General features: G+C 49.0%; 13 protein-coding genes across 28 annotated transcripts; 8 read left to right on the forward strand and 5 right to left on the reverse strand.

The window, feature by feature from the left end:
• Positions 1-31,417: 31,417 nt before the first annotated feature.
• On the forward strand, positions 31,418-32,297 carry LOC120704648. 2 transcript variants are annotated; one of them, XM_039989119.1, is made up of 3 exons: positions 31,418-31,583; positions 31,664-32,053; positions 32,242-32,265. In XM_039989119.1, exons 1-2 carry the CDS (start codon positions 31,546-31,548, stop codon positions 32,013-32,015), a joined length of 390 nt encoding a protein of 129 aa, XP_039845053.1. In that variant the 5' UTR covers positions 31,418-31,545; the 3' UTR covers positions 32,016-32,053; positions 32,242-32,265. The 2 variants fall into 2 exon arrangements, with proteins under 2 accessions (XP_039845053.1, XP_039845052.1); XM_039989118.1 differs by having other exon boundaries at positions 31,420-31,583; positions 31,664-32,297.
• A 6,888-nt stretch (positions 32,298-39,185) lies between these two features.
• On the forward strand, positions 39,186-41,557 carry LOC120704647 (transcription factor TGAL3-like). 2 transcript variants are annotated; one of them, XM_039989117.1, is made up of 7 exons: positions 39,186-39,284; positions 39,411-39,478; positions 39,578-39,778; positions 39,870-39,953; positions 40,073-40,132; positions 40,349-40,478; positions 40,574-41,557. In XM_039989117.1, exons 3-7 carry the CDS (start codon positions 39,605-39,607, stop codon positions 41,254-41,256), a joined length of 1,131 nt encoding a protein of 376 aa, XP_039845051.1. In that variant the 5' UTR covers positions 39,186-39,284; positions 39,411-39,478; positions 39,578-39,604; the 3' UTR covers positions 41,257-41,557. The 2 variants fall into 2 exon arrangements, with proteins under 2 accessions (XP_039845051.1, XP_039845050.1); XM_039989116.1 differs by lacking the exon at positions 39,186-39,284 and having other exon boundaries at positions 39,310-39,478.
• Positions 41,558-48,410: 6,853 nt separating this feature from the next.
• LOC120704649 (asparagine synthetase [glutamine-hydrolyzing] 2) lies at positions 48,411-54,950 on the forward strand. The gene is made up of 14 exons (XM_039989120.1): positions 48,411-48,660; positions 49,861-49,999; positions 50,296-50,391; positions 50,533-50,674; positions 51,632-51,727; positions 52,137-52,231; positions 52,678-52,839; positions 53,077-53,157; positions 53,242-53,463; positions 53,653-53,787; positions 53,895-53,975; positions 54,065-54,151; positions 54,234-54,341; positions 54,444-54,950. Exons 1-14 carry the CDS (start codon positions 48,581-48,583, stop codon positions 54,678-54,680), a joined length of 1,761 nt encoding a protein of 586 aa, XP_039845054.1. The 5' UTR covers positions 48,411-48,580; the 3' UTR covers positions 54,681-54,950.
• A 688-nt stretch (positions 54,951-55,638) lies between these two features.
• LOC120704650 (carbon catabolite repressor protein 4 homolog 3-like) lies at positions 55,639-61,170 on the forward strand. Of its 5 annotated transcripts, none has more exons than XM_039989123.1 (16): positions 55,639-55,981; positions 56,321-56,484; positions 56,560-56,625; positions 56,707-56,759; positions 56,853-56,934; positions 57,221-57,301; positions 57,497-57,589; positions 57,850-57,882; positions 58,060-58,136; positions 58,224-58,335; positions 58,417-58,485; positions 58,561-58,645; positions 58,801-60,059; positions 60,215-60,515; positions 60,640-60,711; positions 60,925-61,170. In XM_039989123.1, exons 1-12 carry the CDS (start codon positions 55,687-55,689, stop codon positions 58,576-58,578), a joined length of 1,143 nt encoding a protein of 380 aa, XP_039845057.1. In that variant the 5' UTR covers positions 55,639-55,686; the 3' UTR covers positions 58,579-58,645; positions 58,801-60,059; positions 60,215-60,515; positions 60,640-60,711; positions 60,925-61,170. The 5 variants fall into 5 exon arrangements, with proteins under 5 accessions (XP_039845057.1, XP_039845056.1, XP_039845055.1 ...); XM_039989122.1 differs by having other exon boundaries at positions 55,642-55,981; positions 57,497-57,517; positions 58,400-58,485; XM_039989121.1 differs by having other exon boundaries at positions 55,645-55,981; positions 58,400-58,485.
• Positions 59,948-60,990, forward strand: LOC120701850 (protein CURVATURE THYLAKOID 1A, chloroplastic-like). Its single transcript, XM_039985660.1, has 5 exons — positions 59,948-59,984; positions 60,215-60,309; positions 60,408-60,515; positions 60,640-60,711; positions 60,925-60,990. The coding sequence occupies exons 1-5, from the start codon at positions 59,948-59,950 to the stop codon at positions 60,988-60,990; spliced, it is 378 nt and encodes a 125-aa protein (XP_039841594.1).
• A 2,191-nt stretch (positions 61,171-63,361) lies between the features above and the next one.
• On the reverse strand, positions 63,362-64,691 carry LOC120704652 (light-harvesting complex-like protein OHP1, chloroplastic). The gene is made up of 3 exons (XM_039989126.1): positions 64,355-64,691; positions 64,126-64,248; positions 63,362-64,022 (listed from the first exon to the last, which is right to left on the reverse strand). The coding sequence occupies exons 1-3, from the start codon at positions 64,505-64,507 to the stop codon at positions 63,954-63,956; spliced, it is 345 nt and encodes a 114-aa protein (XP_039845060.1). The 5' UTR covers positions 64,508-64,691; the 3' UTR covers positions 63,362-63,953.
• A 1,304-nt stretch (positions 64,692-65,995) lies between these two features.
• LOC120704653 (ATP-dependent rRNA helicase RRP3-like) lies at positions 65,996-68,680 on the forward strand. 4 transcript variants are annotated; one of them, XM_039989129.1, is made up of 6 exons: positions 66,003-66,738; positions 66,938-67,074; positions 67,693-67,770; positions 67,962-68,038; positions 68,203-68,286; positions 68,404-68,680. In XM_039989129.1, exons 1-6 carry the CDS (start codon positions 66,340-66,342, stop codon positions 68,433-68,435), a joined length of 807 nt encoding a protein of 268 aa, XP_039845063.1. In that variant the 5' UTR covers positions 66,003-66,339; the 3' UTR covers positions 68,436-68,680. The 4 variants fall into 4 exon arrangements, with proteins under 4 accessions (XP_039845064.1, XP_039845063.1, XP_039845062.1 ...); XM_039989128.1 differs by having other exon boundaries at positions 66,004-66,738; positions 68,203-68,516; XM_039989131.1 differs by lacking the exon at positions 68,203-68,286 and having other exon boundaries at positions 66,008-66,738.
• A 2,029-nt stretch (positions 68,681-70,709) lies between these two features.
• On the reverse strand, positions 70,710-71,521 carry LOC120701851 (non-specific lipid-transfer protein C6-like). The gene is made up of 3 exons (XM_039985661.1): positions 71,026-71,521; positions 70,831-70,903; positions 70,710-70,722 (listed from the first exon to the last, which is right to left on the reverse strand). Exons 1-3 carry the CDS (start codon positions 71,519-71,521, stop codon positions 70,710-70,712), a joined length of 582 nt encoding a protein of 193 aa, XP_039841595.1.
• Positions 71,522-73,516: 1,995 nt separating this feature from the next.
• Positions 73,517-75,029, reverse strand: LOC120704654. Its single transcript, XM_039989132.1, has one exon. The coding sequence runs from the start codon at positions 74,471-74,473 to the stop codon at positions 74,024-74,026; it is 450 nt and encodes a 149-aa protein (XP_039845066.1). The 5' UTR covers positions 74,474-75,029; the 3' UTR covers positions 73,517-74,023.
• Positions 75,030-75,385: 356 nt separating this feature from the next.
• On the forward strand, positions 75,386-76,112 carry LOC120704656 (acylphosphatase-like). The gene has a single exon (XM_039989134.1). The coding sequence runs from the start codon at positions 75,484-75,486 to the stop codon at positions 75,835-75,837; it is 354 nt and encodes a 117-aa protein (XP_039845068.1). The 5' UTR covers positions 75,386-75,483; the 3' UTR covers positions 75,838-76,112.
• Positions 76,101-80,452, reverse strand: LOC120704655 (protein NRT1/ PTR FAMILY 3.1-like). Its single transcript, XM_039989133.1, has 4 exons — positions 80,259-80,452; positions 79,912-80,129; positions 79,248-79,816; positions 76,101-77,328 (listed from the first exon to the last, which is right to left on the reverse strand). The coding sequence occupies exons 1-4, from the start codon at positions 80,332-80,334 to the stop codon at positions 76,395-76,397; spliced, it is 1,797 nt and encodes a 598-aa protein (XP_039845067.1). The 5' UTR covers positions 80,335-80,452; the 3' UTR covers positions 76,101-76,394.
• Positions 80,453-106,080: 25,628 nt separating this feature from the next.
• Positions 106,081-111,995, reverse strand: LOC120704657 (ubiquitin receptor RAD23d-like). Its single transcript, XM_039989135.1, has 12 exons — positions 111,751-111,995; positions 111,119-111,280; positions 110,244-110,303; positions 109,609-109,691; positions 109,461-109,538; positions 108,715-108,889; positions 108,249-108,416; positions 107,589-107,678; positions 107,461-107,508; positions 107,243-107,355; positions 107,088-107,166; positions 106,081-106,458 (listed from the first exon to the last, which is right to left on the reverse strand). Exons 1-12 carry the CDS (start codon positions 111,814-111,816, stop codon positions 106,333-106,335), a joined length of 1,248 nt encoding a protein of 415 aa, XP_039845069.1. The 5' UTR covers positions 111,817-111,995; the 3' UTR covers positions 106,081-106,332.
• Positions 111,996-114,842: 2,847 nt separating this feature from the next.
• Positions 114,843-118,165, forward strand: LOC120704659. Of its 7 annotated transcripts, none has more exons than XR_005687633.1 (5): positions 114,843-115,192; positions 115,321-116,363; positions 117,016-117,262; positions 117,496-117,728; positions 117,822-118,165. XR_005687633.1 is itself a non-coding variant. In XM_039989136.1 (3 exons), the coding sequence occupies exons 1-3, from the start codon at positions 116,297-116,299 to the stop codon at positions 117,937-117,939; spliced, it is 432 nt and encodes a 143-aa protein (XP_039845070.1). In that variant the 5' UTR covers positions 116,099-116,296; the 3' UTR covers positions 117,940-118,165. The 7 variants fall into 7 exon arrangements, 1 of the variants encoding a protein (XP_039845070.1); XR_005687631.1 differs by having other exon boundaries at positions 114,844-115,192; positions 117,526-117,728; positions 117,804-118,165; XR_005687629.1 differs by having other exon boundaries at positions 114,845-115,192; positions 117,526-117,728.
• Positions 118,166-120,796: the final 2,631 nt, after the last annotated feature.

A 120,796-nucleotide genomic window follows, 5' to 3' on the forward strand; every position in this document is an offset into this window, starting at 1 on the left:
ACGAACAGAGATGGTCTTCAGGGCCTGATAATGCCCCCTCCTTAACATCCATGCCCTCATGGATGAAAGGAAGGAAAGATTCTGCGGATGAATGCAGCATCTTCCCATGTAGCTTCATCTTCAGGTAGATTGACCCAATGAATTAACCATTGAACCACCGGTTCATTGTTGCGAGGAATCAATCTGCGTTGTAAAATGGCTTTAGGTGCTACCTTGACAGTGCCTTTAGCATCAACCAATGGAAGATCAGGGCTTGGAATAACAGTCGGACCAATGTGCTTCTTAAGTTGGCTCACATGAAACACATTATGCAGTTGACAACCATCTGGCAAAAGAAGTTTGTATGCTGCCTTGCCAATCCTTTCTAGCACTCTGAATGGCCCATAATACTTGGAATGAAGTTTCAGTGATCTGTGAGTACTTAAGGATGTATGCCTGTATGGTTGAATCTTCAGGTATACCATGTCTCCCACTGCGAATTCTCTGTCATATCGATGTTTGTCAGCTTGATGCTTTATCCTTGCCTGAGCTTTAATAAGATTATCTTTGATAACTTGTTGAGCAGTTCTCCTGTTTCTGAGTTGTTCTTGCATTGATAAATCTGGGCAGTCAGGGATAACTACCTCTGCCACCATTGGTGGGGGAAAACCATAGAGAGCCTGAAATGGTGTAATTTTCAAGGATGTGTGATAAGATGTATTATACCACCATTCAGCTAAGGATAACCAGTAGTGCCATCTTCTTGGACTATTAAAACACATGCATCTGAGATAGTTCGCTAAACACTGATTGACCCTTTCAGTTTGGCCATCAGTTTGTGGGTGGTAAGCTGTTGTGAGGTGGAGTTGAACTTGCAGAGACTTGAATAGTGATTGCCAAATTTGACTTGTGAATATTGGGTCTCTGTTTGTCAGGATGACTTTGGGGAGTCCATGTAATTTGAAAACATTGTCCCGGAATAGTGTGACAATATCTTGGGCAGAGTAGGGATGGCTTAATGATATAAAGTGAGCATATTTTGTCAATCTGTCCACGACTACCAATATGACATCTTTACCCTGTGATTTGGGAAGACCCTCCACAAAATCCATGCTAATATGAGTCCAGGCCATCTCAGGTATTGGCAGGGGTTGTAACAGTCCAGGATATGGTGTATGCTCAGCTTTGTTCTTTTGGCAAACAGGATATTGATGGATATAATCCACTATTGCTTTCTTCATATTGGGCCAATAAAATACTAATTTGAGTCTTTGGTATGTTGCTCTTTCACCAGAATGGCCACCCAAAGCTGAATCATGGAAGGACATAAAGATCTGTTTCTTTAACTCTGTAGAGTTACCAATCAACACTTTTCCTTTGTATCTGATAACTCCAGTGGTTAGGGTATAGTTAGGGACTGCATCTGAAGCAATACTCAATTTTGCTAACAACTGAAGGCAAAATTCATCCTGTTCATAGCTCTTTTGCACCTGTTCAACCCACTGTGGGGTAATTAATGTAAGAGCAGACAGGGAAATATTTGTTTTTCTTGATAAGGCATCAGCAGCTTTATTTTCTCTGCCCTTTTTGTATTCCACCACATAATTGTACCCCAATAACTTGATAAGTAACTTGTGTTGGATTCCCTCTGTAACTCTTTGTTCATGAATATATCTCAAACTTTGCTGATCAGTTCTGATGATCAAACTAGAACTTGCAAAGTAGTGTTTCCATTTTTTCAGGGCTTCTAGGATAGCCATGGCCTCTTTATCATAAGTGGAAGCTGCAGCTGCTTTAGGTCCTAATGCTTTACTCAAATAAGCTAATGGTCTTCCAGCCTGCATTAAAACAGCTCCAATGCCAAAACCACTTGCATCAGCCTCCAAAATGAATGGCTGGGAATAGTCGGGAAGAGCTAACACAGGGGGTGTTGTCATTTTTTGTTTCAATTGATCAAAAGCTTCTTGTTGCAATGAGGTCCACAAAAATGAATCTTTCTTCAATGCATCAAATAATGGTCTGCAGATTACACCATAGCCTTTAATGAACCGTCTATAATAGCCAGCCAATCCTAGGAATCCTCTCAAATCAGTAATGTTCTGAGGAATCGGCCAATCCTGAATAGCTTTAAGTTTCTGAGGATCCGTAGCTACCCCATTGCCACTAATGATGTGTCCCAGATATTCCACTTTGGACTGAGCAAAACTACATTTACTGAGCTTGACAAAAAGATGATTCATTCTCAATGCTTGAAAAACCTCCCTTAAGTGGAGTAAATGATCTGACATGGAGGCGCTGTAGATGAGAATATCATCAAAGAAAACCAGAGCAAACTTTCTCAGAAATGCAGCAAGAACATTATTCATCAAAGCTTGGAAAGTTGCTGGTGCATTGGTGAGACCAAATGGCATTACCAAATACTCATAATGACCCAAATGTGTAGAGAATGCTGTTTTATGGATGTCCTCGGCCTTCATCTTGATCTGATGATATCCAGATCTCAAATCTATTTTGGAAAATATTTTAGCACCAAATAATTCATCCAAGAGATCTTCAATAATTGGTATTGGATACTTGTTTTTGATTGTATTGGAGTTGAGTTGTCTGTAATCCACACATATTCTCCAAGTGCCATCTTTCTTTTTAACTAGGATCACAGGTGAGGAAAAGGGACTGACACTAGGTCTGATCATTTTTGAAGTTAGTAGTTGTTCTATCAAAGCCTCCATTGCATTTTTCTGATGGGGTGGCATCCTGTAAGCTCGCTGATTTACTTGTTTGGTAGCATCAATTAGTGGGATTGCATGATCAATCTGCCTTTGTGGTGGTAAATCTGTAGGCTCTTGAAAGATATCATTGAATTCTGAAAGTAGATGCTGTAATGCCCTTGGCACTATTTCTTGTTGCTTGGTGTCAATTGTATTTGCATTGTTGAGGACCATAACTGCTCCCACAGCTCCCTTCTTGAGCATCTTGCACAGATGTTTGGCTGAGATATTTTGGTGTTTAGCAGGTATTGTCTCATCCACAAATGTAACCACTTCTTTGCCATAGTGTGTGATGTAAAATTCTCTTGTTTTCAGGTTCAGACCCACAGGACTGTGAGCATATAGCCAATCTGCCCCAAATATTATATCATACCCTTGAATATCCAACATTCTCAGATTTGAGCTGAATTGATGACCTTGTATTGTATAGGGGCAATTCATACACACAGTTTCACTGTATAGAATTTGACCATTTGCAGCAGCTACCTTGAGTTTCTGAGCTGTTGATGCTTGACACCTTGCCTTAACTACAAATTTAGCACTAATGAAACTAGCATCACTCTCAGTGTCTACTAAAGCAGTAGCCACTGTGGTACCCAACTTAACTTTCAAGGTAAATGTGGTTGCAAGGGAAGAAGTTCCTTGTAATGCATGCAGTGAGATCTTCAATGTATGAACCTGCTGCTCAGAAGCATCTTGAAATGTTTCAGACTCTGTGTCTTCTTGGTCATTAACTAGATGTGCATTTTCTTGCTCTGCCTCATCTTGGATCAGAATCACTGAAAAATTTTGTTTGCCTTTACACACCTTTGTGTGGCCAGGGACCCATGGTTCTCTGCATTTAAAACACTTGCCAGCTGCTCGAAGGTCAGCAATCATTGGATTTGCCTGATCTTTAACTTCTTTATCTTTGACCCAAGGTTTTGGTGTTTTCATTGTGGAATTGGCAAAGGGAAACCTTTTGACCACTGGTTGGGTTTGTTCCAATCTCTTTGCATACCAATAAGCATTGGTGAGAGTGGTAGGTTTGTGGCATTGTAAATGATGTTGAATGTGCTCTTTCAGACCAGACACAAAACTGCTGATGAAATAGTCCTCAGGTAAAGATGGATTGTTTCTTTTGACCAAACCCATAAATTCCTCAAACTTGTCGACATACTCTGAGACCGTACTAGTTTGCTTCAAATTGTGGAACTGACCAATAGCTTCATAAGAATATGTTTCATTAAATCTATCACCCACCAGTCTACAAAATTGATGCCATGGTGTAAGGATCGATGGACCAAGAGGGGGGGTGAATTTGGCCTTTTTCAAATTTCTAAGATAGTTAAAACAACCTTAACCTATGCAAAGCTAGTAAGGCTCAATTCACCAACCGGCTAAACAAAGCAAACTACACAAGCTAACTAAGAAAAGAAACTAAGCAAGGTAGAGCTAAACTATGATCTCTAAGGTCAAGCACATGAAAGATTGCAAGAAAGTAAGTGCTTGAAATGAGAGAGAGTGCAAGAGACAACCGGATTTTTTTCCGTGGTGTCGATGTGTTGGCACACACCTCTAGTCCACGTTGTGACACTCACTAAGAGTCTTGTCACCAACCATGTCACCGAGACTTGGGCGCTCACTAAGAGTCTCCGTTCACCATCCCGGCGTGGTTGAGCTCAAGCCACGTACAATCTTCTTCTCCGGGCTCCCACAATCCTTGGCAAGCTCCGCGAGAAACACCTTGATCACCAAGATCGCCTAGGTGATGCCAATCACCAAGAGTAACAAGCTAAGGCCTTCACTTGAGCAAGAACTGATCACCGAGAACGGATGCACACAAGCTTCTCTCTACTCAAGTCCTTAATCTTGCTTCTTGATTGATTGAATGAACAAATATGTGAAGGATGAAGCTCAAGGTGGCTCTTGACTATAGTATGAGTGTTTGGATGTTGCCTGGTGTCAAGAGTGTGCGAAATGACCCATTGGAGGGGTATATATAGGCAGCTCACACGAATAGAGCCGTTGGAGAAAAGTTGCCAGAAAACTGCGTAGCGCCGGTTAATCCGACGTCCCTCCAATAGTCATTGTCGGTTTAACCGATGAATGTAAACTGCCCCTTCTGGAAACTAGCCGTTACAACTCGGGCAGATTAACCGACGTATCATCGGTTTAACCGGTGAGTGTAGTTGTCCACTGATCAACTGAAAAACCAAGTCTCTGGACAACTGCACCGACGTTAACTCAAACCTATCGTCGGTTTAACCGGTGAGTACAACTTCTGAAATCCTTGGAAAAACCATCTCACTGGTCAATTGCACCGACGTCCCATTTCAAACATCGTCGGTTTAACCGGTGTATAGAACTTGAAATACCCTGGAAAAACCAACTCTGGACTAATGCACCGACGTTTAATTCAAACACGTCGGTTTAACCGGTGTATTGACTTGTCCAGACTCTGCTGACTGCATTTAACCGACGTATAGAAAATTGGCAGCGTCGGTTAAACCGGTGTTAAAGACTTTTTCTGATTTTGCCTTTTCTGATTTGAGTCTTGAATGAAATCCAAATATTCTTGAGATATAAGTTGAGAACCACTTATTTGAACTTCTAGAAACCTGAGTGACCATAGTGTGCATCCATTTTCAAATGACCATGTCCATGCTCAAGTTACTTAGCCTTAACCCCTCTTAATAGTGCGATCACTACAAAACTATAAAACCTATTCTAACCTAAGTGTCCTGCTCAACCTTATGACACTTAGGACTAGAAAGATCCTTAGTCTTGACATATATATGAGTTGAATACCGAGATCGCCTTTTTGGATAACGAAATTGAGGGGCCTCTTTTGTCATATGACCAAATGAGCAATAATGATCTATTAAGCTACACAAACTCATTAGTCACAATAATGGTTGTCATTAATCACCGAAACATACCTTGAGGGCCTAGATGCTTACAATCTCCCCCTTTTTGGTGATTGATGACAACACAAACATAAATAACGAGAGAGCGAGAAAGATAAAACAGGATAAACACAAGCAAACTCGAAAGAAGGACCAAAGAGCTCAACGGCTCAAACGAAATCCATAGATATGTCTCAAAGCACGGCATACTCAAGCGACAAATGTACATATCCATGAACTAACACCAAATGTGATACAAAAAATATCAAAGTCCTGATAACTACGAGCTCTCTCTAACTCTACCCTCCCCCTGACTCCAACACTCCCTCTCCCCCTTTGGCATCAAAGCACCAAAAAGGCGAGCTACTGGTCCGGCTGTCGTGGCACGGCGAGGAAGCGGTCCGGGTCATCGTCATCGTCGTCGTCGTCGGACGGTGAACCCTCGGTGACGGACGGGAGCTGCTGGTCAGAACTGCCTGCTGGATCTGAAGTGATTGGGGGTGTAGCTGTGGTAGAGGCTCTCGTACTAGCACTGCCTGGGAGAGGATCCGTAGACGTGGTAACCGGCTCAGCAGAAGAAGTGTCAACATCTGACGTAGTGAGTGCTGAAGCTGCCGGCTGTGTCGACTGCTGAAGTAAGGACCCCTCTCCTCCTCCCCCTGAAAGTAATGTCTGTGGAAAGATGGGGAGAGCGACTGTCGACGGTGAGTCCTGGAAGAGTGTGGTCGCTGGCAGTGGCGAGAACAGCGGACGACCGGCAGACCCAAGTAGTGCGGACATCGAGAACGTGGTCTCCGGTGTCGCTGTAGTAGCTGGAGCTGCAGTGGGCGCTGGAGCTGGAGTAACTGCTAGCTGAGGTGCCCCAACACTCTGAAGGCCTGGCTGTCCTGGCTGCTGCGGGACGAGTCCGGTGTGAGTGTAGAGCTGTGTAATCATCCCGAACATCGCCATCATCCCCTGCTGCATCTGCTGAAACTGAGCGTCTGTCCTCTGTGATACTCGATCAATAAGGCCGACAAACCGCTCCTCTGCTGCAGCACGCTCTCGGGCGGCTTCTCTCTGTATCGCAGCAAGCTGAGCCTCATGAGCTCTCCAGGCCTCCTCCTGTGCAAGCCTGTCCTCCCTCTGCTAAGTCACGAGCTGCTGTAGAAGTGCGGTGAGTTCGGACGGCTGAGACACCTGGGACTCAGATACTGTAGTAGCTGCAGCTGACTCTGGGGCTGGCTCTCTGGACCCCCCCTGCCTCGTGGTCGTGACTAGCTGGGGCTGCTGCAGGGAAGTACTCGACGTCCTCGGAGGAGTCTGACTCAAGCTCAGACCAGTGTATCTCATCCTCTCCTCCGGGAAGCTGTGCCTCGGCTGCTAGGAGTGCATCGTCCTCCTGTGCCACTCTGGCCTGTGCCTCAGGTGACAACTGTGCCATGACGGCTCTCTCGGCCTGCCTGCCTCTCCGCCGGTCCTGTGGTGCTGTCGGTCAGTAAACTGGGAACCGGGGAGCCTCGTCCTGACGGTAAACTGCACTGACAGGTGACTCAGCTGGCACGATCATCGAACAAATTTAGCTGATCCAGTGTGCATAGGGGAACTGCCTCACGACCCCCATCCCGTCAGTGATCACATCATCGATCTCAGCCAGTATAAAGTCAACAATATCGAACGGCTTGTGAGTGAGGATGTGGAGTAGTAACAGCTGCTGCAAGCCAGTAAACCCCTCTGGGTAGCCACTCCTCGGTAGCAAAATCCTCCGGAGGGCCATGTGAACTGCGTACGCCTCCGGGGTCAGCAAGCTGGGCACTCTGGCGTAGGAAGCTGGGAACGGCTGGCGGAAGCACTGAGAGATCGCCTCGTGAGAAGGTGCAATCCCGCCAATCATGGCTCTGCGCGGTGGATCTGCATCTCCGTAACCCATCTCGTGCAAGGATACGTCAACCAAGTCAACTCCAAGTATCCCTGCTATCGTCGCTCTCGACAAACCAAAGACCTGGCCTCCAAAAACGAAGTGTACTGCTCGACGCTCGGGAGCAATCCAGGCCGTGGCATAGAAGACTCTGACCCAGTCCTCGATATATCTGTTCTGCTCAATCTGGAGTAACCTGGGCAGGCCCCTGAAGTGAGCGAAGTGCTCTCTGACGTCTGCCCCCCCCTGCGGCTGTCCTCAGTGACACCCAGTCAAACACTCTGTGCGGGAAGATCCTGTGGCCCCGCCTCTGGTAGGTCTCGTAGAAACTGGCCTGAAGAAGCGTCCAGAACCTACGGTCGACCCTGCTGTCACGGGTCACGGGGAACCAGTCCTCCTCCTGAACACTCCACCTGAGCCTCTTGACCTTCGCCGCATTGGCCTTGGTCAAGTTCTGGAGCAGCACACCTGGCTCCAGACGCACAACAGTGTCCATACGGAACCCTGCGCGCTCGGCCTCTAGGGCCTCGGCTCTACGAGCTGCTGCTGCTGCTGCTGCGGACCTGCGAGGCTCCTGTGGCTGGTGACCTCCTCGCGTCCTCGGTCCAGTGCGACGCTCGGTCGCTGGCGAAGTGTCTCCTGCTGGGGACGTCTGCCGAGTGCGGCCAGAACGTTGTAGAGTCGGTGACTCCTGTGTGCCCTGCCCCTACGACTGCTCAGACTGCTCTGCCTCTGTATCTGCATCTGACTCTACAGCTGAAAGTGAACGATCTGACTCTGCTGCTGCTGCCTCAGTCGTGGCTCTGGTGGCCCTGGCACCTCTGACTCGGCCCATACCTCGGCCTCTGACCCTGGCTGGCGGATCCCTGATCGCGAACGGGCGAGCACGGCCTGACGCCTGCTCCTCGGCGGCCTTGGCCACCATCTCGGCCCTCTCGGCCTCTCTCTCTGCGCGAGTCCGCTTGCGGACTGGCTTCTCAACCACGACCTCCTTCCCCTTCCTCTTCTCGCGTCCCATCTCGAACAAACAAACTATCGAACACTTGGCGTGCACTGAACGACTGCGGCTGCGGCGTGAACAGCGTGAAGGCGCGGCTGCGTGGGTGGCATGGCGTGTGGGAGTGGCGGCTCAGAGCATGTGAAGGCAGCGCGTGGTGAGGATGGGCGGGCGGCGCTGGAGCACGGAGGCGCGCACGGGCGGTGTGTTGGCGGCACAGGCGTGGATGAGGAGCGGCGCAGGGTGCGCTGATGGATGCGCGGCGGCAGCGGCTCGGGCTTGCGGTGGCAGACGAGCGGCGGCGTGAGCGTGGGTGAGCGAGGGCGCGGCGGTGTGGAATGGCGATGTGTAGCGGCAGCGGCGTGAAACGGCGGCGGCGGCTCGAGATGGGAGTGACGCGGGCGAAACAGAGAGGAAGAGGCTGGCGACCGCGGGCAAGACACATATATGACAGGTGGGCCCACGTTTTTCCTTAATGCCGGTCGATCCGACGCATAGGGTTTGAACACCGGTTGATTGCGTCGGTTTAGTTCACCCGAGACTCCTGCAGAAATCCATCTGAGCGCTGGTTGAACCGACGATATGCAACTTGAACTCGTCGGTTGATTGCTGCTTACACCGGTTGATTGACAGGTTAAAACTGTGTTGCGTTCACCGGTTGATCCGATGCTGTCACTTTTGTATACGCCGGTTGAACGCCTGAAACTTGACTGAGCTGTGACACAACTTAGTAACGCCGGTTAAACCGATGGGTATAGATCCGTTGAGCGTCGGTTTAACCGGTGAAGCCAAAAACACCTCACTCAGCTCACTCTTCTATGCTAAGTCCAATAAACTTATAAAACTCAAATAAACTCAAGTTAATGGACTTGCATAGGCGACTTTACCCCTCAAGATAAAAAGGATAGCACACTTGCTTATATAAATTTCTTTTCAAACACAAGGAAAAGCCGCAAGAGAGACAAAGCGCCAAAAAAAATGTATGAGCCATGTCATAGGAATATTGAAGATAGAAAGCTTCAAACTCATCATGACATTGCTCACTAGGCAATAACGCACCTAACACTTTGCTCTTTTCACTTTTCATGAATTAAGATCTTGTATTTGAAACAAGTCTCATTTTCATCAAGTGATCTCCTTTGTGACCCTTACGCATGCAATGATAATGCAAGCTACAACCACATGCGAAAGTAAGGTAAACATGAAGTGCACATCTATATGACAAGAAATGCATAACAAGAAATTAAGATCTACTTGTCAAGTTTGAACCCACGGGAAGCTTCTTCATGATGATCCTTTCTACAAGCCTAGAGGAAAACAAGTAGACCACCACCTCTAGCTAAACCCTTGCTCATCACTATCTTACCATGGTTAGACAAGTGTCCTATATGTATGCATTTTTCTATATGACATAGCAACTTACATGACGTTTGCCGCATCTAACACATTAAGCTCATTCCTTAGCCTTACAAAAGTACTCTCGTCTAATGGTTTTGTGAAGATATCCGCCAATTGCTCCTCGGATCTCACACCTTGAAGAGATATGTCTCCTTTGGCTTCGTGATCACGCAAGAAGTGATGGCGAATATCAATGTGCTTTGTGCGAGAGTGTTGAACCGGATTCTTGGCAATTTTTACGGCACTTTCATTGTCACAAAGGAGTGGTATCCTATCTAGTTTCACACCAAAGTCCAAAAGGGTTTGCTTCATATATAGGATTTGGGCACAACATGCACCGGCCGCTATATATTCCGCTTCCGCGGTGGACAAAGCCACGGAATTTTGCATCTTACTCGACTAAGAAACTAGAGAACGCCCAAGCAAGTGGCAACCCCCGGAGGTACTCTTGCGATCCACACGGCTTCCGGCAAAATCCGAATCTGAGTATCCCAAGAGATCTAAGCTAGCGCCTTTGGGGTACCACAAGCCTATGCTAGGGGTGTGCTTGAGATACCAAAGGATCCTATTCACAGCCGAAAGGTGTGATTCCTTTGGGTTAGCTTGAAAGCGGGCACACAAGCACACACTAAACATTATATCGGGCCTAGATGCGGTAAGGTAAAGCAAAGACCCTATCATAGAACGATAGAGGGATTGATCAACAGATTTACCGTCCACATCCAAGTCGAGATGCCCATTGGTTGCCATGGGTGTCTTGATTGGCTTGCACTCATCCATCTTGAACTTCTTCAAGATATCTTTAGTATACTTTTCTTGATGGATGAATGTCCCTTCCTTCATTTGTTTGACTTGAAAACCAAGGAAGAAGGTCAATTCGCCAATCATGGACATCTCGAATTCCCTAGACATCATGGTAGCAAACTCATGGCTTAGTAAATCATTAGTTGAGCCAAAGATAATATCGTCAACATAAATTTGACAAATAAAAAGATACCCGTTTACGTCTTTTGTGAACAATGTGGTGTCCACCCTCCCGATCTTGAAGCCTTGCATGATTAGGAAGTCACGAAGCCTCTCATACCAAGCCCTTGGAGCTTGTTTGAGCCCATAGAGTGCCTTGTGCAACCTATAAACATGGTTAGGATTCCTCGGATCTTCAAACCCGGGAGGTTGCTCAACATAAACAAGTTCGTTAATAACGCCATTTAAGAATGCACTTTTCACATCCATTTGATACAACTTAATGTTATGATGTGAAGAGTAAGCAAGAAGGATGCGGATAGCTTCAAGTCTTGCGACCGGAGCAAAGGTTTCACCAAAATCCAAACCTTCGACTTGAGAGAACCCTTTTGCCACAAGTCTTGTTTTGTTGCGTATCACCACTCCATGTTCATCTTGCTTGTTTCTAAAGACCCACTTGGTGCCGATGATGTTCTTGTCTTTCGGAGGAGCTTCGAGGACCCAAACTTCATTGCGGGTGAAGTTGTTCAATTCTTCTTGCATGGCCATCACCCAATCCGAGTCCTCAAGTGCTTCCTCTATGCTAGTGGGTTCAATACAAGAAACAAACGAGTAATATTCGCAAAATGAAGCATGCTTAGAGCGAGTTCTTACTCCCTTGGAAGGACTACCAATGATTTGACCAATTGGATGATCCTTGGAGATGCGACCATGCTTCACTAGCGGTATTTGCGTGGATGCTTGTTGGGGTGGATCATGGGTGACTTGTGCTTGTGGTGGAACACTTTGCTCTTCTTGTTCTTGGACTTGGGGTGTTGGTGTTGGCACATCTTCTTGAGGTAGTGGATCATCTTTTTCTTGATCTTTATCCACTTGGGGCGCCGTGGAGGTGCTTGGTGTAGATGAGGAAGGTCCTCCCCCTTGATCATTGCCTTCATGCACCTCTTCCGGCTTGATATCCCCAATGGACATCTTCTTCAAAGCTTTATCAATCTCATCATCACCTACATTGTCATAGCCAACAATCTCCTCTTGGGAGCCATTAGATTCATCAAACTCCACATCACATGTTTCTTCAACTAACCCGGAGGTTTGATTGAATACTCTATATGCTTTGGAGTTTGATGCATAACCAAGAAAGAAACCTTCATCACATCTACTCTCAAACTTACCGAGCTTTTTCTTCTTATAGATGAAGCATTTGCAACCAAAGACTCGAAAGTATAATATATTTGGTTTCCTCCCGGTGATGAGCTCATATGGAGTTTTCTTGAGGAGTCGGTGGGGATACACTCGGTTAGATGCATGACACGCCGTGTTGATTGCTTCCGCCCAAAACTTCTCGGACGTGCCATAATCATCCAACATTGCTCTTGCTAGGGTGATGAGTGTCTTGTTCTTTCTTTCCACCACTCCATTTTGTTGAGGCGTGTAGGTGGCGGAGAACTCATGCTTGATGCCCTCTTCATCGCACCATTCTTCAATCTTCATATTTTTGAACTCGGTGCCGTTGTCACTCCGGATCTTCACAATTGGGGAGTTGTACTCTCTTTGAGCTCTTCTTGCAAAAGTCTTGAAGATTTCCGGAGTTTCACCCTTATCGCCTAGAAACATGACCCAAGTGTAACATGAAAAATCATCAACGATTACTAGGCAATAGAGGTTACCACCAATGCTCTTGTATGTAGTTGGACCAAAGAGATCCATGTGTAGTAGCTCGAGCGGCTTGGAGGTTACCACCAATGCTCTTGTATGTAGTTGGCTCTTGATGGGATGATGTGTTGCAACTTGCTTCCCGGCTTGACATGCTTTGCATAACTTGTTCTTGTCAAAGGTGACGTCCTTCAAGCCGGTGATCATCCCTCTCTTGTAGGCTTTCTTGAGGTTGCTCATGCCAATATAAGCAATTCTTCTATGCCAAAGCCACCCAAGAGACGACTTGGTGAAGAGGCATGTCATGGTGCTTATTTGCTTTGAGGAGAAGTCCACTAAATAGATGTTGCCATGCCTAAACCCCGTGAATACCATTGACTTGTCTTCTTCAAGAGTTACTACAACACCATTCTTGTCAAAGGTACACGTTAGTCCAAGATCACATAATTGAGCAATAGAAATAAGATTAAAACTAAGTGCTTCTACAAACAAGACATTAGAAATAGATAAATCTTTTGAAATTGCTATTCTACCCAAACCTAAAACTTTCCCCCTTGAGTTATCACCATAGGTGACATGTTCATGATCGCCGGGGTCTTCAAGAGAGGTGAACATGCTATCATTGCCGGTCATGTGTTGAGAGCAACCGCTATCAAGTACCCAATGTTTTCCACCGGCTTTGTAGTTCACCTACACACATGAGAATTCACTTTTGAGTTTTAGGAACCCAAACAAGCTTTGGGCCTTGCACATGTGTGACAAGAGCTTTTGGGACCCAAAGTTGCTTGGGGAGCTTCTTCTTTGACTCCTTAGCAATTTTGCCAATGAACTTGGCCTTCACCTTGCCCTTCACTTTACTCAAGAGAAAATGGTTATTTTGAAACATTGATGAGTAATTCTTGGGTAAATTGGGAAGAGGACGTGATGGTAAAGTGCACTCCCTAGTGTGGTGCCCGGTGACTTGGCAATGTTGGCAATATGAACCAACTTCCTTGATGAAGCTAATCTTGATCTCCGGAGAAGGAGTAGTAGCTATGTTTGGCTCCAGAAATGAACCAAGACCTCTCTTGCCATAGTCACGGGCATTGTTGAAGAGAATCTCCTTGTGGATGTATTCTGTTCTTGGGAGCTTCTCCACACTACTCTTGAGGCTTGCCACTTGATCCATCAATTCCTTTTCCCTAGAAGGAGCAAGCTCGGGCACAATATTAGTGGCATTAGCATTAATGAGTAGGTCATCACATGAAGTAGAAGCATTGAACTTCTCAATAGTTTCATGAGCAAAGTTCTCAAGACTTGGGTCAATTGCTTCATAAGCAAATTCAAGTTCTTGATACTTGTGAGCCAACTCCATATGCTCTTGTTTAAGCTTTTTGTGGCTCTCTTCAACTTTCTTAGCAAGTACAAGTGACTCATTATGCTTTTTGAGCAAGTCATTGTACTTGCCAAGCAAATCGGAGTGGGCAAGCTCTAACTTGGCACGAGTGCTCTCAAGAACTTTGACTTTGCCCTTTTCCCTCTTGATGACGGATGTATACTCATTAATGAGGTTAGCAAACTCATTAGGGTCAAGCTCATCATCACTATCATCTTCACTCTCACATACCTTAGAGTTACCTTTAGCCATAAGGCACATTGGAGGTGGAGGTAGCGATGGTTCTTCATTTGTGAGGGCGATGGTGACTATGTCTTCTTCATCACTTGAATCTTCGCTTGATGAGACATCGGTCACCCACTCTTGCCTTTCCACCAAGAAGCTTCTCTTGGTGTTGCCCTTTTTCTTTGGGAAGAGCTTTGTCTTCTTGTCATGGCTATTCTTCTTCCCAAGCTTCTTGTTCTTATTTTTCTTCTCATCCTCTTCATCATCGCTTGAATCATGGCGATGTTTGCCTTTGTTGTCCTTCTTTCTCTTGTCCGGCTTGGGGCAATCGGGAGAGATGTGTCCTTTTCCCCCACAATTGTAGCATGTTTTGTACTTGACATCTTCCCTATACCGGAACATCCTTCTTTTGGGGTCAAAGTTGTAGCCCTTCTTGTTTATCTTGTCGCTCAAGCGTGTGAACTTTCTCATCATGAGAGCAAGTTCCCCATCTTCTTCATTATCGGATGAGCTTTCATGATGATCTTCTTCTTCATTGCTTGAGCTAGATTCTTGGTTGACCATCTTGAGCTTGCGGTGCTTGTTGGCCTTGGTTTTGAGAGCAATTGATTTGCTTGTTGTTGGCTCTTCGGTCATACCAAGGATACTCATTTCATGAGCGCGAATTTCGCCCACAAGCTCTCCTACTTCCATTGTATCAAGATTCTCCTTTTGAAGCATAGCATTGATAATATTGTACTTGGGCTTCGGAAGGAGCATGAGAATCTTGCGGTTGATGGAGCCACTGTCAATTTTAGAAACTTCAAGGGCATTAATGTCTTTGACAATGACATTCAAGCGGGAATACATATCATTGCAATTTTCATGAGCAAGCATCTTAAAAGAATCATACTTTGCTCTAAACAAGTGATATTTTTGTTCACGGACTTTTGTGGAGCCTTCATGAATTTCAATTAGCTCTTTCCATATATCACTTGCTAAGTCCATGCCATTTACTCTAGCAAAGACTTCCTCACTAATGGCTTCGAAAATTGCATTTCTAGCCTTAGCATTCCACTTTAGTTGTTCGGTGGTGGGAGTTCCGGTGAACCCGGTCTTAGTTGCCAACCACACTTCGGGGGCAATCGCATCAAGGTATGCGGCCATGCGAACTTTCCAAAAAGCAAAGTTCTTGCCCTCGAAGTGAGGCGGCGAATCACCCATCTTGGCCATAGCTCTATGCGGTGAAGCCTAATAATCTAAATGAGCAACGAGGCTCTGATACCAATTGTAAGGATCGATGGACCAAGAGGGGGGGTGAATTGGGCCTTTTTCAAATTTCTAAGATAGTTAAAACAACCTTAACCTATGCAAAGCTAGTAAGGCTCAATTTACCAATCGGCTAAACAAAGCAAACTACACAAGCTAACTAAGAAAAGAAACTAAGCAAGGTAGACCTAAACTATGATCTCTAAGGTCAAGCACATGAAAAATTGCAAGAAAGTAAGTGCTTGAAATGAGAGAGAGTGCAAGAGACAACCGGATCAAGAACTGATCACCGAGAACGGATGCACACAAGCTTCTCTCTACTCAAGTCATTAATATTGCTTCTTGATTGATTGAATGAACAAATATGTGAAGGATGAAGCTCAAGGTGGCTCTTGACTATAGTATGAGTGTTTGGATGTTGCCTGGTGTCAAGAGTGTGCGAAATGACCCATTGGAGGGGTATATATAGGCAGCTCACACGAATAGAGCCGTTGGAGAAAAGCTGCCAGAAAACTGCGTAGCGCCGATTAATCCAACGTCCCTCCAATAGTCATCGCCGGTTTAACCGATGAATGTAAACTGCCCCTTCTGGAAACTAGCCGTTACAACTCGGGTAGATTAACCGACGTATCATCGGTTTAACCGGTGAGTGTAGTTGTCCACTGATCAACTGAAAAACCAAGTCTCTGGACAACTGCACCGACGTTAACTCAAACCTATCGTCGGTTTAACCGGTGAGTACAACTTCTGAAATCCTTGGAAAAACCATCTCACTGGTCAATTGCACCGACGTCCCATTTCAAACATTGTCGGTTTAACTGGTGTATAGAACTTGAAATACCCTGGAAAAACCAACTCTGGACTAATGCACCGATGTTTAATTCAAACACGTCGGTTTAACCGGTGTATTGACTTGTCCAGACTCTGCTGACTGCGTTTAACCGACGTATAGAAAATTGGCAGCGTCGGTTAAACCGGTGTTAAAGACTTTTTCTGATTTTGCCTTTTCTGATTTGAGTCTTGAATGAAATCCAAATATTCTTGAGATATAAGTTGAGAACCACTTATTTGAACTTCTAGAAACCTGAGTGACCATAGTGTGCATCCATTTTCAAATGACCATGTCCATGCTCAAGTTACTTAGCCTTAACCCCTCTTAATAGTGCGATCACTACAAAACTATAAAACATATTCTAACCTAAGTGTCCTGCTCAACCTTATGACACTTAGGACTAGAAAGATCCTTGGTCTTGACATATATATGAGTTGAATACCGAGATCGCCTTTTTGGATAACGAAATTGAGGGGCCTCTTTTGTCATATGACCAAATGAGCAATAATGATCTATTAAGCTGCACAAACTCATTAGTCACAATAATGGTTGTCATTAATCACCGAAACATACATTGAGGGTCTAGATGCTTACACATGGGAGAATGTTTGCATTGCACCCTGTGCCTCTCCACCAATATTCAGCTTTTCCAGAAATATATAACACAGCAATTTTGACTCTATCTTCATTTGGTACTCCTACCAGCTCAAAATATTTCTCAGCTTTCCTAATCCATCCATCAGGATCAGACCCATCAAGTTCAGGAAAATTTAGCTTAGGACCTTTTGCAACAGCTTTGTGCTGAAATTGCATATGCTTGTGGAACAATGGTGGGGGTTGAACAAATACAGTGTCAGGAACATGAGTGTGAACTTGATGATAGTCTTGCCTGTTGTGGTGCTGATATAATGGTTGATGCTTGACTGTGTGTGGGGGTTCATATGGAGGAACAGTAGTAAATTCATAGAATTGTTCTAATTCATCAGCAGTCCAAGAAAAATCACTCAAATCATATTCCACAAAGACAGTATCATGGTTTGCTCTAGTAATATCTTCAATAGGAGGGACATAGGCATGATTGGAGTGCTCTGGGTTTGGAGGCTTGGGATTTTTACCTTTAAAACTGTAACCCTTGTCTTCAACTAATGAACCACCCAATTTTGCTAGTGTTGTCAGCACATCATCCAAGCCTTTCTTCATTGCTTCATTACTAGCTTCCTGTGTCTTCATAAAATCAGTCAGTGTACGGCGTATGCCATCAACCTCCACCGAAGTAGCGTACTGTTCGTCCACTGGTGAAGTGCCCACTTTCCCCATCTGTTGGTTTGCAAATCGGTTTGGGACGAACCCTCCCCTTCAAGATATGCTAAACCAGGTCTACCGCCACTAGAAGCACGGAATTGATCTTGGAATTTTACACAAGAACTTTGTCCTGCAACCCGAATCAATGGTGCTTCACGCCGTCGCCGCCACAGATTGAATCGGTGTGGTTCACGGAATTTTACACAGAGACAAATGCTCTGCAACCCTCACCAACAACCAAATCAACTGCAAGATGAAGGATAATTGAAGGGTAGTTTCCTCGAATCCGGGTGGGAGGGTGGGATTTTCTACGGGTGAGCCGAAACCACCTCACACTGCGCCGATCGGACTAGAAACGAGGAACTGGCTCTGGAAGCGAGTGGATCTCGCCGGGAACGAACTGGCTCTGAGTACCAATTGTGAGGAACTAGCTAAAATCTACGGAATCCACTAAAATAGACCGGGAGATGCTGGAATGGGAGCTGTATTACTGGATCGGAGATAGAAATCCGGAGGAAAATGACTCCGATACAGGCGCCGCCAGAGAGGCTGCGCTAGCTACAGCTAACCTGTTCTAGGGTTACAGCATAACAGAATGTCCCGATAACCCTTTCCCCCAACTCCCTCGAGAGCTTTAACCTGTCGGCTCTTAATTACATAGTAGTAACGCGGTAATAATTCTCAGACGCTAGTACACGGTCGATCTTCAGATGGACGCTTCCTGTGAACCCATCAACTCAGAAGTTTGGACGCCGACTTCCACTGCCGCTCTTCCTTCAGTCTGACGAACAGAGATGGTCTTCAGGGCCTGACATTGGCACAGCGGCGTCCGACCCCTGGGCGTCGATGAACCAAGACTTGGTTCACCTGATCGCTTGGCGAGTGCTGGCCGGCGACTTGCTGGACTACGTCCGCTTCTGCGCGGTCTGCCCCAACTGGCGGTCGAGCACCGCCTGCCCACGCGGCCGCGACGTCATCGATCCGCGCTTCCACCCGCGCCGCTGGATGATGCTGCCAGAGGGCCACGGCCTGTACCCGGCCCACGGCAAGCTCCGCGGCTACATCCGCTTCTTCAACCTCGACACCGGCAGATTCGTTCGCGTGAAGCTGCCCGTCTTCAAGGACCACTGCGTCCTCGACTCCGTCGACGGCCTCCTGGTCATGTGCCGGGACCGAGACAAAGCCATCCGCCTCTTCCACCCTTTCACCGGCGACGTCGTCGACCTCCCATCACTTGCGATCCTTGCGCCGCATATCGACCAAGACCTGCCTGGAGCTTCGCACCCGGCGCATAGGTTCTACTACTTCGGAGAAGTCTGCACTTCATTCAGTGTCAGTGCCACCGGGGTCATCACTGTCATGCTCGCGCTTGGTCGGATGGGCCGCGTAGCCTTCGCTACCTCCCAGGATCAGCAATGGCACCTGGCAACCTGGACGCTAAGGTATTACATATCCTTGTCGTTCCAAGGAAAGCTGTACATGGTGCGAATGAAATTCATACCAGAGGAGAACTCGGAGATATTCCAAGTTGATCCACCAGAGGGGGATCATGGGGTGGTGGCAGGTTCTTCTTTGCCATAACAGAAGCTGGTTGCCACAATCCCGGCTGACAAGCTCACCTATCCCATCTTCCTGACAGAATGCGACTCGCAGATCCTTGTGGCTGGCTACACAGATAGATTGTTTGATATTGGTCCTGAGTTTGAGATTTCTTTGAATCATGGACCTGTAAGAGTTTCTACTTTACTCCCTCTGTTCCAAAATGTAGGTCGTTTTGATATTTTTAGATTCATATATTTTGCTATGTATCTAGACATATGATATACCTAGGTGCTTAGCAAACACTATGAATCTAGAAAAACCAAAACGACCTACATTTTGAAACGGAGGGAGTAGTTTTTTAGTGCAGCGCTGTTGCTCATAGTACTACATAGCCATATCACTTGAATAGTTTCATATGAGATCTCACTGGTTCCAACTTCCAACTGGACTATTTTCTGTGTTCTATATTTTCATATTTTATCAGTTTATTTACACATACAGCTGTACTCATGCTGTCTAAGTCTAACACTCTAATTTATCAGAAAATATGTTCTCATACAGGTAGTATATCAATATATTTGGTGCTGATTTGGAAGCTTGAATCTCAGCAACATTTTCCAAAGTTATCTCCTGAAATGATATCTGATGTTGAGCATATATACACACAATCTGGTTGAAGGTTAAATAACTTGCCAGTACTTCAAGGGTTCTGTTCATTCTTTTGGGGCGGTGACAGTTATGGTGTTTCGGAGCATGTTTGGTTGGCTGCTGTACTTTGCTTCCACCTGATTGCTTGCCACACTTGTCACTAAAATCGTTTGCCACTAGCTAGGAAAATGTTGGCTAAGAGGTTCATTAAAAAAGGGTGTCGGCTAACAGATGAGGGGGACCTAGTGCTAAGAAATGTGGCACGCCACAACTGCAGCAAGAAATCAAACACATGACACAATAAGTCAAACTTGCCTAACTGATAACTGAAGTGTTGGCCAGATGTTTTTCTTCATTCAGCTGGTAAGATGCTTGTGAACATGTCAATTTCTCTTCTAGTTCTGATTGAACTTATGGATTATTGGAGCATGATATTACAATATCCTTATATGATTTACACTGTGGTGCATTCTGTACCCACTTAACTCCAGCATGTCGAAGGCCGTCATTTGTACTCAACTACATGCAATGGGGTGCTCTAAAGATGTGCTATAGGGTTCCAGGAAAGGATGATGTGAATTTGGACGCTGCAATGAGGAAGCACCTTCCTAAGTTGTTTGAGGAGAAGCCTCTTCTCTTTGACAACCGTGTAAGCCTCTCTTTTGGTTAGTGATTGTCAACTATGGCTTCAAGTAAAAAATGTTCCCTCATAATGGTTAACCTTGGAGTATTCCACGACTAATAATGGCTGGGTCTATTTTGTGATTGTGTTTCTCGGTTTATCCTCTTAGGAAGTCTTGTATGTTAGAATTATTTTGTCTGAAGAGTAGAGATCGTATTCTTCAGTTTGTTTTTAATATATATCTTGGTTGTGTACTATGATTTAAGTAAATAATGAACCTGCGTGTAAATTAATTTGAGGAAGACTGGGTACTAGGCACTAAATATTCTCAATTTCTTTAGCTGGGATTGGAAGGTGGGAACATAATCAGTATCTGGGAGGTCCTCCTTGGCTCGGCTTCCTTCAGCATGTTTTTTTAAGAATATCCTTCAGCCTGGTTTTGGGAGCCATAATGCCAACTGCCACGAGTGGGTGCATGAGGTGGTAAGGAGAGGAGGCAAGGATAATAGATTAATTCTTGATGGAAGCAATTGGTTGCTATCACCTTTAGCATGGAGAAACCGAGGTAACCTTTGGGCACAAGTGATAATCAAAATGATATAATTTTGTTTTATTGAGATACTCCCTCCTTCCCCGTTTATAAGGCATACACGTATATCAAGATTCAAATCTTCTCATCTTTGACCAATAATTTGACTATTAAATTTTTATTTTTATAATGCAAATTTCATATGATTGGATTCATAATCAAACATAGTTTACAATGATTATAAGTTTATAATCAAAAGTGATATAATATATGATAAATAAATAGTCAAAGTGTTATTTAGAAGACCGTGTCATGTTCCACCATGCCTTATAAACGGGGAAGGAGGGAGTAGTAATCAGATATTGAAGGAAACAAACCAATTAAGTACGACAGTGGTAGCTGGCAGACATGCTGACCTGCTATTTTGATGGAGAGGGTGAAGATGGAATTCAGTGAGCAGCATGATCTGACAGTCAGCAGGCGATAGTAATTTGTCAGAAAACATTAATTGCATCAAAGGTAAATTCCCGACAGTTTTATTAATAAATTAGAGTGTGCCCAGCTATTATGCTTCATGGCCTCTCAACTCATCAGTTGGAAGAACAGGTATTACTGAGCATATTCATTCACTTGGAATCTAGTGACTTTTCGGTGGATAATTACCGAAAAACATACTATGTTCGTTCAGGTCATTGGTTCAAAATGTCTATACAGCTCATTTTGTTGTACTGTCCTCCATGTGTATGTGTTATTTATTGAACTTATGATGCGCTTATTGAGCAGAAAACAAGATGGTACATGTCTTCTAATAAAGCTGTCTTATGCGATCTATATTTTGAATCATTCAGTCTAGATTTTGAAATTTGCACTTATCTCTCCTTTAATATCAGCAACAGGAATCTGTGATGTCATCACTCTTTTATCAGAAAGGAAGTTGCATGGATTGTTGGGCAGTTTTGTTTCCTAGGTAAGTTATCAGTTGTGCTTACAGTATTCCAACGTTAACCCGTGATGAGATTTCCTGTGCACTATGCGGTGATGTCGTGATGATGATCTCCAATCATAAGATTTTCTGCTCGGATGTGTTGGGCATCGGGGCCATTAGATGCCAAGTGCATTGCTGATTTCTCTAGCACTAGCTTTCGAGCTTCTCCGGAACAAATTCTTGTGTTAAAACAGATAGTTCTACGCCAGGAGTTGATGATGATACAGGACGAACGGCGTTCTGTGTTTCTGAAGTTTCCCTACCTTGTTTATATAGTTGTTAACGAAACATTGGCGGAATCTTCTCGTACAAAAAGTTGTAAAAATGTTCAGCTCTTGCAAGTTTTTATCATTGTTCAGTTCTTGCGTTGGATGAAATATTGCGATCAATAGTTCAAGTGACGATATATTCTTTTGAGGAAGTGTCAATTTTCACTATCCTTTTGGGGTGCAAGATATATTCTTTTCAGAATGACGCTTGAGCAGCCAAATAATTCGCAAATACACGTAGTATTACAAAATTGTTTGTTTTCAGAACGTTGCACGAAGGAAAAAAAAATCTGTCCAGCGACGAGCCCATTTCGACCCTCGACCCAAATCCATTCTCCGATCCATTCGAATGACATGATTAATATTGAGGCGCCCGTATTTCTTGCGGGTGACGAAATGTTTGAGCGGGAAAACCATAACAGCTTGCAAGGTGACGTAGCCCCGGCCCCGTATGCTACACGTCTCTTTGGTCTATATAAAGCCAGTCGAGTTCCAGGAGTGGGATTGGAGAATTGAGCAGAGACAAACACGAACCAGGCACCCCTCCCAGTGCAACAACCCCGCCGCGTATCCGAGATGGACAACCACCCGGTACTCCTCGTTGCCCCCTTCATGTGAAATGTGATCATGTGTGTTAGATTTAGGCAGTCTTTGATTCACTAGATCTTCTACATATTCCGATTTGTTTGAATCCGGCCTTGTGTGCTTCACTTGCTAGATCTGCTGTTCTCTCGTAGTCTAATTTAAGTCAGATTCTGAGTAACTCGCGCTTTCCCTTTGCTCCGTGCATCCTGTTGATATGCTTGTGCTTCGTAGATTAGATTTGATCTTGCATAAACTAATTTCCATTAGTATATATATGATGCTCACCTGCTTCGCGTTTTTTTAGGATATGCTCCCCCTGCTTCGCGCTTCGTTCTATACATTTCGTTCGGTTCATTCGTTTCTGATTGGGCCTTCTCGTTCTCTGCAGTTGTTGGGCGTCCAGTGGCATGGTTTTGCCACGCTGCAGCTGCTTAGGAATTCGCTTGGGCTGAAAAGGGCCCAGCGGCAGTGGATCAACGGGAACAATGCCATAACCATTCATCTGAAATTCGAGTTCTTTCTGAATGGTTGTGGCTGATGACACAATTTCAACGGCTGAGGCGACACGGCAGCGGTGAGCGAAGCGTCCAGGTGCGGCGGGATGGACGGCGGCTGCCGCCGCGGCGGGAGGAGAAAGGTGATAGAGAGGGAGCTGAAGAAGCTACGGGCGGAGCGGGAGGAGCTCGACGGCCGCATGTCTTAACGGCACTCGGCCATGGTCTGCACTCCCACCAGTGCAGCTCACTCTCCTTTTCGGCCTCCCTCCTCGCTTCCTCTTACCCTAGCCGTAGCCAAGCATCTTCAAATCCAAAGCGCCTTTCTCATACCACTCCGCTTCTTGCCCAACATGGCACAGTCTTATTCCTTATTCAATCATTTCCTTGCACCGATCGTCATCCTCTCCTTTCCCGCCATCGGGGTTTATGCTAGCTATCTCCACTTCTCCATCCTCTTCCACAATGAGCGGCTGCTTTCCCCTTCCCCTTCTTCCCTATCGCCTTCCCCTATACAGAACAAGATGGTCGGTATGTTCATGTGGTGGCTACTCCACTGGCTATCCAACATGGGCTTCATCTTTGCTTTGATCGGCCTGGCCTACTACATGATACCCATGTGAGTACTCTATCTTTCTTCTGCTCAAAAGCAGGGGCGTGGGATAAAATTGGAAGAAAATCGCTCCCGTGACGCCTACTATGCGGGAAGAATTTGAGGGCAAGAGATAAGGGCGAGAGGTAGGAAAGAAAAGGGGAGAGAGGAATTAGACCCTCTAGAGGCTAGAGCCGTCGTAGCTCCGCACATTTCGTGCCTAGCCGGTGAGATCTTGCGGGCATCTCTAGCTGCAGCGGGCCAAATCCCCGTCGCTCCTCACATCCCCTTCAACGGCTTGATTGGAGCTCAGCTGTCTACCAGATTGAGCAGTACTGTTAAATCCCTTTAGGTGAAATGCTTTTATCATCTGCAAAATATTTCTACTATTGTTTGTATTATTAAAGTCTTTCTAGCTAGATTTACTTCATTAGTTATACCATTGTCTCCCTACCCCCCCCCCCCCAACTACAGTTTGTGGTAGTATGTTATATTTTTTTTGTAGAGTCTCCTTTGATCTTACAAGACATTGGGATAGAATATTCTTTGATTGCTTTACACCGCTTAGTTTCTGGTTGGACTCTCTATTTGAGATGGCTGTATTATTCTTGCATCTCGTGCTTATAAAAGACTATAGAGGTCATATGAGGACTCTCTATTCGGTATTCTTTTAAAAACCGGGTGTGACAGTTTTGAAACGATATGTGAGTAACCAGTATCCATACAGTTAATGCAGACAAAATAATTAGTTTTAGAATGAGAAATTGAGTTGTTGCTAATCTTCCATTTTAACTGGAAAACAATTGGGATGATGACCAAACAGTTGTGTACTTGACAAAGTTTGCAGCAGCATTATCAATAGCTCTATCATGTGGCTATGATGTATGAAGCTTTATCGAAATACAAAAGTTCTTGGAAATGGGGCTAATCATAGTCTTGGTAGTGATAAGAAATGTTCATTTCTTCCCCTAAAAAAAGAGAAATCTTTGTTTCTTTGAGCTATAATTTGTCTGTGTTATATATTGTTGAAAGTAGAAATGCATAACTTGTAAGAAGCTTCTAAAAGATTAGAGTATGCATGAACTTGATATGCTTTATGGTAAAATATGGAATACTCTAGAAATTAGATATTTGTATACTTAGATAAGCATGAGAAACATTCTAGAGTTAGATATTTTAAGAAGGACACATGGCAAAATCAAATGAGCAATGGAGTCCTATAAATAGAGATACTCTCCTCCTCTCTTGTTATACCATGGCATATATAAGAGGTTTCAAGTAGGAGATGGCAATGTTGCCATATAGTGTAGTGGTGTCATAGTAGAGTAGCCACATAAAGATTGCAAGAGTCTTATGTTGTACTAAGTTATTGTGAATTAACAATTGTGTTTCTATATAAACACATGGTGTAGTAGTAGTAGTGCATTTTCCTGGTGGGCTTCAGACCTAGGTTCGAAAGTCCTTTACTGTTCATGTAAGAAAAGAAAGAGACAGTATAAAAAGCTAAATACTAAAATGATAAACAAAGTGATACCTCAATGGAAAGTTCGAAGCTTCTTCCTAAGATCCAATTTCAATCCTTGGTCCAAGTGAGTGGAAATTCAATTTCACGTCCTCTACCGACACTAGCCTTTTGAATTTCGATGAGTAGCTTGAAGGTACTTTCAAACCAAGCAAAAACTCACAAAATTTTTTTCTCTCCGTCATTGACAATATGACTGCAACTACATAGAGGACCATCCCCGTGTCTGTTTCCTCTGCATAGAGCTCCGGCCTAATACTCATATCTTTCATATCCTCGCCTGCATTTTCATGATCTTTTCATTTGCCCCTCTGTTGTAACAATGTTCCACACATACTCTCACACACAGTCTTCTTGATGTGCATGTTGTCAATTGAATGACGCACATCCAACAACTCCCAATACTCTAGCTCCCATAATATTGATTTCTTGTTCCATATCCCCTGCCCATCTTCTTCCTCATTATTTCACTTCTTCTTTTGTGAAGGATGGTCTTCTTTCTTTTGTGAAGGATGGTCTTCTTTGGTAACTCCTTTATAGTTTTGATGCCTTTGACTTGCAAGTGGACCTCCATTCCGGACACATGCAGAGGCGCTGTTCGATTCTTCTTTTTTTCCTATCAAACTGACAATCTATGTTCTGGTATGGATGTTTCTTAGGGAGGAAACCATGGTGCCCCAAAAATCCGAATTTCTTCGACTTTCTCAACCACAATGAGAAGGTTTCATCTAAGCAGTGGGGGCAAGCTTCACCTTTACTTTTACTCTGCCCGGAGAGGTTGCGATGAGCCGGGTTGTCGTTGATGGTGGTGAACAACATGGCGTGCAATGTAAATTCCTTACGCTGAAACTCATCCCAAACCTCCTTCACACCAGGATTCCAAAGTGTCTGTAAATCATCAACTAATTCCCTCAAGTAGACATCAATACGTTCATCGGGTTGCTTTGACCCAGAGACCAAGATTGACAGCATCAAGTATTTTTGTTTCTTGCATAGCTAGGGTGGAAGGTTCAACACTGACAGCATGACAGGCCAGGTTTTATGAGTTGAACTCTGGTTACCACAGGCCATGTGCTATGCGTTGAACTCTGGTTACCGAATGGGTTCATGCCATCTATGCTCATAGCGAACCGAATATTCTTGCAATCATCAGCAAACCAAGGATAGTGGGCATCAATATTACCGCACTATATTGTATATCTGCGGGGGTGCCTAAGCTTGCCATCGCCCATCTTATTTCGGACTTCCTTATGTCAATGCAAGAGGTGGGCCTCCTTTCGTGTGGCAAACATACGTTTTAAGCGGGGAATGATGGAAAAATACCATGCCACCCTCACAGGACCCTTTTGTTACCCTTCTTGCCTCTGATCTTCACGAGCTCATTCCTGTCATCAGCATTATCTATGTCATCTTTTTATCCTCTTGAAACGACCGAACCCACACTTAGGGAAATTGTAAAGGTCCTCATACTCTCCACGGAACAACACACAACTGATCTTACATGCATGGATTCTTTCAACCTCTAAGCCCAAAGGACAGATTAACTTCTTAGCCTCGTAGACAGACCCGACAACTTAGTTTCCCTCTGGTAGCATGTCTTTTAGTAGATCCAATAGTTGTTTAAAACTTTTATCGGTCCAACCATGATGTGCCTTAAGCTGTAGAAGTTTGAGATCACCAGAAAGGCAAGAGTACTTGTGACAACCAGGGTAGAGGGGTTTCTTTGAATTTTCGACGAATTGTTTCAGCCTCGCTAATTCAGAAGATGTGTACATGCCTTGAAACTCAACAACTCTCAACAGTTGATCAACATTGTTCACACGAGGCAACAAATCATCATCATTGAAACTCGTAACTTCTTGGTCAGTCATATCCTCAGGCCGCATCACAACAGGTGGGAATGCTTCATCTTCCTCAAAGTTATTTTCGCATTCTTCTTCTCCTATAATAATGCGAAATCAAGGAGTTAAGACATTCTGCTTTACCCTGTAACAATGAGAAATCAATGAGTTAAGTCATTATGCACTCGTTTCACCTTCATTAAAGGCTTCAACATGGCGTCGTCGTGCCCCTTCATTAAGGTCTTGAGCATGATGTCGCACTTCACCTTTATTAAGGAATCATTCTTCGCCTTCATTAAGGCTTTCTTCACTATGCTTGTTCCAACACGTGTAATTCTTTTTGAATCCACATGTGATCAAATGATGGAAAATGTTATCCTGTTGTCCGAACTTCTTCTGGTTGAGACAATCAACACAGGAACAATACATTGTAGGCACATCCCGATTTCTCTTGTCTGCCTCTGCTTGAGCTAGAAAATCATTGACTCCACTTAGGAAAGTCTCCCAAATTCGGGCTGTCTGTACATCCAAGCCTGATTAGTCACCATCTACAAGTTCAATAAATAAATAATTTTGAAAGAAATAATATATCATTAAAATCTAAAGAGGACAAGGGATACCATATTCTCTTCATACAATTATCACCATGTTTGGGAGGGACAAATTATTTTTTTCAGATAGTTGATTATTTGAGCTTTGCCTACTAATTAGCAAGATTAGGAGGGGCAATTCCATACCTTGACGAGGAAAGGAGGGTGGAGCCGTACTGCTGCGGTGAGCGACGACGGCCGACGAGCAGCGTTGCTGCGGTGATGACGACCACGCGCGCAGAAGGCGCCCAATGCAGGCGAAGGGTGGTAGAGCCGTGCTTGAGGGTAGAGGGGTGAGCAGAGGCACTGGAGACGAAGGAGACGGCGGTCGCAACGGCGAAGGACTGGAGTAAGGGGAAAAGCGGCGGCGGTGCCGGGTGGACGCCCGCCGGCTGTTGTAGCAGCCAGCTACGGGAGGCGCCGCTGATGCTGCTACAGTGCTGACCACTTCAATTATTGCTACAGTGCTAGCAACGGCGTTAAATGTTCATACGTAACGGGCGCTAACTCACGTTACCAGTATGGCACATCGGCAACGGTTTTAAGGGTCCGTTACGGATAATTGTATTGTTCGTAATGATCTTTATGCGACCGTTACGAATATTGATCTTATTAGTAACAGATATTAAGGGGCCGCTACGGATAAGGATCATATTAGTAACAGTTGTATTTAAGATCCGTTACGGGCTGACACCAATTAACGGGCTTTTCAAATGCCCGTTGCCATTGTAACTTATCGGTAATGGCATTGTGGTGACGAGATGGGCTCGGGCCTACCATCCTTATTGGTAACGCACATTTTTTGGTGACCTTACCGTTGTTCTGCTCTGTAATAGCAAATCGCAACATTCACAAAAGGCAAAATTTATATATATGAAAAAAAAGAAGAGATCCACACTTTCTATTTCGCTCGGCCCCAGGTTGTTCCAGCGTGTACATAAAAGTTGTAAGCACGACACAACGAAAACAACATGTACAAAACGCAACAGGGGAAAAGGAGAAACACGGCTCTCATACAAAAATAGGCAGAAGCTAAGACTTGCGTGGCTGACGTGCCCACCGGTCCGCAGTCCAGTGTCTATGGTGAAAAGCTAGCTAGCCGGAGAAAGATCTTCATCTTCAAAGGTGCCCAAGTCTTTCAGATCATCAGAGACTAGTGATTAGCGCGCACCCATGCGCGCGAGTTGAAAATATGTAAAAAGACGGTTCTATAATAGAAGTATTTTGAAATGGCTAGCAATATATTATACACACAGATGTGAATTTGTTTAGGATACTAAGCTGGTAGCTATTCTGTAGTAATTATTACATTAAGTTCTTGTGAAAAACTACGGTCTACATGTGGTAGAAGACCCCCTTGGATGACAGCGTGGGGTAGAGGTTGTTCATTCGCTCTTGTACTTGATTGACGGGTCATCCCTACATATATGGAAATAGGATCCAAGTGCGACGGTAAAGGGATATTTAGATGTAACTGAAACCAACCAAGGGAGCGCTCACGAATAGATTAGCCCGCGTGGTAATGTAAGGCAAAACATGAGAAATCGAGACTGACTCTCGAAGGAGCAGGTCTGCAGGTGCGCAACACAGGTCGAGATATGTAGACGAACAACTAATAGGAATCCATCGACCCCATGGAGCGCCTGACCATGGAGCAAACAAATTAGAAATTAGTATGCAGGGAAAAACAAAACGCATATACCCATCATCAGCTTTAGGTGGTCTAAACAAGAACAGAAGCACGCTGGAACGGCAAATGCGAAAAGCAGCAAAAAGATACTCCCTCAGTCCCAAAAAAATGTAAATATCGTTTCCCGAGAAATCAAATAATTTCAACTTTGACGAATTTATACAAAATAGTACTAATATATATATTACAACATAAGTATCTTTAAATTAATCATGTAATATATTTCTATACTACATCAATTCAAAGACACAGATGTTTGTAATTTTTTTATAAATTTAGTTAAAATTAAAAGTGTTTGACTTCTCGAAAAGCAAGATTTACATTCTTTTTGGGACGGAGGTAGTATCGTAGTGCAAGTAAAGCAAATCCAATTTCGATCTGGAAGATCAAATAGTGGGGAAAACTGTAAGCATAATAAAAATCTTAGTAAAGGAAGGCACAGTGTGGACGTCCAAAGGAACAAGGACATTTTGTAAGCAAGGAAAAAGAAGAAGCCGAATCAAAGGCCATCAAATAATTCAAAAATGCCAAGCTAGAGACTCAAAACGGCAGGGAGAAGAGAAACGAGGCTGAGCAGGAGAAGGGCAAACAATATAGCGGCATAAAAGAAGTAGCAAACGATTACCAGAGCTCAGCAGCAGCACGCATAGAAACAAGGCTTTGGAATGCATGGGCATTAGCACAGAAGCTAACAACGGAAACAACAAAATTACAAAATAAAAAGTGATGGCAGCTTATTTAACAAAGGGGGAGAGACAGATTGAAATTAGCAGTAAAAGGCACACAGTATCCTTTTATGAAGCGGCAAGCAAGAAGCGTGTAGGACAAAAAAGAAAGAAACGAAGGAAACCACAAGCAACGAAGCCGCACAAAACTAACACAGGGACAACCGGAGGAGCAGAAGCAGCAAAGCTCTAAGCCGGCAGCCAAAGTAACGGGGAAGAAGCAATCAATGGAGGTAGCAAAAACTTACTGTATTCAAGAAGGCAAGACGGAGGAAAAGGATAGCAGGCAACACACAGCCCCAGGACTTAGGGGGTGTTTAGGAACAAGGACTTCAAAAAAATCCTAGAGACTTTTTAGTATTTAGAAGTATTAAATAAATATTAATTATAAAACTAACTGCAGAACCCTGGGGCTAAACTGCGAGACGAATCTAATGAGGTATCTTAATCTATGATTAGCGAATGGTTACTGTAGCATCACTGTAGCAAATTATGAATTAATTAGGCTCATTAGATTCGTCTCGCGAAAAAGCACTCAGCTGTCAAAAAACATTTATAAACAGATTTTATTTAATACTATAAAATAGTAAGATTCCTTTTGATGTGATAGGGACTTCTGAAAAAAGTCCTGGAACCAAACAAGGCCTTAGGCTTACTCCAACGGTTCCCCCATCCAACTCCTCTTATATGTACTTTCTACTATATTTTACTATCTCTCTTTAAAAAATTCATCCCCCTATATTTCTTTCTCTCCGACCATTCCCCCATATCCATTCCCCCTATACACTATACCCCATTCATTAATCATTTATTTATTATTTTTAAATTTTAAAAAAATCATATTGTATTTGTAGTACCATAATACATATTATTATCATATTACGGATCCCAAATAAATTTTTTATCATAAATAAATAGCGTGATTATAGTATGTGGATGTGATCTCCCTCCATACATGGAGGAAATTCATCTCTCCACACTTACGTAGGGGAGCTGTGGAGGGAGCTGTTGGAGCGCTCGCTCCCGTCAAAGCCCCGCTACGTAGGGTGGGAGGCGGTTTACGGTGCCCCCTTGAGCAAGCCTTAACCAAGCGCAATGACGTCCACAAAAGCCGAGCGCACTACGGAGCTGCCACCGCAGCAACCAGCAGGGCACGTGGCAATTGAATACGCCGGTAACGCGTCACAGTTTGGAGGATAATTAACTCACACCGCGCAGCTGTGAAAAAATTTACCGGGCGTCCGAGCCAGCCGATCAAAATCGCAGGGGCCACAGTGTTTTGGCTGACGTAGCTATGCTGCGCGGCCGCCTCCCCTGCGACGAATGTTATCAGAGATATGGCCTGGCGTTTGGTGTCCCTTGCACACTTCCTGGAGATGACTGCTAATGTCTGGGCACAAGACGACCGATGGAGGAATTACCGGGTGAGACAAAATTGATTAAGTTTCTTCGTGTCGTGTGTTGTGAGGTGGTTTGATTTGATTTTTCATCTGTGTTATCTCAGAGATGGAGCAGACCCGACAAGACTGGAGAGGAGATATGGGGTGATGAAGGCTCATGGAAATCACGTCCAGGACACGGAGGCAGTCTACCTCGACCACTATGAGGTGCAGGGTGACCTGCGCTGCAGGAGGCGCCTCGTCTTCCCTCCGGCGGTCGCCCAAGCTACCAGAGCCGAGCCGCTTGTACTGCTGCTGGTGGAGGCGATCGAGGCGGAGGCGGCGGCGGCGGAGGAGGAGGGAGCCCAGGAGGAGAAGGCGGCAGCGGAGGCTCCTGTCCAGGCTGAAGCGGACGCCACGGGAGGAGCTCATGCTGGCGGTGAAGCAGCCGGGGGAGCGGATCTTGGTGCTGAGTGAACAGCCTCGGGTGGCTATGCGGCGGCTGAGAAAGCGTGGTGAGTTGCTAATCACATTTGTGGCGCGTTTGTGGTACATTTTCTATGGCGCATCTTTTATAGAAGAACTTAAATTCTTCCTGTTAGTCGGAGTTCCAGTCCTTGGGTGACTGGTGACTCTCATGCCTTCAATAAGAAACTGAATTACGTGTGATGCCATTTGACTGACATAAATTTGGTCATTGCAGTAAAATTTGAGATCCGCAAACAAAGTGATTAATTCAACAACTTTTACTTCTTCCAAGTTCTAATGCATATTTCCTTTTAAAAAAAGTTCTAATGCATATTTCCTTTTAAAAAAAGTTCTAATGCATATTTTGTTCACCTGTGGATATTGTGGGTATGCGTTTAAGCTATCAGTCTGTCTCCCTATCTTTGTTTTCACAAGGAGTCTGTTCGTTTCATCTTCACTAGATTCAGCCAATAGTATTTCTCTCACACACAGCCAGCCAGCACCAACCAGCCAGCAGTACTTTTCTCTCATAAAAAATCAGCACCAGCCACCAGCACCAGCCAGCCGAACACAGTCAAGATAGATCGCTAGAGAAATCCTCTGTATTGTTCATCTCAATCTCCTACACACTTCTTAGACACGATTATTTGCTTTCTGCGACAATGTACCTGTCCTCTTATCTGTCTTGAAATAAAATTTGATACCATATTTACTTGGGCAAAGCATTGCTATGCACTTTCAAAGAATGATTATTACTCTTATAGGCTATTTTTACTTGGGAGTCAATATTGGCATGTGGTGAAGAAGTTAGACAGACCGAAAAAAAAATTACTTTATGGCTGCCTCTTAGCAATGCAAATGAACCAAGTGCCATCTTGTTACAGCTAATTTAATCATAATAAGTTCAAACACCACCCCCTTGACATACAGCTGATTTTTTGTCTCAAAAGTTCAAAACATACAACATAGCTGATTCGTGATTTTCAGTCTGATGTTTCCTTGGAAAGTGGCTGTTCTTGGTGTGACTGTGACAACATTGTGGCAAAGCTTAAGGTCTGTCTGTCACGGCAAATCGAAGCTGCTTTGGCCCTGTTTTCCCACCCCGTAAACGCAAAAACGTAAAATTTTGTGAAGGAATCTTGCTAATTTGAAGTACTAAATAAAGTCTATTTACAAAACTTTTTGCATAGATGGACTGTAAATCACGAGACGAATCTAATGAGCCTACTTAATCCATAATTGCAACAGTGATGCTACAGTGCTGACATAGCTCATAGATTAATTAGCATCATTAGATTCGTCTCGCGATTTACAACCCATCTGTGCAAAAAGTTTTATAAATAAACTTCATTTAGTACTTCAAATTAGGAAGATTCGGTCGCAAAATTTTTTTGCATTTACACCGCTGGGAACTAATACGGCCTTTGTCGCCATTTTTAGCATGACAGTGACGATGTGCGTCAAATCGGTCGTTTGGTTGACAGCGAGCCCCAGTGTGGGTTAGTTGTCCGTTGTTTCTTTTCACTGGTTTTCTTTTAACTAACCATACGTGATTATGAGGTTTCATGACCCGGTTATCATCTTTTTTTAAAAAAACAACTGAAATATTCCAAAAGTTACAATGACGGTTAAAAGGAGTAGATATATGTTCACTATACGCAAGCTAAAATGGTACTCTCTCGGAATTGGTCGGAGTATGGCAGAGCAACATGCTGCATATTTTGTGCATCAACGTTTGAACCTGTTGTTTTATTTTGAACGATATAAATAAATCTTAATGTTTGAGGACTCTGAACCTGTCTCGTAGTCTGAACTCTGAACCAGCTAGCTGGGGACGGGGAGCCCCCGGTAATTACAGCCTGCAGGTCCCTGACCAGAGGCCCTCGCCCGCTGGCCTTCGTCCACCTGGGTCCTGGCGCTCTCTTGTGCAGGCATGGCAGATTGGCAGCAGCCAGTAGACGGGTGCTGCAGTAGCGGGCATTGCGCGGCTGCAGGCAGTAACTACCGATTTCCCTACTTCTTTGCAGCCATGCATGTGTCGTATTTGGTTAGCCGTAAAATCAAAATTATAAAAAAAAATGAATATCCGCATGGAGTACTAAATAAAGTCTATTTATATTTTTTTTTAAAAATAGGTGTAACTTTTCGATACGAAGCTAATGACGATAATTAATTGATGATTTGCTACAGTAACCATTCTCTAATTACGCAATCAAAGATCTCATTAGATTCGTCTCGCGATTTACACGGGGGTTGGGAAGTTGGTTTTGTAATTAGATTTTATTTAATACTATAAATTAGTAGTCAAAGATGAAAAAAATTTCATGAAATTCTAACCACACACGGCCATGTAGTAGGCACAAGGACACATGCTGTCCACTAGTCTGTAGACGGAGTACTAGATGCCAAGTGCTTCTGCATCTAACGGCTAACGCGATGCGAAGCGCTGGCAAGCAGGAAGCATGGTGACATCAGTTTTGAGCGAGAGAGCGCCAGCAGGAATGAACTCCATTCCTCGCTACGCTCTGCTGCCTCCAATCCAATCCTTTCGGACCAATGATCTTGGCAATGCGTTGTTGTAACTTGGCTGAGGCTGTGTTTAGTTCCGCGAAAAGTTCCTAAAATTTTTCACTGACGCACATCATATCGAATCTTACGATATATGTATGGAGTATTAAATGTAGTTAAAAATATAACTAATTGTACAATTTGGTTGTAAATGACGAGACGAATTTTTTGAAACTAATTACTCCATAAAATCGAAATTTACTATAACAACTTTTTCACGAACTTTTCGCGAACTAAACACAGTGTTATCTGATCACAGACGCCGGGGCACATCGACTGGTGACCGCGCCTGGATAACCGGCATCGGGGCGCGCGGGCACAGCCATCTGATCCGCCGATTCCCCGGCCTCCGCCATGGCAACACAAACCCGAGAGTACCCCTCCCCAGAGGCGGGTACTGCTGGCTCCGTCGTCACGCACCGCCACCGCGCTCCCGGCCTAGCAAGCGCGCGTACATGCATGCACTGCACGCAGGGCAGCCATTGATGGCGTGCCTGGATCCCCGGACTGCGGGGGTGCCCGCCTGCTCCCTCCCTCTGGATCCCGTGGGTTGTAGGATGGATGCGTGCCCGTGCACGGCTGCGCGCTGCGGGCTGCCGTGACCGTGAGTGCGCGAGACTCGGGCATGCGGCAGCCAGCGGCGCTCTCTCGGCAGAAGCCTGCTGCAGGCCGCAGCCGGAGGCAGTGACGGGATCAGGGGAGCGGAGCTGGCCGCGGGGCCGGGGCCGGGGCAAGAAAGGGTCTCTCGAGCAACGAGGCCGGCCGCCGGCGTGTTTGGTTTGAACTAGGAAAATTTGGATTAGAAATTATATCAACTTTGACCACTAATTAAAGTATCAAATAAAGTCAATTCACAAAACTAACTTCAAAACCGTGGCCGCATGATTAGAAGATGGTTAATGTAGCATTACTGTAGCCAATTATCGATTAATTATTTTCATTAGATTCGTCGCGAAAAATTACATATATTTTTAAAAAAGTTTTGCAAATAGATTTTATTTAATACTCCATACACCCACTGTTTATAGAATCTCTAGGACGGATCCAAACACGGCCAATACTACCGCTGCTGCTCCGGCTCCGCGTCGCTCGCTCTCTCTCTCAGCTCGTCATTTCCGCCGCTCTTAGGCTCTCCGCACTCGTCACTCTCCAAATTCTCTAAAAAGAATATTCTTGACTGATCATCGAGATTCTTATCTATATATTCAGTTTCTCCGTGTTCATTCACTCTCTATATCTACTCTCTATACCAACTACCAGCCGTGGGACCCACACGCCAGATTTTTTTATCTCTTTTTTTTACCTTTTCCATTCTCTCTCTCCCCGCATCTGGACCTCGGCGCCCCCGGCGCCCTCGCGGCGGAGCAAGGGCGGCGCGCGGGGCGGCCATGGCGGACGGGCGACGGGCCGGGGCGGAACGCCTCCTCGCCCGGCGGGCCAGCTGGTGCACGCCACCGCCTCGCGGGTCCCTCGCCTCGACGCGCCCCCACGCGGGGACCGCGCACACCTCTGCCGCGAGCTCGGCGGCGTCGAGCTCGCCGACCTCGACCTCCGGTCGCACCATGGTGGAGCTCCTCGCGCTCCGGCGACGGGCCTCCTCGCCGCGCCGGCCCTCCTCACAGAGCCCCCTCGCCGCGGCGGCCCTCCTCGCGGTGCCTCCTCCCACCTCCTCGTAGCCTCCGCGCCCTTCATCCTCCTCGCCCACGGCTCCTCCCTAGTCCGAGCGGAGCTCTGCCGCGCCCCCTCTCCGGTGCGGCCAGCGAGCTCGCAGACGGCGAGCACGTGGGGCGAACAGCGAGCGCGCGCAGCGGGGCAGGGGAGCTCGCGCGGCGGCGGCGCCGGTGGAGGCTTGCGCGGGACGGCGGCCCGCACGCGGCGGGGCAAGGCAGATCTTGGCAGCCGGCGGCGCCGGCGTGAGCACGGGGCGCAGAACGTTGCGGCCGGGCCCTGCGGGCAGAGCGGCAGCGGTGGCGGCGCGGAAGCCCGGCCCATGGCGCCCTCGATGGGGTGGAGCGGCAGCAGCAGCGGTGCGTGGGCGGGAGGCGGAGCCGTGGCGGCCCTGCTGCTCCTCAAGCTCGTCGGGGCGGCAGGTGCGGCCTCCCTCCCCACCGGCGCCCTTCCTCCCCGGCGGCAGCGGCGACCCAGCGAGGCGAAGGCGAGGCGAAGGCGCGGCGAGGCGAGGCCGCGCGCAACCCCTCCCGCCCCCTCCCCTGCGCGCTGCTCCCTGCTCAAGCTGGCGCAAGCGCGCGTGCGGGCCGGACCAGCGGAGCGAGCGTCGGGCCCTCCTCCCGTTCTTCCATGGCGGGCGGGCTAGGCGGTGGCGGGCGCGCGGCCATGGCGAGGCAGGGCGGCCCTGCTCCCTCCGCCGAGCCTCCTCGCCGGCTCCGGCGGCGGAGCCTCGCGCGGCCGCGCGGTCTCGCCTCCTCATCTTCCTCGCGGGCGGCGCGGCTGTGCGGTCCTCCTCTTCCTCGACGCCGCGTTGGCACCCCTCGTCCCCCTCTTCCCTCTGTGCGGGTCACTGGGATGGCGGCATGGCGCGCCGGTGCGTGGGCCCCGTGCCATGTCGATGCATGGTGTTGGTTCTCCACCCGCGTCAGAATTGGCGCAAAACAAGACCCTCGCTATGTTACCGTACCGCAGCTTTTACAGAGTGTCGCTGAGGGGATTTTTTTTCTCCAAACTTAACTCTAAAACGTGTAGAGAGCGGGATGCAGAGCCCGCGGAGAGCCTTAATGCGGCTCTGGCCACGACATGGCGTCACGCAAAGGAGGGGGATCGCCACGCGAACTACGCAAGCAGTGCGGAAGTCCCCCAACGGCGATACGGCAGTCTCTGCGACCGCTGTGCGCCTCCAATGACCAGCGTTGGGGGGTTGCACGTCACTCAAGATTGGTCAACCTCCCGTACTCCGGACAAGGAGAAAAAAAAAGGCCAAACACACGCTCTGTTTAGATTTTTACCATAAACCTTTTAAACACAAAAAAACGTAACATCAAATATTTTAATACATGTATGAAGTATTAAATGAAGTCTATTTACAAAACTTTTTGCATGGATATGTTGTAAATCACGAGACGAATATAATAAGCATATTTAATCCATAATTTACAACAGTGATGTTACAGTAATCATCCGCTAATTATAAATTAATTAGTATCATTAGATTTATCTCGCGATTTACAATCAATCTGTACAAAAAGTTTTGTAAATAAATTTCATTTAGTATTTTAAATTAGTAAGATCTTTTTGCAAAAATTTTACATGTAAACAACTAAACAAGTCCAAAAAAACATGTTGAGCCCTTCTTACTGATCAATCCTAGTTTTGTTTCTGATCTGAAAAGGAAAAATAGGAGTAAGACTTCTTTTCCGCAACTTGCAAGTGTCGCTGTCCCAGCGAGTATTATCCCATCCGCTCCCCTTGGCATTTGTCTTGCTCACGTAGTCACGTACCACTATCCCAGTCAAAAAGAAGCGGTGTGCTCCGATCCCTCTCCCCCGAACCTAGGACCGGCAACAATGGCTACAAGCCTCCCACTGTCGCACACCATCACATTGGCACCATTGGAGAGCTGCAGGTCGGAGGATGCCCACAGCCTTTTCCGGTCACAGTCACCATCACCACTGGAGCTGTGCTCTCATCACAACCAGCTCTGCTCTGCGTCCTGCCCCCCTCCTACCTCGAGCAGCGCATGCCAGCACCGGGACTCGCCACACACGCAACCATGCAGAAACCCAACCCCACTGCCTCGACCCTGCCACCCTGCGCTCCCCCGTCGCCGGGACTGATTGACGCCTGATCGTCGACGGACTGAATGATGGATTGATTGATGGAAGAACTGAAACGGCCTGGCACCCATCGACGCGTCCTGTTCGTATCTTTTCAACGATCTGCCTCGCGCGCTAGCTCTCTGATCGACGACTGCCCCGATCTTCAGGCTGTGTTTGCCGAGAAGTTTGGATTTCGGTACTGTAATACATTTCATTTTATTGTTATTTAATAAATATTATTTAATTATAAATTAATTAGGTTTAAAAGATTCATCTCGTGCTAATCAGTTATACTATGTAATTAGTTATTTTTTTAATTATATTTAATTTAATGCTCTACATGTATTCAAAACTTCGATATAATAGATACTATAGGTACTGTAGAAATTTTTTTTGACTAAACAGGGCCTCAATGTGTTCTTGGCCCTTGCACGGCGTCCCCACCCCCTGCTCTTCGTCCTCCCTTCCCCTTTTAACCAACCCCGGCAGCAGTTGCGGTGCCCGGCGTCGCCCCGCCCCGGCCTAGCCCTCACTGTTCACATCCACCCACGGTGCACGCCAGCTGTCGTGGTCCGCCGTCCTCGTCGCCACATTGCCCGCCGCCGGCGCCGCAGCTGCCTTGCTCTCCCCCACCCCCCCTGTTGCCGTCCACCCTCAACGCCCTCCGATGCATCACCACCACCCCTCGCACGCCTTCAGGTAGGCACAGCACAGCCCCGCGATGGCAACACGTGGTGCGCCACGCGCGCCGCACCAAGCCTTGTTCGCTTGCGGCGCGAGCGCTTGTCTCTCTTGGCCCGGCGCGTCCTCGCTCGCTAACGCCTTGTTGCCTTGCCACCCCGCCTCGTGTGCAGGGCGGAGCAGGGCGCGGGCGGATACCACCACCACCACCACCACGGCGTCGTCGGGGACGGCGCCCTCCTCCCCGAGCTCCCGCGCAGTAAGGCCGCCGCGCCCTTGTTTATTCCCTTGGCATCTCGTTCCGTTCTTGGTTCTTGGATGTGTCTATGCGCTTGTCCTCAACTCCTCATGGTGTGGTCGCACGCGCGCGTCGCGGGATGTGAAGGCCCCAGCTCCAAGTCCTCCAGCGACCTCACCGCCGCCGCCACCTTCGTTGCGCCGCTCGCCGTCGCGGTGAGTTCACTGGCCGCGTTCCAGGAGGGCGGATTCTCGCGGTCGCTTGAGCCGAGTCCGCGTGTGGCTGACGGAGGGTTGTCGTCTTTGACAATGCAGCATGGAGGGGTAGCGCCCTCGTTCGGCATGGCGCCGCCGCCGGGGATGGCCGCTGCGGCGGCGGATGACAGCCGGTTCTGCCTGCCGTGGGCGGCGGCGGCGCACTTCGAGAACTGGGGCGACTCCGGCATCGTCGCCACGAGCCCGCTCGCCGAGACGACCTGCACCGACGCCGGCGGCGACCGGCATCAGGCGCAGACGGTTTGCTAGCTCCTTTGTTCTCGCTTGCTTTCTTCTTTCTAGCTCCTCTCCTCTGCCATGAGATGAACCTTTATTTATGCCCACGTCGTAGGGTGGTGGAGCCATCACGCAGAGCGCCGCTGCTTACATGGATTCATGCGCGGCGTCTAAGGAAGGATCCTGCAGGGATCAGAAGGTACGCGCATTTGGAACCCAACCGTACTCAATGGGTTGGGGAGAAAGCAGACCCACCTTTGTTGCAAATGTCATTGCCTAAACGCTAGTGTTTGTGGGCTGTGGTGTCTGTCACGGCAGGTGCAGAGGAGGCTTGCGCAGAATCGCGAGGCGGCCCGGAAAAGCCGGATGAGGAAGAAGGTGATCACTTCACTTGAATGCCAAGCTTCTGTACATTTTGTTTGGCCATTTGTCTTTGTTTGCATGGCATTCCATCCAGTGTTGTTGCATTTATTTTCCATGATGGATGTCATGCCATCGACTCGAACATTGCATACAGTATCTGTTGCCACTTGCAACTACTGTACATACTCAGGATCTCACGCCTTTGAGCACTTTCCAAATCTTATTCTGAAGGCGTACATCGTGGAGCTGGAGAGCAGCCGGGCTAAGCTGGCGCAGCTCGAGCAGGAGCTTCAGCGGGCGAGGCAGCAGGGGATGTTCATCGCAAGCGGACGCTCCGGCGATCATGGAGGCTCCACCGGAGGCAATGATCTCTGATTTCATCCTGGCATCCCGTGACCTCTAGCAACAATGCCGATCATGCCATGTGTAAGCAAAGCGTAATCCGTGTCGCTGCAGGCGCGTCGGCGTTCGACCTGGAGTACGCGCGGTGGCTGGACGAGCACCAGCGGCACATGACCGACCTCCGGGTGGCCCTGGGCGCCGCGCAGCAGGTGATCGGCGACGACGACCTGCGCGCGCTGGTGGACGGCGCGATGCTGCACTACGAGCAGCTGTTCCGGCTCAAGGGCGCGGCGACCCGGGCCGACGCGTTCCACGTGCTGTCGGGGATGTGGGCGAGCCCCGCGGAGCGCTTCTTCATGTGGCTGGGCGGGTTCCGCTCGTCGGAGCTGCTCGCGGTGCTGGCGCGCCACGTGGGCCCGCTGACGGAGCCGCAGCTGGTGGGCATCTGCGGCCTGCAGCGGTCGGCGCAGCAGGCCGAGGACGCGCTTTCGCAGGGGATGGAGGCGCTGCAGCAGGCGCTGGCGGACACGCTCGCGGCGGCCGCCGGCGGCGGGGCGGCGGCGGCGGGGGCGGACGGCGTGACCAACTACATGGGGCAGATGGCCGTGGCCATGGGCAAGCTCGCCACCGTGGAGAACTTCCTCCGGCAGGCGGACCTGCTCCGGCATCAGACGCTGCAGCAGATGCGCCGGATCCTGACGGCGCGGCAGGCGGCGCGGGCGCTGCTCGTCGTCAGCGACTACTTCTCCCGGCTCCGGGCGCTCAGCTCCCTGTGGCTCACGCGGCCGAGGGACTGACGCTTTCGCTTTGAGATGGAGCCGTTTGTGTGGGAACTGGAAATTGGAGGATGCAGCGGAGAGTTGTGTGTGTAATGGTGTCGTGGTGGTGTTGCCGTGTTGGTAACTTGGCACTTGGCAGGAGGACATGCTTCTGAAGTCCGGCGGCCGCTCGGCTCCGCTAGTGTAGTGTAACATTCTGATGAGCTTTGTAGGAGAGGCTTGTACTGTAGTGCACTGTACACCTTGTTCGGTTCCGACTTCTAGGCTGTTCGGCTGACCGCATAAACAGTGAAGGACTGATAGAATGAATAATATTTTATAAGAGGAAATAAGTCAAAACAAGTTAAGACCAGTTAACAGTCTCTTCGTTCGTCTCTCGATTCTCACTCTCACGTAGTACACGGTGCAGACTGCAGAGGCTTGCCCACTCCGGTACTCCACTACGGTGGCGTGGCTGCGAGAGCCTGCGGGCTTCAGAGTACAGATGCCTGCCCCCCATCTCATGATGGCCGGCCGCGGATCGGATAGCCGCCCGGTCCCGCCGGCCGTTCGCGCGCGGCTGGAGCAGAAGCAGAAGCAGAGCAGGCCGTGGGGCGGGGGTGGGCGGGCGGGCGTGCCGCCCCAGCCGGGGGGATGCGCGCAGAGGCCGCGGGTTCAGGCGTGACGCCGCGGCTGGGACCCCGGCAATCATGCGCCGTGCGCGCCCGGCGTGCTCACGGCCCGGCTGATCGGCGGCTGACAAGTGAAGTGAGCACGGTCACGGATCGCTGCCACAGGACGACGACGTCGCCGTGGGTCTCCGGCCTTTTTTTCATTTTTATATTAAAAAAAATAAAATTTCAAAAATATATGCCGAATAGTGAAAATTTTCAAAAATGGGTGACTGTCGCCTCCCTAATGGGCGACAGGGTGCCTGTCGACTATCCAGTTGACGATAGGACCTAAATGTAAAAAATATATATATATTTAGGTTCTGGCGCCCAGGGCGCATTAAACAGTGAACTTGTAAAATCGTACAAAAATCGGAAAAATACAAAATCAACTGTTCTAGATTCTATAAAATAATATCTACAACTTTTGTTACATAAAGTTTTTCATTTGATCAATGTATCTAAATCAAAAAATATAGTTCTTATACCTAGAAAAATCTAAAATAATTCATTTGGTCTAGTTATGCTTATCTAAAATTTACCAAAATGTTTTTATAGATATTAGGAAATAAAATAATGGTACTGTAAAAGTTATGTCTTCTAATACTCAGTATAGCAGCATGAATAAATAACCCATTTAAACTAGACATATTGCAAGATCTAATTTAAAAACTTATTCTAGAAATGTTTTCTGGGCCTACCAATTTTGTACAAGCCTATACTCACCATATGCAAACACTCTGGCCAAAGATGACATGCATCCAAAAGATGGATCTTGAGATTTAAATAAAAATGCATTAAACTGATATTTAAAATAGAGCATGATATATTGATCAAATGAAAAACTTTATGTAACAAAAGTTGTAGATCTTGTTTCATAGAATTTAGAACATTCGAGTTTGTATTTTTTTGATTTTTATACAATTTTATATCGATTTTACAAGTTCACTGTTTAATGCGCCCTATGCGCCAAGACCTAAATGTAATTTTTTTTACATTTAGATCCTGTCGCCAACTGGATGGCCGACAAGGTAGGGGGCAACAGGCATCCATTTTTGAAAATTTCCATTTTCGACATATATTTTTGAAATTTTGTTTTTTTAATATAAAAATGAAAAAAGTGCGGGTCTCCGAGGCTGCACTCGGATTTGTGGCTGCGTGGGCACCCATGGGCCGTGGTGGTATCATTCGTTGCCCGCGGCCCACGCTGACAGACCAACCAGCCAGCCACGCACGCACTAGCTAGCTTTCGATGGCCAGTTATGATCCCAACGAATTGACGCCCTTTTGGATGTTACCAAAACATTGAGCTATTGGTGTCTAGTCAAGACGAAAACAATATACTTTGGCAGTTTGAAAGGTTTTAAAAGTGTTTCGTAGTGATATAACGGCGAAACAGCAATATGTGCTGCACCAGCTACGGTTTTACAGAGGTATGTATCATCTATCTATTATATTAATAAAGAAGTGTTAAAAGAAGCCACTATGTTCGTCGAAAAGATCAAGAAATTCCCATGTTAATCTAAAAAAGAGAAGAATTTGCACCGTTGGATTTTATGAAGATCTAAAGGCTCATATTAACATAAAAAGTTCATATTAAGTATAATAAATAAATATATAGATTTAGGTTAAAAATAGGGAACTTAGCCCTTTGATTGGTGGAAAAAGAAAAATATTTATACTTATTCATCGTAGTGGAACCGTATTGCAATCCAACGCTACTTTGAAAGGAAAAAATAAATAAATAATCAAATAGTTACAAAGGTATTGCAATCCGATGCTACTTTGAAAAAAAAATAACGAAAGGGAGAGTCCAAAGCTCCTGCGGCAGCCTCGATATTAATAATAAAATAGGTGGTCTATTTGCTTTTATGAGGACGTAGCCCTGCGAAGAGGCAGGATCGATCGTTCAATGCGTCTCCTTGCTAGCACAGGTCCGTGAGATAGATGAATAACGTAGATTTGGGTACCATGCAACATAACTCAGGATTATTATGTTACATGGTAGGTGAGGTGAAGGTTTGACATTTGCCGCAGAGCATATGGACTGATAATATCGCATGTGCGGGCACGACCACAATCTTAGGGAACTACGGGCACGACCACAATCTTAGGGAACTACAGAGTGAGGCAGCTCCATTTCAGTTCTATGGGGAGGGTATGCCGTCGACAAGGCACATACTCCCTCTGTTTCAAAATGTAGGTCGTTTTGACTTTTCTAGATTCATATATTTTATTATGTATCAACACATATGTTATATCTATGTGCATAGTAAACGGAGGTGGCTAATGATTGGAATAAGCCATATGGTTTAAAAAAATAGAATCGGTAGGGGTTAAGACCCGCCTTACGACTTTTCATTAACAAAAAGCAACCTGTTCCCCTAAACCCTAGCTATGTCAATGAAGGGATTTTTTTTAAACTAGCCCTGTAAATTTGCTCCCGCAAGGATTCGAATTGGTGCCTGCTGGGTGCTCCTTAAACGCTTTAACCACTAGGCTAGAGGTCCTTTCGTCCAGCCACATGGTTTCACGGTGTCAACCGAGATCATGCAGATTATGAATTGATGTTGCAGAGCAAGTAGCAGTGTAGGGAGGCAGCACAATGATGTGAGCCTATGATGACTATGTTGCCGGCAATGTGGTAGTCAAATTTTTTGTCTCCATGCCAATGCGTACATTTGAATGCAACTAGCCGGCTGAACTGCGTGCGAAACATCAACATCTATATATCGGGAACCATCTCACAAAGAACAGCTAGCTCCAAGTGGCGAACGAGAAACAAATCATAAGCAAGTGCCATAACAACAACAGAGGAAAGAGAGAGCCATACAGTGACAGGTGCAAGGTGTGTAGCTGTTCAGGGCTCCAAAAAATTACTAGGGGCACCCAAATCTATCTTTAGCACTAATTATTCATTCTTAATTAGAAATAGATTACAAGGTCACATAAATACTAATAGAAAAACCAGAAGGAGATGGGCCCTATGCCTGCTTCTCCCCTGATATATATATTTCGTTGTACTCTATTACTATTTTAGAGAACCGTTATGCATGGCAGTGGGGCTTCCAATTTCTAGGTATGGGAGGAAGGGAGTGTGTGTGTGTGTGTGAGAGAGAGAGAGAGAGAGAGAGAGAGAGAGAGAGAGAGAGAGAGAGCAAGGCAGGAAATTTAATTTCCTTAGTCCGAAGCAAAAATAAGTACATGAGAAAGTGGAAAGATAAATTTGATTTTCAGAAAGAGGAAGGAATGAACCAAGCTATGGTGAAGGAGAAAGCGGCAACTATGTCTATTATTAACAATGCCGAGCCATACAAGGAATGTATGATCAAACATATGAACAAAAAGTTTTTTATAAGTGGTGTTACAGGTCAAGTAGTTTAAATGATTAGAGTCGCATAATTTTAATAACATGCATCAGTCTAAAACTTAAACTCATTACGAAATGTATTTTGTTTAAAATTATGTGCTTTACTTAATCATATCATGTAAGTTTTTGCTACTCAGCCGGCAAATAAGTTGGAAACTAGATTCACATTGATGCTTCATCATCTCACATCCCTTTGGTGAAAATTCTATTCTACTTTAATTCAACCTCGATCCTCTTATCAACACTGGATAGAGTTTGGTCTCTTTTGTTTTGTTGTTTTCGTTATTATTCATGAATATATAAAAGAAACTGATTAGACTTAGAATGATGTTGCCCTCTAGGGCTATCAATATGTCAGCAATCAAATTATCTACAAAAATTTCTGATTGTTTATCCACTAATGTAATTATTTTAAAATTCAAGTTGTTTCTTTAATTTCTTCAAATCTTATAACATTCACTACTGGAATTCTCGTGTTTCCCTATGATTATTTGTTGTTTCCAAGGGAAATAGTATTTCCCTACGGTTTCTTCAACAAACCTAGGGAACTATCAATTTCCCTAGGAATCTAACTCATTTTTTAGGGAAACATCGGTTCTTTCCCTAGGAATTTACCCATATCGTAGGGAAATGACGTCCAACGCGCTAGTCCAGTTCAAATTAAAGCCTCACCCCAATCTCTCTCTCTCGTATCCTCTCGTCACTTCACTCCTCTCTCCTCATCTCTCATCTCATCCCCTCGCTGCCTTCTCTCTGTCATGACAAATCAAGCAGGAGGAGTGTGGCGGCCTGCGGAGCTCACGGCCGGCGAGAAAGGAGGAGCGTGGCGGCTGGCGGAGCTAGGGGGCGCGGCGGCCGAAGCTTGGAACCGGTGAGCAAGGGGAGCACGGCGGGCAGCGAGCAGGCTGCAGAATCACATGGCGGAGCTGGGGCACGCGGCAGGCGAAGCCGAGGTGGGCGGCGTCGAGGCTGCGGCGGCGCACAGTTGTCGAAGCAAGGGTGCTCGGCGACCGGGCTGCAGCGGGCGGAGCAACAGCACGCGGCGGCCGGTGAGCAGGCGCCGGCGCGTAGGAGAGGCGCCGGTGTGCAGGTGCAGCGTGGCGGCTGGAGCACGGCAGGCGGAAAGCGGTGACGCGCGGACGGTGGTGCAGCAGGGCGCGAAGGCCGGACCACGGCGGGTGGAGCAGCATCGTGCGGCGGCGGCGCGCGGCGGTCGGAGCAAGGCGGCAGCGTCGGCGGGCGGAGCTGGGGCCCGTGGGGCTACCATTTTTTTAAAACTTTTGCATTGCAGTTTCCCTAGGGTTCAAAGATTCCTAGGGAAACATTCCCTACGGTTTTCGTCGGAATCGTAGGGCACTTCCTCTTTCCCGTCGGAAATATCCCTAGAAACCTTTCCTTACCAATTTTCCTAGGGAAGTCTTTTCCCTAGTGTTTTTCAACCATTTCCTTAGGGTTTTGGCCCTAGGGATACAGGTCGATTCCAGTATTGATTATTAGTAAAGACTATTTGTTTCATCATTGTACGAAAAGATAAATCTACATGTTTTAATGTTAGATATTTTTTTAGTGAGGAAATATAAGAACTTATATCATCATTAATATTTAGGCACACAATTATAAGAAACATTTTTTTTAAACATTGTTTGTGACCTATTTGGAAAGAGCAGATTGCACCTGTCCAATAGAAAAGATGTGGGACCATAAGACCAACTAATATTAAGTTTATTAAGATTCCTGGGATGATTTTGTCCACAATAAAGATATATCAAAACTATAGTACACAATCTGTGCTAAATAAAGTACCTTGCCATTATAATAGCTAAAAAAAATAAAGCTAGCTAGCTGCGCTATCAGCGTGGACCACCTTGCTAGTTTATTATAGCAAAAAGTTCGAATTACTCAAATTAGATATAGCTAAAGTCTATACACTCTTTAAACTACTTTTATCAAATTACACTCAGTATTAATCAGTCCAATTCACCCGTAATAAGATTTGTCTTTTTATTTATCCATGCACAAGTGAAGTTTTAATTCAAATTTTGTAGACATATAGTAAGCAAGAAAAATAGTATTGATTTTCATCATTACTCTTTACAACACTATATTTAAACGTATGTTCTAATGATAAATTTATTATTAGATGTTTTAGGCTATCAAAATAACAGTGAAGAAATTCATAATATATTTTAAACGTATGTTTATGTTATGATGTCTTCTTTCACATGCAAAAAAATTAACTTAAACCTCCATTCTTGTGTCATGTCAGTGCATTTATTTGATATTAAAGATGTAAATATTTTTCCTGCAAATTTTATTAGAGTTTATGGAATTAAACTTGTAGAAAAAAAATCTAAAACAAACAGAGGGAGTAGATCTACTATCATCGTCTGATCTTACTTTTGACCCTTTGTCATTTGCTGGCTGTGAAAAGGTTGTGCAGAGACCAACTGGCCATGTCCAACAAAATGAACACGTTGCAAAACCGTGCAACCGAGGCCTTGTTTGGTTAGGGGTGAAAACTTTTCCCCCTTTTGATCACTAATTAAAAGTATTAAATGAAGTCTAATTACAAAACAACCTCCACAATCATGATACTGTAGCATGTGATGTAGCTAATAAAAATTTTGACCGCATAATTAGAAGTTATTACTGTAGCATTATGTAGTCAATCATGGTGGACCTTGACCCATTAGATTCGTCTTGAAAAGTTATACCTATCTGTGAAAAGGTTTCGCAAATAAATTTTGTTTAGTACTCCATGTATATATTGTCTTTTTTGAAAAGAATTTGAGTGTGGAAACCGAACACGGCCCGAGTCGCGACAGAGACGGCCAGCTCAAACGCACGTCCGGGCCCGCGGGAATCCACCTCATCACGTGGACCGGCAGAATCTCCGTGCGCGCCCGGTCCAAGATTCTGACCGCGCCATCACCCAAAGGACCCAAACCCACCGCCCTCCACCCACATGGAGCCAATGACAATGGACCCCACGCTAAACCCTGCCCCACATGTCACCGCCCTACAACTCGTCGCCAAGCGCGGCAGCCGCCTCGCGGTGGGGGAGCCGCCAGCCAACTAACCCGCATATCCGACGGCCGGGATGCCGTGGTTACCCTGCAAAGCCCTAATTAGATCCCCACTCCTCCCAAGGGCCAAGGCTAAACCCACCATTCCGCCCCCGCCCGTGACGCGAGAGACCACTTCGCATCCCGAGGCGGCGCCTTTTAGTTCGGGTCGGGGGCTGACGGGCGGGTGGTGGAGGTGGCGGCGGTGAGCAGCGACGGGCGAGGCGAGCGCGAGCCCGAGCCGGAGCAGGGGCACCATGTGCGGCATCCTCGCCGTCCTCGGCGTCGCCGACGTTTCCCTCGCCAAGCGCGCCCGCATCATCGAGCTCTCGCGCAGGTGAGGCGCGCCCCCGCCCCGACTCGCCGTCCCCCCCCCCCCCCCCCCCGTGTCTGCACGCGCGGGGGCGGCGGCTTTCGTCTCCGCATGGGGAGAGGGTGCCGGAAATTTGGTGGCGGATTTGGACGGGCTGAGATATTGTATTTTACTTCTGGCGAAACGGGGACGTTCTGGATTATCTAGCCATTTTTAGTTGGCCACTTGTCGATTTGATTTAGATGAACTGTTTGCCATGGATTCGCGCAAGCCGGAACGAATCAACGGTTTGTGGGCAATGCAGTCAAACCTGGAAAATAGTGCAGTACTTCGTCTCCGAGGATTTGGGAATGGGCTGTAGCGCCCGACGGGTTCTGAATTCTGATTTTTGAGCCCCGGTCGAGTTGAGGTCGTACGATCCGGTTCTGACTTCATGAATTGTATGTGGCTATGTAGACCGCGTTTTGTGAGGTTACCATACTGAAAGTGCCCATTTCGAAATTTATGTATGTTTTAAAGAGTAGTGATGGATATGTATAGACACATACACTTTTCATCTGCAGCAGATGCACTTCTCGTGTGCTCTTGCATGTCTATGGTTTTTAAATATAATTGATTTGAATTTGAGTAAAATGTAGCATTTGCTGATGCGCTTAATGTCCAGCAACATGCTTCCGGGATTTTTGTTGGAAGTGCTTGTGTTGGAAACCATGGATGTTCTGGTTCGAGACAAGTTATTGCAAACATGTGCTCGTGGATTCAAAATTTGAATGAACTGATTGTGTTACACTTAAATTATTTCTTATTGCCAATGAGTGATACAACTTATTTAGCAAGTCAGAGGAGAAAGAAAAGAGAAAAAGATTGCCTAGAAATTCCACAGTGGCTTAGGATTAGATAAAAAAAATGAGAACTTTAAATCAATTTATAGAAGCAATCAGAGTGAATAGTATTTATGACTTAAGAGCAACTTCTTCATCTTTAGGGAACACACAATTGTTGAATCATAGAGTTACAATTTCCTGAACTTTGCTTAATCGTCTACTAGATTAAATAGCTGTTGAACACAAGTTAGTGTCTTCTTACAAATTGGGAGCCAGATTTTTCTTTATTGTAGCAAGTAATATTTCTTTGGAATTTTTTGAGCACTGTGTTCTTAGTGTCCATGGTTCGTTTTATAAGTTTTCTTCTGCACTCTCTCAAATGAAAATTATAATTTTGTAGGTTACGGCATCGAGGACCTGATTGGAGTGGTCTGCACTGCCACCAGGATTGCTATCTTGCACACCAGCGGTTGGCTATTGTTGATCCCACATCTGGAGACCAGCCGTTATACAATGAGGACAAATCAATTGTTGTAACGGTCTGTATCTGGATTGCAAATACAATACAGTATCGATTCAGTTCTTTGTGCTAACTGGAGAGGTCATTTCAACACATGTCTCATTTCACTGCTCTGCTTTTGGTCGTCAGCTGTTTCCGAAATTTTAATATGGGGTTTTCTAAATATTGTCATTGGGCTGAGTGCGTCTTAATGTGTCATGATAATTATGTACCCACCAGAAGTCTTGCTTGAAATAAACCAACTAGAGAAGATATGTTTCTGTTCCTGTATATTTGTTTCAGGACAACATCTCATTGTCTGGTTCACATTTTCAGGTGAACGGAGAGATCTATAACCATGTAGAGTTGAAAGCTAAGTTGACAACTCATCAATTCCAAACTGGCAGTGATTGTGAAGTTATTGCCCATCTCGTAAGCCACATATCTATTTCTTACACCCTTTACAGTGATGTAGCTTTTGCCAACAATTTGATTGTCTTCATCGATGCATCATTCTTCATCATAAGCCTATTTATCCTGGCATTGATACCTTTCAATGTTGCTTTTACACAGTATGAAGAATATGGGGAAGAATTTGTGGATATGTTGGATGGCATGTTCGCGTTTGTTCTTCTTGATACACGTGATAAAACCTTTATCGCAGCTCGTGATGCTATTGGCATCTGCCCTTTATACATGGGATGGGGTCTTGATGGTATGTACCTCGAATACTTCATTCAATTTTTGTCCTTTGCAGAAATTCAGGGGTGTGAATGTTTATCCATCTCAAATTTATCTTCTGAAGATTGCCAATCGCTTGTTTTGTTATACTACTGTTGCCGTAGTCAATCAGTGGTTGAAGGTCAGGGTCCGAATTCCTGGCTGCAACCAGCCAGTTACTGCAAGGAACTTGAGAAACCGCTCAGAACATTTTATTCAAATCTGAATTTTGAATGCTCATCTCATAGTAAATAAATAGCAGAAGCACCATTTTCTTTCAGTCCTGCAATAATTTGAAAAGAGCTAACCATTGCAAATTCTAGATCTTACCATATGGAATTCAATGCCTCCAGCTGACAGGAGATATCTAACTTGGTGTTTGAGATATGAAGCTATTTTTTTTTATTGTTTGGATATACACAAGATTTGCCAAAATTGGCTTTTATAGAATTTGTTTCTGGAAATCGGACGTAGCACTTGTACTGTCTGGACTAGTTCCTGGTGGTCAGAATTGCTGCATGCAACGAAGATGTCAGACGGGTTATTGGCACACTGTATTCTTGGAGCTAGGAACACGGGCTACGACCAAGATTGGTATCTGCATGTCCATGAAATATCAATAGTTTTATGGTTACTGAATCAAAAAATCAAGACAACAGTTTGGAGTTTGAGACAACCACACAGTTTAAGAGTAGCTTTTGTGGACCTTTTGGTTTTTCATTACCCGTTTGGAAGTAGGATTCTCAAAGCTAAAGTCTATTCTGTTGCTGAAGAATAAAAAATATAAAAACTACTATGTACCTATGTTATTTAGGAAACTAATGTTCTTGTGTTCGAAGAATTGTTCTATTCCTCTGATATATCAGGAACTCTTATTATTTCTTCAATTTGTCTTTTTCAAATTTCATGTAGCTGGTATGTAGCATTAATTTGTAGTGTGTTGTGTTTTCAGGGTCAGTTTGGTTTTCTTCCGAGATGAAGGCATTGAGCGATGATTGTGAACGCTTCATAACCTTCCCACCTGGACACCTGTACTCCAGCAAAACAGGTTGACTTTTGTAGCTGATAATCCCATCTAAGGCATAATACCGGAATACAGTTATTGGACCCCGAAGGAAAAAAGCAGTCTAAGCTACTATTTCCTCTGAACACAGATATTTTAATAGTCCATTAGGACGTGGACATGATGTCCAATATAACAGTTTTGACAAACATCATCTATCGAGATAAATATAGCAAGTAGCAAGAATTATATATCATAAGTAAGTTTCGTGGTGAATTTAGAGTCATCAATATTCTGTTGCCAATCTTTATATTGTTTTAGATATTTATTGCCAACAATGTTTAAGAAATTTGACCAACACAAATCCTTAATGGACTTATTTACAATCAGAGTTAGTACTTATGTTGGAAATTTCTTTTTGTTTTGCCTTCTAACCTGTTTGTTTCTTCCCTAGGTGCTCTAAGGAGATGGTACAACCCACCATGGTTTTCAGAGAGCATTCCCTCAACCCCGTACAATGCTCTCCTCCTCCGAGAGATGTTTGAGAAGGCATGTTCCTTCCTATTGCCGTGTTCTACTTTCATACCTACTGATACAGTCTATGCAGTCATCTTTGTTTTCAGTCTTTATTTCATTTTCACATCTTTTGAATTTTGACGCCTACAGTAATAATGCATTTGATATTTTTATGTATGTCATATTCATTTTCATGCTAATCTATCATTAATTTTGTTCCTTTGTTTTGACGCTTATATGCTAAGCCTCTGGTTAGGCAGCGCTCAATTGCTTATTTGTATATCAGTTGATTTTGTATGTACAATGATTAATTCCAGTGTGATGTGTCGTTCTGTAGTCAATGATGGCTCAATGTGTTGTTTTATGCATAAGGACTTTAGATAAGTGACATGTTCATAGTCATGTTGGTTGGTTTTAAATTGTTTTGCTTACTAATATCATTTACTTTATGTCATCATAAATTATTTACAAATTTGCAGTCTGTTATCAAGAGGCTGATGTCTGATGTGCCATTTGGTGTACTCTTATCTGGTGGACTTGACTCTTCTTTGGTTGCATCTGTTGCTTCACGATACTTAGAAGAAACAAAAGCTGCCAGTCAGTGGGGAAACAAACTGCATACCTTTTGTATCGGCTTGAAGGTAAGTTTCTTGTTGACCCTCATTGCTGAGCATCATTTTTGGTCACCTTTCCAGTTTTAGTTTGTTTCCTTGTTGCTTAGTGGTTTACAAGTATATGGAATATCTGCTCAGAATAATTTAAGCAGAGGCTAGCCTACCCCAACTTGCTTGGGAAAAAAGGCTATGTTGTTGTTGTTGTTGTAATAATTTAAGCAGAGGAAAAATGGAATGAAATTCTTTTGTTTTTGTTCATTCTAGGGTTCTCCTGATCTTAAAGCTGCTAAGGAAGTTGCTGACTACCTCAACACTGTACATCATGAACTCCACTTTACAGTGCAGGTTCACAATTTGATTTCTCTTTGTACATCAGAAAAAAAGGCTTTCTTTTATTTATTTATTTTACTGTTGTCAACAAAATATCAGGAAGGCATTGATGCCTTGGAAGAAGTCATCTACCATATTGAGACATATGATGTTACGACGATCAGAGCAAGTACCCCAATGTTTTTGATGTCACGTAAAATCAAATCTTTGGGGGTGAAGATGGTTCTTTCTGGAGAAGGCTCAGATGAAATTTTTGGTGGATACCTTTACTTTCATAAGGCACCAAACAAGAAAGAATTCCATGAGGAAACATGTCGGAAGGTAATGGAAGTTTTCACTGGAAATATGCTGTCCCAAAATTTAAGCGAATAAAGAGTACTCTTGAAACATTTACAGCTGATTAGCGCAGACATATTGCTTTATTCAGTTCAGTTGCTTAGTCATTCATTCAATTAATCATAAACATTGCAATTAGATGTACTTACAAGAGATATTTTCCCTGCTCTTTAGATAAAAGCTCTACATTTATATGACTGTTTGAGAGCAAACAAAGCAACTTCTGCCTGGGGTGTTGAGGCTCGTGTTCCATTCCTTGACAAGAGTTTCATCAATGTAGCAATGGACATCGATCCTGAGTGGAAGATGGTATGCTGTTATGTATTACAACAATTCAGGGATCTAATTTCATGGTATTACATTTATTTGGTTCTAACCAGCATGATTGCTTTCTTATAACTACCTGTAAATTTTAGATAAGACGTGACCTTGGTCGGATTGAAAAGTGGGTTATTCGTAATGCATTCGATGATGAGAAGAGGCCATATTTACCTAAGGTAGGAGAAGTTTCTCTTGTTGTTTGGACTGTGTTACTTTGTAAATCCTAGATGTGGCAACTTATGTAGGTTTTACTTTCTTTGAATAGCACATTCTATACAGGCAAAAGGAACAGTTCAGTGATGGTGTTGGGTATAGTTGGATTGATGGATTGAAGGACCATGCAAGTCAACATGTATGTCGTATTTCCTTTGTTGAACCACTCAAGTAGTTGGCGCCTTTTGGATTGCAGTTGATGTTTATTCTTTACGTTTCAGGTCTCGGATTCCATGATGATGAATGCTAGCTTTGTTTTCCCAGAGAACACACCCACAACAAAAGAAGGATACTATTATAGAACGATATTCGAGAAATTATTCCCGAAGGTCTGTAAGCTACATTGCTCTTTTAATGCTATATTGGCTTAGAATAATCTTCAGCCTGAAACAATGCATCTGCGCACCTACATAACCCTTTGATTATTACAGCCCGCGGCAAGGTCAACTGTCCCTGGAGGTCCAAGTGTGGCATGCAGCACCGCCAAAGCTGTTGAATGGGACGCGGCCTGGTCGAAGAACCTTGATCCATCTGGTCGTGCTGCTCTGGGTGTACACGATGCTGCGTATGAAGATACTCCCGGGGAAGCTCCTGCAGCCATCCATCCAGTTACAGATAACAGCCTTCGTCCAGCTATTGGTGAAAGCCTCGTGAAACCTGTTGCTTAAGCCACTGCTGTCTAAGCTTCTGTTGTCTCATAAGAATGCTCGAACAAGAAGATTGTTCGCTAGTTATTTCAGCTTTTTTTAAGATCATGTTGCAAGTTCCTTCAGTCTAGCCATGGAGACATGGTCATGCTCCATGCCTGGCATGTTTGGTTTACATTGTACACACTGCTTGTTTGTTTTATGCACTGATTAGAGCGTTGTAAATATTTGTCCATGGGACTGATCTCCTTTTGCTGTTTATCTAATTTACAGATTGCAGTGGTTAATGTAGTTTTTCAATTTGCACCTCACAGATTGTTTGACTTGTGCGCAGTTTAGTTTATCTTTTCTTTTGTATACCCAAGGTTTTCATTTCCTTTATTCTGGAACGTGAGAACTACAGGAAACGATCCTAGATCGTCACCTGCCATTCCAATAGCGTTTAATAAACAATCGACAACCGAGCATATAGATATGAACTCTGATGGCATGTATTTTTCTTGGGCTATGTGACACCTGACATTTGGACACACTCTGTTCGGCTGGCTATAGCCGGTGCTGGTTTGTTGTGAGAGAAAAGTATTTGTGACTGGTGCTGGTTTGGTGTGAGAGAAAAATACTAATGACTGGTTGTAGCCGAACAGAGTGAAAGACAAAGGAAAATATTTATTTTGTTAAGCGCACAACTGTGCGATTTATTGAATATTCTCTTTTTGGACAACTTGTTGAAGATTTTTCTAACACTCTGTTGGACTGGTGCTGATTTGTTATGAGAGAAAAGCACAATCGGCTGGTTGGTGTCTGGTTTGGTGTGAGAGAAAAATACTATTGGCTGATTGAAGCGACGAGTGTAAGATATTTTCTACTTGAGATGAGATTCTCGTGGAATCCCAAGCGCTTCGGTGGTAGATTCTGTAGAGCATTGTGATCGTCGATCAAAAGACACCGGCGCAGATCCGACGGCCGTAACAGAAAGCAAGCCCATCATCAATTCCCTTCCCTCCCGACCTCCTCCAACCGCCCCGCCATGTCTCGCCGCGCCGCCATGGCATCATCCGCCGCCCCGCGCGCGCGCCTTTCGCCGCCGGCGCCAGCTGTTGCCCCCCCGCGGAAGAGACGCCGGTCGCCGCCAGTCCCAGGAAGCACATCTTCGTGGCGCGCGTCCACAGAGAACGCCGCGCCCCGCGACCAACGCAGCCGCTGGCAAGCCCCGGAGTGTGCCCCTGGTCGCGTCTGGCGGCAGTTCCGCCCGCCACAGCCTGCCTTGCCCTCCTCGCGGCGGTGGGTCTCATCGGAGGACGCCTCTACCTCCTCTTCCGGAGGTATTCGTCGCGTTTACTAATCTGACGTTGCTTAATTTTTGGAGAAAATAGCTGATTGTTACCTATGCTAGCTAGTGTTTGTCTAAATGACTGAGTGTTTGCCATGTTGCTTTGTTATTTGTTATAGTTTTACTACTAGGAACTGTCTAGGACATTTTCTACCCAATTAGTGCAAGCAAGAAAATTTGCATGAATCAGTGCTTTGTTGTCCCCCAAAGCTGTGATATTTTTTCTGGTCGTTTACCTACTGGCACGTATTATTTAGTGTGCAACTATGTTCTTGTATGATGGAAGACATTCTTGCATTGTTAGCTTAGTGCTTGTACTTTGTTTTCCTAGACACCTGTACAATCATGTCATACAACATCTTGGCTGATTACAATGCAAGGAACCATCCTGACCTTTATCGGGATGTCCCTTGGGATGCGATGAGGTGGGATTCAAGGAGGCGGCTTATTATCCGTGAAATTAGGCACTGGGACCCTGACCTAGTGTGTCTTCAAGTAAGAACTTATTCTCCATGCTGGCAATGACATTATTGCACTCTGCTCCATAACACTTTGATATTGGGAAGTTAGGAGGTGGATAGATTTCAGGACATTGCTGAAGGAATGAAGAGCAGGGGGTATGAAGGTATATTTCAGGTACATCACTTCTTCACGAAGATGCTTCCATTCAAATATTGCTGTGTCTCAGTTCTTAAGCAACAATTGTGTGATCATCAGAGGCGAACTGGAGATACTAGAGATGGATGTGCCATGTTTTGGAAGTCAAAACGGTATGAATGATGCATTTGCCTTTGTTATATTCATAATTCCATTGATCTGAATAAAGTGGTATTTTCATCTTCTTTCTTTGTTTCCAAATGTAGGTTACATCTGCTCGAGGAAGATAGTATTGACTTTAGTGAATTCAATCTCCGAAATAATGTTGCTCAAATATGTGTTTTTGAGGTACTTGGACTAGCATTAGTTTTTTTTTTTGAACAGAGGATTAGCAGTAGTAAGTTCAAGAATAATTGCATATATGCCACTCCTGTGCTGTTAACCTCAATTTGACTCATGATTTGATATTTGCTAAAAAAGTACCAATAAAACCAGTATATTACTAATTACAGAAACTGTTTCCTAATTGTCGTAATGTGTAAAATCTGTTAATTTCGCAGCTTTCTTTGTCAATTTATTGCCAAGTAACCAGTGTTTATTGCTGTCATATTGACCTCATTTTCTGTTTGTTCAGCTTAATGGAGCACACAAATTAGTTCTCGGGAATATTCATGTTTTGTTTAATCCAAAGAGGGGTGATGTAAAATTAGGCCAGGTATGTCGGTTTATTTCAGCCTCATTTATTCTCCTTTATATCCTTTATACATATCCCTATTCATATGGATATGATTGTATTTACTGATGGCCTGATGCTAATAGAATGTATAGTTTTGACGTTTCTGCTTAAAATAAGTTACTTTCTATTTCACCATCCAGACCTTTTTCCAATTCATTGTTCTCCTCCCCGCAGATTCGCTTGCTACTTGAGAAGGCAAATGCTCTTTCTGAAAAATGGGATAAAATTCCTATTGTGCTTGCTGGTGATTTCAACAGCACACCTGATGTATGTTTCTATTTTCTCGACATATATGGTTGGAACAAAATTATGTGCAGCAAGTATTTTGTTATGCAACAGCAATGTGAACACACAAATATTCATTAGTGATATGCTATAAATTAGTTATGTGCCATGGTAGTGTGGTACAATTAGGCCATCTTAAGTTTTTAATATGATATCTACTTTGAAGAATGTGTGTGCCTTTCTGATATGTTGCTGACATTTTTATTTCTTCTGTTTTGTTTTCTTGTTTCCTTTGAGAGCAGAGTGCTATCTACAAGTTCTTGACGACAATGAAGGTAGAGTGAGGCATACTCCCTCCAGTCATGAATGCTTGTTGCTTCAGACAAGCTAATTAACTTGTTTCAGCTTAGCTTTCGTGACCGGAGGTAGTACTTTCTTAGAAGTTATAGTTACTCCTATTTATTACAAAATTTAAATGGCATGTGCATTGTGTTTGATTTTTGTGTCACCAGCTGAACATTTCTTTGCATGATAGAAGACAGTTATCTGGACTTGATAGCTCTGAATTTGATCTATACGAGCTTTGCAGGTCAGCAGTCTGAATTTAGATTTGATTGTAGAATACAGTTATCTTTTTTTGAACTTTATTGAATACTTATCTGGATATTTTTCATAGTTCACTGAAATACCAATGGAGTGATGAAGAAGTGAGAAATGCGACTGGGTATTCAAATGTTATGGTCGCTGAACATCCATTGAAGCTCAGTAGTTCATATGCTAATTTAAAGGTACCACTTTGTAACTAAAACTGGAGCACACCAAGTTATTGAAACTAACTGCTACCCGCTATAGGGAAATTCAAACAATAGGGGTCTTCATGGCGAACCTCTAGCAACCTCCTTTCACAAGAAATTTCTTGGCACGGTGGATTATCTGTGGTATGCCTCTAAATATTGTCTGTGGCTCCCTGTACACACATAATATGAGTGTATGACTAAGATTCTTTATTGAAGGTACACTCATGGACTTGAATGCTCCAAGGTTTTGGACACGTTCCCTATAGGTGTTTTGAGGAGAACAAGGGGTCTTCCAACCAGAGTAATGCCTAATCTGATGTCTGTAGTATTCTAAATGTTTACTTTGGTGCAAAACTATTGTAAGCTTAAACTCAGTGAGGCTTGATCGTGGTATCCTTTTTTGCTTCTACATACTGATTATATTTAATTTCTAACACGTGTCGTAAAAATTATCAGGAAATCGGCAGTGATCATTTGCCCATTATTGCTGAATTCGCCTTCACAGAATCACTTGAAGATGATTTTGAGGAACAAGATGAGTCCGAGCAAGATGACGAGCCTGAGCAAGAAGTGAGCACAGCGCAACATGTATATCTCTCCTCAGATGGCGAGTCCCGTTGAAGTGACCAAGAGATCCAGTTGGTCAAATAGGATTACTGGAGAAATGGGAGCATGGTGCGCGAGAAACTACACTGCGTCTGCCAAGATCCTTAAACAGAAGTTCTCCTTCAGCACAGAACAAATTTCTCCGATACCTTTGTCGATGTAGTTTCTGTAGGGGAGGCAAATTCTGCTCCCCATTGTCCCAAGCGGAGCAGAATCAGGTATGTGACGAGAAGAACCATATAGTCAGCAATTTAGCTGCTGGATTTATTCCGCATCAGATGTGTGTGTGTCAACGATACTGTTGACCAGTATGTTCCAACATGATAATTTTATGCATGCTGTACCGATAGAGGTTAACTGGCACCTTCGTTTGTACACCTCTACTCTCTCCGTCCTAAAATACTAGTCATCTTGGAATTCAAAATTTGTCCCAAAAAACAAGTCACCCTATCCTATTTAGAAAGTGCATGTGCATGAAAGAATCAATTAGTGTCAAATATGAATAATATATAGGGGCAAACATGGTCATTTTACCTTGTTAATTTATCTTAGAATTCCTAGAATAACTAGTTTTATGGGACGGATGGAGTACTTACAGACTTACAGTACAAGCTGTACTTCTGGTTCTGCACTTGTATGGGTATGTGGCTAGGATGGTACTAGCATGGAAAGCGAAGTGCCGAATGGCTGTCATCAGAACAAGTGCCCAAAGTTTACAAAAGCCAAGCATAAACAGCGCGCCAGGTGGGGGCCTGCTCAAAATCAGTCCCGGGAATGAGAGGCCATCCACATGGATTTTTAAGATAGGGGCCCGGCCAATCAGAGCCCAGCATCCGGCCACGTGTGCCCTCACCACACAGCGCGAGAGGGCAGCAGGCGTACGTGCACAATAACCGTTCCACTTTGGTCGCATCGCACGCCACAGCAACGAGAGAGCGAGCGAGCGGAAAAAAGGAGAGGCCGAGAACGAAGCCGAGCTAGCTGGTGCTCCGGCGTGATGGCGGCCACGGCGTACTCCGTGGCGCTCCTCGGCGGCGCGCGCCTCCCCGCCGCCCCGCGCTCCGCCCTCCTCCCGCGCCGCAGCGCCTGCCAGCTCCGCCTCCAGCAAGGTAACTTGCTGGCTGCTACCTGGTTGCCTTGGGGGCGCTTTTTCTTGCAAGAGCGCAGATGATTCTTGATATCTGATGGTTCCCGTCCCGGAAGAACTAATCACTGGTGGGTTTTGGGGGATTGTTCTCTGGCGTCCGGCCGGCGTCGATTGCAGATGCGCCGAGGCTCTCCCTGCTCCGCGTGAAGGCCGCCTCCGAGGACACCTCCTCGGCCTCCGCCGACGAGCTCATCGAGGACCTCAAAGCCAAGGTACGACGACGCGTGCTACCTGTCCCTTGCGAAAGGTATCCATGGCCGTGAGGCAATGTGACGTGGCTTCGACACACACACATGTATCATGTATGCAGTGGGACGCCGTTGAGGACAAGCCCACCGTGCTCTTGTACGGCGGCGGCGCCATCGTCGCCCTCTGGCTGACCTCCGTGGTCGTCGGCGCCATCAACGCCGTGCCGCTGGTACGTAGCTACGACCCGCCGTGATGATGTGCCCGAATTGCCTTTTCTATGTGTTGGTGCGCACTGCTCTCTGAATTTTCTGGGCTAATCCGGCCATGGTGTGATGGGGTACGCGGTTGAGCAGCTGCCCAAGATCATGGAGCTCGTTGGCCTCGGCTACACCGGCTGGTTCGTCTACCGCTACCTCCTCTTCAAGGTAACCAATGTCCAACAACCAATACATACTTCGGCTGGAAAGCTAATGCTGCACTAGAAATATTGAATTGTGACCAAGGTTAAATAATTCTTGTACATTTGGCTTAAATAATTCCAACTTCTTTAGCTGTTTTTCTTGCACTGGTAGCTTGTGCATTTCTGCGCAACTTACGTGCTGAAATATATTTGTCCTTTTTTTCTTTTGTGATTGCAGGAAAGTCGGAAAGACTTGGCTAGCGACATTGAGACCTTGAAGAAGAAGATCACCGGAACAGAATAAACACACGCTCTTGGAGAGTTTTGAGTGGTTCTTTCATCTTGGGGGGAAAATATGTAATGGGAGAACCGTCTGCTTGAGTACTACTGCCGATTTGTGCTATATATCTGGATACAAAGGAAGCTTTGTTATGTTGTGCAGTAACATTGTAGTTTGAATATATCGCACTACCAGTTTGTTTAATTTCTCTCTTCCTTTAGCAAAATGGTGAGTACATAATACACACAAAATACATAAAGTCATAAACCATGACAAACTGCTTGTATAATCTGTATCCACCTAGGAAGTCTCAATGTACGATACATCATTAGCACTAAACAAAAGTGCATTCAGAACGCGAAAAAAGCCTCTAGCTTAGGGTTAGAGCGTCTGAGTAGCATCCAGCAGGTCTAGGTCTGATTTCTCATGGGAGCGAATTAAAATTGAATCTGGATTAAATAAAAATAGATTCAGAATATATATTTAAAATTATTCCACACAATAAATTGCATTTATTGTCACAATATATATTTAAAATTATTTCACCCTAGATGATAGGATGAATAGAATTATAAGAAATAACTTGCTATTGAAGAGAACAATTTGAAATAGTACACTTTTGTACAATTAATTACAATGAGTAAAAAATAATTGTATAATTTATAAATGTAGTTAGATATTGGCCTAAAAGCGGAGGGGTATATCTATCTAAATGTGCTTCTAAGGTCAATCTTATAAATCTATACGGTCCACATTTGTATTGATGATACACTGTTCATTATTCGGCATGTACATCTTCAACACTTCATGTTGGACTCTATTTCCAATACCCCAACATGTATAATTTTGGATGGTCACTCTAGCCTGTATAATCTTTGATTGTTGGACCATCCATTCTGTGAGACATTGTGAACTTCAACTGATTTGCTTTATCATCGGACCTTCAAGAATGTGCAATTTCTGCACCCCTTGCCTCAAGTGCAATGTTCCGACGAGCACAAATTAGCTCTCTCCGAACCATTCAATGAAAAATTTATCTTAGCGATTTTTGCACTATCTTCTTGTTGTTAGTATCACTTGGATCATTGCTCTGACGAGTGAACTTTAATTTAGGTGGGGGCAAAGATGTTGATACATGATGTAATGAGTATGAAGATGTAGATGTAGATACAGTGGCAATTTTCCCAAAACAAAGAATATATCAATGGTCTTTTTTTTAAATTAAAGGCAGGAGCACTGTAATGTCATATAAGAAGAAGGTGCCTCATATTAAGGGAAACGAGGCCAAACCATACAATACTAAGTTAATTATGGAAAACCGAGCGAAAACCCAACACGACGCCACACCATCACACCCTAGGAAAGGAGCCAACAAGAATCTACCAAAGCAAGCGCCGTCATGCAACGCTGTTCCACGCCAAAGTTGACGCGGCCCGCTGCAAGCTTGAGTAGAGACCCACAGCTTCTCCACCATAGCGCTGTCAACCCCAAGTCACACGCCCATAGTCGTCGATCTACCGACCACCACCGCTAAGCAAAACCAAATCTTGACCCTCCAAGACACCTCAACTCCTCGAACTCGTGGGGGCCTTACCACATCCACCTCCTCACAACACAGAAGCAACCACCTTGAAGCAACACACCGCCACTGGACACTGCTTCGCCAAGATTTGCTAAGCCGCCGTGGCTCAAAGATAATCTTGCCACCACTAGGATTACCACCGCACCACAAACATCGACCCACAGCCAACAACAACCATGGGCCCTCAGCACCTCCCAACACAGCCACGAACGAGCCACCACCACCCACCGGACCACATCCACCCAAGGCTGCTTTCCCCCACCAATGGCGATGCAGCAGCAAGTCCAGATCCGGTCTCAAGAAGCGACGCCTTCAAGAAGGATGCGATGCCAAAAACGCCGCCGATGCTCATCCACAAGTGGATAGGGTTTTCACCCAGAAACCTCTCATGCACCTGGTGGAGTGGCTCCATTGGTGCCCCCAAAGGGGAGAACATGGCTTTCGCCTAGAGCATACCCCAGCCTGCAGCACAAATTGACTCGCAGCGGCAGCGAGCCGGCGACAGGCACCGCCGGAGAGACGACCCGGCATGCCCCGGGGCACCACCATGGTGCCTCGAGGCGCAGCCAGTTCACCCTGGCCCCACCACCATGGCGGAGCCGAACAACTGCTAGAGACCCACTACGCCGCCACCGCAGCACGACCGGAGCACAGCCGGCGCCATCTCTAATCTGCTTTGATCAGAAGAAGAACACATAGGGCTTGGAGCAATATGACAAGAGGTAATAGAAGGTAAACACACATTAGACTGATTCGATTTGGATGCCACTTAGTGGACCGTGGCTCTTCATATGTATAGGGTGATGAGGTCTATTTTTTTCCTCGAACATACATGAGAGCTGCGTATCTTTGTATTAAGGAGAAGAGATAGTCCAATTACAATAAAACCACTCCCACCTTGGACCAGAATGGGGTGGAGAAAAAACAAACTCACCAAAAGAGAAACTATTACAGAAAAGAAAAGATCTAGGATCTGACCACAGCCAAACACACTAATGGCTCCACTATCCTACACGGCCAAGACCTAGGGCGGCAAGCCCTTTTGCTCCTGCAAATTGCCAAAGAAGTGCTTCACTTTGAAAGGCCTGCAGGGCATTCTGGAGGGTAGGGGCAGATCCATAAAAAAATGCAACTGTTCCAGTGCTTCCAGATGATCCATGCTCCGAGGATAACTAAAGTATTGAAAACCCTTTCTATGCTGTTTAGGACTCATATTCTAATACTTTTGATTTTCTCAAGTGCAGCACAGATAGCTTTGAGAACTTAAAAAAACTGTCATATGGTTACACAACAGAATTGCATGAGTATCTTCATTCGACAGAATAATGTTTAGAGAAATATATAGTAGCTAGGTTTCAAAAAGAAAAAAAAAACAGAGAGAGTAAGGTTGCCATCAGATTGGCAATTAAAGAGGAAGGTCGAGGCCCTTCCCCACCTCCACCCCAATTATCTGAAGAATCCCCTTGTTCAGCACCTGAATTAAGAACCAAAAGGTTCTTCAGAAACTCAAGTAGATGTTGCAAAACACTCGAAACGTTTCATCCTAGTGAAGATTATGCTGTGAGTTCTTTCATTACCAGCTCCACGATGAAGGTGCCGATGAGTCCCATCATGCAGGCCCTGGAGTTCCAGATCTCGGCAGTCTGGGTGAACCCCAAGAAGGGCTCGCTCAACTTCGGCTGCACCCTGGGCACCTCAACCTGATGAACACAACAGGAATTATTGAACAGGTACCTGTGAAAACTTCCTTGAACTATCCTTTTGCAACAATTACCAGAACCATTTCTTGATTCTTTTTTCACTCACCCCTGGAGGAAGCTTTGCAGCATTCACTCTCACCCTCACGGCTCTTGGCGACGGCAGCAGGCATGGAGTGAGTTTCTTGGCGAGCTCGTTGCCGCAGAGGGGTTGGCGAACCAAGCAGCTGGATGGGGCAGAAAGAGCACACTTTGCTGCCATTGCTGGGATTGCACCTCTGGTTTTCTGTTCTTGCTGTTCCTTCTGGAAGAGTCGGGTCCAGGACTGTGCATGTTTTAGGGGACAAGATGAACCAGACGTTAGAGGATAAGATGAATTGTACGTGGCCGCCTTGGGGTCACATGTTGGGGTGGATCTCGGCTCCGGCTCGGCTCGGCCAGCTCGTTTTGGCTCGCGAGCTGGAGAGCTCAGCGACGGATATGAGGGCGCAGTGAGTCAGCAAGATCTGCTTGACAAGGAGTCAAGGACAACTGTAACACAAATTAATGGTAGGGCCGAGCCCAACTGATTCATGCCTTACAGTTTTCAATTTGTGTTCTGCATGAGTTCTTGGGGGGGGGGGGGGGGGGGGGGGGGGACAAGGTTTTGCTGCTGCTAAAGTTTGAGTTTTATCTACACGCATCAACTTGCTCGCCATTGAGAGAGTTTCCCGGTCCAACATATATGTTGGCAATGAGCCAATGACAAAATTCCACACATAGTCGGATAAGGTTCGGTAGACATGGCTTCAAGTTCAACTTTCCCGCGGTTGCTTGTCCACACAAAGCTCTGAACAAAACGTGTTGCTGCCCTATAAAAACGATCGAACTTGCGTTCACCAGGCACTACCCAACAAACAAACAAGAAGAAGAAGAAGAAGCATAATTCAAAGTGCTTACATCTTGTGGTAAGAAGTGCTCCCCTCCCTACTTCATTCAATTTCCTCTTCTGCTTAGGTTAGCTTTCCCATGTATAACCAGGGGCGGGGCCAGGAATTTATTTTTTTTCATTATTAGAGGGGCCAACCATGCTAATTTATATAAAAATTTAATCAAAATTCAAATGTTCAATGTAATTTTGGGAACCATAGGGGGGGCTAGGCCCCTGCCCGCCCCCTGTCTCCGCCCCTGTGTATAACGTATGCGCGTGCAGAGATTGAAATCTACAGGTATCTCTGAAGAAGATGAGCAGCTCGGCAGGTGGTGATGACAAGGGGTGCGATGCTGCTCCGAGTGGCCTGAGCTAGTGGGAAAGACGATCAAGAGGCGACGGAGAAGATCAATGCGGAGCGGCCGGACCTCAGGCGAGCTCCAACGGAGCCCCGGACAGCTCCCCCCACCCTACGTAGGGGGGGCTTTGGGGGGAGCAGCGCTCCAACAGCTCCCCCTAAAGCGCCCCTTGCGTAGGGGGAGAGATGAAACTCCCCCCACGTATGGGGGGAGTTGAAACTCCTCCTATATCTCTAATCACACCGTTTCTTCGCGATATTAATCCCGTTTGAGCCCCGTAACACGATGATAATATGTATTATGACAATACAAATACTGTATGATTTTTTTAAAATTCAAAAACATTAAATAAATAGTTAGTTAATGAGTGATAGTATATAGAGGGAATATATATGGGGGAATGGTTGGAGAGAAAGAGTTATAGGGGGATGAATCTTTTGGAGGGAGGTAGTAAAATATAGTAAATCACTACTACACATATGGCCATTGCAAACAGCTCATCACCAACGGTTTAGTTTAAACCGGCGGTGATAGTCTATCACTACCGGTTCTAAATAAACCCGACGGTGATGTACACTCATCACCGCCGGTTCATATTACGAACTGGCGGTGATAGATTTATGGGCATCACCGCCGGGTGGTAACACGAGCCGGCGGTGATGACCCGTCGTAGATATTTTCCCACCATCCCCGGCCCGTCCTCTCGCTATCTAATCCTCTACCGTGTTCTGTGTTCTCAGATCCTCTCTCTTCAGCAGCCTCCCTCTCCTCCCTTAGATCCCCTCCCCAGCAGCTTCTCCTTCGCCGAGTCATGGAGCTGCAGAGATGCAGACTTGCCCCGCCTTCCTGCCGCGCGAGGTCCGGCGCCGCAGCAGCAGAAGCAAGCACAGCAGCAGCCATGTACGCCGCCCTCCGCCGCGCGGCGCCACTCCGGCGGCGTGCCGTGTCCGCGCTCGCGGCCGCGCTGCTCCAGCAGCAGCCGGCGGCGTCGTGGTTCCACTCGTACCCGTCGCGGCTGGGGTTCCGGGAGACGGGGCCCCGGGCGCGGCGGCGCGGGCGGAGTTCGCGGCGGCCGAGGAGGGGTCGTTCTACGAGGAGGACAAGAGGGCCGCCAGCGCCGGTGGCGCGGTGGACCAGGGTCTGGAGATTGCCAAGCTGGGGATCTCGTCCAAGATCGTCGATAGGCTCGCCAAGAAGGGCATCACCAAGCTGTTCCCCATTCAGGTACGAGGAGCGGTGGATCTTCACCGTTCTTCTGGTCGAAGTGGATTCTAGAATAATCTATTTGCTGCGAAAACTCGATTAGATTCTTTTACGCTAGTGGTTTGATCTCATACATGAGGCAAAGCTGTTTGCTATAAATCAGTACTGAATTGATATTTGAACCTTGTCTTCTATTTTGCAACCTGTACAACCTGTTTAGAGAGCTGTTCTTGAGCCAGCAATGCAAGGAAAGGACATGGTTGGTCGTGCCAAAACTGGGACCGGTAAAACTTTGGCATTCGGAATCCTCCGCTCCGCGTCCTGCCTGCTACCCTGCTGCATTGCGCACACTTTCAGGTACGCCGCCCGTGCTCGTAGTACGTCTTCTCTTTATTTCCTTCTACTGAATTTCGGGATCCCATAGCTCGGGTCAGCTTCGTTTGGTTTCTCGCTGTGGTTCAGTTCTGCGTATCTAGGCCCTGCTCCGGCATTTATCAGATTTGTGGTAGCATAGGACGTCATTGTGCTTGCTCCACTGGAATTTCAGTTGTAGTGTGACACAAGTGGTTGGACTCTAATCGCCCAGATCACAAAGGGCCTGCATTTAACTACCTGCTTAAACATATGGTACAATCATGTGCGTTCAGGTTTTGTTGTCTATTAGGCTTCCATTTTCCCTAATCTCTTGTGTTCCTTTTGCTGCCTGTCTTGGTTCGGCTATTTCTCTGTGCTGAATATTTAGTTTATGCCTACATGCAGCAGAGTGATCAGGTTCCATTGAGAACTGATCGGAGCAACAATTTGGCTAGTCTATTAGTGATCGCAATTTGGTATTCTTGTCACAATTTATATATGCTGCCCCTTTCATGATAGTAGTTTTTACTATATAAGTTTGTCAACGTGTAATTTGTGATTTATCTGACTTCAGAGATTCAATGTTGGCAATGTTCCTTACTAAATTGAACTCATGTGTAGCCTATCTAATGGGTTGCCCGATACGAGGAGTCATTTTGGATCCATTTGTGGCATTGCGAATGGGGCATTCAGGGACAGGTATATCCATTGTTAATTTCAATCCTTGGCAATCTATCAATCGGGCTTGACATTTTGTCTATTATCCAATGTAGCAGTGTAATTTTGTCAGCTATGCCTCCATTTCCTTTTGCCTTTATCACCTTATTATGCCCTTCATATAGACATCACACATTATAACACTCTCATGGACTCATTCCATACCCTTGCAGGCAGGGACTCAATTCTGGGATGAAAAGATGGAAAAAGAACTTGCTGAGGGACATCTATCGAGTACAGTATTTGACAGGTACATAGATGGGTCATATACTCATATATTTGAATATTGGGACTTGGAGTTCTGGTGCAACATTTGACTTTTCTCTATAGATTAATTTGAGATGTGCATTGAAAACTAGGATGTTCTGTACCAATTGCTAAACTGAATTGGAGAACTGTTGTTTTTCTGCACAGAAATGCAAATATCCAGGTGCTCTTTTGGGACAAGTGTTGTTTCTATGAAGAGAAATGCAAATATACTTCAAATACACTATATAGGTGTACTCATTTGCTACCTTGTGCCGTTTTGGGACAGTCACTGCATAAGCCTTTCTGCATGAGGCATTCAGTTCACTATGTTTTTTTTTAATTTTTACTTCCTACCTTCAAATGCAGATGGATTTGCTGAGAAAGGTTGGTGCAGCTAGAGAAGTTAATTGTTTTTTATTGTTTGGACATTAAAATGTCATGATTATAGGGTGGAACCAAGCATTAGCTAGCTTGATCAATGGTAGAATATGCCAGACATGCATGTTTAATGTAGAATAAGCTATATATTTTCCTGGTGAATGGCAGAAACTGAAAACATGTCTATTGTCTGCTTCTTTCAGATGTTTATGTCTATATTATTTCTTTCAAACCAAGAACTGTACTAATTCATATCCCATTCCATGTCAACTTAGCAAGTACTGATACTAGAATTTGTGTGGAATATAATTGGCTAATAAAATGTGATGAGTCAGATTTATCCATTCACCTTTAACTTATGTTTGGGCAATAATCTCGATGTATGAGCTCATATGGTTGAATTCTGCTGCTATAATTATATATTATATATGTTGTACAAATGATGCAATATTATTATATGAAAATATTTTTTTTGATGGGAAAAAGGTCTTCACCGCCGGTTCGTGTCTTCAACCGGCGGTGTTGATGTCTCCATCACCAACGGTTCCAGATACGAACCGGCGGTGATGGGTGCACATCACCAACGGTTCTGGAACCGGCGGTGATGGCCCCGCTATCACCAACGACATAAATCCAACGCCTCCCGAACCGTTGGTGATACTCCTTACGAACCGGCGGTGATGAGGGGTGCTGGAGTAGTGAATAGTACGTTTGGGGGGAGTTGGATGGGGGAAATGGTTGGAGAAAGCCTCAATGGGGAGGCGGTCCCTGTTGGCACCATAGTCACCCCAGTGTTCGACCCGACGCGCGTCCGTCTCTGGGTTGACACCGTCGCCGAGATCCCCAGGATTGGCTAAAAAAGCAGCTTAACGCAAAGCCACCGAATAATGGATGGTACATGCATGCATGTGTTCCTCAGACCAGTATACTAGTACATAGGTCAATTAGATAAATAAAAAAGCATGGCTGTGATGGAGCGTTGTGAATTTGAAATATTAGTTTGCTGGCAAATGAAATTTCAGGGTTGATACGTTAAAAGCATTGGACACCTGTTGACGCAATGACTCGGGAATTCTTAAGAAAAAACAGTAGTACTCTGATCTTCATGAACAACCACATATAGATCTTCAGGATTATATATATCTCGATTCACAAAGCCAGAGAACCTGCGTGAGTGCATTTGAATGGCTCTCCGTAAAGGCAATTCCAACCCATAGTGTCTATGATTCCATGTCATCAAGACACCATCTTAAAAAGCTACACTTTACAATCCATGATGTCTTAGTCCTTCTCCAACGGCCGTCGACATCGTCGATTTAATCAATTTTTTAATCAGTGAACAGTGGATAACTGTCGTCGCTAACACTGCAAATGCATCGCCTAGCGGTAAACATTTCCTCCTCACAGGCACGTGCCCCGAGCATCTACTGTTACTGTACCGGCACTCTCTCTCCTCCACGATGCTGGCAACACGTTCGTCCCACTGGAGGAGGACTTAGTGTGGTTTCTATGAAACTTATTCACTTTTGTCCACCTATCATATTTGTTCTCCATTTACTATGAAAACACTAACTCACTTCCAATACATAATTTAATAGTGTCCAGTGTATAGATTCTCGTGTCAACACTGGGTCTTGCATGAGACGCAGTTTTTTCCTCTCTTCACATTCTCTCTCTAATTTATTATGGTGCCATGTAAACTAAAAAATCTTATGTGATAACATATTTAATGCTATGAAAACCACCCTACATGGAGGGTTGCTTTTGATTTGCTCAAGTGCGATACTCAATAGATCTTGTTGACGACCGCTTTTAATGAGAACTTTAAAAAACTCTGTTCTATGATTATAACAGGATTGCATTGCATGATTATCAGAATAGTTTTTATACCAATAATATATAGTCCCTTCATTTTCTTTTGATAGAAAAGAAGAAAAAAAGACTGCAATCAGCTCAGCTTTACTCTAGTACCCGTCGTCCACTGGTCTATGATACACGTAGTTTTATGACCATACAAAACATTAACGAGTGGAAAATAAATAATTCAGAAGCAAATATCGGATCATCAGATCCAGGTATCACAATCACAACGTAGACTGACGACGATCGCATCGTTCAAACGGAATAATTACATGACTGTATCTATGATTACAATAACTCCCCTCTACCTAAACAATGCTATTATCTATCCAAAGATCATCTTAAAACTATAAGAAGACAGTACCCCTAGTGACTCCACAACCATCTCCATGCATCCTCTTCCTAGTTGCTAGTTGCTACTTGCTACTGGCCTACTACTCCGACAACCTGAAGACAAAACAAAAGGAGGATATTATTAGGTGGCAATTGCAACAAGAATTTCACTAGATCATTCAAAATAAGGTGTGCCTCAAAGAAGATGAATCACCTGATTACGGTGACGCTGCAGGAGCATCATTGGCAGGCGCCGGCGCCGGCATCGGTGGCATTATCGGCGGCACATGTTGCGCTGCCAAAACACACATCACCATGTTATCAATCCCCTTTCAAGCAAATTTTCCGATCCACAGCTCAAAAATATAATGCACCATACATTTGCATGAAAAGTTTGTGCAGCAAGTATCAACTTACTGTTGCAGGAGAAGAGCGTTTGGAGCGGCAGCACGGCGCCGCAGGCGAGCGGGAGGATGATCATCCGGACGGGGTCGATGTGCCGGGGCATGACGAGGCTGTTCATGCTGCCGTTCATGCCGTGGCAGAGGCAGATGGGGGCGTCGCGGATGACCGCCTTGAGGCCGTCGCAGCACGCGGCCGGAGGCGCCAGCACGGTGAGGTTGGTGAGGTAGTCCATGCACGGCACCATGCCGATCAGCGGCGTCATGCACTCTGTCAGCGCCGGCGGCGGCGGCGCGCTTCGCGTGGCGGGCTGGGGTGGGACTACGCCGCCGGGCGAGCTCGGCGACGGCGCGGCGTCGTGGAACGTCGAGGCGCGCAGCACTTGGTCGGCATCTTGGCGGCGCTCGAGAGAGTCGAGACCCTGGATTCTCGCTTCGGACGGCTGCACCGTCGCCATCGCCGCCACCGCGGCCAAGGCGAAGAGAAGGGCGATGAGCTTGCCGGACGCCATTGATCTCCTGCGTTGGGGGGCTGTTGGGATGCCTGGGTTGGTCCGAAATTTATAGTCCTCCTGGTGTAAAGATCGATAATTTGAACGTGCTGTTGTAAGAATTTTGGACACCGGGCGCTTTATCTTCTGAATTATGCATCTGTCATTTATCTTCGGAATGGCAAGGAGTCCAATGTGTGTGAGATTCTGTCTGCAGTTCCTTATGCCTCTACGGGTCAAATAAAATGAAGCGTCCGAACAATCCTGTCAGCTTAAGCACATTCTACATCCCCACTTTGCTGATAACGTCGACAAGATTAAGTCCTGGCTTGGGCTGATCAGATCCTGAAGTCCTGGCCCGTAAAATTCGAAGTATGCTTTATTCAAGATTAGACACTGTCGACTTGTAAGAGTCCGGCATTTCTGAAACTTTAGGAGAGATCTTTTTTTTTAATAGAACTTTGGGAGAGATTGAGAGCATCATGTTCAAACCAAATGCGGCTGTCGTTGAGCTGTGACAGTTTTTTCCCCCTTTGAACCTTACCGCATTCTTCTGCAGATAGTCTTTTTTCTTTGTCTGTTGAGCAAATTGATGTCTATTGGATTTTAAATCTTGAAGCCCAGGAATGTTGGTGTTGTCAAGAATCCACACACTAATGACAAGCTAAAATTGTTTTTCCCCTTAAAATCAGGTTGAAACATGTTTTGCGAACACTGGTTTTGATTAGAAAAAAGTTCTTTTTCTCTCTCTGAACTTTGGGCCGAGTCTGTTTTTTCTCTCTGAACTTTAAAACCGGCCGACTAGCCTCCTTGGACTCCCGAAATCGGTCGCACGACCTCCTTGAGCGGGTTTGAGGGCGGTTTTACTATTTTTCTATTATATTTATTTTAATTGAATCTTTGAAAAAATCATAGTAAATTAAAAAAAATCATAAAATATAAAATCCAATTTTGTTGGACTCCACATGAGTAGATATACACAGTGAACATATTATATGGTATAATTTAGTAATTTTTTGCTGCAACTTTAGATATATATTTTTTTGTAATTAATTTATAGCTACAATTTTCACCGTCTAATTATGGTGAAATTTTTATGGCGGACTAATATCATTATATGATTGAGCTGTAGTAAAAATTATATAATTATTGGATAATGTTTGACTGATGTATAGATTTATCTATATAAACTAGATAAATTTATAGATAAATCTATAACTCAGTCATACATGATCCAATAATCATAAAATTTCTGCTAAAGCTCAATCATATAATGATTAGCCCACCATAAAAATTTCACAATAATTGGATGACGAAAATTGTAGCTATAAATTAATTATAGAAAAATTTGTACTAAAGTATACCATATAATATATTCACCGCGTATATCTACTCATGTGAAGTCCAACAAAATTAAATTTTCTATTTTATGATTTTTTTATTTACTATGATTTTTTAATAATTCAGTTAAAATAAATATTAAAAATAGTAAAATCGCCCTCAAATCCGCTCAAAGAGGTGGTGCGACCGGTTTCGAGAGTACAAGGAGGCTGGTCGGCGGGTTTTAAAGTTTAGGGAGGAAAAGCGGACTCGGCCCAAAGTTCAGAGGAAAAAAAACTTTTGATTTTTGATTAAGGGCCCGTTTAGTTCCCAAAAATTTTCACCCAAAAATTTTCACCTCCCCTTTAAACATATGTATGAAGCACTAAATGTAATTAAATAACAAAACTAATTACACAGTTTGGATGTACACGACGAGACGAATCTTTTGAGCCTAATTAGGGCATCATTAGACATAAGTGCTACAGTAACCCACATGTGCTAATGATGCGGTCAAAGGCCTCAAAAGATTCGTCTTGCGGTTTCCAAGTGAGTTCTGAAATTAGTTTTTTAATTAGTGTTCGAAAAGCCCTCCCGACATCTGGTCAAACGCTGATGTGACACCCAAAATTTTTTTGTTTTGGGAACTAAACGCCCCCTAACTTGATCCAACACGTAATACATCCAGTGGTCGTACCTGATTCGGCCCAGTGGTCGTACCACCAGAGTGGAGAACTCAGATCGAGAGGCCTCTCCGTCCGACCATCTCGAAGAAAGACTCAGATTCCATGACATTGGAATGACATGTCACGGTGTAACATTTGAGCGATCTAGAGCCTTAAAAACGAATCCAACGATCTACTGTGCCGGCCCACCCCTAGACCTCCGTTTTGACCCGCGGACTCCGTTTTCCTCCCGTTTACAACCGCCCAAGCGCGCCGCTCGTCGCCGAATCCATCCCGAGCGCGTCGCTCCTCTTCCCCCCATAACCGCCGCCGTGGCGTTGGGAGGGGAACCATTGCCGTGGGAGGTCGGGGATGCTGGTGGCGCGGGATTCCGCCAGGGCCGTCGCCGCGGGAGGCTGGCGGGGCCGCCGCCGCGGGACTCCGCCTGGGACGCCGCGGGGGATGGCGCCACGGATACTGCTGATCGGCTTCCTCGCGCAGCGCTCGCCCGGTCCTGCCTTGCGCGGTGCCCGCTCGCCTACCTGGTGGCTGGCCACCGGACTGAATCGCGGCTGCCGCGCGAGGCCACGGTCACGGTCGCCTCCATTATGACGCCGACCACTTCGTCGCCCGCGGCGTCTGCGGAGCCCGTCACCGCCACCACGTGCCTCGAGGCATGCTGCATCGCGGCGATGAGGTGGTGCAGCTCCTTCTCGGTCCGCCTGCGCGCGCGTGCGACGCGGCCACCGCCGCGCCGGGTGCCCGCCAGCGCGTCCGCCATGCTCTGCCTCACCGCGAGCATCGCGGCGCTGAACGTGCCGTATGCGGCGTCGAGCGCCTGGTCACCGGCATCGCGAAGGGCGCCGCGGCCCATGGCGTGGGCGTGGCGAGCGTCTCGCCGAGCGCCGCGAGGACGGCCTCCAGAAGCGCGAGGCCGTAGCCGGAGGATGAGGAGCTGCCCGCCACTTCGCTGTAGCAGCAGGACCATGCCCAAAGCGCGCGCACGCCACAAGGTGTCCTCGAGGCGCGCGAGCGCCGGGTGGCACGGCTCGCTCGTGGAACGCGCGTGCGCCGCGGCCTTCCTCGTCGTCCTCCCGGTGCTGCGCGGCCCAGCGCTCTCCCGCGGCGGGCTCCTGCGGCGGCCGCCTCCTCCCCAATCGCGCCGGGACGACGGGACCGACGGCCTCCCTCGGCGGCGACCTGGCGTCTCCGTCAATTGGCGCTCGCGCGAGGAGCGGGATTGGGGCCACCACAGCGGCGTCCCGGCCGGACGCAGGCGATCGAGCCGAGCGCGGGGAACGGAGGCGGCGCCGCGGGCGCGCGGTACTGTTACCCTGCAACGGGGTGAAACGGACACTTCTTTAGGTGCGTGCGGGCCTAAGAAGCGGAGTCGTTGGATTCAATATCGAGGGCGGAGAACGCTCAAATGTTAAGCCGTGACATGCCATGGCAATGTCAAGGGATGTGTGACCTTCACGACCGTATCAGCATTTGCTCGTGTAAGATTTGGGATATATGACCAGAATTGTGTGAATGGTGATTGCTTGGTGCACTCTGTTCCTGTGAGTTGTGACCATGCAGTTTTTTGGTGCCTTGAACAAACTCGGGTGCCGATTAGTATGTGCTAGCTTTCCCGTTCCCGCCATGAAACCGTTTATCCGTGTCCGTGGTCACTCACTGTACAGTTGCTCACTGAACATGTTTTTGATGGTCAGGCATGTTTTGATGAAGCCATGGTTTGATATGCTTTGATTTGGCCAAAAATCATTCACCCTACAATAATCTGAACTCACGGTAGATTTTGCCAAGAAGAATTTTCAGTTTGGGAATGTGATCATTCGGGCCGGCACGACCTACAAATCAGACGAGGCCCAAAAGGCCTAAAGCCTCCACCGCTTAGATTCCTTCGAGAACATTCGTTCGGTCACCGCCCTCGCCCCTCCCACCGGCCACCGCACGCACTGCCCTCCGAGCCCCAAGGCGCACCTCGCCGGCGCCATGGCCACCTCCGCCCCCGCGGGCGACGCCTCCTCGTCTCCGCCCGCGCCGCAGCCGCAGGTGGAGCCCGCGCGGAAGGCGGTCCGCGTGGTGGTGAAGGGGCGCGTCACGGGGGTGGGGTTCCGCGACTGGACCGCCTCCACGGCCGAGTCCCTCGGCCTCGCCGGCTGGGTCCGCAACCGCCGCGACGGCAGCGTGGAGGCGCTCCTCTCCGGCGACCCCGCCAAGATCGAGGACATGATAACCCGCCGCCTCCCCGTCGGCCCCCCCGCCGCCACCGTCACCGCCGTCGTCCCGTCCCCCGCCGAGCCCGTCGATCCGTCCGCCGGGTTCGAGATCAAGTTCACCGTCTGATCCGCCCTTCCAGCGGCCGATTCGCGTCTCGCCGCGCGTTCCTGGATCGCTCTGTACTCCCTACTAGAGATCACAGGCGCCACCTAGTGCTCCGTATAGCTGCTCTGCAACTGCAAATCTCTGCTTGGGGAGGTCATGTCAATTTGTGTGTGCAAAACTGCAGACTTGTTTCTGACCTCTAGGTGGCTTGTGGTTCTTGAATAATGAAGTATAGTATTGACTTCCAATAAAACTGTCAGCTGTGCCATGATTGAAGATAAGAATTGTTTCTGAAATTGGGAAATGTGTTGCATAATTTGGCTGGAGAACTTTCAGAAATTGCTGGCCTGAACAATCTCTCTTTTTATCCCTATAATGTACAAGCAGATGCTTACACACATATATGCAATAACATCAAGGTTACCTAGTACCTTCTTTCTAGTCACAGACAAATTTGAGGTTGCTTGCTAGTAGGTACTACAATATTTCCCTCTGCTCCTGATCTAGTACATGACTACAACTGATGCATCAACCTGGAGTTTCAGACAATCTAGTTACCTGCTTTGTTGCAATGCTGCTCAAACCTTCTCCTGCAGCTCCACCAGTGCCTTGCCTTCTTCTTCTTCTTCTTCTTCCTCGTCGGCTTCCATGCGGAGCTGCACGGGCTTGAACGTGAACCGCTTGGCGCAAATGGCGTAGTACACCAGGTTCACGACCTGCAGCATCGTGACGACCCAGTAGTAGTAGTCGAGCCTGCCGTGGTTGATGTTGTCCGGCAGCCAGTTGGCGCCGCCGGGGCCGGCGCTCCACCGGTGCACGGCGCCCACCAGCACCGTGCTCGCGTAGCTCCCCAGCGAGATGGACAGCCAGAAGAGTGCCGTGGCCGTGCTGCGCATGCTCTCGGGCGCCTGGTCGTACATGAACTCGAGGTGCCCCACGGAGGTGAAGGCCTCGGCCACGCCGTGCAGCGCGTACTGGGGCACCAGCCAGTAGGCGGACAGCGGCGACGTGCCGGCGTCCATGGCGCCCGCCGCCGCCGCCGCCGCGGCCCTGCGGCGGCGCTCGACGAGGCCGGCGACCAGCGTGGCGAGCGCGCTGAGCGCGAAGCCGACGCCCATGCGGTGGAGGAAGGAGATGCCGCGGTCGAGCCCCGTGGCGCGGCGCGCCGCCGGGACGAGCGCGCGGTCGTAGGCGAAGAGGGTGAGGAGCATGGCGAGCAGCGCGAAGACGGTCATGGAACCCGCGGGGATCCGGAACGCCGAGAGGCCCGGCGCGAGGCGGCGGTCCATGGTGGTCGCCTGCTGCAGGGAGAAGGTGTGCTGCGTCGACGACGCCGTGATCACCAGGATGCCCGCCGCCCAGATGGGGCCCATGCGAATCACCGACTTGAGCTCCTCCACGCGGTGCACCGTGCTCAGGCGCCACGGGTTCGGGACGGGCGGTTTGCCGGAGGAGGCGTCGGCCGGCGGGACCAGGTCGCCGTCGGTGACCACCGCCGCGCGGTCGAAGAAGCTGCACGCCGGAGGCAAGCGCACACCGGAACAGAACAGTGCCAGTTAAACAATAAATGGTGTAAGAAAGGTGTCGTATTTAAATATCTATTGTACTCCGTTGAAATTATAGTAATTTCTAATGCATACTCTGTTGAAATGCTTAAAACACTTCACTAAACCATGTGGAGATGCTTAAAATATTTCACTAAGCTCTGCCACGCTGACAAAAAAAAATCGGATCTCCAAAACTTGAATAACTCGTTAAACTACTGTTTTTTTTGAAATAAATAAACTACTGGTTTTCTCATGGTTGTTGCCACCTCTTCATGGATCTAGTTCCCTTCTTGGAACGGAAGGGGAAAAAGGAAACATTTAGAACTACTTCGCCCTCTGCCCACTAGGAATTTCGTCTTGCTAATTTGAAGTACTAAATGAAATCTATTTACAAAACTTTTTATATAGATGGGTTGTAAATCGCGAGACGAATCTAATGATGCTAATTAAATCATGATTAATCAATAATTAGTTGATGGTACTGTAGCATCACTGTTGCAAATCATAGATTATGTAGGCTCATTAGATTCGTCTCGCGATTTACAGCCCATCCATATAAAAAATTTCGTAAATAGACTTTATTTAGTACTCCATGCATGTGATGAAACATTCGATGTGATTTTTTTTAAGTTTACGAAGTTTATAGGGTGGGAACAACAGCTAAGACTGGACGAAAAGCTCGTGGCTAGCTAGCTCGCTCGGCTCATTAGTGGCTCGGCTCGTTGAAAAAATTAACAAGCCGAGCCAAGGTTTTAGCTCAGCATTTTATCGAGCCAGCTCGAGCCGGCTCGCAAGCCGCTCGTGAGCTGAAACGAGCCAGCCCAAGTTACTAAGTCGGCCCAGGCACCAAGCGGCCTAGCTGCCCAACGCCCCCCCAAAGGCCCAACCAACGAAACGTTGAAACCCTAAACTCCCAGCCCTCCCTTCCCCTGCACTGCACGGCGGCGGCTGCACCCTGCGCCCCCTCCCAGCCCTCCCTTCCCCCTGCGCTTCTTGCGCAAGCCGCCACATAGCACCGCCCTGCAGTCCCACACCCCCGCCGGCCGCCGCCACCGGCCCTGTAGTCCTGCTCGCTGCCCGCCAGGCCGCCACAGCGACGCACTGCACAGTCTACACTGCACCCCTATCGCCACCGGCGTGCTCCTTGCCCGCCATACCGCCATAGCGCCGCGCCGCCGCCCTGCACCCCTGCCGTCACCGGCCACGGCTCTGGTTCTATCTTGCCGTCCTGTGCGCCTCCGGCGATCCGGCCTGCCCCTGCACTGCCCAGCCCCTACGCTACTCGGCGTGATGGCGACCGGGGCTGGCCCCCTCTCCCCACAGCCATGGAGGAAGACCCTCGAGACCAAGCGCAGGAGAACCCAGACTCTAGACTTTGGCTCGGCTAGCTGGCTTATTTTTTTCGAGCTGGCTCACGAGCCAAACGAGCTAGCTTGAGCTGCTAAACGAGCCGAGCCGAGCCTGACTTTTAGCTCGGTCTGGTAATGAGCCGAGCCGAGCCAGCTCGTTACCATAACAAGCCAGCTCGAGCTGAGCCGAGCCGAGCAGAGCCGGCTCGATAGCCAGCCTTAACAACTGCGCCTCATTAGAGGACGGGCATGTCCACTGCCAACCGGCCACCAAGACGCGATCACGCTCGTGTTGCCGACACGGCACCGACACCGAGTACATTTTTGGCGCCACTTGACGTGGCCTTGTGATCTCTTCTGGCCTCTTGTTCATCAATGCAACCGGATTAGATCTCCCATGGCCGTGATTCTTTCTTGTCAGTTTCTTGTGTTTTATCGATTCAATCCATTCAACATTCATCGTCTCGGCTCGTTGAAAACAGACAGTGAAAGAGAAGAGCAGCAGGTAGCAGATGAAGCGATGCGGGCGGCGCACCTGAGCTGGTCCGTGTGGCCGAGCTTGCCGTACATGGAGATGGGCGCGTCGAGGTCGTCGTTCTCGTACAGCGCCGCGGCGGCGACGTCGGCCGCCGGCAGGCGCCGCTTCCTGGCGGCGGCGGCGACCACCTGCGCGAGCCGCGTGAAGGGGCTCCCCGCGGGGTCGAGGCGGCGGTACGCCGGGTACCCGGCGGCGAAGGCGGCGACGGAGGCGGCCATGCAGGCGGCCGGCACGCCGAGGCCCCATCCCCAGCCGACGTTGTCCTGCACGTACACCACCGCCGTGACGGCCACCAGCATGGACGCGCCGTTGCAGAAGTAGTACCAGTTGAAGAAGCCCCAGGAGCGCGCGCGCTCCGCCGCCCGCGACTCGTCGAACTGGTCGGCGCCGAAGGCCACGATGCAGGGCCGGTACCCGCCGGCGCCCACCGCGTTGAGGAGCAGCGACGCGTACAGCACCGCCAGCTGCCACGGCGCCGCCTCCTGGCACGCCGCCGCGCCGCCGGGCCGGCACGGCGAAGGCCGGAACTGCGGCAGCGCCGCCGACACCGTCAGCAGCGCCATGCCCTGGTGCCGCCGGTTGCCAGACCGCCGTCGTCAGCGTAATTCAATTCAAGAGGATTGATTAGTTGTTGGCGGCTGAAGAAGAGGGGTGCACGTACGAGTTGGTAGACGACGGAGGCGGCGGCGATGGTCCAGAAGCGGCCGATGCAGGCGTCGGCGAGGAAGGCGCCGATGAGCGGCGTGGCGGCGGAGGTGCCGCCGAAGTTGGTGAGCGTGGTGGCGGCCTTGGCGAGCGGCATGTGGAGCTGCGTGGTGAGGTACGTGAGCATGTTGGTGGAGAACCCCACCACGGCGAGCTTCTCCGCCACCTCGTTGGCTGCTCGGCGAGCGTACGGCCGGGCAAAAGCAGCAAAACCAGAAGACGACCATTAGAGAAGCCCGCGCGCGCGAGAGGCACAAGTTTTACCGATCGATGCTGCTGGGTTTAGCAAACTCGATTGCTCACCGAAGATGAAGGGCATTGTTCTGAGGCCGCCCTTCTTCCTGCCCGTCGTGTTCCTCGACTCCACCTCCATGGCCATGGCCGCCTCTCCTCCGCCGTCGTCTCAGCTCGTTGTGGTGGTGGTGGAGGGGCGCGGCTCCCTCGATCGTGCCAGCGCGGCACGGCCACAAGCTGCTGCTGCTACTGCTTTGGCCATCGTCTCCACTCCACTTATTTATACTATAACTTAACTGGTTACTCCACTGCGCTAGCGGCAAGGTTATTTTGGCGTTTTGCATGCTAGTCGTAGCGAGAAGAGAGCTAGGCTAATTTTTTAAATTTTGCTGAGGCAAACTGTTGGTACCCTAGAACTGGGGTACCCCTTTGCAATGACAAGAGTCTTGTGGTTATCCTTAACTACAACCAAACAGCCGGACCCCTGTGATCTGGAGCCCTGTTCACATGACAACGGTCCCGGACCCGTCCCCCGGCTGGGGAAGACTTGGGAGCACCACGTGTTCCGGAAGAAGCAAGCGCTCAGCCCGAACAGCCTGGGGCTCCGGACCCCCCGTAGAGGTCCGGACCCCCGCGGAGTCCCGGACCCCCCATGGGGTCCCGGACCCCCTTTATAGTAACCGGACCCCTCGCTAAGGGAAGGAATTGACACCCCGCCCCGGGGAGGTCCGGAGCTGCCACGTGTCTGCAAGCACAGACACGTATATAAGGCCGCTTGGTCTACAAGGGTTCACCTACCACTGCATTCATCGCGGTAGGTGGACGTCCGCATTAATATAGCAGAAGCCGAGACGATTCTTTGACCAGGGGACACTATTGATCGCGTATTACCAAGACGTGTAGTGGAGCCGATGGCGCCGCCCACGCCGCGCCTGTCAGGTTGCCATGACAGATGGACACGACGGCTCGGCTTCACCCATTATGACGCCTACATAATAGCCTCAACAGGTCGCGCCGCAAGCTACGCTGCCCCAACGGGCACCTTGCTGACGGGACAAGAGAAGACCTCCCTTCGTCAGAGCCTCAGAGGGTCAGCAGGGGATGGAAGCATATCGGAGGAAAGATTCGTAACCACTGAAGCCATTTGAGTACTCTGCGCAGTATGCAGCACAGTCACGTTGGGCCCATTTGTCGGGGCCCCAACGTCCTATGTATCCGCACCCCTTGGTCTATAAAAGGGGGGCGCCCGCTAGAAGAAAAACTCAGGCTGGGTAAGAGCCAAGACCCGGCAGAGGATAGATTCATACACAACAGAGATCAAAACCTCTCCCAGTGGACGTAAGGTATTACGCTCCGGCGGCCCGAACCACTCTAGATCGTGTGTTCTTGTGTGCCTATCTCAGAGCTAGATTAGCCCAATCGCCTAGTACCTTCCCGAGCACTCCCTCTCTGGGAATAGGCGGGTGCGTTCCGCCACCCGGCTGTGGGTACCCTAGAAATCCCGCAACATTTGGCGCCGTCCGTGGGGAGGATGCAGGCATTGGCTAGATCTCCAAGCTTTTGAGGCTGAGCTCATCCACTGCAACAGCAGCGAGAAGATGAAGAGAGGCATGGCGGCACCTACGCCGTATGTCACTGCGCTGAGGCACCAGCGCCCTCGGTGCGGCGGTGCACGGCAGCGGCGCCTGCTGTGCGTCGCCACTGCGACGCCTCAGAGCCGGCACGGTTGTGCGCGGGGGCGACGCCTGTTGCGTGTCGCCCCGCGCCATCCAGGTGTCGGCTCAAGGTTTTCTCTCAAGCAACGGCCACGCTTCCTTTGCGGTGGCATGGCGTCGGCTCAAGGCTTTCTCTCAACATGGAGCCTGGAGCCAACGGCCATCCCAGAGGAAGTTGGCCGTGTCGTCGTGTCATCGCCAGCACCACCCGAGGCGCTTGGTGCTGCTGCAGACAGGGCCCCGCCACCAGGCGCGGGGGCCCCTGGCGCTAGCACCAAGGACAAGCCGGCGAACGACCGCACCTCTCCGCGCTTCGCACCGGTCCTTCTGCTGCGCAAGGGCGTCGAACTGGCTTCGGCTCACTATGAGCGGCCATCAGGCTGGCTTCCATCGGCAGACAGCGACGGCAGGGGGGCCACTCCCATTCAAAGCCAAAGAATTTGTCTTATGCTACCTAAGCATATGACAGCTCTTAGGCAAGGAGTGGTCCCCCGAGCTCCCGAGGTGATGCTGGATGATGCTGTACAAGCACGTCCAGGGCACCATCACCCCAATGACTCAGGAGAGCCCCCAAGATGGCAGCTCCACTACGGCCAGCAACATGCACGCCTTACGGGGCGACGGCTGTAGGTTATCACTAGATAGGTTTAATGTGTTTCTCCTTTGTAATGATTTGGTGCCTACGTGTGGTCCAGAGCGGTAAAGGTCCGCCCTTGTAAACCCGATCTCTGGCTTCATCGCACAACGCAGGCGACACCAACAAGTGGTCCAGAGCGGTAGAGGTCCGCCCTCGTAATCCCGGCCTCTGATGTACACCACGAGTCAAGCAATAAAGGAGATTTGCTTTCTCAATCCTGTCTTTACTTTAACCTAATAGCACTTGTTCGTTCAACCTGCATGTTTCTTTCTCCTGCACGGAGTCTTTTCTTTGTTGCTAACAATCCAAATTGAGCTGCTAGTTTGTGGTCAGGTGGGGACACCCCTTCTAGCTGGAAGGCAGTTCGGACCCCTAGGGACCTCCTCAGGAGAAGTGGTGCCGTATCCTGGGGTAGAGAAGCTCCGCGTAGCTTAGCCTGATAATGTACCCTAAGCCTACGTACTTCACTGCCCTGTTACGAGTTCCCCAGTATCCGAGGCTGCTGTCCCTAGAGGTCCCGGGCTCCTTTCTAGTATAAGGCCTGGTTTCCTACACCTTGCTGCGAGGTCCGGTGGCGTAATTCATGGGATTGTCAGCAACGCTCTAAGTCCACTCCGGTGGCCCACTCCGGCGGAGACCGCTCGCCACGGTCGTCTCAAGTCCACTCCGGTGGCCCGCTACGGCGGAGACCGCTCGCCACGGTCGACTCAAGTCCACTCCGGTGGCCCGCTCCGGCGGAGACCGCTCGCCACGGTCGACTCAAGTCCACTCCGGTGGCCCGCTCCGGTGGAGACCGCTCGCCACGGTCGACTCAAGTCCACTCCGGTGGCCCGCTCCGGCGGAGACCGCTCGCCACGGTCGACTCAAGTCCACTCCGGTGGCCCGCTCCGGCGGAGACCGCTCGCCACGGTCGACTCAAGTCCACTCCGGTGGCCCGCTCCGGCGGAGACCGCTCGCCGCGGTCGCCAAGAGCCGGGTCCGGGAAGAATGTTTGCTCCCTGAGCGATCCGAAGTCTTTATAGCTGCTTAGCTTGGTTCCGCACCCTAAGCCTACACCTTCGTCGTCCTGTGGAGAGCACTCTAGTACCTGGACCTAGCAACCGGTGTACCGGTCCCAGGGGTCCGGAGCGCCCGCTCTCTGCATGAGCTCACCAACGCAATCAAGTTGCGTAGGAACACATCACGATAGTAGGCCCCACCCGCGGGTTCGTACCTCTCCCGAGGTGGGCCCGGGGGCCACTGTCGGTACCCCAGAACTGGGGTACCCCCTTTGCAGTGACTAGACAAGAGCCTTGTGGTTATCCTTAACTACAACCAAACAGCCGGACCCCTGTGATCTGGAGCCCTGTTCACATGACAACGGTCCCGGACCCGTCCCCCGGCTGGGGAAGGCCTGGGAGCACCACGTGTTCCGGAAGAAGCAGGCGCTCAGCCCGAACAGTCGGGGGCTCCGGACCCCCCGTAGAGGTCCGGACCCCCGCGGAGTCCCGGACCCCCTTGTATAGTAACCGGACCCCTCGCTAAGGGAAGGAATTGACACCCCGCCCCGGGGAGGTCCGGAGCTGCCACATGTCTGCAAGTACAGACACGTATATAAGACCGCTTGGTCTACAAGGGTTCATCTACCACTGCATTCATCGCGGTAGGTGGACGTCCGCATTAATATAGCAGAAGCCGATGCGATTCTTTGATCAGGGGACACTATTGATCGCATATTACCAAGACGTGTAGTGGAGCCGATGGCGCCGCCCACGCCGCGCCTGTCAGGTTGCCATGATAGATGGACACGACGGCTCGGCTTCACCCATTATGACGCCTACATAATAGCCTCAACAGGTCGCGCTGCAAGCTACGCTCCCCCAACGGGCACCTTGCTGACGGGACAAGAGAAGACCTCCCTTCGTCAGAGCCTCAGATGGTCAGCAGGGGATGAAAGCATATCGGAGGAAAGATTCGTAACCACTGTAGCCATTTGAGTACCCTGCGCAGTATGAAGCACAGTCACGTTGGGCCCACTTGTCGGGGCCCCAACGTCCTATGTATCCGCACCCCTTGGTCTATAAAAGGGGGGTGCCCGCTAGAAGAAAAACTCAGGCTGGGTAAGAGCCAAGACCCGGCAGAGGATAGATTCATACACAACAGAGCTGAGCAGAGCTTGGCAATGGAGCTTCCCTGGGGAATGCTGCTTCTGCTGGTCCTCTCCATCTCCTCCTCCTCCTCCTCCGCGGCTGTCGCCACACTCGCCGTCAGTGCTCCGCCACCGGCACCTTCACCTTGTCATGCTCAAGACGCTGAAGGTGTACGTTACCGCCATCACAGCGGCTGGTGGTAACGACGCCGTCATGGCAAGCTACTTTCATGTAGCCTTGTCTGGGCCAGCCCGGACCTGGCTCATGAACCTCACACCTGGGACGATCCAGTCCTGGGAAGAGCTCTGTGCGAGGTTCACGGCGAACTTCGCCAGTGCGTACCAGCAGCATGGTGTGGAGGCACACCTTCACGCCGTGAGGCAAAAACCCGGAGAAACGCTCCGGGCCTTCATCTCGCGCTTCACCAAGGTACGGGGTACCATTCCTCGAATCTCAGATGCATCTATTATCACTGCTTTCCGCCAGGGGGTACGTGACGAGAAGATGCTCGAGAAGCTGGCGACGCACGAGGTGGAAAGCGTCACTACGCTTTTCTCCCTGGCAGACAAGTGTGCCAGGGCCGCCGAGGGCCATGCATGGCACTCATCCCCCCAAGACGGAGATGCCAAGGCTGGCGGCTCCGGTGCTACCGCTCAGGGCGGTGGCAAGAAGAAGAAGAACAAGAACCGGAATCGCGGGGAACCGCAATCCGGTGGACCAGTCGTTGCAGCAGCAGCGCCAGCGGCGGCGCCGGCTGCGGCAGCAATGGCTGGGGGCCAGAATGCACATGGCAAACGCCCTCGCCCGCAAGGTGGAAGCGGAGGTTCATGCCCAGTGCATCCCACCGCTCGCCACAGCGCCGCTGACTCCTGCGAGATCCAAAAGCTCGCGAAGCGGGTCAGTGGGCGGCGTGAGCTGTAACGACCCGGCCCGGGATAACGGCTAAGATCTACTCTTCAAGTTGAGTAAACCACACCTACTAATTAATCCACTTGCGCTTTCGTCCTCGCTTCGCGCAAAAAGGATCGATCCGGAATTAATTAGCTTCCCGTGACTCGGTATTTAAATTGGTCTGGCTCTCAACCAACTTTCAGTATGGGACAATTCCCGCGGATGAACAGTGTCGCGACGCTACAGTACTCGAGCTACAGTACCCGACATCAGGCCCGGCCCAATTCGGCTACAGTACTCTAGCTACAGTAACCCGTCTTGCTACAGTACCCGGCCCGACACTGTTCCCCTGGGCTGTTACAATCATCCCCCTTAGGACTCGACGTCCTCGTCGAGTACCAGACCAACCTAAATACCAGGATCTCCTCTCTTAGCCACGTCCCATACGTCTAGTGCTAACGGTCCCATGTGCCACGTCCGTGCGTCCAGTGCCAACGGTCCCTGTGCCACGTCCGTGCGTCCAGTGCCGGCGCATCCTCGATGCCCGCGCATCTGCGCCCACACGCGCCCGTCCACATGCCGGTGGCATCTGCGACCACGCGCCCGTGCTCATGTCCGCGCACTTCTGCCCGTATGTGGCGTGAAACCGCGAGAGTCGGCTCTGATACCACTGTAACGACCCGGCCCGGGATAACGGCTAAGATCTACTCTTCAAGTTGAGTAAACCACACCTACTAATTAATCCACTTGCGCTTTCGTCCTCGCTTCGCGTAAAAAGGATCGATCCGGAATTAATTAGCTTCCCGTGACTCGGTATTTAAATTGGTCTGGCTCTCAACCAACTTTCAGTATGGGACAATTCCCGCGGATGAACAGTGTCGTGACGCTACAGTACTCGAGCTACAGTAACCGACATCAGGCCCGGCCCAATTCGGCTACAGTACTCTAGCTACAGTACCCGTCTTGCTACAGTACCCGGCCCGACACTGTTCCCCTGGGCTGTTACATGAGCAGTCCTCCAAAGACGGCTCACCCCCTCCTTGCCAGCGGGCCGGCAAGGAGAAGGCCTCCGACAGCGGGGCCGCCGTCGGGGAGAAGGAGCTGGGGTACCAATCCCCCACTCGTGAGCCGAAGGGCGTCTACCACGACGACGACTCCGATTCCGACAACGGCGACCGCCGCAAGAAGCTGTACGTAATGTACGGCGGAAGCTGGGAGCTTGTCTCCCGACGGGACGTGAAGTCCCTTCGCCGGGAGGTCCTTTCGGTGAAGCCGGGGGTCCCGAAGGCGGCGCCGCACCAGAGGTGGATGAACACCACCATCTCTTTCGGGCCATCCGACTGCCCGGAGAATATGGCCGGAGCTGGTGTACTACCTCTGGTCACCGCTCCTATCATTTCCAACGTAAGGCTCTACCACGTGCTGATTGATGGTGGGGCTGGCCTCAATGTCATCAGCTATGCAGCGTTCAAGCAGCTGCAGATCCCGGAGTCCAAGCTGACTCCCTCTCGCCCATTCTCTGGATTGGGCCCACATCCGGTGTTCCCTCTGGGGAGCATCACATTGCCGGTCACGTTCGGCACCGAGGAGAACTTCCGCACAGAGAGCGTTCTGTTCGATGTTGCGGAAGTGAACCTCCCGTTCAACGCCATCATTGGCCGGCCGACACTCTACCGCTTCATGGCCATTGCTCATTATGGGTATTTGGTCTTGAAGATGCCTTCCCCTGCCGGAGTCCTCACCGTGCAGGGCGACCGCACCGCTGCCATCGCTGCAGTTGAGAGACTGCATGCTCTGGCGGCAGAGGCTGCACGTTCCGAGGAGGATCCATCCACCTCGCAACCCAAGGCGCCTACTAAGGCTCCCAGGGTCCAACCGTCCGATCCGGACCATGTTCCCGTGAAGACGGTTTAGATTGGAGCGGACTCCACCAAGACCACCCGCATCGCGGGGAACCTGGAGGAGAAATAGGAAGACGCGCTCATCACTTTCCTCCGGGCAAATGTCGACGTGTTCGCCTGGGAACCGTCACAGATGCCCGGGATCCCCAGGGAAGTGATCGAGCACAATCTGAGGATCTACCCCGACGCCACGCCGGTGCGCCAGAAGCCTCGGAAGCAGTCCGTGGAGCGGCAGAACTTCATCCGCGAAGAAGTCCGCAAGCTCCTACACGCCGGCTTCATTGAGGAGGTCCACCACCCCGAGTGGTTGGCCAATCCGGTCGTCGTCCCAAAGGCCAACAGGAAGCTTCGGATGTGCATCGACTACACCAGCCTCAACAAGGCATGTCCTAGAGACCCCTATCCTCTTCCGCGTATCGATCAGATTGTGGACTCCACCTCCGGGTGTGACCTTTTGTCTTTCCTAGATGCATACTCTGGTTTCCACCAGATTCAGATATCTAGAGAGGATAGGAAGCATACTGCCTTTGTAACAGTAGATGTGCTTTATTGCTACATTGTCATGCCGTATGGTCTAAGGAATGCCTTACCCACGTTTGTACGAGCTATGAACAAAACATTCTGTAATCTTATTAGAGATATTGTTGAGGTTTATGTCGATGACATTGTGGTCAAGACTAAGGTAGGGTCGACACTAGTGGAGGACCTGTCCCTCGTCTTCGACCGGCTCCGCGCCACGCGCACGAAGCTGAACCCAGTGAAGTGCATCTTCGGCGTCTCAGCAGGGAAGCTGCTGGGTTTCCTGGTCTCACATCGAGGCATCGAGGCAAACCCAGCCAAGATCAAGGCGATCGAAGCGATGAGGCCTCCTGGCCGCATCAAGGACGTCCAGAAGCTTACTGGATCTCTCGCTGCTCTTAGCCGCTTCATATCGAGGCTAGCTGAGAGGGCCCTCCCCTTCTTCAAACTATTGAGGAGGTCCGGTCCATTTTCTTGGACCGAAGAGGCTGAACAGGCCTTCCAGGAACTGAAGCGGCACCTCATCTCGCTGCCAGTATTGGTGGCTCCAGAGCCCGGTGAGCCGTTGTTTCTGTATCTTGCTGCGTCTGCGGAGGCAGTCAGCATGGTGCTGGTCGCCGAAAGGATGGAGCAAGCTCGCCAGGGGGACACCAGGGTCTCCCCGGCCAAAGATGGTGAGCCAGACCCCGGACACGGGGGCCCGTCAGCCTCACCTCTGCCTGAAGCCCTGGACCCCGCACAAGGGGGTCCAGAGGAGCCTTGTGCCAGTGGGAACCCAGAGCCGCTGGGGGCCCAAGGACCTGATGTGGTGGATAAGGGCGAGCCGGACCCGGTAACCAGGGTCCGGACCGTCCAAAAGCTAGTTTACTACGTCAGTGAAGTCCTCCACGAGGCGAAGGCCAGGTATCTTGAGACGCATAAGCTTATCTATGCAATACTTATTGCGTCCAGGAAACTGCGCCACTACTTTCAGGCACACCGAGTTGTCGTAGTGACCTCTTACCCGTTAAGAGCGATCCTGCACAACTCCAACGCCACAGGCAATATCGCCAAGTGGGCGGCAGAGCTGGCCGAGGTCCAACTGGACTTCCAGCCACGCCATGCAGTCAAGAGCCAGATCCTGGCTGATTTCATAGCGGAGTGGACTCCTTCCTCAAGCAATTCTGGGGGTCCGATCGTCAACGCTGGACCCCCGGAGCCGGAAATCAGGGCACCAGTCTTCACTGAGCCCCACTAGACACTCTTCTTCGACGGGTCCGCCCTCGAAAAGTGGGCTGGAGCTGGTGTGGTCCTCATCGACCCAAACGGAGATCAGCTGAAGTACATGGTGCACCTTGAGTTCAAGGCCACCAACAACATGGCGGAGTACGAAGCTCTGATCTTTGGCCTGACGCAAGCCCTCTCATTGGGGGTCCGGCAGCTTCTGGTGAAGGGGGACTCCCAGCTAATCATCAAGCAGGTCCGAGGGGATTGCAACTGCAACAATCCCCAGCTCGCGGCATACCTCATACACGTGAGGAAGCTCGAGAAGGACTTCGACGCCTTGGAACTACAACACGTTCCCCGCGAGCACAACTCAGCAGCAGATGATCTCTCTGCGAGAACATCTACCTGGGCATCCGTGCCCGAGGGTGTATTCAAAAGACGGCTGCTGAGACCTACCGCCCAGCCTGCCGAGCTGCGTGAAGGGGATCAAGCTAGCACCTCGAAGCCAGCGGTCCCGGCAGCACTCCACCTGTGGTGCCCAACCTGGGCCGTGTGCCCTGTTGAGGATCCTAGTGACCTCGCAGAGCCACCCCCACCTACTTAGGGAGCTCCCGATGCATGGATCTCCGAGATCCGGGACTACCTGAAAGATAACATCCTCCCTGATGACGATGTGTCTGCTGAGCGCATAGTCCGATTGGCTAAACGCTACGCGGTGGTAGAAGGGGATCTCTACCGCCGTGGCGCCAACGGTGTCCTCATGCGGTGCATTTCCCAGGGAGAGGGCCGCGAGTTGCTCGCAGAGATCCATGGAGGCGAGTGCGGAAGTCATTCCTCCTCTCGCACGCTTGTTGGCAAGGCCTTTCGGCATGGCTTCTACTGGCCAACAGCACTCCAGGATGTGGCTGAGCTGGTAAGGTCCTGCAAAGCATGCCAATTCCATGCAAAGCAAATACACACCCCGGCTCAAGCTCTGCAGATGATTCTGCCCTCATGGCCATTCGCTGTGTGGGGTGTGGATATCCTGGGGCCATTCCCCCGGGCTGTCGGCGGGTACCGGTTCCTCTATGTCGCCATCGACAAGTTCACCAAGTGGCCGGAAGTTACCCCTATGGGGAATATCACTAAGAAATCAGCAGTCGCATTCCTCAGGTCCATTGTGTGCAGATTTGGCGTCCCAAACCGCATCATCACGGATAACGGGACCCAATTCAAAAGCAGACTCTTCCAAGAGTACTGTGAGGACATCGGCATCCAGCTATGCTTTGCGTCCGTAGCACACCCCCGCAGCAATGGACAGGTTGAGAGAGCGAATGCAGAGATCCTCAGGGGACTCAAGACCAGCACCTACAACTGCTTGAAGAAGCATGGTGCCAAATGGGTTGACGAGCTTCCATGCGTACTATGGGGCAACCGGACCACACCCAGCCGAGCCACCGGGGAGACTCCGTTCTTCCTGGTCTACGGGGCTGAAGCATGCCTTCCCCCAGAAATTCACCTGGGCTCACCACGGGTCCAGGCCTTTGACGAATCCATGCAGGAACAGCTGCGGCACGACGACGTGGACTTCGTTGATGAGTGAAGGTGGCGAGCAGCAATCCGAAATGCATGCTACAACCAGGCGCTCCGGCGCTATCATCAACGGTTCGTGCACAGTAGGGAGCTCCGGGCTGGCGACCTCATCCTCAGACGGATCCGGAGCCGAGCAGGGCTCCACAAACTTTCCCCCAGCTGGAAGGGGCCCTTCAGGGTTACAGAGGTATGCCGGCCCGGATGCGTTCGCCTCGCCACAGAAGATGGAGTGCCGCTGCCCAACCCATGGAACATAGAGCATCTGCGTAAGTTCTACACCTAGGCAGAGCCGGAAAATAATCTTTTCCTTTGTGATAAGATAGAGTTACCGTGCGGCCCAGAGCGGTTGGGGGGCCACCCTCGTAAACCCGACCTCTGGCATCCATCGCACCGTCGGCTAACGCGCGGCTCAGAATGGTAGAGGTCCGACCTCGTAAACCCAGCCTCTGGCATCCATCGCGCAAGCCATGTACATAAAGATTGCAAAGGAAATAATTTCTCCCAGTTCTGTCTTTGTGTCAAAATTTAAATTCGCATTTCGATTCTCAAGTTTTTACTTTTCTAACCCCCGCGGGGACCTCTACCCTTGTTGCTACAACTAAGATCTGAATTGAGTTGCTGGACTGCCGTACAGATCCGGACCCTCTTGCTGCTGGAGAGGAGTCCAGACCCCTAGGGACCTACTCTGGAGAGCGGGTGCTTGTTTCCTGGGGTGGTCCGGAGTCCTGTGTAGCCGCTTAGCTGGTTCCGTACCCAAAAGCCTACACACTCCACCACCCTGTAACGAGTACTCTAGTACCTGGAGCCGGGTAATTAAGGGCCCGGACCCCGTTCCAGCTCAAGAGTTGGTTTCCTAAGTCCAACACGGCATGTCCAGTCCTATATCTCAAAGGATCGAGTACAACAAAGTGATCTTGCCCGCTGCTGCGAGAGGCCTGGGACGATGAAGCCAGGTCCGGGAAGATTGTGCTGTTTCCTGGAATGGTCCGGAGCCCTGTGTAGCGCCTTAGCCTGGTCCCGTACCCTAAGGCTATACACTCCACCACTCTGTAACAAGCACTGAGCAACCTGGACCTGCGCATCTAGAGCCCCGGACCTTGTACCAGCCTGGCACTAGTCAGGGATGAGTCCTGCGGGCCTGCTACTAAACTGTAAATTTGAAGTGGTACACAGGTTAAGTCCTGACTGGTGGTAGCCAGCCTCAAACCACTGAGCCTACCTACCAGGGGGTCCTAGCATCCGCTTCAAACCCTTCATGCAGATCAAGGTCCAGTCTCAATGGTAGACAGACTCAAAACAACTGAGTCTATCTCCCAGGGGGCCCGGAGCATCCGCTTCGTCCCAGACATCATGAATGGATTCGGCATGCGTCAAACAGCTAAGTTGCAGTATCATTGCTACTGTATAAGTGAATTTGATTCTTCTCCCTGTAGTTCTGTATGCTACACAGGGAACAAGGCGCTTGCTCGTCTTACAAACTATGCAGCCCTATGCCCAAGGAGGTCCGGAGTATCTTCTACGGCTCAGGTGGCAGACAGGTCCAAGCAACTGAACCTATCCGCCAGGGGGCCAGGGCGCCGGGGTGCTGCATACCGCAAATCAATAACTGACAAACAGCTAAGTTGAAGTTTCTTCTATTTAAAAAATTTCAACTAATACAGTGTTTGTTACATAGTGCAAAAAGAAAAAGATACAATGCCCAGCTCAAGGGTCCGCAGCTTCCCGTTTGAAGTAGGCAGCAACGAAGTCGACGACCTCTCGCACGCTGTCCCGAGCGGCGGCCTCCATCTCTGCTATAGGGCCATTGACCACAGGCGCCAGCAACATGGCCGGGTCATGGCTCCGGAGGCAGGTCAGGATGTGCTCTGCCACCATCCGGATCAGCTCGCGACCCTCGGCTTCAAGCTGACCAGCGAGGACTGGCTCCAGACGATGGAGCCTATCCGAAGCAGAACTCAGCACTGGGAGGGCGTCAGCTATCGAAGCTGGCGGCTCCGCCACTTGGATTGGGCTCATCCCAAATGGCACCAGTGCGAGGCTCGCTTCGGCCGCCCAGTCAGCGATCCGCTGGGCTCCCGCGCGCTGGTCCTCCTGGTGCTTCCGGACCGCCTCCTGGACCGTCTCTCGCACCCGGGTGTCCAAAGCCGCCATGGCCACCTCCACCTCGCGGGACTTTTCCTCGAGCCCGCGGGACCTCTCCTCGAGCTCGGCCTCCCTCTGCTCCGCCCGGTCCTTCAACTTCTTGAGCGAGTCTCGCTGGCGCCCAAGTTCCTTCTCTATGCCGGTGGCGTGGGCCTCCCGCTTGGCGAGGGATTTCCGGCCCTCCTCCAAAACCGCCTCGTCGGCAGTCAGCTGGCTGGCTCTCTCCTGCAGTAACTCGCGCCATCCCTGCAGAGTCGCAGAGAAGACGTCGAGCTCCTGCCTCCGGACCTCGAGGTCCTGGCTGCGAGTCTCCAGCTCGGACTGCTGAGCCGCGAGACGAGTCTCGAGATCGGACCGCTGAACCGCGAAGCCAACAACCTCCAGGGTGAAATCCTGCTCCCGCTGCGCCAGGGATTTCTCTCGGTTCGACACTGCGAACTCCCGGTCAAACACCTTCTTGAGGTTGGATCGGTAGGCCTCTTGATCCGCCTTGAGCTTCGACCGAGTTTCTGCAGCGCGGGAGGCTTCAGCCTTCGTGTGCGCTTCCAGGCGGGTGTGCCAGTCGGAGAGGCGCTGGCGCTCGCTCTCCAGAGCAGACCACTCCCGCCGGAAGGCCGTCTCGGTGGAGGAGGTTGCCTCTTCAATCGACCGCCGGACCTGAAGCAGCACCTGGGGGAGGGGAGTCACATCCTCCTCCGGGAGTTGGAGCTGCAGGAGCCGCCTGCCAAAGACCACCTCCAGCTCCTCCTCTGCAACAGGACCGAAGCTGGAGGTGGGGGCTTCCACTGCAGCACTTGTCTCCGCCGCCTCCGCTGCCGCCGCGTCAGATGCGGCTGTGCCCAGCACCGGCGCCTCCGCCGCCGATGCTTGAGATGCGGCTGCGCCCAGCACCGGCGCCGCCTCCGCCGCCGCCGCGTCGGGTGCGGCTGCGCCCAGCACCGGCACCTCCGCCGCCGCCGCGTCGGCTGTGGCTGCGCCCAGCACCGGCGCCTCCGCCGCTGCCGCGTCGGGTGCGGCTGCGCCCAGAGCCGGCATCTCAGCCGCCGCGGCGTCAGGTGCGGATGCCCCCAGCGCCTGCGCTTCAGCCGTCGCTGCGTCGGGCGCGGCTGCACCCAGCACCGGCGCCCCCACCGCCGCTGTGTCTGCTGCCTCTGCCGCGGGTGCCTCCGCCGCCGCAGCGTTGTGTGCTGCTGAGTCTGGAAATAACGCGCCTGTCAGCATCACGTCGCGCACCATCGGGCTGGCATAGGTCGCTGTACCTGAGGGTCCCGCACCCGCCGTCGCCGTTGCCGTCGACGCCGAGGCCGCGGACGCCTGGGTACCAGCCGACGAGCCGGCGATGGTGGAAGAACTGCTGGGGCGACGACCCCTGGCAACAAAGTGGAGAAGTCTTCAGCAAAAAGCAGAGCACCTGGCACAAGGGAATAGAGCAGGATAATACTAACCCAGAAGTACCGGGCACCCAGCGTCCTCGGAGGCCCGACCTGTTCTCCTGCAGCTGCTGCTGTTGCTGCTGCTGCTCCTGCAGCTGCGATGCAGGTGCAACCTGGGCTTGCTCCTGCTGCTGCTATCCCCGTGGCTGCGGCACGGGCGCGACCCGGGGTTGCACCTGCTGCTGCTGTTGCCTCTGGCGGGAGGAATTCCTCGGCGGCGATGGTGGTGGTGCAGTCGCCCCAGAGGACCCGCGAGGGCCGGCAGCCCGGGTGCTACCCTGGCCCGCGCCCTCGGAGGTCCTCTGGCGCTTCACGGCGGGCTCCGAGACCAGGGTCCCGTCGCCCCTAAGTAGCCTGCGCCGGCCTGCATCCCCCGACGGCGCACCGGAGCTGCTCTGTGCCTGGCTGGAACCGGCTGTGGCGGCGCTGCTGGCCGCGGCCTGCTTCCCCTTCATGGTGGCGCCAGACCCTGCGGCGCTTAGTGTAGCTTGATCCCCGGACGCGCCAGGGATCCGGAGCCCGCGGTTCGAGTCGCCTCCGGTCTAGCATGGGGCCAGTCCCCCATCGTCCAGAGTTGGCAGGGTAGCCAGCATCGCCACCCTCGCGGAGTCCTCACAGAGGGGGACTATGCTCTGAGGGAGGATCAGGTTCTCCGGGATGAAGGCGTCTCCCGTCACATTCCGCACCAGGACCTCCAAGGCTTCCTGGGTCAGGTCGCTCCCCTCCCCGCGGTGGGTCCTGCTGCAGTCGTTGAGGCCAGTGAAGTTCCACGCAGGACGCGGCCGCTGCTTCAGGGGAGCGATCCGGCGCTTCAGGAAATCTCCAAGCACGTGCCATGAGGTGAGGCCGCTCTCCGCCAGCGACCTGATCTTGCCCAGCATAGAGTCGAATTCCGGCTGCAGGGACGGCTTGGCCCTCCAGGTTGCGCGGTCGGAGGCGGGCCCCTCGGTCGGCAGGGCCAGGCGCTCGTTGGCTTCGGTGGTGGCGATCACCCAATCCCTGCGCCACTCCTCCCACTTCCCGCCAGTGAGGCCGGGAATGTAAGGAGTCGGCAGGTCACTCCTTATCTGGAAGTAGTACCCCCCACTTCGTCCTTGCTCTTTCCGGACCTCACCAGAATGAAGAAGTAGCGGAAGAGGATGACGCAGGGCCGCACTCCCACGAACATCTCGCACAAGTGCACGAAGATGGACGTCAGGAGGAGGGAGTGGGGCGTCAGGTGCTGAAGTTGGAGGCCGAAGTCTTCCAGCAGCAGCAGCAGGAACGAAGAAATCGGCAGTCCCACGCCGGTGGAGATGTGCGAGGTGAATAGCACAAACTCCCCGGCGCGGAGGTTGCCAAGGGGAATCGAGCCTGCTCGGACCCCCCAGCCGGTCTCCTGAGAACTCCATCCAAGCAGGCGGCGCACTGTGTTCAACTCTCCCTCGGTCTGGAAGCGGCGGGGATGAGCAAGGGACGTCATCTCTCGGTGGAGTGAGGAGCAGCCTGCGTAGGGGAGAAAGGGGCAAGGAAAGCTCGAAGGCAAAGGGGCGCAAAGGTTGGAAGGAAGAAGGCGAATGCGGGAAAGTAACCGCGGAATGCGGTTCGCCCCATTATAAAGTCTGACTCAACCGGCGCACCCCGGAACCGTCGCCGGAACCCAAGCGACGCCCGCACCTGGTGTTAACCGCCCAGTCCATGATATGGGGGCCTAGGCCCACCTGTCGGGGTGAGCGGGTAACCAACAACGGTGCGAAAAGACGGGATCTGAACCGTCGCCTGCGCGCGCGCGGAGCGAGGCGGAAGCTGAGCTGACGTGCGCGTATTAAGCGCTGGCGTGGCCGAGCTTTTTGGGAACTGCGCCGGTGGTAAATGATCCGTTTACTCCGGCCGCAACAATGCCGAGCGTCGCGCGCGTGACTAGGTGAACCACTGTGCGTGGGGGCCATGAGTCAATAAGACGTTGCGATGTGATGAGGCAGCAAACAACCCGATGGATGGTCAAAACCAGTCAAGACCCCTGCAGTAAGAAGCTTCAAGCTATGCAGAGCCAAATTGCAGTAGTGGCCCCACCTGCGGGTTCGTACCTCCCCCAAGGTGGGCCCGGGGGCCACTGTCGGTACCCTGTAGCAGGGATACCCACTCTTACTGCAGCAAGGCAGGACCTGCGTAGTTATCCGTAACTGCGCGCAAAGGACGGAGTAGCCAGGCCCCACAGGTCAGGCTCTTTCCTCACCAGGCCAACGGCCCCGGACCTGTTCCCTGCCTGGGGATGGGTCCGGAGACGCCACGTGTCTCTAAGGAAGGGAAGCTCCGAGCTGACAGCCGAGGCCTCGGACCCCCCATAGGGGTCCGGGACCTCCTGCGTCCATCCGGACCCCGCTTACCGCGTGGGGGTCCGGAGCCGCCACGTGTCCCGGAGGCACGGGCGCGGGCTCGTGTGCGAGTCCTCCGCTAGGAGACGCGCCCACCCACCGCATTTAATGCGGGTGGTTGAGGCGTGCTCTATCGCCGCGGCACGCGGGACAGCCTTTGTCAGGCCTCACTGTGCACCGCGTATTACCAAGGTGCACAGTGTAGCCGCCTGTGCCGCACCCGCGCAGAGCCCGTCTGCAGCATTAAATGGATACGACGGCACGGCACTTTTCCATCATGCCGCCTGCGCCGCAAGCTACACAGCCCGTTCAGCTACGTGGCAGGCGACGCCACTAGCTACGTCTGGCATCGTCCCGACAAGACAGCGCCTGGACATGATGAACGAGGGACTCCAGGAGCAGGCAAGGGATTCTAGGAGAGAGATCTCCTTTGCCTGCGACGCCATAATGTATGAACAGTACGTTATTTTATACTATATCGTTGGGCCCACCTGTCGGGGACCCAACAGCCATGTACGCGCCTCCCTTGAGATATAAAAGGGAGGCGCACGCTGCGCACCACATGCTCCCCGCACACACAGGCTCCCCGGACACACAAGCTCCCCGGACACACAAGCTATCGCGAACTCTCTCACTCTCGTGGGAGGGCAATACAACACAGTGGACGTAGGGTATTACGCTCCGGCGGTCCGAACCACTCTAAATTTTGCTGTGTTCATCGTGTTCTTGAGTGAGATCGAACTAAGACTAGCTAACCCCCGAGTTCACACCCTCTGGGTTAGGGCGGGTGCCTTCCGCCACCCGGCTGTGGTTTGCAGCACCACGACACAAACAAATCACACAATAAAAAGGTGATGCGAAACGCAACACCACCAAAGCAACACAATGCACATTATGGTGACACTTTATCACTGACAAAGGTGATGTGGCCATTGCGGGGACGAGTACGGAGCAGTAGTAATAAGTCTCCTTTCTCCCCGCCCCCCTTTACATGCCCGGAAAGAGGGAGACGGTTCGGGCTCGCAGGCAGTATCTGATTGCATCGGAGCAGGATGCACCCCCCCCCCCCCCCCCACCTGTGTGGCGTACTGCACACTGACTGAGTTTGCAAAACAAGAGAATTGGCAATCGGACTGCTGCAAACTGGCTTTGTCGCGTGCGCGCGGCCGGTTGCTGTGCGAGATTCGTGTGGGAAGGAGATAGCTAGATGCAAATTGCTTGCGGAAAACGTACGGTTTGTTCGTAAACAAGAAGAGATGCAGTGGTGTTCCATCAGATGCGACATGCAGGATCGACTGATGCATTGTTGAACATCTGCTTCATTCCCAGGTCGATCGTCACTGCGGTCGGTTTTGAAGCCGCCCGATGGATCCAGATAGCCTTCGAAATCGCAAATATGTTCATGACATTTAGAAATAAAAATCGTTCTGTTCGGCTGGCTGCAATGTGACTACGATGGCTTGTCGCACTGGTACGTATTCCATCCGTCCTGAAATGTATGTCATTCTATAGTTTTTACGATAAATTATAGTTGGGTAGAAAAGACTTTCCTATCCCTAATTATTAAGCATTGGGAATATGCTAATTAAACTAGTATGCCTTTTTCTATGCACTTCCTCCACAAGTATCTTCCCCTATATGGTTGCATGCACATCTTTTTATTGAGAAAGACCTGGAAATGATACACAATTAAGATGATTGAGTTCACTCTCAATCTAAAATGACATATATTTGAGGACAAATTTCAAACTTTAAAATGCCATACGTTTCTGCTGCACACCTGTCTGTGGAGGGCATCTGCCTCGGAAGCATGCGAGACAAAAGGAACGGCCTCCGCCCTCCTGTCCTGCCATCGTATCACGGGGTCGGTGCGCACAACCTAGATGCGCCATGCGCTAGCTAGACAACGCCGCGGTTCAGGTCGCGATTCTGCTGCATTTAATTTCCGGGTCTCGCAACGTAACGATCTCGAGCGCCGGTTCTCGATCGGACGGCGGATCAGCAAGCGGATCCGGTGGTGCTGCCGCCTCGCCGGCTCCACCACCACAAGCGTAGTCACCGATCGATCTAGCTCTGCCGCTCGTGATATCAATCCATATCCGATCCTCTAGAAGCCTGCTGATAGTATTATTAATTAGTAGAGACGACGGGACTATGATTGCGTCGACTCAGCTCTCTATCATCTCACTATAGCTAGCCAAGGCCATATGACATTAAGAGCATCTCCAAGAGCTCTTATATCTTGAGTGAGTTAGTTAAAAAAAAACAAAAAATTCTCATTCAACAAAAACTCTACGTACCTCGTCTTCTATTCTCGTTTTCTATCTAGTTGACGCCACTAGACATCTTTGCCTAGCGCTGAGTGCTGGCCATCTTTTTTTGAATTTTGGAGAAGCTGTTAGATTTCATCTTTTTCGCTAGCTATTTTGTTTTATATAATAGCTATATCAGAATTTTTAGCTATTTATAGATACAGGAGGTTTTGAAGACGCTCTAACATACGGAGTAGTATATGATTGATGCTTTGCTTCGATGATGCGTGCTTGGACCAATGACCATGGATGGGATTAGCTAGAGAGCAGACCGCTCCGTCGTCAGTTGCTGACCGGCCGGTCAGTGGCTGGTCATTCTTGTAGACCAGCAGCGCCTCTTCCGTCGTCGTCTTCCTCGCGTCGACACACACTCATCACAGCCAAACGCCGACTAGTAGCAGCCTGGCTCCACAACTAGCCGCAATGAACAGTGGCAGGAAATGGACATGAGCTGTGTAGGTTGTCTGCGTCTACCTAGGCTCTCCTCCTTTTTCCTGCAGCTCTGATGATTCTTTCACTTTTGCCAATGCATGCCATGCATTGGCCGGGGTGAGAATGAAAGCACCGGTCGAGAGAGGGGGGCAAGAGCAAACAGGCAGGCAGAGAGAGAGAGAGAGGAGCGTGCACGGACGACCGTGTTCTCTTCGATCTGCGCGGGTTTTAGTTCGTTCGTGCAGAGAGCAAAGTAGCATGGTAATATAGCGATAACTCTGTAGCATGGCTATTATCGGCCAAATTTTATAAGGAAAAATTAACAAAACCACCCTATACGTTACTTAGAGTCTAAGCCAAAAAAAGCTTTTTTTCCCTCCTTTTGGCAAAGGCTCGCCCCGCGCTCCAACCTAGTGCGCACACGCTCAACTGGTTCCGATCCGTTTGTTCTCATTTATTTGGAGCCGCTAGCGTAGGCTTTATCAAAGCCAATGATTGTCTAGCGGGGGCTGCGCGGGGCTCGTGCAAATCTTTCCTCCGCTGCATGTCGATAGGCAAAGCTTTCAGTTCCATTCCATGTTCCGGTATCTAGGCAGCAGCTGCGCTTTGCAGTCGGGTTTCCCCTCTTTCCACAGCAGTCAGCAGCCAGAGAGCGCCACGCGGCTCCGCTCCTCTGGCTGCGCCGTCCTACGTCGTACACTTTCCGCATGCCGACACGCTCATCGATCCCGATGGCCAGCGTGTACTTTCACGTCGCCGCTGCTTTCTGCCGCATGCCGACGCTCCGATCGGTCTCTGTAACACCTTTGGTGTTAATTACCTGTCATTAAGGCTAATTACGGCCGTTAGCGCCACAAACCACTAGAGGGAACTTTTTAACAAGTCTGGGCCAGTTCAGCCTGGACCGGTATAGGCGACCGGTCTGACTGATCTAAACCAAGCTGGTAGTTTTGGGCCCTACAACATTTAAATCACTCTCTCTTCTCCTCACCCTGTCCCTCACCTCACCAGAGCCAGCTCGAGCCCGAGCTCTCTTCCCCCTCCCCTCTCACCCAAACCCTAGAACCCAAATCCTTCCTCTCCATTGGATTCCAAGGCCGGGGAAGGACCAAATCAGCGTGTGGGATCATCTTCTCCTCGATTCCATCCTTGTGGAGCAGGAGATTCAAGTTCTTCACGTGAAAGGGACTCATTCAAGGTAATTTAGGAGTTTGGATCGATCTCTTGTTCTAGAAGGTTTTAGGTGGTTTCCTCTGGTCAAAAGCATCCACATGAACCCCTGAACTAGATCCTAGAAGGTATTTGGAGTTGGTGGGCGATTTTCGCCGCGCCAAGGTTTCTAGGTTCTGGTCTGGTTAGGACCGGTCTGACCGGTCTGAGTCTGACCGGTGTCACGGTAGGTTAAGTGGGACCGGTCTGACCGGTATAGCTGGGCTGAGAGGGGTAAATTAGGGTTTGTTGGTGTGGTTAGTTGGAAATTTGTTTGGTTAATTGTTAGTGGTAAATTTTCATGAATCATGCATGCATTCTCATATCATATGCATATGCATATGTGTAGCAGCCACGACGGAGGTCGTATACGAGGTGGTTGCGGAGCCACAGGAGCAAGCCCCGCAGGAGGAGATTCGCGGGGAGTCGGCACAAGGCCCAACTCACCCTAGTACTGAGCAGCAGACGCAAGGCAAGCCCCGGTGCATGTCCTATTATTTTAAATTATGATTCACTATGCATATGTTTTATCTATTACTTGTGCATTACGTATTAGGAGTTGATTGGAACCCTAGCTGCATGATCCCTAGGTTTCCTTGAGTTTTTAATAGTATGTATAGGTCGATAGCGGTGCCAGGCTAAATAAGTCCGGTAGAAGTCGGGTGACTTCGTGTCACTCGCGAGACACATGAAACTTTAGAAGCCGAGTAATTACCGGTTACTCGCGAGATACATTATTATCTTTATATACTTCAGTATTTGAGAAATAGTTTGAAATGGATATGGAGATGTGAGACCGGGCGGGGATGATGATATTAGGATTGGCAGCAGGACAGTGTTCCTGGGTGTCTTAGCCCCGCCCGTGTCGATTAAGGACCGGTCGTTGTGGCAGTGCTGATCGGGGATTGAATTGTACTAACCGTATGCCGGGATTAGGAGGTAGTCGAAACCGGTAAGCCTAGTACTGCTTTGCTTCGAAAGTATAGGACTTCAACTCACCTCCTGGGGTAGTCGAGTAGTCGCGGAGAAATGGGGATGCATGTTTACTTTTGGTGGTCTCACGTTGAGCTCGGCTGACCATATGATAGTGGGGCGGTCCTGTAGTTCGAGGTGGGGAGGGGAATGGTTGGTGCGTGGGGTCCGACGGGGCCTATACGTGCCGTGTTGGTTAGGTCCACCTTGCAAGGTTAAATCGGATCGATTCGTCGTGTCTCGCGGATATGAGAGCCTTGATCTCTTTGTCACCTCATAGCAAATGAGATAGGATATTAGAGATATAAAAATGGATACAATTCTGAATCTAAATTGGATGCTCCACATGCGTGTGTAGATAGGCAAACATTAGTGAGATTCTATCTATATAAAATATGCGTCTAAAACATTGAAAGTAAGGATACACCTCTAGTTGCTATTTCTGCAAAACAAACCACCAGCCAAATGCCGTGCATGTCTAGATATGTGGGCTAAGTTATACCCACTGGTCGGGTATGCCTTGCCGAGTATTAGAATACTCAGGGTTTGTTGCCACATTTATTATTACAGGACACCCGGACTTCGACTTCTGCCCCTGTTGTGTCAAGTTCATCCGCCGGGATGCAAAGGGGTGGCATGTTGAGGAGCGGGACCCTTAGGTTAGGGTGCTGTCGAGTTGTGCACTTGTGGGCTGAGTGTGCAGCCTTTCTATTTTGCGTAGACCGGTCTGACCGGTCCGTGGGACCGGTCTGACCGGTGGAGTCGGCAGCATGGAGCCGACCGGTCCGACCGGTTGGGTGAACCGGTCCGACCGGTCGAGAAGGATCAGAACTGATGATAGTTAGAATAGATGTAGGATCTTTTGATTTCGAACTTCAGACCATCTATTGTAAAGTTTTGTAAATTAATTGCATATATTTGAACTCGGTTTGTAAAACTTATTGTTTCGTTTTCATTAAGTTTATATTTTCAAGTATTATGCCGTGCTTGTACCATCTACGCCCACCTTCGCGTGGGACTACCGGTGATGTTTCGATCGGGCCGTGGGTTGAGAAAGGATCGCTAAATTACGCCGTTAAGCTAATGCGCCCGATGTGTTCAAATAACAGCCATTACGCTTAATTAGAGATTTAATTTGGCGGTTCCGTCACAGTCTCCCAGAGGTGAGGCGCCAGCAGTGTCCGTCTACCGGGCAGGGCAGCCAACAGTGCTACAGAAACTGTGTCCAGTATTGTCTTATGCTTCCTGGGGGTTGCTCTTTCTCCCCCTTCTCGCTGCTACAGTAAGAAAGGGCGAAAAGCGGGCGAGCACCTTTTCCTCCGACGATCCGCCGGCCCCCTCTCCTCCGGCGGTCCTCGGGACGCCTGAGTCGAGAGGGGTGCCCGGCTCCTCGGCGGGTGGAAGCTGTATATTTGTCGCTCTAGATGTCTAGCTGTAGATCCCGACGGCGGAGGTAGTCCCTGCCTAGGGTTAGGTCTCCCCTGTGCTTCTTCGGTGGTGGTGGCGGCTCGATGGCGCTTCCTCCGGCGTCTGCCACAGGGGTCTTGCTTCTCCTTCTTGTCGGCGTGGCTTCAAGCGGCACTGATGGGACGAGTTTTGGTTCCTCCGAGGCGGATCCGGCGTCTTTTCCGGTGGTCTCGTGAGGTTGGTCTTCTTCCACTACGGCGGCGGCGTCAGCTTTTTCGTTGGAGGTGGGAAGCTTTTGCTACTCCGGGGAGGCGCCGACGGTGGAGTGCCCATCAATTTCGGCGACGTTCCTGTGAGGTGTGTGTTCCTATCCTTTTGCGGAGGGGTGGGATTTCTCGTCATCCCTGGTGATGGCGCGTCTGTCCGGGTTGCTGTTGGCGACGGCGGATGCTTGTTCCGGTCGCCGGTCCATGGGTCGGCGGCGGCAGATCTCTCTGCTCCTCCTTTTCTTCTTGTCTTGATGGCCGATGGGCGTTCATCGATTGCGACTCATGCTGGAGGGAGCTCTGGGCGACGATTCTTGCGGCAGATCCATGCGTTGGAGTCAAGCAAGGAGACGGGAGGTGGCTCTTGCTCGGCGACGGCGGCCCTCGCCGGCGACCGGGATGTTCGGTATTGCAGGGGTCTCTTTGGAAGTTTGGGGGTCAATGATGTAATTTCCTTTGTTTCCAGGGGGTCTTTTGTAAGAATCCGGGGATGTACTGTGCAACTGTCTTAATATACTTCCCCTTCGCAAAAAAAAAAAGAAACTGTGTCCAGTGCCACCGCTGCCGCGAACTCCTGATCTGCTCTGCTCGTCGGGAAACCACCACTGCCCGCGATGCAATCATGCACGGGCGATGTATTCATCTTGTGGATCGACGAGTGTAGAATGAGGCCAAAACGGTCGGTTTAGCTTGGGCACGAGCACGACAACTTCCTGCACGAGCCCGACAAGGCGACAATGGATCGAGTCTTCCGTGCTGTTGCTTTTCCAACCAACGCACGCGAGGGGGGAGATTTTGTAAGATGGAGCACATAATGCCGTAGATAGTGACGCTAAACGGCTACAATAACACAAAACTACGATTTTGTAAGGTTGAACATATAAGGCGCGAATGCAGGCTGCAAACTCTCCTCTAAAGAAAGGAATTTTAAAAATAAATCGCAGACTGCAAACGACAAGCACCGCCCGTACTCCTGGCCGCAAGGCCGAGAGATCGATCCTATCTGCTCTAGCCGCAGCGAATCAAGCTGCTAACGGTCTGGTTTGCAACCGGTTATATCGGTTTGGGTTTCATCTAGTTGAGCTTTGGTCTGGTAGGAATGGACTGGCACTGGAAAAGAGTTTGGTTGGGTTTGGTTTATAGATAAAAACAGTTTGAACCGGTTTGGATTGGGCTTAAATGGTTCTGTTGCAAATGTTCTAGACGCCGCTCTTCGCGGCTCTCGGCTCCGACGCACCGCATGCCACCGCTGACAAGTAACAGCGGTGGGCCATCGCCTTACACTTCATTGGTCATGAAAGCACTCATCAACCGGATAAGCTAGCAATCTCCCCTGAACCATATTGAGGATAATTGGCAAAACCATTCAAATGGAGATGGTTTGGATTGGGGTAGTTCCAGTATCAAGCGAAGTGGATTGGGGTAGTTCCATGCAGGACGTGATGGGTATACGGGTTCTTGATCTTCCGTTAGGCTCTGGATAACTATCGTTGTGTTCGGAGAGCGACACACTGATCCGGCTTCAGATCAACAAGATCCGACCTTGTAATCTTAGCACCACAACTCCTATGGTTATCAACCGTGTCACAACCTGGTTGACCTTGCCACGAAGGCTAATCCCTGCAAGCACAACGAAGAACACAAGCAAGAACTCGAAAGAACGCAGCTCAATTGAAGTGACTCTGCAGATGAATGATTAATCTCACAAGTTGGGGTCTCACAAACCGATCTAGCGGCGAACTGTTCTTGACAGAATAACTTAAGCAAAACCTAAACCCTAACAAGGGTGTGGCAGCTGCTAATAAACTCCCTAGGGTCGTTCAAGACCCTCTGGATGCGTCCCTAATGGGCTCCAACACGATACAAGGCCCAAAGACCGAAAGACGTCGTCGCAGTGCCGGGACAGAAACTGGACGTCAACTTCCTCGGACGATTCCCAACGATTCCGGATGAATTTGGGCCTGAAACCAGTGCCATTGTAAGCGTATTGAAATTATCTTTCCAGCCATATAAAGAACGTCCAAATCCGACTCCATATGCGACCTGGGTGTCCGTTTTAGTGCAAGCTGTTCCTGGAATCCGAAACTGAAACGAAGTCGAATCGATTTGGGCCTCCATCTTGTTCCGGACGTCCTTGCTGATCCTCCACGTCTCCAAGGCCTTCTCCACGCCCTTGCTGGTCCTCCTAAGATGGTGGCCAAGGGGAAGGACGTCCTTGGCCATCTTTGAAGTCCTCTCTGTATGTTTTAGACATCCTCCAATATGGGCCTAACTCCCGTATGTGAATTGTACCTATAAGCAAATTATGACATGTACATGTGGAGCCAAATGAATTGTATATGAAATCATTATGCAAATATAAAAACAAACTCATCTTATAATCAATGTCCGTATCCAAAAATATCATGTCCTCATCATGACGCAATAATTAATATAGGGTGAGGTTGTTTTGGTTTGGTTTCTAGACCATTAGCAGCTTGAGCAGCAAATGATGCATTGGATAGATCCCACAGGTCATCCGGGTTTTCTGAAACGATTCGAGAAATGCATACCACGGGAGACCGCACGATTCGAGAAATGCATACCACGGGAGACCGCAGGTCTTATGGCATCCCTGCAGTCGAGAAGCGTCACCGGGCACCGTTATTACGACCGCAGACCAACGTCACAGACGCATATAGTTTAGTAGCGAACCTGAAATCGGGCCGAGTTGACCATCGAAAACACACAATGATACAATGTTTATCCCCACCTTATTACTTGCGAAATGGAGCAATGGGCAGCAGCATTCAAATTTATCAAAGCTGGGCGGCTGAGCGAACTCCTTTTGCACAACAGCACGAGGGCACGAAATATGGAATTAATATGTACTTAGAAAGCATTTCCGACACATATATGGAAATAAAAGATAGTCAGCAGCACTGCATAGACGACCAGGTATTACTCAACTGCCAGAAGGAATAAGAACGACACTGAGCTGCTCTGCTTCTCCCTGGGTTTCCCCCCACCTCCACCCCCACGATATCACCAATCTAGCATCTAGCATCTATTGCGGCGGCTCGTCGAACTCATGGCCGTGATCCAGGAGGTAGTTGGCAGCAAGCTCCTCGTCCTTGTTGCACGCAAAGAAAACCTCCAGCACAAGCTCACGATTGAACCCCATTCCCTCGAGCTGTCCAAGAATATATATATGAATGAAAGTAAGCAAGAAAACAGAACAGTAGTCTTAATCATTTGATAGTTCTGCAAGTAAACATAATTGGTGCACAATATTATGACAAGTTCTGAGTTTTATCATAACATGCATACACCGAGTAATGACAGAAGCAGATTACATAAAACATTTATGTAATCCTTACAGATTTGGAAGAACCACAGTAATTTCCTGGCCATTGCTATTATCTAAACAATTGGTAGGACATCAATCAATTTCTATACAACTACACATATTTGCATGCACCATCCATATCCCCCACTCATGATGCATCCAAAAGTATGTCATACATACAAAACAAACTCATTTTAAAGCACAGTAATTACTGTATTTCGCATATAAATTTGAATGTTACTCAAAAGTTGCTAAAACCAAAATCATAGATTGCCACTAGTGCGTACAAAGGTGTGCAGTAGCGTAAAAGTGCTATGGTTCATGATTTCCTCAGCTACACTATCTAGCTTGTTCAACTTAGATTCGAACAAAAGAACAGAATACTCATAACTATGAATGCAAAGTTACTTGAGGTGAAATAGAAAAATGTTTTATAAAAAACTCCAAATAAGTTAAATTATAAAGAGATGTACCCGCTGGATAGCCTCCCGTTCCTCCGGAGTAACAGTCACCGCTTGTGGCATTGCTGCTGCTAGTTGACCTAGTATGTTTCTGGTCCACCAGAGCATAATGTAAATATTGCTGCACACTTACATGGCAGATTCACAAAGTTATGTAGCTTTCTTACCCTCCAGCACCACCCTCAGGACTTTCATTCACCAAGCGGAGAAACTCAGCCTGATTTTCCTGAATCAACCGCAGGATTTGTGGGTTTTGTTTGCCTAGCTCTTGAAGCATTGGCTGTTAATTAACAGAATCATATAACCATTAGCCACATGCCGAATGAAAGATAATCAAACATGAAAGGGGAACAAAAGTTACTAAATAACAAACTTGTAAAAGCACCTGTAAGATTTGAGGATTAGCCTGGACCAATTGAAGCAGTGCTTGAAACTGAAAAGGAAAAATAATAACAGTTAGATTATTGCAGGGCATTAATGACTTCTTTCTTTAAGAAGCTGCACAGATATTACCTGTGGAAGCTGTCGCAAAGCATCAAGGGCACCAGCTCCTGCACCAGCACCAGCACCAGCAGCTGGATTGGCCCCACCACTTGGAACACCCTTTTCAGGGGTTTAGCATTAGAACAGGCAAAAGAAATCATATTATAGAAAGGGAACATCACTTTCAGGATAAACATGGGGAAAAAAGGTCATGTGGCTTTTGTGATAAGTTGCATTTTGCTCAGAGAAATGGAAACAACACTGATCATACATGCATTTGCCAGCATGAGAAACAGCTAAATGACATGGCATTTCTTTTCCAGAACATCTAGCAAAATGTTATTACATTATCTTTCCCAGAAAATCAAGCTGGTATTTCTCATAATGGAAGTTGATTAGCATGAACACCGATTACGTAGGTATGGTGAATAGCTTCTTTAAAATAATGTTTCACATAAACAACTAACCATATGGATTATAAATGCTATGATGTTTTTTCCAGAACATCTAGAAAAATGTTATGATATTGTCATTTCCTGGCATTTCTCATAATGGCAATTGATTAGCATGACATAGATAGTACGTACAGTGTCTTCCAAAAATAATAGTTAACATAATAATAAAAGCTTGAAATACTAGATTCCATGCCAAACTAATAAAAAATATCAAAGGTACATTGAAATCACATACCTGAGGAAAAAGGTTTAGAGGATTTGCATTAGGCCCTGCAGAGGCAGCGGATGGCTGCACTGGTGGTGCAACTGTAGCCTGAGCAAGTGAAGGAGACTGTGGATTTGTTTGTTGGCCAGAAGCAGGTGCCCGGGCCACAGGCGGGGCCTCAACATTCTCAGGAATTCCCTACCAATGGCAAACCAGATGCAGGTTCAGTATCTCTGTATGCAATCCTTTGCACCAGTAATGATAGAAACTGAAGCTTAAATGTATTATGTATATTTTTCCTTTCAATAGTAACATAATCCCATCGCATGCACAGCATTCTGTTTGGGGGGAATAAAGCATAAAATAATCTTTCTTCAGGCAACCAGGAATGTATTACGAAGACACAATATTTTTCAGAAAATAAGAAAAACATTGAGCACAAACATCAGCAGGGTATGAAAGTTATGCATTGGTAATTTGTTAACATGGAACTTACAGAATACAGGTAATCAATTGCCCTCTCAGGGTTATTATATGCAGCACGTAGAGCACGGACAACAGTATCACGTTCCCATGTACCACCACCCATGTCAAGAATCTGTTGGATTGTCTGTTCTAGAGTGTTGCCAGAGACAAGGTTCGATGCTGCCTGACCGTACACATCAGCATCACTGTTGTACAACATCCACATGAAAGAGCAGGATTAATTTAACAAACTAGCAGAGAATGACATCGAATGAGGAACACTTTTAAGGCTCTTTTTCTAAGCTATGTACAAGAGAATAAATTCGGTGACATGACAAGTATGAGCTATTCTGTATGAAGTATGATATCAATGAACTGAGGCTGAAAAATCAACTATATATACATATATAAACATTTTATTTAGGTTCTAATTAGTGTTCAATTTAAAATTATACCATCCACAGCATGTGCACCAAGACTCAGTTTACGTGACTAAAGATGCAAAAGTAAACAAAAATGCCAATAGCATTGTATTTTGTAGTAGTTGGTCTATAATTCTTACCGGGATCACAAGCATTATTGTTTACAATACATCCGAAACAATACTTAATGGAGCTAAGGATAGATCTCCAATCAGTTTTGCACAATGCAAGAAGCATAAAAATGGGATCAGATGCAGTATGCCTAAAATGAAAGCCTGTTCCTTATTTCTACAATTGAAAGAGATGGATGGACAGCTTTCAAACAGTGATTATTAAGGTTCTGAGTGGGGCTTACGATGCAGCAACTGTAGCAGCTGGAGCAGTAGTAGCAGCTGGAGCAGGAGCAGGTGAAGGCTGTGCACTTGGAGGTGCCCTGTCGAGTAACGATAACATAAGAGAAGCCATAGGGTTTCCACAAACAGTTAAGGAGAGAGATAACTCACGTTACTGCCGTGGCAGCAGGTGCTTGTGGAGGTGTTGATCTTGCAACTGAAGCAGCAGGGGCTGCAGGCGTAGCAGGTTGGGCCTATTGCAGAATTAACAGATCAGAATATCAGAAACCTGTCTGTAACAGTGCTGTATGAAACAAATACAACTATACAAGAACATATTTTACATATGCACATAGCATGTATTTGTCCTTTTGTATGTAAAAACAGCTTAAACGGTCAACAAACATATGTGATGATGCTGAAACAGAAGTAACCAAAGGATTCAAATTAGATGATGCCCTCTTGAGACTGTTACTCATTGACTGAAATGAAAAATCCACAGCTAATTCATCATCCCAAACAGTGATGTGACATGGAAGAACACTACTGACACGGCATCAAATGATTTGCATGTCATCATGTGTTTGGTGAATGAGGGGAGAAAAGCAGGTAACAAAAGGTGGACATATACAGTAAAAGGGACTAGCTGTAAACAAAAAAAAACAACACATCATTCACATATTTGGTATTTATGTTCACACGCAAGACAATTAAGCCATAGCCCAGGTATTGCTTCATTGGAACCTACAAGAACACTAAAGAAATGAAAGCTAGAGTAACCAAATCAAATATACCAATATACTCACAGGAGTTGCAGGAGCTTTTGCAGGAGTAGTGGTAGAAGGTCCACTTGACGATGCCTTAGCCTGAAAAATAACATTTTATGCATGTCAGATTACAGTAGAACATAAAGATTACAAGCTAATATCAGCTCCATACAATAAATCAGTGCCAGCTCTAACTAAGGATGTGAAATGGAAAATGTTTAACACTAAGATATCAAAGTTTTCCAATAATGCAACAATTGACGAGTCATAAAATCCACAACACTCAATACGGAACTTTTGATCTTTCTGTTGTTGCTATCGCATTGAAAGCAACCGATGCCCATTCAGGCAATTAGAGATTGCATTTTATTTGAAATGCAGTCCATAACTTGACAATGTTGCCATCGGATTTTACATATCGGTTGTCAGAAGTTATTGCAGAGTAAATAAGGAGAAACTGGAAAAGGCGAATGATGAAATAAAACTCTGCATATGAATCTGACGTTTCGATTTTGTGGAGTACAAGTAATCTGGACCTACAGAGTTGAGGGGATCAAATAATGTTTGCAAGACATTTAAACATGGCACAATTTACATAGAAAATTAGAAATCATCAATGAAACCTGTTACCATGTCCAATGTTTAGGTAATTGGGTGCACAATTCTAAAGCACAAGCAGCAGTAAACAAGACAACTGTCTACAAGTTAACTTAGAGCACCAGAAGACAGTGAAAAATATACAATTACTACTTTACTAGCACCGCACCCATATCCATCCATATTGGCAGAAGTAAGGAAAGCAAGCGTAATGAAAACAACCTACAACATTCAATACAAACGTGGCATAATTTACGTGCAAACTGGCATCAGTTTCCAGTGAGTGAATTTCTGCAACAAACCATAGCATCAAATACCTTGGACAGCATTATAACAAGGAAGCTGTTCTCGGCAACCTTGTTGCTTTCCAAAGTGGTGTCATCCTTGAGAATTTTCCCTTGGTATATGAGCAACTGACTGTCCGCGGGGTAGACACTCTGACCCTGATTTGTCTCGATGATCCGCTTCACCCCAGCAACCTGCACAAGCAGAGCAGAGCAGAGCAGTGAGTAGGCTGCAGGGCTTTAGAGACGAATTCAAGCAACACAAATCAAGCGCCGGGGGATGCTGAATCAACCGCCCCACGCAGGAAACCGCGCCGCATTACAATCTGGTATGCTGCAGGATTACACAAACGACACCCCCCCCCCCCCACGACGTGGAACCCCAACCCACACAGCAAACCCTAATGCATCCCATGAGAAGCCAACACTCGAAATCCAGAGCGCCAGAAGGCAGTCGCCCCCAATCGGCGCCCAGGCGAAACAAAAACCCTAGATTCAGATCACCGCCGGCCGGGCGCGCAATCCCCGCGCCCCCCACCGGCCGGGCGCGCAATCCCCGCGCCGGGCCGCCCCGAATCGGGCGAGACGGCCGCGAATTGCACGGAATCGCTCGGATTGGAGCGAGCAGAAGACTAGAGAGGGGCGCGGAAGGAGGGGGTCCGTACCGTCTCCTCGGGGCTCGCCTCGATCTCGAAGCTGGTGCCCTTGAGGGTCTTGACGTTGAGCTTCATCTCGCCCTTGGCCGCCTCGCGCGCTCTCTCTCCCCTCGCACTAGCCCTTGAGGGTTTCGCTGCCTCGCCTTGGGGTTCGACCTCGCGAAGACGACGGACGGGGGCGCACAGGGGGGAACGGGGGCGAAGTTATAGGCCGGAAAAAAAATCGGGAGGGCCGCAGGGGTAGAGGGGGTAGAGAGATATCAGCGCGAGGATACGTTAGGTGGGCCCGGGGCGTGGTGGATCGGGAGACGGGCGAGGCGGATCCCGCCTGCGGCGTGTGGGGCCACGCGGCGGGCAGCGAGTGGAGGAGGGGACGTGCGCTGGCGGAGGGGAGTGGAGGGGCCACAGAGTGGGCGCGCGTACGGGATCCGGAGTACTTGGCGGCGAGGAAAGGGAGCGGATAGGTGCGGGTGGGAAAAGATTTTGGGAAATTGGTCATCTTCAAATAGCAATTTTGTGCACAACATATTTTATTTTTTGATTTTGTATATAGCACCTTGTGATTTTATGTTTTTGTCTCCAACACACCACAATATATAAAATAATTTCTTTACCATTGCAAAAATCGAGTCCACCCGTCAGCTCTCTTCCTTTCCTCCTTCCCGAATCAATTCTCTGTTCTTCTCCAAATCAACTCCCCTGAAGAAATTGGTCCCTGTCCACAGCTGCAGCTCCTCAATATCAACCAAGAACCGGTACAACCTCGCTAGGTGCCTCCCCGCTAGAACCCTGCAGTTCCCCTGCCTCGTCGCGCGGCTGCCCGCGCAGGCCGATGGCCGTTGGGCGCTCGCCGTGCCGCCAGGCCGCGTGGCTTGTCCGCTCTGATGGCCGCTGGGCGCTTGCCGCGCCGCGTGGCTTGGTCGCCTCAATGGCCGCTGGGCGCTCGCCTCCGAATCCGGGAGAGGGAGGTGGGAGGGCCGGCGGCGGAGCCCGCCGCGCCGCGCCGCGGGCCGCAGGCGGAGGCCACCCCGCCATGGCCGCCGCGTGGGCGCGCGCGGAGGCTGTTCCGCGGTGCCGCGGACGCCTCCTCCGCCATGGCCTCCGCCGTCGTCATTCTCGAGCTCCGCCGGGGACCCGAGGTGCCGCCGCCGCCGGGATTCTCGAGCTCCGCCGGGGACGGCGTGTGTGCGGCTTGTCCCTCTTCAATGTCGTGGCCATTGGCAGCGAGGCGTGCAGGGATGTGCAGGGCGCCACGCTCGGGGTGCGGCCGGCGCCGTGCGCGGAGCTCACCACTGGTCTCACCGGAGCGGAAGAAGGAAGGAGGAGAGGGAGACAACTGACGGGTGGGCCTGGTTTTTCAAGGGCAAAGAAGTCTTTTTATGTGCTACGGTGTGTTGGAGACAAAAACACAAAATCACAGTGTGCTGTAAATAAAATAAAAAAATAGAGTGTGCTGTGTACAAAATTACTATTTGAGAATGTGCCACACACCAATTTCCCAAAGATTTTTGCCGTGTCGGTCTAGTTTGCTTCGCCGCTTCGTCTTTGGTTTGGAGAGCAAGAATGGAATAGGCGACGGATCTACGATCGATCCCTCCCTTTGTGGAAAGGGCGAGGAGATAAAACCTGGCCTTTTACTGGCAACGTCGGGCGGCGCAGTGCGCGCGAATGGTAAACTTTTCGTGTGCCCTTTTCGCCGCAGTGACACGGACGGTGGTGATAGATTCTGGGCACGAGTGGGAGAGTACAACAGGTGGGTGCGCGAGACGGAGGCGGGGGCTGGTGCGCCGTGAGCGGGACCCGGTTGCCTGTTGCGTATCGGTGTGGACTTGCACACTGTGTGTACGGTGAAGGCCGCTGAAACACGAGACGGGAAACGAGGCAGCCTTTTTGCTTTGGGGCTTTTCGGATAGGCAAGGCAGGGGCCGCCGCCTGCTCTGAAGCGCGCGGCCCGGCCCTGGGATGCGAAGCCGGCCGGCGAGAAAGTGCGGCGCCGCGGCAAGCAGGCACGGCAAGCAGGCCGGCAGCGGCCCGGCGAGAAAGTGGAGCGAGGATTGTTTGGCGAGTGATGAATATGCGGGACGTCGGAAGGCCGCCGGTAGTTTCAGGCCGTGGGCGCGCAGCGGAGAGGCAAAGGCATCGTCGCGGACTCACAGATGGATGCGATGGGGCCACCCTACAAGCAAACGAGGTGTGGACTAGTAGAGGGTGACAGGGAGTTCGCCAATTGGAACATACCAATATACCGTATCATTTCTATATATGATTCGTGCGGGACTCCGTAGCCTCTCGCCGTGGCCACGTCGGCTCAAATTTTTTTTGGCCATGCGATCTCGTTCCGATGGTCTCGATGCCTGCTCGTCTGTGCTGCACAAGATTTCTTCCGTTCACATGCTGCAGTGCAGGTCAAGCACATCTTCCGGAAAGTTTTCGTCTTCCTCCCTCTCCTTGACTAGCTGCGCCAAAAGATTTCTTCCGTTCACACACTGCAGTGCTGGTCAAACCCATCTTCTGAGAAATTTCCGTCTTCCTCCCTCTCCTTCCCGATAGTTCCTCTGAAGTCACAAACTCCGCCCTCTTCTCTGAGCTCGTCTTGCGGTCCTCGTGGCTCACGGCGGCGGCCTCGCCTCGCCTCGCCGCCTGCCGTCACGCAGTCCGCGCGCCCACCTCATCCTGCACGGTTGCGGCCTCTGCTTCGTCGCCCGGATGCCCAGTTCCGTGCTCCAGCCCTGGCCCAGTCGACGACCTGGACGACCTGGACCTGCAGCTGCTCGGCGCACACTGCTGTACCTCGCCTCGTCGCCTGCCGCCGCGCAGTCCACATGCCCACCTCCTCCTACGCGGTTGCGGCCTCTGCTCCGCCGCCCGGATACCCGGTTCCGTGCTCCAGCCCCGGCCCAGTCGACGACCCAGACCCACACCTTCTCGGCGCGCCCTGCAGCCCTGCTGCGTGCACACCGCACAGCGACTTCTGCGGGGCGCGACCTACCTCTGCCGCCGCTCCCTCCCATCGCCGGCGCCCCTTCTCCCCCTCCCTCGCTCGGTCACGGGCCGGCGGTAGGCCTCGCGGCGGCACAGTGGAGCAGGAGCCCTGCCCCTGGCGAGATCCAGCCCAGGCCGATGGCCATGGCGCGGCGGCACCCCTCCGGCCGGATCCGCGCGGGCCCAGGCGTGCGAGCGGCCTCCTCTCTCCGCGCGGGCCCACGCGTGCGAGCGGCCTCCTCCCTCCGCGCGGCCTCGACGGCGGGACGGACCGGCGCGGGGCAGCTCGGGGCCTCGAGCTCGCCGGCCTGGAGCACCCACACAGCGGTGGTGCAGGAGGGGCGGCGCGGCGTGGGGTGCGGGTGGGGCGGCGCGGTGGATTTATCTAGCCATGTGATTTCTGTACTTCCAGGGATTCCACGACTTCCTCCAGGAGATGATCTCGCTCATGGCCACCATCGGTAGAGAGGTAACCACCTCGTGTTCATCAGTTCATGCCATTGCTACCTCACATTCATGGGCAAAGCTGCCCAAATCTAGTGCAGCATCGATCGACAACTGACGGATCGTTTCTTCTTCTTCTTCCCGGTCGTGCAGGAGCGCGTGTACAGCCTGGGCGAGCTCCTTTCGCAAGCCAGCGCTGGCACCCCGTCCTCGCCGCCGTCGCTGCCCTGCCAGGGCCGTCCGGCAGCCTCAGCGCCCTTGTCTCCCTTCGTAGGTTCGTACAAACCTCCTCCTCTCACCAATTACCGCTATTCCCATTTCTTCCCTCTTTCTGCAATGGAATCCGAGGTACCCCTCTCTCTAGGAAATCCAATGGTATTCCAGCAAAATTTCTTTTTAAGCACTGAAAGGGATTTTACAGATCCTCTGCCGCAAATTTGTTGTTTCCCCCACTTATGTGGCTGACTGCATAAATATAGAAGTTTTTGGCATCCCCGACCTCGATCTGTTATTACTGCCATTAAAAGAAGAATGCTAAATTTCATTTCCCAGCTTATGCAAAGGTATGTTATGCTTCTTTCATTTCCCATAGTCTACCATCTCTTCGATCTTTCCAAAGAAACCAGAAAGCGCAAGCACATGAAAATGAAATCCAGGAGCTTCAATCGGCTGCAGAGAAGCTAAATTTTTCTACTAATTTGATTCGCATTATGTAGACAATGCCATGTGATTGCATTAATAGCTTATTATGCCTTTTTCTTTGGTGGGTTTATTCTAAAATTGGGTTTGTTATTTTAATTGAATATAGGATTCTACAGCTTATCCATACGATACTTTGCTCATAACTTAGCCTTTCATATTAACATGTGGAGGATTTAAAGTAGTATTGCAGGTCATGATTTGTTAATGGTCGAGCCCCTTCAAAATCTGACGAAAGGGACCTGCACAAACTTCAATAAATAAACTGTGTATTTTTTCCTTCACAGAAATCCATTTCCCAACACTAATTACTTTCCTCAATCAGGCCAAAACCCCTGCTCAACTTCACAACAACAAAGAAGGTGGTGTATGCAAGGTGAACAAAGAAACTGGATATAATCTTTGTGTTCAGACTTCGTCGTGTGCTCCGATGATTAGCGGACCTTTACCTCACCAAGCTACATCTGTAGCTACTATCACAGCAGGCCAACAGCCAGGTTTGTCCACTAAGAAACAAACAGATACCTGTTACATGCTTTTTATGTGCCATTTACACCAATTATTCAGTGTCCAGAGGATGAAATTTATGTGCCTACCCTGTCAGCAAATCATCCTAAAATTTATCTAAATATGACAACTTTGGGGGTACAAGAAACCTGTCAACCACATGCATATAAATCATTAGCTACCTGCACAGTAAAGCCTTTCCTTTGACTTAAAAATTGCACTGTCCAAAGTTACTCTGTAAGTGGCATCTCTATTAGTTACGCAAAGTTGTACTTAGATGGTATACTAGAAAATGCATGAATGCTGCCTAAACCTTATTTGTTCCGTCTTATTCAGAACTATTTAGTTCCACACCGCGCTACAGATACATATTGGTTCTTGCTGCATGTATATTTGATTAGGATACAATGAAATTTTTTTAGAAATCTACTACCACCTAATATTTCTTGACAAAAGACCTTCATATTCAACTACTTACCACCACAGCTTACCCTGCTAAGCAAATGATTTTAAAACAAACTGAACACTACATTTCTCTAACCCACTACTCAGACACTACATGTGCAGCCTAGTGTTTGCCTTTCACTGCTCATACTACTTGCTTCTGAAATGACCATATTATTTGTTTTCGCTATTTTTTAGGTCTGCCCATCCCACAGCTCATCAACAGAATTGGAAGAAACCGAGCTACTGAGCTATCCCTAACCATAACTGCAGAAGACAACTCCCAGTTGCCTCTTGGAACTACTGAACAAGTTGAAGAAACAGCTGGCTTTACTGCTCCAGTCATGTTTCAGCTCCCTTCCCTTGAGATGACAATCCCATTGGTGGACACTTTCCTCGCTTTGTCAGTTCAGATCCCGTTCAGTTATATACCCGTGGAGAAATGGTATGCCTTCCAAGCTTTTGTAGTGGCCACAACAGCATTTTTTATCTGGAAAAGGTTGCTTCACTTCATCTTCAACTACTGTGGTCTGGAAATACCCCATATACCACAATGGATGCGTGCTCTTATCGCATACATAAAGTTACATCTTTCTACCACCCTGTATGCGATTAAATGTGGTTGACCTTTTATTATGAACTAAGACTGCGTCACATCATGAACACTTTTATGGGCAGTCGTCTTTATCCTTTGTCTACCCAAAACAGAAACAAGTTTGAAGGAAAGAGCGTCCAAGACCTTGATGCTTCAATTGATTCCCCCTGTCGTACTAACAGTAATCCAAACAATTGAAGCTGTTGTGTTCCTAGCTGGACACTACCTGGTGATTCTATGCCTGTTCCTTCGAAAATTCTTTGCAAACTATTAAACCAAGGATCCTTTGTAGATTGCAGAATAGCTTGCTCCAATGGTACCTCTCTAACACCAGAAAAGAACACAAAAATTGATCTTCTTTATGCTACCTAAACTAACATCTTATATTTAGAACATCATTTTTATGCAGGATGAAACAGGATGACAAGAGCAATCATCTGTGGAATCAGATTTCGTCCATTTTAAAATGCCCTCTTGGACCGCATATTGAGCAACTTAGCTTACCATGTAACCAACATTTCCTTTAGTATGCCATGCTGATGCTAAACATGGTTACCAGCTGCCATGACTTCTATTTATTTGCACCTTTAACTTCCTAGACCTTGTACTATATGCAACCTTGGTTCCTAATGTATCTTCTTGTTGTATTACCTGTGTGATTTATGTCATTTACAGTAAATGAGCTGATGAACCTTATGTACCAGTTCTCGGCTATCAGCGAACCAACATATCAACTCCTGAATTTATATTCTAGGGTGCCAACTATTCCGAATTTCTCTTCATTTATGGCTGTTAGAAAAGCATGATACTTCTACTACAAACAAATCTTCCTTCGAATGCCAATGAATGAAACAAGGCAAGACAACAACACGTGATACAAGAAAAATCGCATCATGCATTTGAAACATCAATCATTATAATTACATAATTAAACCACAAAAAAATGCCAAAAATATACGCGTGCGCAATCCACTAGTGGTGTTTTAGGCCAGTCTCAGTGGTAGTGTCATCGACACAGTTACCTAGACTGGAATTTTAAAAACTGTGCCGATGGAGTGTCATCACCTCACATTTCATGACACTCCTCTCTTCTCTCTCCTCATACTATTAGTACATATTATTAAATTTAATATCCAAAACACTCTTATGATACTTCCATTGAAATTGACCTTAGTCATTTGTCGCCAATGATTATGTTGTGCTTGGAGAGAGAGAGAGCCTGTCGGTACCCTGTAGCAGGGATACCCGCTTCTACTGCAGCAAGCCAGGACTCCCGTAGTCATCTATGACTGCGCCTTAAGGGGCGGAGCAGCCGGGCCCCACGGGTCAGGCTCCTACCTCACCGGGCCAACGACCCCGGACCCGCTCCCCGCCCCGGGATGGGTTCGGTGACGCCCCGTGTCCCTGAGAAGGGGAAGCTCCGAGCCAACAGCCGAGGGCCCGGACCCCCCTGCATCTGTCCAGACCTCCCGCGTGCATAGAGCCAGCATACCGCCGGGGAGGGGGGTCCGGAGGGTCCACGTGTCCCGCAGGCGCGGGCGCGGGTCTTCCGCAGGAAGACTTGCCCATCAACTACATTTAATGCGGGTGGTTAAGGTGTGCACTGCCGCCGCGGCACGCAGGGCAGCCTTTGTCAGGTCTCACTGTAGACCGCGTATTACCGAGGTACATAGTGCAGCCGCCTACGCCGCTTCCACGCAGAGCCCGTCTGCCGCATTAAATGGATACGACGGCACGACACTTTTCCATAATGCCGCCTACGCCGCAAGCTACACGGCCCGTTCAGCTACGCTGCGGGCGACTCCGCAAGCTATGCCTGGCACCGTTTCGACAAGACAGCGCATGGGCATGCTGAACGGAGGATTCCCAGGAGCAGGCAAGGAAATCCAGGAATAAGATCTCCTTCGCTTGCAGTGCCATAATGTATGAGCAGTATGTTATTTTATACTACATCGTTGGGCCCACCTGTCAGGGACCCAACAGCCATGTACGCGCCTCCCTTGAGATATAAAAGGGAGGCGCTCGCTGAGGCTCAGGAGGAGAAAAAAGGACACAAGCTCACTCAGTCTCAAGCAATACAACACACAGTGGACGTAGGGTATTACGCTCCGGCGGCCCGAACCACTCTAAACCTGGTGTGTTCATCGTGTTCTTTGAGCGAGATCGAACTAGTCCTAGTTAACCCCCGAGTACTCACCCTCTGGGTTTAGGCGGGTGCATTCCGCCACCCGGCTTTGGTTTGCCACACCACGACATTTGACGCGCCAGGTAGGGGGCATTTAGCTGGTTTTAGTTCATCTTTTCCTCGTCTCCATGGTTCGGGTGGACGATGTGGAGATGACGGAGGGTGTGGCGTCATCCGTGCCACACGCCTCTTGCCTTCCTGCGCCAGGGGCAACCGTGCCCGTGGAGCAGCCACCGTCGGCGGCAGCGCGCGTTGCTCGTCGGCAAGAGTCAGGGCGCCCATCAAGGGGCCCCTCACAAGCTGCGAGCGTCGAAGCGCTGGCGGCGGCTAGGGAGTTGCTTCGCAACCCTCCGGCTGCTGCAGCCTCGCCAGACGCCCTAAGGCAGTGGCGGGACGACGTTGACCGTCTCCTCCATCTGGCTCAGGCCTCCCCCAGCTCTGCAAGGACTGGGCAACGACCTCCGCCTGGCAATGTGGTGGTACCTTACCACCGGCGCCAGGGCGGTGCGTCGGCATCTGTGCGCTCCCCCACTGTGAGGGGTGCACGAACAGAAGACCTGCGGGCAGAGCTCAACCGCAGGCGTGCGGGTGAGGATGCCTCCGTGGAGAGGGCGCGAGAGCGCCGTCTCAACATTGAGGGCCGCAACCTCAACGCCGACTTGGACGTGGCAGCACCTAAGCCACCGGTAAACGCCCGGATACAGGCGGACACCCCGGTGGCTGGGGTGGGCTGCGCTGTGCTAGCGGATCACCTCAGCGCGGTGGCATGGCCGTCCAAGTTCCGCCCGCACCTGTCGGAGAAGTACGACGGTACCACTAACCCGTCGGAATTCCTGCAGGTGCACGTTACCGCCATCATAGCAGCTGGTGGTAACGACGCCGTCATGGCGAGCTACTTTCATGTAGCCTTGACCTGGCCAGCCCGGACTTGGCTCTTGAACCTTTCTCCTGGGACAATTCAGTCCTGGGAGGAGCTCTACGCGAAGTTCACCGCGAACTTCGCCAGTGCATACCAGCAGCATGGTGTGGAGGCTCACCTCCACGCCGTGAGGCAGAAACCCGGAGAGATTCTCCGGGCATTCATCTCGCGCTTCACCAAGGTACGGGGTACCATTCCTCGTATCTCTAATGCATCTATTATCACTGCTTTCCGTCAGGGGGTACGTGATGAGAAGATGCTCGAGAAGCTGGCGACGCAC

This window comes from Panicum virgatum, chromosome 4K (genome assembly GCF_016808335.1).
Source record: "Panicum virgatum strain AP13 chromosome 4K, P.virgatum_v5, whole genome shotgun sequence".
Lineage (NCBI taxonomy): Eukaryota > Viridiplantae > Streptophyta > Magnoliopsida > Poales > Poaceae > Panicum > Panicum virgatum.

Bases quoted from the DNA above. Each gene is read 5' to 3' on its own strand.
- LOC120704653 (XM_039989128.1), top strand. From the start codon at position 66,340: ATGCAGACTTGCCCCGCCTTCCTGCCGCGCGAGGTCCGGCGCCGCAGC. The intron at 67,771-67,961 runs GTATATCCATTG...ATACCCTTGCAG, and splicing joins AATGGGGCATTCAGGGACAG to GCAGGGACTCAATTCTGGGA. The intron at 68,039-68,202 runs GTACATAGATGG...TTTTCTGCACAG, and splicing joins TCGAGTACAGTATTTGACAG to AAATGCAAATATCCAGGTGC.
- LOC120701851 (XM_039985661.1), bottom strand. From the start codon at position 71,521: ATGGCGTCCGGCAAGCTCATCGCCCTTCTCTTCGCCTTGGCCGCGGTG. The intron at 70,904-71,025 runs GTAAGTTGATAC...GTGTTTTGGCAG, and splicing joins AACGCTCTTCTCCTGCAACA to CGCAACATGTGCCGCCGATA.
- LOC120704649 (XM_039989120.1), top strand. From the start codon at position 48,581: ATGTGCGGCATCCTCGCCGTCCTCGGCGTCGCCGACGTTTCCCTCGCC. The intron at 50,000-50,295 runs GTCTGTATCTGG...TCACATTTTCAG, and splicing joins ACAAATCAATTGTTGTAACG to GTGAACGGAGAGATCTATAA. The intron at 53,158-53,241 runs GTTCACAATTTG...ACAAAATATCAG, and splicing joins AACTCCACTTTACAGTGCAG to GAAGGCATTGATGCCTTGGA.
- LOC120704648 (XM_039989119.1), top strand. From the start codon at position 31,546: ATGTCTGGGCACAAGACGACCGATGGAGGAATTACCGG. The intron at 31,584-31,663 runs GTGAGACAAAAT...GTGTTATCTCAG, and splicing joins ACCGATGGAGGAATTACCGG to AGATGGAGCAGACCCGACAA.
- LOC120704656 (XM_039989134.1), top strand. From the start codon at position 75,484: ATGGCCACCTCCGCCCCCGCGGGCGACGCCTCCTCGTCTCCGCCCGCG.
- LOC120704657 (XM_039989135.1), bottom strand. From the start codon at position 111,816: ATGAAGCTCAACGTCAAGACCCTCAAGGGCACCAGCTTCGAGATCGAG. The intron at 109,692-110,243 runs GTGAGTATATTG...ATTCTGCAATAG, and splicing joins CAAAAGCTCCTGCAACTCCT to GCCCAACCTGCTACGCCTGC. The intron at 107,356-107,460 runs GTGCTTTTACAA...GTTAATTAACAG, and splicing joins CTAATCCTCAAATCTTACAG to CCAATGCTTCAAGAGCTAGG.
- LOC120704659 (XM_039989136.1), top strand. From the start codon at position 116,297: ATGATTAGCGGACCTTTACCTCACCAAGCTACATCTGTAGCTACTATC. The intron at 116,364-117,015 runs GTTTGTCCACTA...GCTATTTTTTAG, and splicing joins CACAGCAGGCCAACAGCCAG to GTCTGCCCATCCCACAGCTC. The intron at 117,263-117,821 runs GTATGCCTTCCA...ATTTTTATGCAG, and splicing joins TATATACCCGTGGAGAAATG to GATGAAACAGGATGACAAGA.
- LOC120704652 (XM_039989126.1), bottom strand. From the start codon at position 64,507: ATGGCAGCAAAGTGTGCTCTTTCTGCCCCATCCAGCTGCTTGGTTCGC. The intron at 64,249-64,354 runs GTGAGTGAAAAA...TGTGTTCATCAG, and splicing joins CTGCAAAGCTTCCTCCAGGG to GTTGAGGTGCCCAGGGTGCA. The intron at 64,023-64,125 runs GTAATGAAAGAA...TTCTTAATTCAG, and splicing joins GCACCTTCATCGTGGAGCTG to GTGCTGAACAAGGGGATTCT.
- LOC120704655 (XM_039989133.1), bottom strand. From the start codon at position 80,334: ATGGCCATGGAGGTGGAGTCGAGGAACACGACGGGCAGGAAGAAGGGC. The intron at 80,130-80,258 runs GTGAGCAATCGA...CTCGCCGAGCAG, and splicing joins AACAATGCCCTTCATCTTCG to CCAACGAGGTGGCGGAGAAG. The intron at 79,817-79,911 runs GTACGTGCACCC...CGGCGGCACCAG, and splicing joins CCTCCGTCGTCTACCAACTC to GGCATGGCGCTGCTGACGGT.
- LOC120704650 (XM_039989121.1), top strand. From the start codon at position 55,687: ATGTCTCGCCGCGCCGCCATGGCATCATCCGCCGCCCCGCGCGCGCGC. The intron at 56,935-57,220 runs GTACTTGGACTA...CTGTTTGTTCAG, and splicing joins CTCAAATATGTGTTTTTGAG to CTTAATGGAGCACACAAATT. The intron at 58,486-58,560 runs GTATGCCTCTAA...TCTTTATTGAAG, and splicing joins GGCACGGTGGATTATCTGTG to GTACACTCATGGACTTGAAT.
- LOC120704654 (XM_039989132.1), bottom strand. From the start codon at position 74,473: ATGGTCCTGCTGCTACAGCGAAGTGGCGGGCAGCTCCTCATCCTCCGG.
- LOC120701850 (XM_039985660.1), top strand. From the start codon at position 59,948: ATGGCGGCCACGGCGTACTCCGTGGCGCTCCTCGGCG. The intron at 60,516-60,639 runs GTACGTAGCTAC...GCGGTTGAGCAG, and splicing joins CCATCAACGCCGTGCCGCTG to CTGCCCAAGATCATGGAGCT. The intron at 60,712-60,924 runs GTAACCAATGTC...TTGTGATTGCAG, and splicing joins ACCGCTACCTCCTCTTCAAG to GAAAGTCGGAAAGACTTGGC.
- LOC120704647 (XM_039989116.1), top strand. From the start codon at position 39,344: ATGTGTCTATGCGCTTGTCCTCAACTCCTCATGGTGTGGTCGCACGCG. The intron at 39,479-39,577 runs GTGAGTTCACTG...TTGACAATGCAG, and splicing joins TTGCGCCGCTCGCCGTCGCG to CATGGAGGGGTAGCGCCCTC. The intron at 40,479-40,573 runs GCAATGATCTCT...GTGTCGCTGCAG, and splicing joins TCATGGAGGCTCCACCGGAG to GCGCGTCGGCGTTCGACCTG.